The sequence below is a fragment of the Ahaetulla prasina genome, chromosome 3 (genome assembly GCF_028640845.1).
Source record: "Ahaetulla prasina isolate Xishuangbanna chromosome 3, ASM2864084v1, whole genome shotgun sequence".
Taxonomy (NCBI): domain Eukaryota; kingdom Metazoa; phylum Chordata; class Lepidosauria; order Squamata; family Colubridae; genus Ahaetulla; species Ahaetulla prasina.
Window position 1 is genome coordinate 106,810,053 of NC_080541.1, and position 121,896 is coordinate 106,931,948.

Here is a 121,896-nt window from a genome sequence, read left to right on the forward strand (position 1 = left end):
GCAATTTGAAAAGTGCTGCATCCCTCTGAAAGACTTTTTACAATTTTTGACTTTTCAGAGTCAGTTAAATCTCTTTTTTAGCCCATTTTGCCCTGAGGAAAAGAAGCTAGCTAATAATTATGCACACTTTGATATAGGGTGTTGATCTCCTTAGTCCACACTCTCCCTCATTACACAAATACACATCACCTGATATGCTTATATCTAATAAGCATTTAAGTTTATTCCACTTGGAAGTGGAAAATATGCATACAAAGGATGATATGGTCAAAATACTCAGTTGCGTAATAATTGTGCACATGGTGTAGAGTAGATGTAGTTCATCTAGTTGCGTTTCCTATCTGGTTTACCAGGAAAGCTAACTAAAGATACTCAAATATCTGGTATTTAAAATTTCAACAGAGTTCCCCTACAGGAACTTCACAAAATTCACTTACTTCATAATTTCCTGACAACAGTTGACTGCATATTCATCAGTTGTTACAAATAGATGCATAAATAGTGTATTTAAAGGCTGTGAATAAAAAAAGTTACAAACTTAATAGAAAACACTTCATTTTAATAAAATAACTTTAGTTTTGTTCTTGTAAAAATGAATGCAACACTGCAACAAACTACTCTAGTATTTTAGTTATGAAAAAAAAGTAAATTTTTTTTTAAAGTTCACTATATTTTATTATCCTTTTTGCAAGTTATTGTATTACCTAGAACTATATGTTGACTTGGGGTAAACACAAAAGCTGACCACACATATATCATGCTGTTCCCTTTCTGCATAAACATTTTTACACATAGCACTGAAAAGGAATAATAAATAATAAGCCAAAAATATATCCATAGATTTCTTAAGTACAGAATAAAGAACAATAATCTGGTCTACACATCAACTGCCCCAAAATTTGTAGCCTATGACTATCATTAAGTGTTGTATCATTAAGTGTTAAATTTGTACTCTATGACTATCGTTAAGTGGTGTAAGTGTTGCACCTTGATGAAGGTATCTTTTCTTTTATGTAAACTGAGAGCATATGCACCAAGACAAATTCCTTGTGTGTCCAATCACACTTGGCCAATAAAAATTCTATTCTATTCTATTCTATTCTATTCTATTCTATTCTATTCTATTCTATTCTATTCTATTCTATTCTATTCTAAAGCTATGCTATATTTCTGAGACCTGGTTTACTGTAACCTCTTCTACCCCTTCAATCAGAATGCTACAAAACATTGCCTCAAACACTTAACAGACTTATTCCACTATAGTTTTCGTAGTCACACTTGCTACCTTATCCATTGCAAAAGGGAACATAATGGTTTCCTTCTTATGCTGAAACACTCCATAAGCAAACTATTTATAATTCAAAATAACCACTTATAATTGTCTGTGTGCAGCTGTTACACTTTTCAATGTCATCAATGCTTTTATTGTTCACGTTATTTTCGTGGACACTAACAGAGGTTTTGCCGTGCCTCTGGAGAATAGTTTTGTTAACTCTGGGAAAAGTTATTCACTCTCTCACTTATCTCTTCTTGAAGATTGCCCTGATCCTTTCTTTAGAATTTATTTTTGGAAAAATTAAGTGTTAAAGGTGATATGATACTTGGAAAAAAAACTTTGGAATTTTTAATAGCCAGAGCCAGATTTACACATTGCTAATAATAAATAAATATGGACCAAAACGACCTGTTCGTATTCTGTCTGTGAAACAAAGTGAATACTAGCAAATAAAGTAATTTTTTCATGTTTTCTTATAATTAAAAATAAAATAAAATGTCTTATGCATTTATTCCTCTGAGAACGTACAAAAATGAATTAGAATTAGAATTTTTGAGCAAAAAACATTCCCATACTTACTGTACACTTTGTCTCAGGATAGTTTTGTTTCATATATGCTTCCCAATTAGCTTCATCCACAAAACCCCAGTTAGGATAATCCAAAAATGCAGCATGAGCAACACTTACATTTTTGTCATTAATCACAGTCACTGCAAGATTAGATTTTTCTCTGTAAAATAAATGTTATGTTTTTGAAGTGAAATTAGTAAAAGAGAATTCAATTTATTTATTTTAGATATATGAGGTGTTATAATGGTATTACTTACAAAAGATATATGACATTAATCCTGCCAAACAATCTTTCTGTATCATATTTCATAAGATTGATAATATTAAGAATATCATGGGATTCTGTTCTTCTGGCACTTAATGCAACTAAAGATGTTGGTGTAGATGAGATTCTTGCAGATGATAAGGAAGACATTGTGCATACTGTAACAAAACAATAACCAAATATTCCACTTGAATAATATCACTTATCATCAAGGTATATTACTTAAATGGTTCCAAAATTATTCTCCAGAAATATTTTAAAATCACATCACTCCTTAAATATTTCAGTCAAGGTATTAAACCTTATGGATGTACATTTAATTTATAATTCAATAGTGCTTATTTCAAAGTAAACTGTGAGCTGAATTTTAGTATGTAACCATGTAACCCATGAACTCTTGGATCATTATTTTAGAGGTATTTCCTTACCAGATTCCTCAATGTCTTCAACAATGGCAGAGTTTCTAAAGTACTTCAAAAGTTCTTATGGATTTAGAGAAATAGCCAGAGATATATCTGCCCTGTAAATATCCCAGGTTGAGCCATATAGCATTTAGCACTTATAGATTTATATACTGTTTCACAGCCCTCTCTAATTGGCTTACAGAGTCAGCATATTGCTCCCAACAATCTGGGTCCTCATTTTACCGACTTCAGAAGGATGGAAGGCTCAGTCAACCCTGAGCTGGTCAGGATCAAACTGCTGGCAGTCAGCAGAATTAGCCTACAATACTGCATTCTAACCACTGCGCCACCACGGCTGTTACACAGTCAAACATCAGGAGTTCACCACAGGAAATGTTTTATGGCATTTTGTATTATGGCATAAAATGCTTTATGATTTTTATGATTTTTTTATGTTATGTTTCATTCAATTTTTCAAATTTCAGTTCTACAGGAATCATGGGTCCTGGATTTTAGATGTATTGTGTACATCGGAAGTACCTTGGTTCAAAACTTTTACCCTAAGGTGCACCGTTTTGCCCAGTTAAATGTTATAGGAATAGGTTTTAGTAGTATGTAGATAGATAGATGTTCCAGGGTTATGGTTAGAGATCTCTGATAAGCAGAATGTATCATATAAAAGAATAAAGTAGTGGAATCCTATATTTAAATAGTAGAATGGATCACATCATCTCAAATTTAAGTAAGTGAAACAACAATAACCAAACAAACCAGCATAGTTTGGATTGATACTGTATATTTAAAACAAGACTCTCAATCTTTGGTGGATGTAAAATTAAAGGTGAATTATAGAGGCTTGCTAAAGTTTGGTTAGAGTGGCAGAAAGAATTTGCTAACAGCCACCGTCAGGGCTCAGTCTTTAATATATTTTTTAATGTATTAGGGGGAAGGAGGAAGCTAATATCTTTATCAAGCTTGATTCCTTGGATCATATTTCTGTAGTTTTCTTGGCAATAACAAACAAATAAACAAACAAACGTGTCTACCGTTCCTGTCCTAATGTTCCCTTTGATTGTATCCAATTTCATATAGTTATTACATACTTATGATTATATTTATGCTTATTTATCGTATAGTTATTTCATTCTTATGCTTATATATACTGTTGTGACAAATAAAATAAATAAATAAATAAAATAAATAAAATTTTAATTTATTTATTTATATCCCACCTTTGTTACTTTCAGGAATAACTCAAGGTGGCGAACACATCTAACACACTTTCCTCTTTTCCCCACAACAACTATGTGAGGTGAGTCAGGTGAGAGAGAGTGCCTGGCCCAAAGTCACCCAGCTGGACTAGGACTCACAGTCTCCCGCTTTCTAGGCTGGTGCCTTAACCACTAGACCACACTGACACTTGTTATCTCCTAGAATTTTTTTTTTAATTTCCCAGACTTAAGCTAACGATATTCCGTGGAGTTTCCCATCCATATACTGCCAGGTCTAACCTGCCTACCTATTCCAACATCAGGTCGATTTTGTCTCCTAATCAACTAGCCCAGGGGTCTCCAACCTTGGCAACTTTAAGACTTGTGGACTTCAATGCCCAGAGTGCTGGCTGAGGAACTCTGGGAGTTGACATCCACAATTCTTAAAATTGCCAAGGTTGGAGAACCCTGAATTAGCCTACAGCCCTGTACTTACAAGCTGGACATCAGTAACTAAAGGTAACTATGGTTCCAATCCCATGATTGGCTGGGTCCTGCCCCCTTGCTTAATACATCCTCTTTTAAAACCAAATTGAGATTTAATCCAAATATAATAGAATTCTCAAAGCCCACGGAAAAAGGATTTTTGCAGTGCCAAAATAAACACCCACGCTGATAATTGCTCTGCTTCCATTCCTCACCACCAGGCGAAGAGAACCGAAAGAGTTTCGAGAAATAATATTTGGAAGAGAAGAGCTGGACGGGATGGCTAAATGCCCACTTCCAAATGTAGGAGTGTATCCAAGGCTCACCTCCCCAGGAGCGGCTACCTTTCAAGACCGACCGCGGGAGCTCTGCGGAACAAAAACCACAGCTCCGCTGCGGAAGCCGAATCCACGCAACGGAGAGAGGGCTGTTTGTCTGTTCCCATGGCAACCAAAAGCCCAACCTTCTAACGGCGCAAGGTTTGCTGGGAGGTCAAAGGTCAAATTGAGGAAGAGCAGGAGGAGGAAACGGCGGCATAGATTGATACGACGGGAGGAAAGATGGCGTCCACGGCGGCTGGGAAGCAGCGAATTCCCAAAGTGGCAAAGGTGGGCAGGGGAGGCAAAGTGCGAAGTTGTCACGGAGTGCACAGACAGCCGTGGCCTATTTACTCGGAGTTGGATCTCACTGAACTCAGTATAAGTTTTTGTTTCCTAATGGGCAAAGGGAGACGTGGGCTAGAAGTCTTGCAGTTCAACGTGGTGGGACCTGAGATTTTCAGGATCTGTGGAAAATAGGCATGACCCACCCGATAAAAAGGAAGGCAGGGTAGATCAGATCGTTGCGATCTGTCACCGAAGCACTCCCGGATTTGTGTTCTAAATAAAGGCGCTTTAGGTTCAAGTTCGCTTTTGGATTAAAAAGAAACTCTAAACCTGATTTTATTTTAAAGAAATCACCAATAAAATCCTAGTAAAATGTTTGTCTAAAGAGGAACTACAGTTCTAGTAATATCCTCAGGGACAACTTGCACAATGTGAAAAAATACCGTACTTCATTACGCTTTCTGTCATCTTTGGTGTTACAAGAAATAGTCTGTTTACTGCGCCTAGAAGAAAATATTGGAGGGGACAATTATTCACTGCTCTGCAAAACACACGGGTAATAGCACTGGGTTCAATAGGCTTTACTCCTAAGTGAATGCAATTGCAGCCTGAGGCTATTTGTGGTCAAAATGCATACAGTCAATAGCTAACCAGACTGCTGTTTTAATTCTGGGCATACCGATTTATCCAAATAGTTACTATATTGTTCATGCAAAACATTTTTAGCAGTTCTGAGAAATAACATGACTTTAGAACATAAAATGATTTCTATTATCCAAACCAAGTTCTCAAACTGAGGGAGATGGCCAAATAAGAAGTATGACAAATAAAATAATGGTGAGTTTCAAATTAGAAAATAATAAATAACAAGAGCCAAAGTTGTCAAATATCTTAATTTTTCCTTAGGAAGGAGGGGATTGATAAATGATTATGGATCTGGAATAGGCAAAATATACATCTCTAAGAGAATCCCAATAAGATTGGCAGGATTTGTGATTAAGAAAGATTTAACAATATAAACAAAGGGGTTTTTTGTGCTTGTTAAAAGAAATGGAATTTTAATACATTTTTAAACACAGTTCTGAGACTATGACTTTTTAGTTTAAGCCATAAGCTTTGATATATACTATTTTGTTTCATGGATGCTGCTTGTTATATTTCAAAGAGTAAGTTAGTGGCCAGTGAGGGACTTGAAAAGCAAATTGGAGTTCTAAGTAACCAACCAGAGGTAGATAATAAATGTTATGCAATATTGTTACAGAAGATGAAGAAAAGAATTAGTATTTGAAAGAAGCTATGAAAAATCAACCCCCGTTCTACTTACTTACCTTTTAGTAGAGCATAATGCCTTTGCTTTCTCAGTATGGATAGAAACACCAGATCTTGGCTGCAAAAATCTGGGTAATTATACGAGAGAAGCAATCACCTCCATCTATTTGCTATTATCTAGTATTTGTATGGATTTTTGCAGCTGAATCTAGTAGCTTAATCCTGGACGTTGCCATCTGAGTAACAGGGTAAGGAAACGGTTTGACCTGGAAAGTGATCTCTGTGTTTCTGATCACGGAGAGAATATGATTTTTCCACAAGCAAATGAGACTAGAACCCCTTTTTCTATCTTACGAGTCAACGATACTAGGACAAGGGTTGAGAAGATGGAATAGAGGTTAGGAATGGAATGTAAGCTTTAAGATTTAATTTTAATATTTGAGCCAGGCTTCTATCAAATTTTCTTGCAAAGACAAAATAGTTTTATTTTGTGAGACTCTTATTCTCTTATGCCTGGTTTTAGCATCATATAGTTTACATTAGTGAAATTTACACTATAGTTTTAGGTCTGCTTTATCACAAATCAAACCTTCATAGATATAGCTATCGTGTACTAATCAATTTGAAATATTTTTCTTTCTTTCTTTCTTTCTTTCTTTCTTTCTTTCTTTCTTTCTTTCTTTCTTTCTTTCTTTCTTTCTTTCTTTCTTTCTTTCTTCGACTTATGATCACAATTGAGCCCAAAATTCTGTTACTATGCAAGGTAGTTATTGAGTTTTGCCCCATTTTATGGCCTTTCTTGCTACGGTTATTAAGTGAATAACTACACTTTTTATGTTAGTAACCACTGACTTTGCTTACCAGAAGGTCACAAAAGTGATCACATGACCCCAGGATATTGTAACCATCATAAATACATGCCAGTTGCCAAGCGTACAAATTTTGATCAATATCCATGGGGTTAGTGCAACAGTGAAAAAGTGTGAAAAAGTCATAAGCTACCTTTTTCAGTGATGCTGCAACTTTCAATAAACGTATGGTTGTAAGTCAAGGACTATATCAATTGCAGTATGTGAAGTATTAGAGATTTAATGCTATAGTATGCATCTTCACTTTCCAAAGCAGAAAATTCTGGCACTATTTGCCAATGCTACCAGATTTTGGCAGGGGGAAGGGATCTCTGGGGTTTTACAGTTCAGTAGAGTTCAGCGCCACATTCAGGATGTCAATTCCAAAGATGGGTTTCTAAAATATATTGTATTTTTTAAAATGTTCTCCATCAGGTGAAAAATAAAGCTCCAGCAGAAGTACAGATAACAGCAGAACAACTGTTAAGAGAAGCAAAGGAAAGAGAACTCGAGCTTCTTCCCCCACCTCCTCAACAGAAAATCACAGATGAAGAGGAGTTAAATGATTACAAGCTTCGGAAAAGAAAGGTAGATAAGACATGATACTTTATAATAAAATACTGTATTGCTTTATAATAAAGATTTGACCACTCAAAAACTCAAAGAAAACCAAGTGTGAGACAACAAATAAAGGTCATAGACTGGTATGGTATTTTACAAATAGTAAAACAAACCTAGCGACATGAAGGGAAATAAGATCACTTTGTTTGGATAATAACTGTAAATAAAATGGATTTGGGATTCCTGGGAGATGAGGTATTAACCACCACAATCCAGGAATATATATAAAAAAAACCATGGTTTAGTGTTCCAGAAATTTCTTCACCCAAAGTCTTTTTCAGATAGAATTTCCAGTGGTTCCTTGGGACGAGGTTTTGGGAAGGCATTAAATCTGGCTTGAGTTAGGGTTTTTCTGAATTTGGGGACAGCTTTTTGCTTAGATGTGTAGCTGGTTTGGAAAAAAAGTGAATGGCTGCCCAAGAATATTCTTTCCTGCTACTGTAGTCAAATCTAATTGGGCTTTCAGATCCTTGACCCAGTGCTTTAATGGTTGCCTCTGCACGTTTATAACCCATTGTTAGTATTGCATGAAGTGAGAAACTATAGCAAATCTGGTTTGGTTACATCAGCCTAATGGCATAAGACTACCGTATATTAGGAGGCTTGAAATTTGTTCTTTAAAAAATTGACTTGCATCCTCTCTAAAGGAGCTATATAATCATAACAAAAGTTGGGCATACACGCTAGCTAAGAATACTTTTTCTGCAGTAGGTATTATTAAGTACAGAGAAAAATAATTATCTCTTGTGTAAGTAAAGGATGACAGACTTATCACAATTTCTGTGCATTTTGGACAAGGTGGCCAGAGCTTGATGGACAAATAAAATATCTCTAAATAAATTTTGACTTGTTTGGTTCAGTGCTTATTCAGTTGCCAGGTATACATATGGTATTAGTTCAGTTTTTGCATGATTAATTTTGAGTGCTTCTGTATTATAGTATGAAACAAAAGCATGTGAAGCTTGCTTTAGAGTCTAGTCCATTTGGTGTCTAAAATAACAGCCCAGTATCATCAACTAAAACAAAATATTTGTTATTTTTTCATCCTGCATATGCTACTATAAAGCATATAGTATTTTTTTTAATAAAATAACTTTCTGCCCTATTTGAAACTATCTCACATGTTTTACTATGTTGTAAATTTTATAGGGACATTAGGTCAATCTATATTTTGCCCTAATAGATAAATTTCCTGGGTATCCAAAAAAATGTTATGTGAACCTTCTTCAGGATATAAAATCATTCCTTAGTGTGCATTAGCTAAATTTTGTGTTACAACAATAAAAGTAAGGCAAGATTGGTTAAAGACATTATTTATTTATTTATTTAGTTAGTTAGTTAGTTAGTTAGTTAGTTATTTGCATTTATATCCCGCCCTTCTCCGAAGACTCAGGATGGCTTACACTATGTTAGCAATAGTCTTCATCTATTTGTATATTATATACAAAGTCAACTTATTGCCCCCAACAATCTGGGTCCTCATTTTACCTACCTTATAAAGGATGGAAGGCTGAGTCAACCTTGGGCCTGGTGGGACTAGAACCTGCAGTAATTGCAGGCAGCTGTGTTAATAACAGACTGTCTTACCAGTCTGAGCCACAGAGGCCCATATTCACCTTTGCTTTAAATATTACTTTAAGTCTGAAATACCCTAACTAATAAATCATTAGGGAATACATGGTTTTTATTTTATACCTATTAATGTTTTAGATTTATATTACCTGGATAACAAATGCATTAATACAATAAGAGAAGTCAATATTATATTATGTGATATTTGCTAGTATATCATATCTATTTGGTTCATTCTGTTTTTGTACTTTTACATTTCCCTTATCATAGACCAAATAAATATTATTCTATTGCATTGAAGTTTCTGTCTAAAGTTCAGTTGTCACAAACTCAAAAGTTCAACTGCCACAACCTAGCCAGACAATAAAGTAGTTATTTTTAGGAGGTGGAGCTCTAGATGTTCTCGAGGAGATTATGTATATATGGAAAACTAAATTGGATCACTACTAATTATTAAGAGAAAAATTTGAATGAAGTTGTATCTCCCTGGTTTCTTGGGTATAACAGGATAAAAGAAAAGTAGTATTTTCTGAGAGCATTTATGAGAGATATTGTCAGCAGTGAAATCTGAACAGCATGGTAGCCTAGAGGTAAAGACTCTCACTTTCCACTCTGAGAGTTGAGAGTTCAATCCTAGGCAACGAGAGATGCACAAAGAGAAACTACCTGCTGCCAACTCTGTATGCTCCGCTCATTCAGTCACCCTGATTCTACCTCAAATAATGGGATTACAGTGTCATAAAAAATTGTAAGTAGTGAAATTTGATTATAATGTTCTCTGGCTTCTGTATTATAGACCAATTGTTTGAAATCTTCCTGATTAACAAATTTCACTGACTATAGTTTGTCAGAATTTTTTGATGCAGATTTTTGTGAATTTCAGCAGAGTTATTATTTGCTTTCTAGAAGTAAACTCTTTACTTTCTCCCAAGACTTTTGAAGATAACATCAGGAAAAACCGGACTGTTATCAGTAATTGGATCAAATACGCACAATGGGAAGAAAGCCTCAAAGAAATACAAAGGTAATTCTTGACAACCATTTTTCAAATTCTGAATATGAATATCTAATAATGGCCACATCTATAGGAATTGAATTGGGTATGCGTTAATTCAGTAATGTGTTGTTTTCAGGGCTCGTTCCATCTACGAGCGGGCTCTGGATGTGGACTACCGAAATGTAACTCTTTGGCTGAAATATGCCGAAATGGAAATGAAGAATCGTCAGGTTAATCATGCGCGAAATATCTGGGATCGGGCTATCACTACTTTACCAAGAGTTAATCAGTTCTGGTAAGCTAAACACTTTCATTAGGTTTAGACATAAGTGTGTGAGAGAGAGAAAGAGAGGGAGGGAGGGAGGGAGGGAGGGAGGGAGGGAGAGAGAGAGAGAATAAATGTTATTTTGCAGATGGCTGAAAAAAGATTGAAGCATTGATTTTTTTTAAATTTTATTTGAATTTATATCCCGCCCTTCTCCGAAGACTCAGGGTGGCTTACACTATGTTAGCAATAGTCTTCATCTATTTGTATATTATATACAAAGTCAACTTATTGCCCCCAACAATCTGGGTCCTCATTTTACCTACCTTATAAAGGATGGAAGGCTGAGTCAACCTTGGGCCTGGTGGGACTAGAACCTGCAGTAATTGCAGGCAGCTGTGTTAATAACAGACTGTCTTACCAGTCTGAGCCACAGAGGCCCATATTCACCTTTGCTTTAAATATTACTTTAAGTCTGAAATACCCTAACTAATAAATCATTAGGGAATACATGGTTTTTATTTTATACCTATTAATGTTTTAGATTTATATTACCTGGATAACAAATGCATTAATACAATAACAGAAGTCAATATTATATTATGTGATATTTGCTAGTATATCATATCTATTTGGTTCATTCTGTTTTTGTACTTTTACATTTCCCTTATCATAGACCAAATAAATATTATTCTATTGCATTGAAGTTTCTGTCTAAAGTTCAGTTGTCACAAACTCAAAAGTTCAACTGCCACAACCTAGCCAGACAATAAAGTAGTTATTTTTAGGAGATGGAGCTCTAGATGTTCTGCGCAGGAGATTATGTATATATGGAAAACTAAAATTGGATCACTACTAATTATTAAGAGAAAAATTTGAATGAAGTTGTATCTCCCTGGTTTCTTGGGTATAACAGGATAAAAGAAAAGTAGTATTTTCTGAGAGCATTTATGAGAGATATTGTCAGCAGTGAAATCTGAACAGCATGGTAGCCTAGAGGTAAAGACTCTCACTTTCCACTCTGAGAGTTGAGAGTTCAATCCTAGGCAACGAGAGATGCACAAAGAGAAACTACCTGCTGCCAACTCTGTATGCTCCGCTCATTCAGTCACCCTGATTCTACCTCAAATAATGGGATTACAGTGTCATAAAAAATTGTAAGTAGTGAAATTTGATTATAATGTTCTCTGGCTTCTGTATTATAGACCAATTGTTTGAAATCTTCCTGATTAACAAATTTCACTGACTATAGTTTGTCAGAATTTTTTGATGCAGATTTTTGTGAATTTCAGCAGAGTTATTATTTGCTTTCTAGAAGTAAACTCTTTACTTTCTCCCAAGACTTTTGAAGATAACATCAGGAAAAACCGGACTGTTATCAGTAATTGGATCAAATACGCACAATGGGAAGAAAGCCTCAAAGAAATACAAAGGTAATTCTTGACAACCATTTTTCAAATTCTGAATATGAATATCTAATAATGGCCACATCTATAGGAATTGAATTGGGTATGCGTTAATTCAGTAATGTGTTGTTTTCAGGGCTCGTTCCATCTACGAGCGGGCTCTGGATGTGGACTACCGAAATGTAACTCTTTGGCTGAAATATGCCGAAATGGAAATGAAGAATCGTCAGGTTAATCATGCGCGAAATATCTGGGATCGGGCTATCACTACTTTACCAAGAGTTAATCAGTTCTGGTAAGCTAAACACTTTCATTAGGTTTAGACATAAGTGTGTGTGAGAGAGAGAAAGAGAGAGGGAGGGAGGGAGGGAGGGGGAGAGAGAGAGAGAGAATAAATGTTATTTTGCAGATGGCTGAAAAAAGATTGAAGCATTGATTTTTTTTAAATTTTATTTGAATTTATATCCCGCCCTTCTCCGAAGACTCAGGGCGGCTTACAATGTGTTAAGCAATAGTCTTCATCTATTTGTATATTATATACAAAGTCAACTTAATTGCCCCAACAATCTGGGTCCTCATTTTACCTACCTTATAAAGGATGGAAGGCTGAGTCAACCTTGGGCCTGGTGGGACTTGAACTTGCAGTAATTGCAAGCAGCTGTGTTAATAACAGACAGACTTAGTCCGTTGAGCCACCAGAGGCCCCTTTTATGACACCATTTTTATTTGCTGGATTTCCTCCAAGGGCTCAAACTGATATTCATAAGATTCCCTCTAGTTTTACCTCTGTAGCAAGATTGTGAAATAAAATGGATTGAAGAACAGTGATTGAACCATAATCAACAGTCACCTTCTGTGGTTGAAAGCAGTGTAATTTGAGTGGTCCAAGTTCGACTTTATAACTGTAAGACCTCATTAACTCTCTTGTCATACACTTGATAACCAATTTTCTTGTGGCAATTCCAGTTTTGGAATCCGTTATTATAGGCTTAGTACGCTAAGGACCAAATATGCAAACACACCAGATCCAAGTTGAATATGAGGTTGCTTTTTTAAAAAGTTTACTTATTTATGTAGAATTATTTTTACTAGTTGTAAATAGGTCTGTTATTCATAACTCTAAATGACACAATCTTCCTTTTTTTATTTTAAAAGGTACAAGTATACTTACATGGAAGAGATGCTGGGGAATGTTGCTGGGGCTCGCCAAGTGTTTGAGCGTTGGATGGAATGGCAACCAGAGGAACAGTCATGGCATTCCTACATTAACTTTGAGCTAAGATATAAAGAAGTGGATAGAGCACGTTCCATTTATGAGAGATATATCCTTTCAAGTTAAGGTTTGGATTAAATTCAGCATTTTTTTGTTTGCATTTTGCATTTTTAGTTTTGTGTAAAAGTAGCATCTTTTGATTTGTTATGCACAGAGCTTGGCTTTACAATATAGATTTTCCCATAAAAATCCACATACACAAAACATTTATTGGTGAAGAAATGTATGCACCAGCATTGCTACTACATTAAGTTGCATCTATGTATAAATTATTTGGGTCTTTTAATTGCTCATCTTGCCATCTTGTTTTCCCAAGGAAAAAGATTGTTTTTGTATAATTTTACTAATTATTGGCTGCAGGTTGAACTTATACTAAACCTTTCAATGAAATACATCCTGTTTCAAGTTCCTTAATGCCTTTTACTTGTCATGGTCCATCCCGATGTTAAGAATTGGATCAAATATGCTCGTTTTGAAGAAAAACATAGTTATTTTGCACATGCAAGAAAAGTATTTGAAAGAGCGGTGGAATTTTTTGGAGAAGAACATATGAATGAACATTTGTATGTTGCATTTGCCAAATTTGAAGAGAACCAGAAAGAGGTAACATTTGGTTTATTAGCTTGCATTTTATAAGCAGCATTATGGCTGCTTCTTTAAAACAATTTTTGTTTTCCATTTATGTTGTTATACAATTTTAAAATGCCCCGCATTTGAATCTCTCTACTACACACTATAAACATAATATACAAGCTTATATTCTTAAATATAAATGTATATTCAGATACATTTTGTTCTGCTATACCTTGGGTGTAAGCGATCTGGATTCTCTTAGAGAGGGAAATTAGTTTTGAGTGACTGAGTATGTACTTCTGGAATATTAGGAGCCAAGTAAACAGAATGAGTCTTCTCTGGGGGACAAGAGGGTGATGGAAGAGATCTGTTAGAGGTGATAAGGGGCTGGGCAGCCACCTAATGCTGATCTTCATTCTGATGTCTTAAAGAAGCAGTTTTATTTCATTGAGTCTCTAAAGTGTTTAAGACTGCAGTTGATTTTTTTAAAGCTAACTGAATTAAGCCTATTTAATTAAATATTAACCCCAAATTCTCTTGACTTAAACTAATATATACAGTTTTGACTATAATATTGAACTTCTCAATGTTTTTATATTTCTATTATACATGTGATCCATAACAATACAAATTATGTAACCTGTAAACAATGATATAAACAACATTTGCCCCTACCCCCCAAGTTATGTATTTGTCTGGTTTTATTTTTTTAATATAAAACTTTATTCTGATGTATACTAATCCTGGCCTATTATTCATTTGTATAATACTCTTCAAGGTTTCAAAAATATTTTTTTCACAGAATCTGTTTTAACTGAAAGTCGAGAGTTACTGAATATACTAATAAAGATCAAGTTAATCTTCTATTTTAAAGTGCTCTTTTTTCCTCCTTTTTTTCTTTCTTCAAGTTTGAACGGGTGCGAGTAATATACAAATATGCCCTGGACAGAATTCCAAAACATGAAGCACAAGAGCTCTTCAAAAATTACACAATTTTTGAGAAGAAATTTGGGGACCGAAGGGGAATTGAGGATATTATTGTTAGCAAGAGGAGATTCCAATATGAAGAAGAAGTAAAAGTGAGTGCCTGAACTCTGGGGGAATTGTACACTTTAATAGTTCCCTTGATTGCTTTTGTTGCACTATAAATATGGAGTGTAAGTATGGCATAATTGTAATAGTGTTGAACTATAGGCAGAAAATACCTGTGCTCAAATTGAAACTCATCACAGAAACTCTCCTGCTGACTCTAGACAAATCATTATCTCTCAGCCTGAAGTTCATCATAGAGTTATTGTTCTGTGGATAAAATGAAAGAAAGTACTACTCTGTACTCCATTCAACATAAACTACAGAATGAAAAAAGGATGCATCAAATAACTAGTACATTTCTCATGGTATTTCATTATCAGTGTACTTATTAATTTTTTCTTTTTTACTTGTTCTTTTGTACTAAAACCTGTTTTTCTTTTAAAGAATAGTAGACATTATTTTCTTAGACTTTATAAATTATGTTCATAAAAACCACAATTGTTGTACCACTAGTGTCTTTAGTAGTTCTGAAATTGGATACAGCAATACTAATTGTCACCATTTCTCTTGCAAGGTGACTCAGTTAGTTGAATTGATGAATTAACAGAAACCCAATCAGTAAACCATGCTTTGACAATTACATTGATAATTTTGTACCGTGCTTGTATGTCTGAAAGTATTCCCCATTTATCTTGAAAGGCTAATCCACATAATTATGATGCTTGGTTTGATTATCTGCGTCTGGTGGAAAGTGATGCAGATTCTGATACAATACGTGAAGTTTATGAAAGAGCCATTGCCAATGTTCCTCCAATTCAAGAAAAGCGACACTGGAAGAGATACATCTATTTGTGGATCAATTATGCACTCTATGAAGAGCTAGAGGCAAAGGTAAAATAAAATGACCCATGAATCTTGCATCTTCTTCAATTAAATGGGGCTTGTTTCTAGGAAATTTGGTATTGTGCAATCTATTAGCATTCTTACACTCTCTGATGAATCATTCATATAGCGGACTAGATTCCTAAGAAAATCACAGAATACAAGAAAGTAGATTAAGTTATATACTGTATTTTTCGGAATATAACACGCACTCTCCCCCTCCCCCCAAACAGGCTGAAAATTTGGGTGCCTCTTATACTCTGAATGTAGCTTTTTCGAAGCTTTTTTTCAGACCTAATGAGGCAAAGGATCTTCCAAGCTTTGCCTGCTCCCTCCAACTCTCAGCTGTGCTTTAGAAGTTTTTTTCCCAGCCCTGATGAAGCGCTAGTGAGTGAAGCGAGTGCTTTGCCTGCTTTTCTCATTGCTGCTTCCTCTCAGCTGTGCTTTAGAAGCTGATTTTTTATCCCCAAACAGAGGATAAAAATCAACAAACTAATGTGCTGAAGCTGACCAGACTAAGGATGCTAGCCAGATGAATACCTGGTTGGCAGATTTTTTTTTCCTATTTTCCTCCCTAAAAACTAAGGTGCGTTTTATACGCCAAAAAATATGGTAGTTCATCACCATACATTAAAAAAAACCAGCTTCTGCAGCTGTCACTAACAGTCAAAACAGTATAAATTGTGCATTAATTTAGGAAAACTTTTAACAATTCCAGTTTTTTTTAAAAAGACTTCAATCATTGCTTAAAACAAGAATGATGAGACAGAAGGATTATGGTCTTCTTTATAACCCCTCCCCCCAACACTTAAGCATTGTGAAATCTAATTGATTTCTTTATGGTATATAACTATTTTGATAGGTTGGAAAATGCCTTGCGTACATATTTTGTCCAATCATATTCGGTGGCATGTATTAAAAAGTAGTAATAAACCTGTGTGAGGCAATGTTTCCATATGCAGTGTGCCATTCCTGAAAAAAAATCACTTATGAGTATGACACAGCAAGTGAGGATCCATGAAAGCATTATTGGTGCATCAATTGGATTATGTTTCATCAAATCAGTGTTGACACTCCACAACCATATAGATTTTTTTCTCATAACAGTATATACTTGATCATACCACATTGATATGTGATATTCAATTGAATAAATTGAATAAATAAATACGTTTGAATAAATAAATACGTTTTTATTAGTGTGGTTCTTATATATCCAAGTTCTAAACACTATAAGGCTTTAAAGAGGTGTGCCACCTGCTCATAAATTAGCAATACATTTTTTAAAATACTGATGTGGTTGCTCTGAAATTACAGTCCTAGAATTACAGTCTAGGTGAGCAACTTTATTTTGTTCTACACAGACACAAATGTTAAGAGGTCAAGTTGGGAATGATGATTTCAAGGGTTTTTCAAGTAAGAAATATTTTAAATGATAAAATGTAAGCTACATGTCATTTTTTCCTAAAATACTTTGAACTGCACTTGCCTGGAAGCCTTATTCCAACTGTATCACATCAATTGACTTGTGTTTTAGGATCCAGAGAGAACAAGACAGGTGTATCAAGCATGTATTGAACTCATTCCTCACAAAAAGGTATTTATCTTTGTTGTGTGTATTGTGTCTTAATTAAGGATGCATCCTGTTTTCATTAACTTCATCCACACGGTACCAATTCCAGTCTGATCATATATATGTTATTACAATGTAATTTTTATACTACCAGCAATCTCCTACTTAAGAATTATCTACATGTAAGATGGATAACACTGTTTTTTATGTATTTAGAGAATGACTGTGTATAACTACATAGGGGTAGATTTCAGGAGGACGGAGAAAATATTAAAATAGGATCATATAGTCCAGTGGTTCCCAAGCTTTTGTTCACCATGGACCCCCTTTAAATACGATTTAAATGTTTTTGTGGCCATGGACCATGGCCATAGACCACCAAGACTTAACTCAAGATTTAAATCATAAGATCTTTAAGCCTTCACAGACCCCCTGTGATGACGTTCCGACCCCCGGGGGTCTGCGGACCACAGGTTGGGAACCACTGATCTAGTTGTTGTTTTTTTAATTTGAATTTATATCCCGCCCTTCTCCGAAGACTCAGGGAGGCTTACATTGTGTTAAGCAATAGTCTCATCCATTTGTATATTATATACAAAGTCAACTTTTATTGCCCTCAACAATCTGGGTCCTCATTTTACCTAGCTTATAAAGGATGGAAGGCTGAGTCAACCTTGGGCCTGGTGGGACTTGAACTTGCAGTAATTGCAAGCAGCTGTGTTAATAACAGACTGCATTAGTCTGTTGAGCCACCAGAGACCCCAATAGTTTATCTCCTCGTCAGTGCCCACCTTAATTCTTGTTATATAGGAAGATTTTCACCTAAAGCATGCAAAACCTAAAATTTAGAGTAAAAAAAAAAAGAATAGACAATGTTTTGAAATATTTTAAATTTCTTTTATCAGTCCTAACTACCATTGTCAGAACATCTGAAGGGCATTATATTCCTGATTCAGATCTCTCTATAACTCTGGATGAATCATTTCCTTGAGGTTTTGATGTAGGCCCTGTATGGAATAAAAATCCTACTCTAAATTGAAGATATTTTGTAAGTATTGATACGATGTAAATGCAGTGCTTTGCACAATCATGTGCACTGTATGAATATTTTAAATCCAAGAGTATAGAATGCAAGCAATTGTACATCAAACAGTGCAGTGCAAGTTACGAATAAACATTGCAGTTTCTTAAACCACTTATTGATCTAGGGATTAACTAGGTTTGATTTTTTGAAAAAAATCTCTACTTACCAACTGTTTTGGAACTCAGTTTTCTAGAAAATATTCATTATAAATAACACCTGTGGTAAGATGAACTATAGGTTTAAGGGAGCTGGTTTATGCTTTGTAATATAGCAGCTATAAGATGGAAAATAATTTAAGAGATTTGAAAAATTCATGTAATTGATATTCTAGTTCTATTCAATAGAAGCAATTTATATTATTTTGAAAAGGAGGAGTTAAATGTATCTTCCACTCCTGTCTATAATCAAGTAGATATTGATGAGGGAATAGGGAAAGGAAAAATTTGTTTCAGCAAGGCAGTCTGTACAGTACAGGTAGTCCTCAAATTATGACTGGTCACTTAGTGACTGTTTGAAGTTACAACAGACCAAAAGAGGGGACTTATGACCCAGATTCAAAGTTTTAAGTAAAGCTCCCTCATAATTATATTATTACACACTGTCCCAAAATAGGTCATTTTATTGATAAATTGTAGTGGGGACATTTTATAGAGGTGGGATGCCACATGCAGCCTCCCCCCAAAAGTTGCCCATCACTGCTACAGCAAATCAGAGTTGTATGGATGTGTTAGTGTGTGTGAATGCATTTTAATTTATTCAGAGAGTTTTAAGACACATTGTTTCGTCCAAAATAACAAACTTTCTGAATCAAGGTTTCTGATGAAGTTATGTAAACCTAAATTATATGAGAGAAAAACCTTCCAAGACTGAATATATTTCTCTCCTCGTCTTTTTTTTTTTTTGAGAGGGGGGGGAAACTCCTGAAAAATTAAGGAGAGTCCCTTCTGAAATTTTTCCCATCTTATTCCCCCTTCTATGGACTGAAATTTCTTATGTCCCAGGTGTCCAGTTTCCTTCCTGTCTTCCAAGTTATTTCCAATATTTAGTTATGACAATATAAATAAATCATTCATTTATTATGTATCCCTTTCTTCAGACTCCGTATCAAATGATAAATTCTATGAAACTAGAAAACGAATCAGCTAGTCATTAGATAATATACTAGCAGTTTAGATTATAACTGAATGTTTAACTATAAACAGGTTTAGATTATAACCGATGGTCACAATTAAAGTGCACGAGAACCAAAATAAAACTAGTAGAAATTAATTATAATTTGTCTTCTTGTTTTCAGTGACATATTGTCCAATTTTGTGTTTTCAGAAATCATGTCTTGTCAGTCAGCCTTATGGGGTGATGAAATAACATAAACCTGCTAAAGATACTCTGTATGCGCTTTTTGTTCTAATGGGTTTCATGAAAATTGCTTTATTGAGGAAATCAGGCGACTGTGAGTTTTAGTCCCTCTTTAAGTATGAAATCCAGCTGGGTCACTGGGCCAGACACACTATTCAGCTCAACACACCTCATAGAGTTGTTGTGGGGAAAATAGGAGGAAGAAGGAGCATTATCTATGTTCACCATCTGGAGTTATTTATAAAAATAATGAAGGTGGGATAAAAATGAATAAATTAAAAAATGCCAAAGATTTCTGGTCTTAATCAATTTTTGCATATATGAAAGCATTGTTTTTAACTTAGCCAATTGAAAATTAGCCACATTTTTATATTATTTCTCCATTCAGTTTACATTTGCCAAAATATGGTTGCTCTGTGCACAGTTTGAAATCAGGCAGAAGAATCTCAATCTTGCCAGGCGAGCATTGGTAAGTAAAATGAAGTGACTTTCTTGTTCTAGGAATATATTAATGAAATTGGTTGATCTCTCTTGAAAGCAATGGAACAGTAGAACCAGTGGAATAGCTTGCCTCCAGAAATCATGGGCGCTCCAATACTGGATGTTTTTAAGAGAGTCTGGACAGTCACTTATCTAAAATGGTATAGGTTATCCTGCTTGAGCAGGGGGCTAGACTAGAAGACTTCCAATGTTCCTTCCAGCTCATTCTATTCTATTCAATACTTTAAATTCTTATTGGCTTATAGTAATATGTCCAGAAATTTAAAAAAATCTGATGAAAAGTACTGATAATTTTTATGTTGTATCAGACCAAGGCTTATAGAAGTAATTTAATGTTTATTAATCCCCTTCCTAAATAGTTGGTAGACAGCTGAATTTATATTTGTTGCTATATGGCAGGGATGTCAAACTGGATTTCTTCAAGGGCCGGATCAGCATTGTAGTTCTCCTCTGTGGGTCAGTGGCTGGGGTGGGTGGGCGGTACAGTTGCCTCCTGCAGCACTGCCGGACAAAAACGGACCAAGAGGCCCATTTTCAGGCCATTTTTTGGGCTGTTTTGGACTTGTTTTGGGACCCAGTTTCAGCTGACAGAGTGCTGCACGAGGCCATGGAGTGTGAAAATGAGGCACAGGGGGCCACACGGCCCATTTTAGCTCCCAGAGGCACCGCAGGCCAGTCCCTTCATATTTCCAGGCTAACCCCACAGGCCGGATTTAAGCACCCCGTGGTCCAGATCCAGCCCACAGGCCTTGAGTTTGACAACCCTGCTATAGGGTGAACTTCTGCATTTCCTATTGGGATAGATTTTCCACCACTTTTCTCCATTTACATTTTATCCCACAGGGAAAAACTCATCTGGCAAGTTGATGGTAATTTTTAAAATGTATAGAAGGGTCAGGTCCTCCTAACCAATTGATTTTCCCTATAAAGAATGCCCCATGCTTAGTTTGATTTGCAAACATTTCTTCCTGGTAGGAAGAAAAAAACAGCTCAAGAGACTTTTTTAATATACAGATGGTACCATTAAAGAAGTCTTCCTATTTCTAGTCAATACCGTACTGTCTTTGTTTTTTCTATTGTTGTTAAAATTTATTGACTTCCCAATTCTTAATAGCTTCTTTTACAGATAACATTTTTAAAAATGTTGAAATATGCCTGCCAAATGTTGAAATAAAGCTACCATACTCATGGTCTTTGTAGACCATTTTAATATACAATAAAAACACAGTAAGATGTAAGTAATAATTCAAAAAGTAGGTCTTTAGAGCACATACTGCATTTTTGGAACAAGTCTGAAAAAAATGTATTTCAGTTTTTATGCTTGTATAACTGCACTTTCTCGAGAAGCTTTGAAGAACTTCTTCCTTCTTTGTAGGGGACATCTATAGGCAAATGTCCAAAGAACAAGCTATTTAAAGGCTACATTGAACTGGAGCTACAACTGCGAGAGTTTGATCGTTGTCGGAAACTGTATGAGAAGTTTTTAGAGTTTACACCTGAAAACTGCACATCATGGATCAAATTTGCTGAATTAGAAACTATTCTTGGTGACATTGACCGAGCTAGAGCTATATATGAACTAGCCATTGGCCAACCTCGATTGGATATGCCAGAGGTAAGAGAGGTTCTGGGGAATGCTGTTCTCAGTAATGTATTTTTGCCAGATACAGAGGGAGACATATATTATTTTTTAATTAAGTCTGTACTTCTGTCATTCTCAAGGAAGCTTGTGCAAGGACATGCTACCCATTTGTTAATAAAAGACTCACTATGACTAGGTGGGATGGGAGTAGTAGTATTGGTAGTGCTGAAATCAGTGGTCTCGTTGCCTTGATGAACTAGATTGGCTAGAAGTGGACTGCTTACTCAGGCTGAGCTGACTGCCCGGATAGGAGGAAGCTGTAGATAAATGGGCTGGAATGCACCCAATGGATGAGGGAAAGCAGAGCAGCAGTGGCAGATTTTCCACTGAGACTGCTATCCAGAACTAAGTGTAGCTGTTACATTTGGAAGCAGTGACTGGCATTATAGTCACCTAAATTCCTATTGTTTCATGACAGGCCCATCTTGCCCCTTCTTGGAATTCAGGCAGCAGGTATAATTGGTCAGGCATACCAGGCACCATGTCACTTTAAAGGGGGCTGAGGAGGAAGAAAAAGAACTGCTCTGCAAACTGTTTTTTAAACAAGCTCAATAAACCCTCTTTCATCCATTAAGACGGGGCTCACATAAACACTCTCTGGCATTTCCCTTGGCTTATAGCAAATAAAAATAATACAGTTAACATCACGAAAAATTAAATTTATCTAACAAATAGAAGCTTGGGCAAAGAGGGTATTTTGTTATTTTTCAAAATACTGGGAAAATAGGGACCAAACATACTTCTGTAGAGAGTGCATTCAGAGCCTGGGAGTCAGATAGAGGAATCCTCTCTCCCTCATGCTAGGAAGCTGAGTTTCTGGCACTGAGCAAATCTTCAAAAGGATCCCTCCTACTTCCCAAGTAATTGAATGGGTTCATTGTAGGAGAAGCAATCCTTCAGATAGCCACAGGGCTTGCTATCTCAGGCAAAATGGGTGGTATACAAGTCAGACCAACAAATGCTGTTTAAGGGTTTAAAAATCAGCACCAGCACTATAAATTGTGCCTGATAACCAGATGCGACTAGTGCAGATCTTTCAGAACCTCTTACTAGTTAACAGCTTTCTACGTTTTGCATGGGTTGCAATTTCCCAGCATTTTTCAAGGCTAGCTCCTTGGAAAGAGGTGTTAATTGCCCTAGCCAGAATGCTGCATTAGAAAGTGTGTATATAATGAAAGTATGGATTAGTCACTGGGTGTGACAGGCTTAGGAACTGCAATGGGAACAACAGTCATTGTTGTACAGATTTTTCCTTGCCCCTACATTCATCTACATGTAGTGACCACTGAGTGCCATGGGCATTCCAAATGACATACCAGAGTGCAACCCCTTCCAAACAAGCTTTACCTTAATCTCCAAACCCACCTTTGTCTTTAACCACAATACCTCCATCATGTCTGGATTTAATTTTAGCTTTCTCTGCTTCAGTCCATTGTTGAGTTCATGAAACTTTCAAAGGGTCTAGCTACCTTGGAATTAGTTGGTAAGGGGCAATAGAGCTTGGTGTCATCTGCATAATGATGGCACCTCACTCCAAATCACCTGCCTCATCAGTCTCATTTTAAATAGTATAAAGACAAGATAGAACCCTATGGAACAGCATGGAGTTGTATGAACTGTAATTTCCCAGTACTGCCTTCTGGTTATGTCGTCCCAGAAAGAACTAGAACCACTGCAAAATAGTACTATCCTCAAAACAGTCCCGTCAGATGGCCCAGAAGACCACTGAAAACCATTAGGCAATTCAAGAGATCGTTCCTCATATATTTTCCATTCTAGGTCTCCCACCTAGGTTATTAGAGCAGTCTTAAAACCATATCCTAGATGAAATAACCAATTAGAATTGACCTGATAATTTCCATTTGGAGTTCAACTCTGGAAGATTGTTAAATGAGATATATCAAGGAGTTGGTCTCAAACCAAGGAAACAAAGATACAGGTTTATCTTTAGTTATGCAAATTGACTAGATGACTTTGGACCAGCCACAACTCTTACTGCAACATATACCACAGAGTTGATGATATGGGGGGGGGGAAATGAAGAGATAATCAAGATAAGCCCCCTTTAAAAAGTACATAAAATAATATAGTTGTTCAGATTTTTTTCTCTACATGCATATCCGTTATTTTAGGCACTTTTTATATGGAATTTTTTTTGTAAATTTGCTTTTACATTCCAAGTTGGAAGAACAGAGTTTTCTTCTCCTAGGTACTTTGGAAATCTTACATAGACTTCGAAATTGAACAAGAAGAATATGAAAATACAAGAAATTTGTATAGGAGGTTGCTTCAGCGAACACAGCATGTTAAGGTAAGGATTAACTCAGGCAATGCTGAATTCCATTCTGGCTGTAGTAGCGCTAATGTTCTGTACACACTTTTGAAACTGCAATAAATAAGATGGCAGCTGGATTTTAATTTAGGTAATTTTCAGTGAGTTTTTCTTAATTGAGTTTTTTTTAAATTTTACTTTATGACTATTTTTACAAAAATAGAAAAACCAATTAGAAGAAAAGGAAAAGTTGAATCTAAACTTATGTATATCATAAATTAAGTATGTTTTACGTATTTGTTCTATTTAAATAGTGCTGCTCTTAAAGCTACAAAAAGTTTCCAAATTTGGAACAGCTGAGAAGGCTAGTATGACATATAACCATGATAGCGAACCTATGGCACGGGTGCCAGATGTGGCATGTAGAGCCTTCTCTGTGGGCAGGCATGCCGTCGCACCAGCCTAGCTCCAATCGCATTTCTCCATTGTGTTTCACTTAATCAATTCCAACTTCTTGTGAAAGAAAAAGATCTTGTGAAGTTGGAATTGATTGAACTTTTTCACTCGCATGCTTCACAATGGGGGAGACGGGGTCCCCCCTCCTCCTGAAGCCCATTATGACGTGGAGCCATAATGCGACCCATGCAGCTCTTTCACCTCCTTGTTGTGGCAGAGGGATGAAAGCTGTTGCGAAGCACACCCCCGCACTTGCCTTTGCCCAGCAACAGCATTCCGCCTTCATCACGGTACATTTGTTGCTGCCAGCAAAGAGGGAGAGAACAGTGGGGGCTGATCTTGTGGGGTGGGGGCCATTCCCCAAACCTGGCCTTCCTTTTCCCTCATCGGGGCCAAGAGAAAGAAGGTGGCAGTGTGGGGAAGCGCTCCCCTCCCCCGGCCAAGCGCTTAGCACAAAAGCCCAGTGTTGTGCCCAGTGTTCCAACAGAAGTGCCCCCATTGGCAGGTCAGACAGTGGAGAGGCCTGGCCCGGCTCTCGCAGCAGGACACTGTTCAGCACTTCGAGCTCCCACCTTTGAAATGCACCGTGCAGCGATGGCTGGGGCTAGCAAGGGGGGCAGCAGAGGCGTCAGGGCTGCTCCCCCCCACACCTCAACAAGCCAGGCCTGGAGGAGCACAGAGTTGCTAGTGGAGTGCCGGAGGGTCAGAAGACGCACCTCCATGCCACCCCAACATGCATTTCCAGCGCATGTTGCTCTGTCCTGAAGTGGGATTGATTGGGGGGGAAGGGAGCGGGGGGAAGGGTAGGGCGGCTTCTAGGAGAAGAAGCCCGGTTGTCTTTCCTTTTGGCATGAGGCGGGGAAAGACTCAATAAAAATCCAATTTCACCCAATAAATGAGGAAAATAAAAGCCCGGCGGTCCAGAGTCCAAAAAGGGGGGTAGGGTCTGTTCGTTGGAGGATCGGAGAGAAAATCAGTTGAAATCTGGGCGGGAGGCTATTCAGAGAGGGATCTGCCTGGGTCTCTTCTTCCCACCCTCTTAGATTCTCCCCTCCCGGCTTTCTCCCCTAGCCTCGTTTTAAGGGGAGGGACATGTAAGGTGGGATAATAGTAGCTAAAAGGCTGCAAAGGGGGTTAGAGTTTATTAAAGAAGGGATGGGGAAAAGATGGCATTCCTTTCCCAAGGACCCAAGGAAGTGGAATAAAAATAGGTGTGTGTGTGTGTAAATAACAGCGTGGGATAGCTTCAGCCACAAACATCAGCTGCTGTTATTTTTGCTAAGAGCTTCTAAGTTACACAGCATTCTTTAATAAATGCTAACAATAATGAACCATAATATACAGGATTAAAGGAAGGAAGATGAAATGGGAGGGGGGAAAGAAGGAAGGAAGGAATAAGGATGTGATGGCCCTCCAGAGGTTACTGCACTATTATCATTCCTGAGTTGTGCTATTAAAGAAATCCACTGCCACCAGGGAGAAGTCAGAAAGAGTGAAATTCCTGACAAAACCTCATTATTCAGGTTAAATTGCCATGTTGGCACTCTGTGATAAATAAATGGATTTTGGGTAGCAGTTTGGGCACTCGGTCCCTAAAAGGTTCGCCATCACTGACATATAAGGTCAAAGGCCCATATCTGCCTTTTTAAAAATACTTACTAGAATGGCCTTCTGCGCTTCTATTGTACTTCAGGGAAATTGTTTCACCTTTAGGATAGCATAAATGAGTTGATTCACTTCTGCTCATATTATTCAGCCCTATTTTGAGAATAAAAACTGAAGCATTTTTAAATGTTAAAATCTAAGTGAAATAGAATTCCCATTTTTATGTTAAATGTTGGTGGAAGTATTATTTAATTAGAAAAAACGTGAGTGAAAAATTCAGTTCTGTTCATTTTTAACATAAGGACTTAGTAGAGACATGCTTTGGGCTCATCAGTTACTGTATACCTTTATCCATAAAGGAATCTCAGGCTGCTGGACAACATTGGCTTGACTTTGGTAGCTGCATGGCACAGGCTTGCTGTTCTCCATACCTGCTTTATACTTTGAAAATAGGAGACGATCAATATTTGACTCCCATTTTCTTTTCCTTATTCTCTGTTAAACATACTTCAGTTTCGGTAATACGTTTCCTTTGGAGAGAAAAAAATTACTATTAAGTAATTTTATACAGTGCTTACAAGTCCTAATCTAAAATAGTCTGAAATTCTTTCTAAAAGTTTTATTTCAAATGACCAAAAATTACAGTTCTATAATAAATGACACCCAGTTTGAATGTCATTAATTGAGAGAAATCCTAGACAGAGTAAGACTATAATAAGTATGAGACAACTTATTGTACATACATAAACTTTTTATCATAATATGCTCTTTTTATTTTAGGTATGGATCAGTTTTGCTCAATTTGAACTCTCAGCAGATAAAAATAACAATTTACCACGATGCCGGCAAATATATGAAGAGGCAAATAAAACAATGAGAAATTGTGAGGAGAAAGAAGAGAGGCTTATGCTTTTAGAATCCTGGAAAAATTTTGAAGAGGAGTTTGGAACAGAATCTAGCAGAGAACGAGTAGACAAACTCATGCCTGAAAAAGTCAAAAAGCGGAGAAAACTTCAGGCTGAAGATGGGGTAAGACCTCCACCTGGAAATCTGGCTTGCCACAAGTACTTTATATAATATAGCAGTGTAACTATTGCTGGTAGACCTTAACACAAAATAGACAGTTTTTCTCTCTTCCTTCTGCTTATCTGACTGATACTAATTAATTAGAGTGAATTCAAAGAATCTACAGAATCTGATGCTATACTGCGATGTACGTGTGTTAAGGATGCAGCAGTTTATTAATATTTCATAACAAAGCTTAAGTGTTCAGGAAATATTATTCAGGAAAAGTCATCCCATCTATTAGTATATATTCAGATAACATAAGTTTCTGAACATCGAGTAGAGAGACAAAGTATTTCTTTAGTTCTCTGGAATTTTTCAAACAAGCAATACCTACAGTCTAAATTGGTTTTTAAAGCACTTTGTAAAAAGCAGGCTAAGAAAACAGCAAATGTGTGGGTAATGTCACATAGATTAAAACAATTCTTGTAATAATGGAGGTTTGATTATGTCCACACTTTTCTTTCTAGTCTGATGCCGGCTGGGAAGAATATTATGATTATATCTTCCCAGAAGATGCTGCCAATCAACCCAACCTCAAACTGCTTGCAATGGCTAAACTCTGGAAGAAGCAGCAACAGGATGAAAATCCAGAGAGAGATCCAGACAAGGATATTGATGAAAGCAGTCCCTAACAATGTCTTTGATTTCTTCTCCTTTATATTGTACAGATTTTGCTAATAAACTATTTTACAAAAAAATTGCTAATGCTTGAGGTGAAAGAGGCATGTTTTTAACATAAGCATTTAAAAACTAATGTATATAGTTGTGATTTACTCATAATATTGTAGAGCAGAAAAATCAGCAACAAGGAGTAACTGCCCTTTGAAAAAAGATAAAACAGATCTCAAGATCTTTAGCGTAGAAGAAAGACAAATGAAATGACATTATGTGCATTAAATTGATAGAGTGAACAAGGATTTTTTTTCCATTCTCATATTTCTAGAATCTGGGATCATTCACTGAATAGCTAGAGGTTTGGGGCCAATCACAAATATCTCAGCAGGCAATTTTACAAGATTATATTCTGCCTCAAAATTCAAACATTAGAGTAAGGGATATAATCAGGTAATTGCAGCACAGCGCAAATCAAATAAGCTATTACCACTATTAACTTCAAAGGATGAGGGAATAAGATGTTCAGAGTCTATCAGAGATTTTAGATCCTGACTAAGGGTGGCTTATAAATAATAGCACATCTGAAGCTGTTAATAGCACAACTTATCACAGAAGCAAGCTTTTGTCCAAGAAATTCATGACCTTCAGCCAAGCACTGCTACTAGTACTACAGTACTTTCTTGGAAATGTGCTTGTTTACCTACTTCAAATAATAACCTACTTTTGAGTAGTGTAGTTTTTCTAAAGTGTTCTGACAGCTATCTGGTATTCTATAGTCTCCACTTTCATATTTAGCTTGGAAGCAGCAGTGCTGTTATGGATCTACTGGCTATGCTTCCCTTTCACAGTCAGAAGAAACTGATTCATACAAGACCTTTGGGCCCTTAAAATTAGTCAAGTTCTTCTTTTTGTTCCTCTATTGCTTCCTTGCAAAATAAGCTTTCTGGGGAAGCCATTATGTCATTCTTTGCTCCCTATTCCAACTATCCAGGATGTTCCTAATGCACATCTTCCTTCTCGTGGGCATTCAAGAGGCAGTAAATAAAAAATGTAGCTCATATTGTGATACAAATTCTGTCCTCACGTACTTGTATTCTTGGGCAGGTACAAAAGTGTGAAGCTTGTGTCATGATATTTATTTGGGACTGAGGCTGGCTGTTGATTGGTATGTTATTTGACTTTTTGGGGATAGATAGCAATTTCTATTTTATTGTCTTAATTAAGGTGCCAAAAAGTATTCTTGTAAATAAAAATGATGTTAAATATTGGCACTTTGTAGCATGCCTATTTTCCTTTTTCTAATTAAAACAATATGAAAAAAAATCTTGAAGTGTGACTTTACCTATGCACACTTTCAGTTTACTTGAGAGTTATATTTTCCTGGCAATTATTTATATTTTGCAGTGGTTATTTTCTTATATATTTCTGTACAGGTTTCTAAAATGGTAAAACTTAGATATTTTGTTGCATGTTGACATACTTCTAAATTCAACAATAACATTTTTAAAAAGACATCAGTTTCTATTTTTATCTGTTAATTGCTCTGTAATACAGATTCATAGTGGGACGCGGTGGCTTAGGGGTAAGACACTGAGCTTGTTGACTGAAAGATTGGCAGTTCAGCAGTTCGACTCCCTAGTGCCGCATAATGGGGTGAAATCCTATTACTTGTCCCAGCTTCTGCCAACCTAGCAGTTCGAAAGCACATAAAAAATGCAAGTAGAAAAATAGGGACCACCGTTGGTGGGAAGGTAACAGCGTTCCGTGCGCCTTTGGCGTTGAGTCATGCTGGCCACATGATCACAGAGACGTCTTCGGACAGCACTGGCTCTTCGGCTTTGAAACGGAGATGAGCACCACCCCCTAGAGTCGGGAACGACTAGCACGTATGTGCGAGGGGAACCTTTATCTTTTAATATAGATTCATAATACCCTCAATAACAATTTATTTTAGATCAGTTGTATTTCAAGCAATCTAAAAATTTAAAGTCCAAAATGTATTTTATTTATACATTAAAGCAAAGAAATTTTTTATTTTTAACAAAGTTTAGAATCAAATTGGGTTTTAGTGTTTTTTGAGTTAGTCCATTAAAAGCATTCTCTGTATAAAGTATAATCAACTAATCTCCAATTTAAGAATATTTTTTAAAAATGTTTTCCAAGAATATAAGATAAATTCTTTGTGTGTTCTATTGTGTGATTCTACATGTACCTCTGGAAAGATGAAACATAAGGCAACCTTTATCACTTGCCAGGGAACAAAAAACAAAATCTTGAAATAAGTTATCTACAATTTGAAAAACCGTCTACTCCCTTTTTCAAGACAAGATATATTATCCAAAGAATTTTAACAGGCTAATTTAACATCTTTTTATTATCAAAATATAATTTGCTTTTGATAAAATCCAGAGTCCTACCTATTGGATGAAAGGAAAGCAAGTTTTTTTAAAAATTCAAAGATGTTCCAAAAGGTGTTGCGTCTGGAAATGAAAGGGCTGGATAGGTGCCATTAATGATAATGGCAACATTTACGGTTATGAATGGATAGGACTGCTGGTTTCAACTAATTTGGCAGGTTTCAACAAAATAGGTGGTGCACATAAATATAGCACCCTTGGAAATTTGTGAGAATTTTTTTTTAAATTCAGGAGACTAATAGTGATTCTGGATGCATAAACGTAACTAATAAAGATTTTTCTTTCAAAAGTCTTTTTCCCTTAACAACTTCCAAGCAACTCTACCTGGATGACTGAAAATCTTCATTGATACAGTCACCAGATGTTCAAAAAAATAAATAAATCCACAAATCCTTCTAGCAGCAGATAAGATACAAGGCAAACATTTAGTAGGTTTTCACTTTGTTTAGTAAGAGAAATTTGTTTCTTTTTGATATTTTTAACTATGATTAATTCTAAAGAAAATAGTTCCTCATTCCAAAATTTTCCATATTTCAGGAAAATATGACCAAACTAGGTGGAATCTCTTCATAGGCTAAAATTCTTTTCTTTAAGGGGAATATACACAATATATATTCCTAATATGTCTCCTAATGTCTCTGACTAATTATTATTTGGAGAACCAGTTTGATATAGTGGTTAAGATACTTGGCTACATACCAGGAGACCATGAGTTCCAGTCCTACCTCAGGGATGAAAGCCAGCTGGTGTCTTTGGGGCCAGTAACTCTCAGCCCAACCCATCTCACAATTGTTGTTATGCGGGGTGGGGGGGAGAGAAGATGTTCTCTGCCTTAAGTTATTTATACAAATAAGAAAGGTGGGATATAAATGAATAAAATTCTGACAATATTCTGAAAATTCCAATAAATCAAATACTTCCAAGCTAATATCCTAACTGTTCCTCTAAACTTACTAAAAATTCTATTGCGTGCACATATTATAAAGCTTCCACTGTTGAAATATCTTTTGCTGGCTTACGCCTCCAAAACAGAAATAATTAAGTACAAGGTAACTAATCAAGCTACACTTCCAGGTGTTTACTAGTATTCCTGGCCAACTCCTGTTTCAGAGAATCCCTAACTAAAGGCGACATAATCTTCATATGGAACAGTCTTTCTGCAAACATAAATGCCGCATCCAACCATGCACACACACGCCGCAATATCTCAAGTGTTTTCTTTGGGGAAAAGACGGTTTCTAATATTCCACCTTTTTCCCCCCCTTGTGATTCCACCTCAAGACTCTGCAATGCAGGCAACGTCCACGGGGCAAGAAACAGATGAGTTCTGTATTGGCAATATTGCGGCTGCAATTGGTTCTGCCGCTTTCCTGTGGGAGCTGCCCTTTGAATTTCTCTGAGCTTTAGATCTCCTCCGCTACAAAGACTTTAGCAAACAAACGTCGCAAGCAAGTGTACGCAGGGAACAGTTGCACCCATATACCCGGAAATACTTTCCTCTATGTCCCCCTCGAGCTGGGAGGGACTTGAGCACTTTGAGTAATGCTAGCGTCAGAGGGCGAACATTAAGAGGGACAAGCGTAGAGATAATAAATTAGATTAGCAACCATTCCGTACTGTAACCTCTACGATTAGACCCCCTCATTTTCTGTTCCGGCTATGGGCACAGTAACGTCGTCATTGACTCACGAAGAAGCCATTGAAGCAGTTCAGTTTTGTTTGTTTTTTTAAATTTGGCAACTTGAAAATGCATGGACTTCAACTCCCAGAATTCCCCAGGCAAGAGCTGACTGGTGGATTCTGGGAATTGAAGTCCCCACGTCTTCAAGTTGCTAAATTCGTTCTGAGTTCTGAGCTAGGCGATCTTTTTTTGCCATTTGAAGAGTATCTACGCCATTTATTTAGCCTGCCAATAATTCCAAATCTAAAGGGTTTCAGTTCGTAAAACATTGCCACACTGGCGGTCAGAATGCCAAGCGGATTTGGACAGATGCATTTGGCGACAGCTGTCAAAGGGCAACACAATCGAACAGCCCAGGTACGCTCACTCCTGCATTTTTAGATCTGACCGAGACTAGATTCGGTTCCACAAACTTTCAAATAGAGCAGCTTCGTCTTGTTGCAAAAATTTTCTTTGTTCTCTGTGAGCAAACGACTGGCACTAAAAATCCCTGTATTTAAAGTCCGGGATTTCGAGATGTCCAATATACAATCTAGATCAGGGGTCTCCAACCTTGGCAACTTTAAGCCTGGAGGACTTCAACTCCCAGAATGCAGAGCTGGCTGGGGAATTCTGGAAGTTGAAGTCCTCCAGGTTTAAAGTTGCCAAGGTTGGAGACCCCTGATCTAGAGTCTAGGCTGAATGAAGTTCCTCTAATGACAGTTTCTCTTGTGGGATACGGCAATTATGGGCATTGCACAACTGTTCCTAGGTTTCGTTTACGAACTTTATCTGATTTAAGCAAAAGAGAGAATGGGAAGATTACTAAGAAACATGATGACAAAATCTTTTCCCCCTAAAACTTTTGTGCATTACCAAACTGGAAATCGGAAAAAACAGCACATATCCTTTCTGTTTCAGATAATTTTTTCTCAAAATCTCAAATCATCAAATTATGGACAATTTACAACAATCAAACATCTAACAGTTTTTGATAGTGTGGCTCTAAGGCACTGAATTTTTTTATGTCATTTAATTTTGACTTTTTAACATACATTTATATTTTCTTGACCATCTGAAACTATAGAGAAGTTATAGAATACAACAGCCTGAATGGTAAACTGGTAAAAACCAGAGTTCAGATTTATTTATTGTTGTATTTAGTTGCATTAAAGTGTATATTCAAGGGACATAACATAAAGCCACCTATTTTCTGTCTAGAAACAATTAAATCATTATAAATCTCTATTTGCATAGAATGAAAAATAACAATGAATTCAACTATTTCCTATACCCCGATTCAAAAAAACGGATCTGAACTGAAGCATAAATCCTAAGGATGGGATTAAAACAGCGATTTTAATAGATTGTCAGGATGCATCTAAATGAATGAGTCTCACTTTTTTTCCCCCTTGGAACCTACTGGTTGGGTCACAGGTGACGTCTGTCTATATGCTTTAGTTTAGGTGGAATCTGAAGAAATCAAGAGGATCCATGCTTTGGATCCATATATTTGCATCATCATAGCTCCAATTGGTTATGAATGTCCAGTAATAATTTATTCTCTATAAAATATATGTTAGAGTTTCAGCTGAATACTATGTAAAAATCATGAAGATTCATATTGACCTTTCTTTTGGTCTAGATCCAATTGAAGCCTCTTTTGGAAGAAGCAAGGATCATACTATTGCAGTGATCGCTAACTTTTTCTGGACTGAGTGCCCAAAGCCCCGAGCCCCAAAATGCAATGCATGTGCGGCCCCTGTGCATGCCCCCCCCGTGCATGCCCCTTGTGCATGCGCATCCAGGGCCCTGTACGCCCCCCATGCATGCACGGCAGAGACCCGAAGACCAGCTGGATGGCGGGAGGCACGCGCGCATGCGTGGCAGAGCTGACCTGGATGACGGCTTGCGCGCCCACAGAGAGGGTGCTGCGTACTATTGCAACAAAAGTCCCAGCCTCCTGATATTCAGCTCAGAAACTTATTTTTGGATTTTGATGGAGTTCACTTCCCAATTGATTCAAATAGAATGGCTCAAATTCAAATTCCTGGCTCACTCTATTGTCTAGATTTAAGAGAAACGTAACTTTTATTGTAATTAGTTAATTCTTTTAGGCTCCAATTCAGTTGAAGAAAGACTGCAAAAATTATATTCTCCCACTACTCTGGTTTAGGGGACAGAAAATAGTTTGGGGAGGAACCAATATTTTTTTTCATCCCACTTATGGTGCCTGTGATCCCAATCAAACTATTTGTGAATTAAAAATAATGAAGTCTGAGATTCTACTTGTAATGACCACTCCTGTACACATGACACCTCTTGGTTCCTTGAGTCATCTATAGCTAAGTGTTGTTTATCCATAGTTAGCATTGTGCAGGGTCAAATAGGTTATGAAAATATATACAAAGTGGGAGTTTGAATATTAGGTCTTTCTAGGCCTCCGTGGTGACTGATTTTCCTTCTTCCACCTTCAAAAGGTTGAGTGGGTGGAATATGTGAGCTCAGATCTCCTGTTTCTAGACCTTGTGCCAATAGACGTATCTGATTAGACATCTCTGGTCATTCTTATTGCATGTCCTTGCTCCTCCTTTTGGCTGTTTAGGAAAACTAAACATTGAGCCTAAAATTTATAGGTAACTAGTTTAGAGAACTAAAAAGGTAAGTATTATTTTTCTGTTGTATACTCCAAAATGGTATTTGTTAGGGAAAAATAGTATCAATCTTCTGTCTCTGGACTTGCAAAGTTAGCTTCCTGCTTTACCAATTGATAGAGCGGAGCTGAATTTTTTCAAAACTATTGCTTTATGAGAAAATATTTTCTTTAGTGCCAATGTCAATACTGTATCCTTGGGCTATTGTATATTAAAGGTGCTTTTATCATTATATACGGACAAAAAGCTGCTTATAGAAAAACGTAGCATAGCTTGAAACAAGTATAAGCTTGTTTAGTTGGAAGCAGTTTCATCAATAGCTTTATTTGCAGCATAATCCTATGCATTTTGACATATTGACAAAAATACATTTGCAATGTTAAGACTGGGTGAGAAAAATCCAGATGGCAATTGGTGGCAGCAAAGAGGTAGTTCTGTGTCTCTGTTGCTATCCAGCTGGTTATCTGGATTTATGCAGCCCATGTATTATTGGTTTACCATGTAGAGAAGGTTTGTTTTATCATTTATTAAATTAAACAAAAATACATTGAATCAACAATTACACGGCAAATTGACATAAAGCATACACATCTTGTGCAACAGAACATACTAGTATATATAGGTTAGATATTTTTGATAGCCCCAGTATATTAAGATACTGTAATAATTCCTCAGAAATTTGCAAGGCATCCTAATTGTCCAGTTAGATCAGTGGTGGGTTTCAAAAAATTTTACTACCGGTTCTGTGGGCATGGCTTGGTGGGCATGGAAAGGTTATTGTAAAATCTCCATTCCCTCCCCAATCCAGAGGAAGGTTACTGCAAAATCTCCATTTCCTCCCGATCAGCTGGGACTCAGGAGGCACAGAATAGATGGGGGCTGGGCCAGTCAGAATTTTTACTACCGGTTTTCCAAACTACTCCAAATTTCCACTACTGGTTCTCCAAAACTGGTCAGAACCTGCTGAAACCCACCTCTGAGTTAAATAGAATAATGGAAGTCTTTTTTTTTTATTTTACAAATGGGGATATATAATCCAGCATTTTCAGTAATTTATTATGTAAGTTCTGGATTGTCACACTTAAAAGAGTTCTAATGTCATTGTTCTGACGTGCGTTTAAATATTAAATTGTTCATATTGTCTAGTTAGGAGAATTTCTCTTCCAAATGCAGAAAGTTGTTTTCTCTTTTTACATAGAAAAGGAGGCATCACTTTAAAATAAGTGATTCAAAATCTTGTCCATGTTTATCTCTTACTATTATCTGTTATTTGAAACTTTTCTCCTATCACTAAATGTCAACTGTTTAATCTCTGTGATTCTTTGCTTCCTGAAGAAGTCATAATTTCACACTTCAGAAGTTGTTTTCTGACAATTATTGTGATACGTTCAGTTTCAAACTTTAACAGTTCAATCTTTTTGTTAACAAACAGAATGAGGAGTAAGGGATATTTATTTTTATTTTATGATGAGATTTTTTATCCCTTTGTATTTATAAGTAAGGCAATAAACATTCATAATACTCCTTCCTTCTCCTATTTTCCCCAAACAACAACCTTGTGAGGTGGGTATGTGCTATTGATTTTAAGAATTTTGTTTGTATTCGTTCAAGGAATGAGAACATTTTGTAAATACTACACATCTGACATTCATATAGCCTCATGCCAAGAATTTTAGCCTTGAACAATTTAACTGCTGCAGGGACGAAGTTGTTCCTCATATCTTTTACACTGAAGTTGGTATTGCCTATGCTGGGGTGTGTGTGGAACCTTGCTAGTTATGAACGGACAGAATAGAATTTCACTTGCATATAGTTTGGGAACTTAAAGAAAATGTTTTAAAAACAGATGACATACAAAAATGCAAGCTGAAAGAGTGTTTACTGTTCTATCATCTTGGTAAATCTGCTACAGAGTAATGTAAATTCTTAGCTCTGATATTTTTAAGTAGAAAAGTACAATTTCTATCAAAATTCTTACTAAAAGCAAACTTTACAGTTTTAATAGTGTTTGAGGGTGCTTGCTTCTGAATTTTGGCAAAACCTTTAACGGATCAACATTTTCCTGCCGTCTTTAACACAACAGATGTCTAAGCAGTATTTCTACAGCTATACTGTTTTAAAAATAAAAAATGATTAGTTCACAAATTTCTTCATGTTTTAGAAGAAGTCTTATATGTCAGACCAGATATAGTTTCACAATATTATGTTTTATATAGTGACAGGCTGTCCTCCTGGAAACCAAATCACAATTCTGCAAATATGTACTGAACTACTAAGGAGAAAAAGAAAATAAATAAAGATGAAAAAAACCTGTTCTGATTCTCAACATCTCCCTACTATATGTCTGGAAGTTGAGTCATGGCAAATGGACTTCTTTTTGTTTGTTTGTTTGAAATGTTTCACTGCTTATCCAAGTTGTTTCTTCAATTTTCTTCTTCCTTAATATATGTGATTCTTAAACTAAACCTCCTCTTTTTACCAAACCTAATTGATATATCCATCTTTTCTAAAAACATGACTGTTGGACGTAACCATCTTCTTATAATTGAAGTCTGAATAACCAAGTCTGAAAATAAGCTGCTTACAAAATCATTTTTAAAAATATGGTTTGACATTTTAGAAAGCTAGATATTAATACATAATTAAATAAAAAACATCACTTACTCTAAAACCAGCAAGAGATTTATTTTCTATTTTGTGTTAAAAATCACATGCATAATTATAGAATATTTTATCATTAAAAAAATACTTTACAAACATGACAGTTTACCTGCAACTGCTATAAAATTTCTTGAAATATATATAAAAAGTTGCTTTCAATAAAATAATAATAAAGCAACTATTTTTAAAAAAGGCTGTTATCCATATTTTTACTGATGCTCTGCATCAGAAAATAATGCATTTATACACTGATTAAATGGTCAACTTAACAGTTAGTTTAAAAGAAGTTGGATCCACTGCATATGCAATTGAAAATAATGCATAAAATAAAGATATGAAACCCACTACAGATCTGCAGATGATGGCACTGCAAAACATCTGAGAAGCCACCATGCCAGATTAGAATTGGTGGATGCTATGTTTTGCTTTTGAAGAGCCCGTAAAGCTGGATCACAGCATTTTTTTTTTTGTAGATTATGTATAATCACTGATGGCAATTCATAATTCATACTTTTACTGATCAGTAGGGTTTAGAGAATATGGATCATTTAATTTCAACTCCCAGTCAGTTTATATAACAATTAAAATAATTAGCTTTATGTATTTTGGTCACGGTTGTCATTCTGGAATATTGCCCCATAAGGATCACTGTTGATGCGTTTATACACAAAATGGAAGACCTGAGGCTGTGGCCGACTGTGCAGTTCAGCTTTGATTTTTTGGGGATAGGTATCTTCTGTCAGTTGCTGCCAAGTGTCATCAATAAAAAGAAACAGGCTAAAGTTCTCAGGATTATCCACTTTAAACTTCTCAGCACAGAGCTGACACACATCTTCTGTAGTAATATATGGCCTCACTAACAATGTTTTTCCTGTGCAGCCACTGTTGATTTCCTGGAACGCAACTCGTAGGTAGTTCTGGGGAGTGGGAAAATATATGGAAAAAATTAAAATGTACAATCGGTAGCAAAGCATTCAATGCTGCATTTTGCACCAGTACAAATAAAGGAATCATCATCATCATCATCAAAATAGGAAGGTATTATTCAGAGTGGTGTTGCATAATATTAATATGCAAATGGGTATTGCAAAGACTCTGAGGGAACATATGATGGGTTCAGAGAAAAAAAGAGGAAGGAAGGAGCTGATAAAGAAGGGAGGAAAGAAATGCAAAGTATGCATGCTGGAATACAATTTGTCCTTGTAATTCAGGCAATCGTCACTTAACAGCCCTAACGGACTGAAATTTCCATCACTGAGCAATGCGGTCAATAAGAGAAATATCACATGATCTCACTACTTAGTAATGGCACTTTTGGTAGTCTTAGTTGCAGTCATTAGGCCAAGACTTAGGAAAAGACCACATGCATCTCCTCTATGTTTTTTGTTAGTCGAGTTAAATCTTTCTTCCTGTTTTTAATTCTGAATGCAACTGATACATTGCATTTGATTTTTTCAAAGGAAGGGTTGCTTAACTAAGGTCAGCTAGGGGAAATCATCTGTACGGTGCTATGCACTCTATAACACCAGTCTTCTATCTTGTACAAACCAGAAAAATCACTTTCCGGAAAACATAAACGATACCTGAAAATCATCAACAGATGGGATTGTTCTGTTTGTTGTTCTCCGCTTATGCCACTGCCTGAGAGTATTTCTGGCCTCTGAACACAACAGTCTGGCTGCTTGCTCTTCTTGGAAATTCTTAATTAAGGACAGCGCTCCATATGCACTCGTCAAATAGTAGCCTCCTGTGAAAATTACAAGGAGAGAAATAATCAGTTGGTTACACGTGGAGGAATAAATCAAAACCATATCCATAATTTCTACGAAGTATTAATTTGGAAGAAACTCAAATAAAATAGTTTGGCAGTTATTTGGAAACCTGTCAGAGTCCTTAGATTTCTCAGAAACTTGTTAGGGATTCTTAGTGAGGAGATCAAGTCTTTAAAGGCTATTTAACTATCATGTTTTCCATTATAGCACAGCACTGTAAAAAGTAATAGTTCATTTAGACCAGGGGTCTCCAACCTTGGCAACTTTAAGACTTGTGGACTTCAACTCCCAGAATTCTGGGAGTTGAAGTCCACAAGTCTTAAAGTTGCCAAGGTTGGAGACCTCTGATTTAGACTCTAGTGAGGTTCAAGAGATCTGTTTGAAATGTCATGAATACCGAAGATACATGTTTACATCTTGAGAATATTCTACAAAGGAGAGAAGTTCTGCAGCAGAAATGCTTATACAGCAAAAAGGAAGCTTCAAAATAGTTATGCCAGTTGTGAATTACAACTTTTCTGTTCCTTTAGTTTCTATCTTCATCCATTGTTAGTCTTGCACAAATATAACAGGTAAATCAGAAGCTTTACATTATCACCTAAAAGCAGGGATGGGTAAATTGAGAATCTATGACCCACATAAAGTCTCTGGCAGTGTTTTTCACTTGCTTTTCACTTGATCAGTTTGAATTTCATCAGGAGTAAAATCAGATTGATCTAGTGATTAAGATGCTGGTCTAGGAATGGTGGAACTTGAGCTCTAAGTCTCACTTTCAGCATGAAAGGTAGCTGGGTAATTTTGGGACAGTCACTCCCCCTAAATTCTAGGCAGAAGGCAACGGTGCTTCTCAAACTGCTGTCTAGAAAACTGAATGGAAAGGCAGTAGCATTTTTAAAAGACTAATTCAAAGCCAAAAAGAAAAAAAAAAGAAAGGGTGGGGGAAGCAGTAAAGGAGGTGATTCAGATCTTTTCTTTCTAATGAAAAAGGTTAAAAATCACTGCAAATCAATTGCCCATGGGAACAAAACATAGCAATCTGTGGGAGAGAGAGAGATGATTTACATGTGCAAAGGTAATATATCCCTGTGCATATATGTGCTATTGTATGCAATCACATTTATGTCCAGCTGAAGGTGGGGAATATCCTTAGGAATTATGGAGTTTTGGGACATTTCTCTCAGCCCCTCTAAGCTAGTGCTCTTTCACTAGAGAGGGAATTATTATGCCTGCCTCTCCTCAGCCACCAGGGGTTTGGGAAAGAGAAAGCCTGATGTTCTTTGGTGGCCTAGCAAATATCAGCATCGAGCCTCTTGGCAAGCAGCTGAGCTGAAGTTGTTTTTGTTTTCTCTTGGAAAGGGAAGTTTCTGTCCAGATTTAACTGCTTCGGCATTCTTTTGTTTTCATCTGTCTTGGGACTGGAAGGAAAGAGTCTCTGGAATGTTTTTCTCTGTTCTAGACACATGCTGGATCAAATCACTGAATCTAAAGAAATAGTTCTTTAGAATGAAAGACATACTCTAGGCCCTCTTTAAAATGCAAATATCTTCTGAAAATGCTTGCAATCACTTTGAATGCTACTTACTCCCAACAGAAGAGTCAACAGATATTTATAGGGAATAGACAGATTTATATGTTTTTCTCTAGAGGTTATGCACATGCTAAGATAAATACGGTTTGGGCTACATTAATACAGACTGGAGAGGGATACTACTCATGCTTCTTTCTCACAACATGCTTTTTCTGACAAAATCATTGACCTATATACTGTATCTAAAGGGTAATATACAAAAACCTGAAAGTGCAATAAAAGAAGTACCTAATTGCCTCCCTATTGCATGACACTAATGCAATGCACTGATTCAAAGATCCAGCTATGAATGAGATCATCCTAAATTAGAAACCTCTCTCTGTCATTTCTCTCAGCCCTCCTTTTCTCTTTAAAGCAGCTGTATCTTTTCCTGAGATAAGGGAACTCCAAATCAAGTATTAAATCAATAGAATCTGCAGGCAAGCTGGGAGAAAATATCTGCACAGGGCCAGTTGTGCTAATACGCAAAAATCCACTCAGGGAATACAATAATGCCTGTGGCAGGACTGCAAGAATATGAATGCAGCACATTGTTGAGACGACATAATTTAGGACATTTATGTGTTCTGTCTGGAGTTCACATGCATTGGGGAGGGTAAGAAGAATCTCTGCATGGGATATGAAAAATTGGTTCAGATTACTTGTGGGACTACTTCTCCCAAGCAGGGATGAAATCTAAAAATTTTCCCTACCGATTCTGTGGGCATAGCTTAATTGGTGGGCGTGGCTTGGTAGTCAGGTGATTGAATGGACATGGCCAATAATAATAATAAATAATAATAATAAAGTATACAAAACTTGGGAGCACACCAGTCTACCTTCTTTAAAAATAGAGGCATTGGTCTACCAATTGCCCTTTTTTGGGAGGCACCAGTCTACCTTCTCTAAAAATAGAGGCACCAGTCTACCAATTGCCCTTTTTTGGGAGGCACCGGTCTACCTTCTTTAAAAATAGAGACACTGGTCTACTAGCCGCCTACAGCGCTGATCAGCTGTAGCGCGGCCCTTTGAAGCACCACGGCAGTCATTTAAGGCCGTTCGCAGCTATATCACCACCGAGAGCTTCAGGGACAGAGAAGAGGAACAGCGAAACGTGGGAGGTTGGAGGTGGGCAGAGATTTTTGCTACCAGTTCTCCAAACTACCCACCCTCATCGCTACCGGATCACGCGATCTGGTTCGAACCGGGAGCATTTCACCCCTGCTCCCAAGGATATCTGCTCAACCCACTAGGTAGATAGGGTGAGTATGTTCCAATTCCCCACTTCAATGTTGCAATTTAATGGGACTTTGGAGGCATGTCTTCTCAGTGGCTGCTCCAGGCCTTTGGAACAGTCTCCCACCAGAAATCAGTGGGACCCCTACTTTTTTTACACTTTGGGAGAACTAGGAAGACCTAGCTTTTCTCCAAGCATTGGTCTAGAATGGGGGCTTGAGTTGTGAGAAGGTCTGGTCTAGCTCTGGGGGCAGGGGGGAGATATGTTTTTAATTGTATTTTATTGATTGTTGACAGCTATCTAGGGCCATTTATGCGATAGGTAGCCATATAAGACCTGTAAATAAATGGAAGTCTTGAAAAAATGAAGAATACTGGAATTGAGAAAAAAAAAAGAATAACAAGGAATGCTTCCTTAATGAATGCCTTTTAATATCACTCCTGCTTATTTTGAGTATGAAACTTTCAGGATTATCTCTCTTGAACAAGCCTGAGGTTGCTAATGCAAACTTTTGATTAAACAAATACTAGTGGACTGTCTTCAGTGCTTTTATCCACCGAGCAAATCCATGACTGATTTTGCAAACATGCTCCTATAGTGATTCGTGCTAATTTTATTTTACATCCTAAGCTCTAAACACTCCAAACTGTTATAAAGATCGTTAGTCTTGCTGCTGGTGCATGTGTTTTAGAGAAGCATATTACATAATGGAAATACATTTATTTATTTAGTGTACCGCATATCACAGATGGACTAGCAATATATATTGACATTTCATCTAGATTAGTAAAACACAATAAAATTTAAATATTAAAAAGCTCTATGTTCAAATACTACTACGCCAGGGGTAGTAATAATAATAATAATAATACTATGCCAGGGGTGTCAAACTCAAGGCCCGGGGGCCCAGGGCCCAGATCTGGCCCTTGGGGTGTTTAGATTTGGCCCGTGGCACTGGAAACAGTGAAGAACTGGCCCATGGTGCTCTGCCAGTGAAAACGGAGCTCAGGAGGGCCACACGAGCTTCCCAGGCTCCGTTTTCAGCTGTGACAGCCCTCTGCCAGCGAAAACGGAGCCTGGCAAGCCAAGCACGGACTCCCTGAGCTCCATTTTCACTGGCAAAGGGCTGCAGGAGGTTGTCACAGCCATAAATGGACCCTTGATGAGTGATGTCAAGCTGGCCACGCCTCCAGCCACACACACACACACACCACCACCACCCTGAGGTCAAACACAACCCTGATACGGCCCTCAATGAAATTGAGTTTGACACCCCTAGTCTATGTCATCTAACCATGGCAACTGCTGGCAGTCAGACTACTCTGTGGACTTTCCTGGCTCTCAAAACAGAAATACAAATCTGAAGTAATCCGCTTCTATAACGCAGAAAGAAAATTTTTAATTGACACTCAAAAACATAAATATGAAAAACCCCTTTTCCATATTAATGGAACGAATGCAGTAAGAGAGACTTTCAGAAACACAACTGGATATCACAAGAGATATACCATAGCTTGTTTGTTTTGTTGTGAGGAAAGTCACATTGAATCAGAGTTTTTGTTCAAGCAATACATGTTAACATATTGTAGCTATTATAATCTAAATTAACAGGCTAACAGATTTTCCAGTTTCCAAGTATACACATACAGACACATAGACACTCACGTATTTGATTAAAAAATGCCCTCCTTTTACTTCTCATAGCAACTGGGAAAAATACTTTTAATTTCATTTGGTTTGGTTATCTCTTTGTTTTGTTTTGTAGGACTTTTTTGATAAGCAGTTGGTAACAAGTTAGAAGCCTTGGCATACTTTTCAAGCTTCTCTATTCAGACATACTATCAGTAATCACATTCCTGGGAGAAAAGTCATCATTCTTAAAGTTTCAAGGACATTACCTTCTCCATGCAGCAAGGATGGGTCCAGCAGTTCCATCATGTACTCAATTTCAACATCTAACTCAAGCATGTCACACTGAGCCACAACATAGGTCAGCACTGGCAAAAAGTCATCAGCCCCATACATTCTCCCTAGGGAAAGGATAGGAAATGTAGAGAGGCAAACGCAAACAATAGCAGATCTTTTTGCTGTTCTCCATTTGTAAAAGCTGTGCTCGTCACTTTCATTTTTACCCATAACAAACATCAGATACCTATAATATTGTCACTGAATATAGCCTGAGGTTTATAGGAACTCATGGAGCTTTTGGATTCAGCCTTAACTTTGCTTATAGAGGAGGAATTTATTCTTATATCATTTAGATGCTCTCAATAGCCATGTCTCAACAGAGTTCCTTAAAGAAGCAGGATGTAATACAGAACCAATACACTAAGAACAAATAGCTCAACAATTTAAGCAAATTGTCGCTTGTTCACATATTGAAATACTTCATGAATCAAATCACTAGTTTAATAGTCCACACAAATTTGACAACCTGATATTATAAGGCTCCTGATTAGCTTCATAACCTTCTATTAACTAATTTCAGAAGTTGGCTCATTGTACATCTTCTTATTATTGGAGAAGTACAAAAGTAGATTTCAAAATCACCAATTCATGATTTTAATGCTGATAGCAACAGCACTTTTTTTACTTAGGATTTTTTGACTAGTAAAAGAGGAATAGTATCTTAAACATTTGATTTTTTAAAAAACCAAATTTTTTTATATAAAAGAATCTCATTCATCCATCCATGTTCGTAAATGTCCTCAAAAATTTTCAAATAATTGAACTCCACAACATAATTCTTGCATTATCAGGATTGGAAGATTATTGTTTACATTGACCAAAGGGGTCAGTTTGGACTCAACTTCTAAGATGGAGATCTTATATCACGTATGAAGATACCAGAGATTCTAAGCTATTATTAATCATCCAGTATAAAAGGTAAAAAATAGTTGACTTTTGCATTAAGCATTTTGTAACAGTCTTCAATATATAGTAACACAACAGCAGCAATTACAATGGTGTTTATTGAATGAATGCCTTTTTCAGCAGTGAATATGGAGGTGGGAGTATAACTGCAATTTCCAAAGAAGCACAGAATATTCCATATATTTATTTTGATGCTTAAAAGCAATGTGAGTTTTCACCAATATGAAAGGCCTTTCTCACACAACAGTGACACACCATTTAAATTCAGACCAATAAGCATCTTTATAATTACCTCTATAAAGTATTCACAAAAGGAAATCTGAAACATGGTTAATGACAACTAAAATTCTTATTTTCCCCCCAACACATTCAAAATATCTAGCCCTATTCATACAGAAATCTGATACAGTCTGAATTGCACCAAGATTTGGGAAAAAATATGTCACCTTACCTCATCTGGAGCCAAGATTTAGACTGTCTAAAATACTATATCAGTGTATGATACTACAATACATCAGAAATAAAGAAAATGGTTTTTTTTTCTTGGCAGATGAAATGCTTTTCATTTTACAGAAACTTCTCTGAATAGCTTAAAACTCTTTGGCCAAATCTAACATTTACCTGAATTATTTTCCATCACAGTGTAAATCAGTTTGCACACTCTTAATAGCAACATAACTTTTTTTTCAGGAGAGTACATTTTCTGCATTGCCATGAATTTGACTTTAATCTTTTCAACATCTACGAAATCTGGTGTTGGGACGAAAACACCCAGCTCCTGAGGATTTCGCTGCCGGACAAGTTGAAGATTCTCTTTCAACTGCTTCCATGAGCCATCAGCTGTATGGAATTCTTTCAACATCATCTCGACATGGTCCTTGAGGGGTTTCAAGATACATTTATGCATGGCCTTCTCTAATACCACATCTAAAAAAAGACAGATAAGAACATTACCTGGCAAAGAAGCCGATTTTATTTTCCCCATAAAAAGAAAAAAAATTAATTTCTTCATCCAAGAAAATTATTTCATTAAATTTTAAAAACAATTTTAATGTTAAAAACACTCTACCAAACACTTTTCCAACAAGAAAAAATGGCCATTGTCATCCAACTTAACATGAATAAAGACAAAATTGTAAAATAAAAATCTGTTCATTATAAATCTGTTATAAAATGAACAGATTTTCTTGAATCCCAGAACTATAGAAGTAACGAATCTGAATATTTTCTTACAGCTTGGAGATGATTCAGAATGAAGCTCTCAAAAGAGAAATCATGCTCCTGTCTTATTTACTATTTTTGGTTTTTGACAGAAAACAAAAATACCTTCCATTTGGAAGAATTTTTTTTCCTGGCTGACTTAGTAATATATAAAGAATTATATCTTCAGCTAAATATATAATTATAATTATAACTTCTGCATCTGAAGCATGATATTAAAGCTCTAGAAGAACAACAATCCAGACTTAATATATTTTGTCAACTTGTCTTGCAAGCTTGTGAGAAATTCTTAATTACTTTACTATAAAATTATGTGGTTTCTCAAAATCATTTGTGTACCCTACCTTTGTGTTATCTGCATATTTAATCAGCACTTCCTCCATCCCTTCATCTAACCTTAATAAAAATGCTGATGAGTACAGATCCCAAGAATGAACCTTGTGACAATCCACCCAATATCTCTCTCCAGATTTAATGAGGAATCATTACTGAGCATTTTCTGAAAATTACCTTTAAGCCAGGTAGTCATCCACTTAATTGTCAGGCCATACAGGCCACATTTAACTACCAGTACCTTGCTAAACAGAATACTATGGAGTACTTAGTCAAATGCTTTATTGAAAGTAAGAGATATTATATTTGTAGCAGCCTAAAAATATACTAACATTAGTTTAGCAAGACTTGTCCTTCACTACTACTAGTTCTTCACTACTACATTGTTTTCAAAATGTTTACAGACTGAACTCTTCGGGATTTTCTTTAAAATCTTCCTGGGTTTGGACTGCTCTGTAATTTCCTAAATCCTCCTTTTTCCCTCCCTTTCTGAAGCTAGGGACATTTATAATTCAGATATCCGGGCTGAATGAGGACACATTGGACACAAGATTTAAACTCTATGGACACAAGATTCACATTTATTTGGAGTTATCTATATCATCTATCTATATCAATCCAACTGATTAATTCTGCCCTTTAATTTTTGCTTGTCATAACGTAATACTCAACTAGAAAACTAGATACTCCATAAACAACTGGTCCTTCTTTTGGGCTCCAGGAAATACATTCAGTCCATTTTTGAAAACACCTAGTTTAAATCTTATCCTTAATATTAATTGCTACATTATATCTCCATTATTTTCTTGCTCTCTTCACACATAGAAATTATCCTAACGTCACTGACAGTTGAGCACCAATACGTTTGTTATTATTATGGTTGGTTGCACAATGCAGTCAGCCAGATGTTCAGACTGTTGGAAGAAATGTCCATCTGGGTTCAGATCCAAGTGGGGAGAAAGACACTGGAAACATGGAGGCTGCTTGAAAGGATGGAGCAGAACCATTAAGCACATGGTCCTGGTACAGCTGAACACATGGAGTGGAGAGAGAGAGAGAGATTTATACCCTCTCTTGGGCCTTGCCCTAGAGCTTCCTGTTCCTGTGCAAGAAATATACCCTATTGGTTGTCAGACTCCCAGGAGGCTATGCGGGGGTCCAGCTAACCATGTAGGCTGTGTCCCAGGCTTGGTTGAATCTTGCTAGGTAACTTTGTAATGAAAATGTTTGTATTCTGAAAGTGTGTTGGGCAATCCCTGTTATGGCTTAATGGCTTTGTCCTGGTTTGTATATTGAGTGAGGGCTAATCCTATCACCCTGGAGCTGAAGGCCTTTTGTCTTGTAGATAAGATGGCCCAGTCTTTCAGGGGCTAGTAACAAAGGTGGGGGCTGCTTTCCAAGAGCATGTTTCTCCTTTTCTCATCCAGTGAAATATAATATTCTGCCTTTTTAATATTTCCTAAAATATTTCATTCTTCTGGGGTGCTAACTTTCTACGAGACTTAATTTGGCATTTTTAATCCATATTGTTGCAGATGTCAGATGTTTAGACTGAATTTGGCATTTTTATTCACCTATTAAGTCCTTTCCAAGGACCTGCAGAAGCAGATGTTGATGTTTGATGATGTTAAAGATATTGTCACAGGATATAAGCTTCCTGAGTAAAGAAGCCTTTTGTAATTGACTTATGGTGATTATTTTCAGAGTAATGGATAATTATGCATAAATGCACTAGCATACTTTTTTTAAAAAATAACCATTTGAAAAGCTGAAAGCGGTGGTGGAGAAAAAATAAACATCAATTATAAATATGAAGTTTTGTTATAAAAAAATTCTTAATAAAATGAACTTATATTTCGGGGTGGGAAGAACATTGGTGATAATGCAGGAAACTACAGCTGCGAATATGATACACAAGCTGCAAATCTGGGGGCTGTGTTAGAGTGAAAAAAAGGTTTGGCCTCTCTCTCTACATTGAAAGACAAAGCCAATCAGCAACAAAGTCACTGCCACACACCCACACAAGCATCAACATTGATTTTTTTTCCTGAAAAGGAGGAAATGGTGTAAACATCTTTGTTTTGACAGACTATCCATCCTTTCCTCCCACACTTTCTATGTACAAGGTTCCCAAACAGTTGGAATCTCTGAATAAACTGCAACACTGTTTTCCAGAGACACTATGTATTGTGTATACAGACTGTCAATATTTGTAACCTTGAATGAATATTTGTATACCTCTTGGCACTAACCAAAAAGGAGAACTTTTATCAGTTGCCTCTAGCTTCACTCCCTCTGAACATTATTTTTTCACAATTCCTGACACTTCATCCCAATGAGGGGTTATCTTTTCTGATTCTCCTTTAGCAAATGGCAATCTGTGTCCTAATCCACTCAGTACAATTTGAAGAACAGAGATGCGGCAACAACAATGATGCTTATCAATGCAGTTTAAAAGAGTAGTTTGAGGGAAAACCTTTTTTGTAGAATTTTTGGTAATTTTACAAAAAGTTGCTTGGCAGATGATACATGAAAGGGGCTGGGGGAGAAGTGGGGTGGTTCCTTGGTGGCAAGGTTACTGGATAGGACTAGCATTTCACTAGTGTCTGAAGGCAGTTATGTAAAATGGGAATATGTGAAGTTGTTTTATGAGCCACACTAAATTTTTGTAAGTTTCGTTCTAAAAATAATTCTTTTCCTGTTCATCCAATTAATCATTGCAGGTTGCTCAAGAATTTGTCTCAAACAATTAATGATAGTCACACACCGCTATCAATCTAAAACACATGCACACATAACTATCCCCCCAAAATCCACTTTGGTACTCCTCTTGAAAAGAAAGAAAATCCACGAGGAAATTAACTAAACAAACATTGGTAAGGAGTTAAACTCCAATTGTCCTGAAGAAAATTTTCTAAAACTACTCCAATGAAAACTCAGTTGCAAATTTTGGTTGAATGTCTTTTGGACAAATTTTGGTTGAAAAATGCAGTAAGAGAAATAAAGCAAAAACAAAGATATAAATTTCTGGAAAAATTAGATAAGCAAAACATTTAAGGGTTGCTGTGTGGCCCTCAGTACTGTATTGTGCTAAAAACACGTAACAGTTATTTTCTCAGCATTTTAAAAGCGGGGTTTCAGCTAAAGAGGTGGTTGAATCATTAAATGACTAATTCCTGGAAACTGAGAAGTACTTTAAATAACTCCATTAACTTCCATTATTTGCCAGGCATATGATCATGTCTTGAATCAGCTTCTTGCAGAGAGGTTTTCTGAAGAGCCAAATTCAGAAGGAGTTACAAGAAATGAGACTTTAGGATATTTAACAAATCAGCCATTTGAACTTAATGATACATATCCAAAAAGAATAAAGAAAAGATGCCCCAACTTCCAGCAGATAACAGCTCTCATTCAACAATAATAATGCCAATGACTAGCAAAATTGAGTCTTGCAGTTATTCTTTTGCAGTTATTCTGTATTAATCTGATTTTAGGGGAAAGTATCAAAACCATTTTCCCCTGCACTTCAGTTTGCTCTACATGAAATCTCACATGTTTCTAAATGATGATCTCTGGTTTAAAAGATTATCCAAATCTGGTTTTGAATTGATAAAAGTTGTTTATAGACATAGTCTGAGCCTGCACAAATACAATGTTGCATTTTCCAGAGATTATGTTTAGGACTGTAGCTACAAACATTATTTATTTATCACTATACAATTCTTTTGTGTTTTATCACATGGGCAATTTTTAATTAACTAGAGTTACTTTAAGCCTCTCCTCAGGCAATTAGCCACTCCAGAGAGGAAGTATTTAAATAGTATGAATAGCTTTCCTTTGACTTCTGGAATGTCCATCTGCTTCCTGTAGAAAAACACTCTTTTGCAATTTTTGAGGCACAACACGTTAACGAAAACAAATATTTGTGTGAACTTTTGTCCTAAAAGAACCTCTCGTTTCACTTTATTTATTTACTAAAATGTACTCTTACAATTCATAATATATCACTATAGTGTAATAAATTAAAAATAAAGCGCCAGTGGTGATATCTATGTATCTATAGAAGTCTATGTAGATGCAATCTACACAGACTTCTGCAAAGCTTTTGACTCAGTAGTACATGATAAACTTCTCCTAAAACTAAAATCCTACGGCATTTCAGGACCTCTTCACAGTTGGATAACTGCTTTCCTGTCAAACAGACAACAAGTGGTCAAAATTGGCAATGCTCTATCAAATCCTGTTCCTGTCAAAAGTGGCGTTCCTCAAGGCAGCGTTCTTGGACCAACACTCTTCATACTATACATAAATGATCTCTGTGACCATATAATTGTGTTCTCTTTGCTGACGATGTCAAACTATTTAACACCACCAACAATACTACTACCCTTCAAAAAGACCTTGACTTTGTATCCGATTGGTCTAAAACTTGGCAACTCCAAATCTCAACTAGCAAATGCTCAGTCTTATATATTGGAAAAAAGAATCCAAACACTAAGTACAAGCTTGATGGACATTACCTTACAGATGACCCCCACCCTGTTAAAGACCTTGGAGTTTTCATATCAAATGAGCTAGGTGCCAAAGCCCACTGCAATCACATAGCAAAAAAGGCTCTAAGAGTTGTAAACCTAATTTTGCATAGCTTCTTTTCCAAAAACTCTACACTATTAACCAGAGCATACAAAACATTTGCTAGACCTATTCTTGAATACAGCTCGCCTGTCTGGAACTCATACCACATCTCTAACATAAATACAATTGAACGCGTCCAGAAATATTTTACAAGAAGAGTTCTCCGCTCCTCTGTAAACAACAAAATACCATATTCCACCAGACTTGAAATCCTGGAATTAGAAAATTTAGAACTCCGCTGACTCTGACAAGACCTGTGTTTAACACACAGAATCATCTATTGCAATGTCCTTCCTGTTAAAGACTACTTCAGCTTCAATCACAATAATACAAGAGCAAACAATAGATTCAAACTTAATGTTAACCGCTTCAATCTTGATTGCAGAAAATATGACTTTTGTAACAGAGTTGTTAACGCTTGGAACACACTACCTGACTCTGTGGTCTCTTCTCAAACTCCCAAAAGCTTTAATCAAAAACTGTCTACCATTTACCTCACCCCATACAAGAAGAGTTCTCCGCTCCTCTGTAAACAACAAAATACCATATTCCACCAGACTTGAAATCCTGGAATTAGAAAACTTAGAACTCTGCTGACTCTGACAAGACCTGTGTTTAACACACAGAATCATCTATTGCAATGTCCTTCCTGTTAAAGACTACTTCAGCTTCAATCGCAATAATACAAGAGCAAACAATAGATTCAAACTTAATGTTAACCGCTTCAATCTTGATTGCAGAAAATATGACTTTTGTAACAGAGTTGTTAACGCTTGGAACACACTACCTGACTCTGTGGTCTCTTCTCAAACTCCCAAAAGCTTTAATCAAAAACTGTCTACCATTTACCTCACCCCATACAAGAAGAGTTCTCCGCTCCTCTGTAAACAACAAAATACCATATTCCACCAGACTTGAAATCCTGGAATTAGAAAACTTAGAACTCTGCTGACTCTGACAAGACCTGTGTTTAACACACAGAATCATCTATTGCAATGTCCTTCCTGTTAAAGACTACTTCAGCTTCAATCGCAATAATACAAGAGCAAACAATAGATTCAAACTTAATGTTAACCGCTTCTATCTTGATTGCAGAAAATATGACTTTTGTAACAGAGTTGTTAATGCTTGGAACACACTACCTGACTCTGTGGTCTCTTCTCAAACTCCCAAAAGCTTTAATCAAAAACTGTCTACCATTTACCTCACCCCATACAAGAAGAGTTCTCCGCTCCTCTGTAAACAACAAAATACCATATTCCACCAGACTTGAAATCCTGGAATTAGAAAACTTAGAACTCTGCTGACTCTGACAAGACCTGTGTTTAACACACAGAATCATCTATTGCAATGTCCTTCCTGTTAAAGACTACTTCAGCTTCAATCGCAATAATACAAGAGCAAACAATAGATTCAAACTTAATGTTAACCGCTTCAATCTTGATTGCAGAAAATATGACTTTTGTAACAGAGTTGTTAATGCTTGGAACACACTACCTGACTCTGTGGTCTCTTCTCAAACTCCCAAAAGCTTTAATCAAAAACTGTCACCTCACCCCATTCCTAAGAGGACTAAAAGGGGCGTGCATAAGAGCACAAAAGTGCCTACCGTTCCTGTCCTATTGTTTCCTTTCATTATATATACGCTTATATGTTGTGTGGTTGTTTCATGCTTATGCTTATATATATCATCGTGACAAAATAAATAAATAAATAAAATAAAATAAATATCCGGCTTTCACTCTTGCTATGTAGTAACTGAGATGGTTTCGATAGGGTGAACACTCCATGGAGCATCACAGAACCCAATTCTAAAGTGACCCCCATCAATTTAAACAAAGAATTGGTTAGGTAATTTAATAAGTAACTGAACTGCTTAAATAATTTAAGTGCTAATAGAAAAGCAACTGTAGAAGGTACCTTAGAGATCTTTTAGTCCTACAGTTTACTGCAGGATTCAGTTGAACATGGACAGATGACTATCCACCCTAAATTTGAAAACTTGTAGCACAAGTACAGTAGTCCTTAACTTACAATTGTTCATTTAATGACAGTTCAAAGTTATAATGTCCTCAGAAAAAGTGATTTACAGCTTGTCCTCGCACTTGCAATTATTGATCACATGATCACAATTCAGTCATTTGGCAACTGATTTGTATTTACAACTGGTTGCGGCATCCTATGGTCACGTAATTAAAATTTGCAAGCTTTCCAACTGGTTTCCAGCAAACAATGTCAACTGAGAAAATGACATTGCTTAATGACCTCAGTAAGAATGGTAATAAAATAAGGTCTGGTAACATAATGACTTTCTTTATCACCACAACAATTTACCATGGGAAGTCAGGTCCTAACTTGAAAACTACCTATAAAAGGGAACTCAGCATTTTATATGGCAGTCTGTTCTACAACTGACTGACAACTTGTCAGACAGGAAGTTCCTCCTGATGAGCTTGACCTACTTCCCAAGTAGTTTTGATGCAAGATCTGTTCTGATCTTTGCCTTCTGGGATGATAGAAAATAAGCCCAATCCAGCATTGTTTTTGTCTTGGAGAAAATGTGATGTGATCTGAGGGTGCCACAGTTAGCATTCTTGTACTGCTATTGGAGCTTATTGGAGCCTCTTCTCTCTCTAGGAGCGAGGTATCTGTTTAATCAATCTGTGTGAAGCATATAAGAGATCTCTTCAAGTTTCCAGAGGGTGTTTGGGCTTTCTCCTAAAACCCTGGAGGCACGAAGATTTGCTTGCCTGCTGGAATTGGGAAATGGCTATAGCATGGGCTAGGGATTGTACTTGAGCAGCCTCTCATTGTTTGTTAAGCAAGAGAAATTCTTTTGCTCAGTGAGAAACTCTGAGAGATGAAGCAATGATGAGGTTGTCTAGAGTGTTGATGATGAGTGAGTCTAACCAAACACAGAAAAAAACATCAAGTTTCAGTCTACAGCATGGCAACAAAAGTGGCAACATGGCAAAATCTCTGTTATGTGTTCAGTGTCTCTTTCTGAAGTAACTTGGACCCTTCCGGAAAGAGTGGGCCAAAAAGACATTTACTGGGACAGTATGAATAATTTGTATTGCATTGTAAGTTAGATGTCTGCTGGTCAGGTTCAGCAAAGGTAATGGAATTCTGTGACTCCACCTTACTACAAAACTGAAAAATTCTGGAATCCTTGCCATGCCTCTTTCTTGACCTGGCTTGCTCTGAAGAGCTGATATTAATCTTGAAAGCTGAAGAAGTGTTCCAGTTTATGGAACTAAACAAAATCAACGTGACATTATTTTGAGTTTCTTTCTCATGCTTCCTTCTGTCTTAAGACTGTGATCTGTTCTCCAAATCCCCACCAAAAAGCTCTCTCCTGTATTTCCCTGAGACAGCTCTGCATTTCTTTACATGGGGGACAATCAGCTGCAATCAGGAGGAGGAAAAGTCTTCCTTCTAAGGATTTACAATATTGTGACTGGCCTTTACTGAGAACATTGTTCCTTGAATAGTGATGAATAAGAAGGGTTTTTAAAAATCACTGTAATCGTGAAGTAGACATTCACTAGTTGGGGAAAAGATAATAATCTGTCATAATTATGACAGATCTAGACAAAGTGTTAAATTGCAGACATCATCCATTTGCATGGTCAAATCTACAGTTTTTTCCTATTGTAATAAATGGCTGTGAAAGTTGGAGGATGAGGAAGTCTAAACAAAGAAAAATGGATGTGCTGGCATTGCAGTGCTAGAGAAAATGGTTGAGAATACTTTGGCCACAAGAACAAAAAATTCAGTACTAAATGACTTACTAGAAATCACTAAAAAACCTAGGAATGTTACATCTTAAATGTTTTGAACATAATGGCAAGTCACTGGAGAAGCTTGGAAATACTGAAGGCATTCAAAATAGGCCTAGCAGAAGAAGGCAAAATGATATAAACATGAACTTACAAAAACTAAAAGATGCAGTTACTGATAGACCAACCTGGATGAATTATGTCCACTGTATCACCAAGGTTTGAATGATTGAACAGCAAGAGTAGCAGTTTGAAGTAATTCCCTGAACTCACCATATGACCATCTTGATATTATTCAGCATTTGCTCTCATAACTTTAACATGGGAGGGAGTGAAGAGGGATACTGAAAATTGTTTTCTTTAACATTGGGAACCACATAGATAGTCCATATCTGTTCTAGAATGCTTGAAATACTCCAGAGTCATTAACTTGGTAGCTTCAGCAATCTGACTTTGTAACATCTTTGTAAGACAGAGACATTTCCCCCTTCCTTATAAAAAGAAGAATCAATGCAAAGGAGGAGGAATAAGACTATCTGACTGTGAGAAATGAAAGAAGGTTGCTCTTTTGCACAATCCATATATCTATATTTAATACATCGCTATGCAATATTGCAATGACAAATTTTTCATCCTATGAAACCTGCCACAGATTATTTCCCATGCTTCCTAAAAGGCATTTCCAAGTTCATGTCAATGTACCTTTAGATTCAGTGGTTAAAAGCAAAATAAATTGCATGGCAAGACTATTCTGTTTGTGACTTTCCTGGAAACATCTGGCATGGAAATATTTCTTGGAATTCTTGGAAATAGTATATTGGATCAGGCGGTGAACATGTGCACACAGAACTTGTCAAATCACACCATGAACCAAACTATTACTTCACTAGTATATTTCATTCCTTCTGTAAGCACTGATATCCCAGGCCTCTTATCAGAAACTGTTATCCTAAATTCTTCCTACAGAACCGAGAATAAAGTATATTTGAAGTAAGCCTCATCTGGAAACATAAATGTAGAGAAATTAAGTAACAACAAGTAAGAAAAATTGAAAAAAAATAACTATTTAGTTGTAATATTTGTTTTCCCTCTCTCTTTCTATATATTTGCCATTGGGAGCCTGAATTTAGTCTATGGAATAGGCTGGTCTTGTTTTGTTGCCTAAGATGACTCAATTTGCCACATAGCTCTTGCCTAAATCAGCAACATCTGATGCATCTGCTCTGTTGTGGTTATTTGCAAACCTCAAGATTGGTGAAGGCAGCAAAATTGTTCAAAAGAAAAATTTCTTGCTTGCTTAAACTGCCTTTCCGCAAAATTAAGCATGGGTCATCAATTGTTCAACTAAGCCCATACAGCTAAAATGCACTGCCCGCCCCCACCTCACACACACAGACACAGAATGGCATTAACAAAAGAAGAATATAGTAACTTAGCAGATCACCAAGGCTAAGATTGTTTCCTCAACTTTGGAGTACACACCAAGGCATGCAAATTATACATTTAAACAAAGCACAAGCATATTTCAAAATCTTGATACAAAGTACTATATTTCACTTAAAGTTATGACACTATTTTTTTAAAATCACAAGCTGTTATTGCATTGGCAATAGTGTTGAATCAACACTGACTCCTACATATGGAAATATTAAGGGAGGCCAAAATTTTCATCCCAGAAACCACTATTCCAAGCGAGTTTTTCAACAAACTCTGAGCACACTGAAACAATGAGAAGGGGAAGGAAAACAAGTCAATGAAATGAGCTTACAGGGAAAGTATTTTTGCCTTGAGGGACATTTTCAAGCAAAATGGATGCCACTGATATTTACAAAAATGAATAGAAACAACACTAAAAAGTTAACTTGGATTTTGATACACACCCTTCCATAAATATATAAAATGCTTATATAAACACAAAGCGAACAAAATCAGAGATAAGTAACATCTCCTTTTCTTAGGCTATTTTTTTTTTACTTTAAGAACCTGTTCTTCACTTGTTCTGATTTGAGTTTTTTTTAAAAAAACCTGTAGGATTTTATTATCCCTGCATTGCATTTCGTACTATAAGGCATTATAGTTTGATGCTATTTAAAGGTTTGTTTCTTGAAAAAGTGCTTCTATTTATTGTACTGCTGCTTCTACTGATGTTTCATTTTCATAAGCTAAATTTTAAAATAGAACATCAGATTACATACATTTTAAGTATTAATAAATAAATCTTACAAAATGACTAAAAACTGCTACTCCCAATCATGATGCCTGATACATTACTATATTTCCACAATTAAATTTCTCTTAACATTAGTGTTCTGGAATACTGTATTCTTTTCCAGAAAGAAAACTGGAGCCCAATTTTAGTAATAATAACAATTCTTGTTTCTCTTGCCATTCCCATTCTCATGTCACACGTGAGAGCAAAGAACATTTTTTTTCATTGACATAGCTTTGTAAGACGCCACTGAAAATTTTATATTAAAGAAAAGGTACTGAACAAAAGTAGCGTGGATGACAAGCAAGAGAAGGAGCTGCCACTTCACTTATGAACAAGAGCCAGACCTTTCAAAGCCGGATGGAAAGGGCAGACACAGGAACAGGATATTTTTGCTCGCGAAAGGTGCCGCACAGCTGCTTACCTATTTGGTCTTCCGGAATCAGAGATTCAATGGGAGGATCCAGTTCAGAACTCTGAGATAAATAGCTCTTTACTTGGGTCATGAACTGCCGAATAGTTTGAAGCATGTCTGTGCTGGAAACATGACACTCCTTGTTCTCCTGTAGAAAACTTATATAGTCCTGAACTAGGCAACCAAAATAAGTACGCTTGTCTCGAGACATTTCTGCTATTTTCTTAACCATCCTTTTCTCAGGGGTCATGAAGGAACTGAAGACGCCACTCATTTTCCTCAGCTGGGATTTGACAATTTTGGGAAGCACAAATGAGCCGTTCCTTTTTTTCTTGGGCTTCAAGGGTGGTGCCATGCTCTCCTGGTCGCTTTCCCCCTCGAACTCCTCCAGGCTGCTGTTGGTATCCCCATCGTAAGCAAAGAGCGGCATGCTCCGATCAAAATCCAGAGAATCAGAGGAGGATGTGGAAAGGCTCATGTTGCTTAGTCTTTGCCTGCCTCCATTCCACTGCACTTGTGACTCACGGTGTGTAGTTAAGCTGTTTTTGCTCTCCAAGTTCTGCTGAGGCGGAGCTCCACCTGGAATGCTGGCAGTTTCTGTGCCATCCACCAAATTATGGCTGGGTTCATTTACTGCTGAGTTCTTTGCATTGCTCTGTGCTAAAGAGAGAGCCTTTTTTTTCAGCCGAGGTGGTGGGATAGGAGTTGGCCTCTTCTGTATCACATCCAAGTTGGAGTGTTTGCTGTGACTGACAGTTTCTGGCAGACTGGCCTGGTTTGTAGTCCTGGACAGCTGAGGGTGTGCAAGAAGGCTATGAATAGAAGGTGGGGGAGGCCTGGGTGGGGGAGAACAGGATCTCTCAGGGCCATTCACATCTTGTGCTTTTGGACCTGATCTTTTCAGATTTCCACCAACATCTTGGCTATGCACTTTCAAGAAGAGAGGATTAATAAAACACAGGGCTCCGTTGGTCTGGCTGCATTCCAGCTCTGAAGGCGTTCTGGTTCTTATAGAATGAACTCCATTTATGAGGCAGAGCTGCTGGGAGCTTTTATAAATGCTGTCTGAAGGCAGAGGCTTCTGGAGGGGTGAAGATTTTTGCAGTTTGTTGTTAGCTGGAGAGCTCCAAAAATCTGAAAGTCATTATTTAGTTAGCAAAAGAATGCAAATATTATGCCTCTAGTGCTTAGAATGTTCTACTCAAAAAGTTTTGCTCTAAAGGGGAGGGGGGGATTTTATAGGATCAGCTTGAAACCTTTGGGTCCTGGAGTTGAAAAAAGGAAATATACATACAGTCAAGTACAAGGTACAGTTTACCAGGGTTACCTACTACACAAGCTTAGTGCATTCAAGAATAACTCTGCACTACTACACCCCATCAGTTAGCTCCAAATATTTTCTAATTGTAACTCAGATGTGTTGGTGTTGCTTGACATTAATTCTAACGATCTGCCTTGTTGTTTCCTAAAAGCACAGAAGAAGAAATACTTCTGGAAATCCTCTTTGTCAGACGGAACACTGCCTTGAATGCAATGTGCCAGGCTTTCTAAGAAGTAAGCTGTCTTGAGAGTTCATCAATACCAACAGCATTTTTTAAAAAGGCCATTTTCTAAATCTGATCCTCTGTGATAAAATTTTTAGTGGCTTAACTCAGACATTATGCCAAACATGGCTTAATTCAAATATTGTGCCGAACTGTGGTTTATGTCTCCAGATAATTAGGTTTAGAGTGGCATACTTATTTTAGGTTTCTATATGCTAAGCGAGACCATGGCTAATGGCAAGAAGGACTAGAACTGGCGGTAAAGAAAGTACCCAAGTTCAAATTTTAATATGAATGTGAAGCTCATTTTGTTGCTAAGGTAGAAGGAGGGAACTATATAATCTACTTGAAGCACAGGCAGAATACAAATATAACAAGTCATCAAAATTATAAACACTGGGTCCCATAACTCCAGAAGTAGAAAAATTGTGTTTTAAAAAATAGCTTGTCACAATGCCAGAACTGAACCTTTGGCTTTAAATTCTGCTGTGGATTAATTCCATAACTTCTATGGGACGGCTTCTATGACTCAAACTAATATTTAGAGACCTAATTTTTTTCAGTCAAAAATAGCTAAAACATGCTTCCAGGCCACATGACAGTTTCAGACTTAGGAGAGAAAGTTTAACCCTTCTGCACCACTCATTTCTATATTCTTCCCCACCCAGCATGCCAGTTTCCTAATCTGTATTACCTTTTTCTAAATATGCTTCTCTCATGAAGAGAAACAGATACTCACTTCTGGATGACAAGAAGCAATTGATGTGTGTGGGGTTGAATCACAAAAGTGACATGCAGGAAAATATTCAAAACAGAAGTACCCAATATTTGGGGGCCATTGGGATATATAGAATTTTGGGAACATTTTAAGAACACCCACAAAATAGTTGACATAATAAACACGGCCAATCATAAAACAGTCTTAACTCAGAAGGAGAACAAAGCACTATACCAACAAATGTTATACTCTAAAATATATCTTTATTGGTCTCAGTGAAAACACAACTTGAGGTTGATGGTTTTCTTTGCAGCATTCCTATGTCCCATTGTTTGTTTTTATTAATGAAATTCAATAAATTAATGCAAAAAAATATGAGGGAGATTAGACGCAAAGCCAAGGAATGCATTATGGGCAAACTACTGCCACATTAGAGACTAGAGATTCAAATCATTTCTTCCTGATGCCACAGCTGCAATTTAACTCTGCCCTTCCGTCCCACCATTGCTGCTTTTACTTACTCAATCCCAGCTGAGCAGCCTCTTCAAGTTCAGACTCTGTTGTTGCTGCTGCAATTGCCTGAGGTAACTTCAAGGTGAATGGCAGGACATCCCTTATTTGGAAACAATTAAGACATTAACTTGCTTTACTCTTCTGCATCTCGCCTCTTAATGTCAGCAACAATCTCATCTTTTCCTCAGAACAAAAATGCTTTCTGTTGCCACTTCCTCACATCTCTACTAGATAGTTCAGAATGAACTTGTATATTGGGTAGTTCAGAATTTTTCTTTTTCTTTACAATTAGAGTGATCCACTTTTTCTTTACAATTAGAGTGATCAGACTGCAAGTTAAACAAACTTAAACATCACAAAATTGGTTCTCAACTGGATATTTTAAGAAAGATCTTAAAGGCATTTGAATTGTTGCTCAGTTGCAGTATAAGTGCAATACACATATTTCATTTGTCTAGACCACAAACTTTTTTTGGAGAAGTTTAGTGAATCACTGCAAGGCAAATATAATTGACAAAGCAGCAACAACTAGGTTTTGTATGCAAGAAATCCTTTGGTCAGCCTCCACATCCTACATAACTGATCTCAGGTGTAAGAGTTAGGATAAAAGTTGGATGGAGAACTGAGCGAGCTGTAATTAAATAATTCCAAAATAGATTAGGACGCAAAACTTTTTCAGGCTGAGCACTGAGCTTGCCCTTTTGAAATTAGGCATTTGTCAGGCTGGGGCAATGTCAAATAGCAAAATACAATTTATTTATTTTAAATGGATATAGCTACTGATCATTCCTATACATTTTATAAATTTCCTACTTCCATATTAAAAACTATACCTAGAAGACCACTTCTAAAGGGCTCTGGGTATTAACCCCTGGATTTAGATACTGGACACTTGGACCAGATAGATTGCATATATTTTAAATTTTATGATAGAAAACATCTAATTTACAAGATCAGGCAAATTATCAACATTTTGGCAGTACTTGTAAAGTATTTATTTCACCCAATTTTTGCAGTTGAGAAACCCATTAATAAATGGATATTTATTATCCAATGAGTTTCAAACTAATCCAACGTGATCAAGTTTCAAATACAATACATCGTATACACTGCTATGAGATGAGTATTTCTAGACAAATTTTTCTTCAATAAGAAATGTGTAAAACTGAAATGTGTCTCTTCCTAAAAGTTTTCACTCAATTAGTATTAAACAATGTAAGCAAATCATATGCATAACATTTATCCTGAAATCCTAGATACTTGATGGAAATTATAATTTTTTAATTTTGTTTTGTTTGGTCTTCAACAGACAGGCTTTAGAGAAAGCAAAGTTATAAAACAATACAGATTGGGATTGAGTCACTTACTGGATAATATAGTAAAACCAAGATCATCTGTATATGCTATATTTATTGATGTTAGGCATGCCTTCAAAAGTATATCCAGAAAGAAACTATGGAAAGCTTTGAGACATCAGCTGACTTAACATAATGTTAAGTGCATGAAAATACTAAACTGAAAAAAAACGGGCAATTCTTTGAGCCTCTCCCTACTATAAAAGGAGGCAAACAAAGCTGCATTATTGCTCCCTCATTATTTGATTTTTATACAAACTCCATCACCAGTTGCCTTAAAAAACAGAACTCCACACACTGAACATTGCAGGAAGCAAGCACCAGTATGACTTTACAAAGATGAGGCAGTGCTCTTGTCACTGAATGTAATAGGACTAAAGGATGGGGGGGGAAGGGGCATTTGTTCTTTATGCCTCTTTTCTGTTTGCATCATCATTTAACTAAGCAACAAAGCAAGGATTATGGTGCTCTTAAAAAGACCCCAGAGACTCAAAGAAGCAGTGGAACCAGTTGGCCCTTTTTCTAAATGACGGGTGTAAGCAAATATATTCTAGTTGCCATTAAACTCTTTGAACCCAACTTCTAACCCAACTCACATTACCTGACTCTGTGGTCTCTTCTCATAATCCCAAAAGCTTTAACCAAAAACTATCTACTATTGACCTCACCCCACTCCTAAGAGGACTATAAGGGCTGTGCATAAGAGCACAAACGTGCCTACCGTTCCTGTCCTATTATTTTTTCTTATATATATATGCTTATACTTCCTTATATTTCCTCATATATATGTTTATATACTATATAATCATTTTGTGTGAAGCTTGTGTATATTGTTGTGACAAAAATAAATAAAATAAAAAATAAATAAATACTTCGACAAATGTTGGGGTAGAATTAGAATAGGAAAGCATGCAACTCTGCTCGAGTCCAAGGTTTCTAGATTTTTTAAACATAATTTTTATTGAAAAAAGTTAGATAAAATTAACATGAAAATAAATAAATAAAAGTTAGAGAAAGACAAAAGATAAAATAAAAATGAAGAAAGCAATAAAGATAATAAAGAAAGGAAGGAAGGAAGGAAGGAAGGAAGGTAAGAAAGAAAGAAAGAAAGAAAGAAAGAAAGAAAGAAAGAAAGAAAGAAAGAAAGAAGCAACCTCTGCCCTCATTCAAATTGTTACAAAGATCCCTTGTGTCTTATATTCAAATCCTATTCAATCAATAATCTACAAATCACTATTTCACCTTCTTTCATTTTCAGTAAAAAATCCATAAAAGTCCCAGTCTTTTACAAAAAAGTATTTATTTCTTTATCCCTGACCAAACAGGTCAGTTTTGCCAGAAATGGCAAATTTCTGCTAATGTTGTCATCTTTACAATCTATTCCTCCACTATGGGTATTTCAATATTTCTCTGGCTTCTGGAAAAAAAATCTCTAAGTGGCAATACTGCCACTTAGAGACAGTTGAAACTAGTGTCCAGGTCAGGATAGGTAAGGTCTGACCAAAGCTGAATTTGCTACCAGAAGGCTTGGGCTTGCTGATATTGGCAGAATTCTATGTATCTAAAAGTTAGGGTAGAGCAGAAAATGGCACAATGTTGGCTTTTATGGATTTGCCAATGCTTTGGGGGATGGGATATGGTCACCTAAGAAACACCTAGGATTGAAAATACTCAATATGGACAGGCAGGAAGATTAAAGCAGCATTTCAGCAAGCATATTATTTATTCAGTGCATACCACATAAGCCACCTACTATTTAAACAGCACAGTCTGCCAAAGTAACACACCATTTTCACTCTTGCTCACTTTGCCATTTTCCCATCAGTTATCCTTGAGGGCAGATATAAGGCCACACTTAGACTACTGCATCCAGTTTTGATCACCATGTTATAAAAAGTTGTAAAGACTTAAGAAACAGTGTGGAAAAGGGCAAGATGATTAGGGGGCTGGAAGCTAAAACATATGAAGAAGGATTGCAGGAACTGGATTTGTCTAGTTTGGTGAAAAGGACTAGGGATGACATGATAATGGTGTTCCAATATTTGAGGGGCTGCCACAAAGAAGAAGGGCTCAACATATTTTTCAAAGCTCCAGAAGGCAAGGCAAGAAACAACGGAGGGAAACTAATCAAAGAGAGACTCAACCTAGCATGAAGGAGAAATTTCTTAACAGTCAAAACAATTAACCAGGGGAACAGCTCGCCTTCAGAAGTTGTGGGTGCTCCAACGCTGGAGGCTTTTAAGAAGATAGTGGATAGTCACTTGTCTGGAATAGTATAGGGTCTCTTGCTTGAGCAGGGGTTGGACTAGAAGACCTCCAAGGTCTCTTCCAATTCTGTTATTCTGTTAAAAATTCCACAAAAGGAAAGCTTGGGCCAGGCAGGCAAGGGCCATTAGAAACTCTTGGTCATGCTCTTCTGCAATGTTGTATTGCCTGCACACAGAATTTTGCTAGTTCTTTGATAAATGAAAAAATATTTTAAAAAATATTTACTCCACAAATTACCTGGCAAGTGGCAAAAATCAATTTAATTGCTTGCCAAATATTGAGATCCTTTTAGGAGCATCAAATTCATTTTGCAATGTTTAATATATTATAATATTGAACTTACGAGAACTGAGCAAAGGCACTGGCTTGTAATCTTAATAACAAAATATCTTATCAATCAATGAGTTTTAAAATTAAATATTTTAGTGTTTCACATTGTTAATAACGTATGAAAACCATGGTATATTAATTTTTTATTATATTATTTTAGGTAAGACATGTTATAGATATGTCAATCTAGCAGTAGGTAGTCTATCAAATTAGGTTAATACCTTATACCACGTAAGTATTTTAATTTCTGTTTCCTTTATCTACTGCTTTCTTATTAACTTAGTACCTTACTTAGTATTTACTGTTATTTTACGGAAACTCTCTTTTTTAATTTCTATAATTTTAGTTGTAAACAGAGGTGGGTTTCAGCAGGTTCTGACCAGTTTTGGAGAACTGGTAGTGGAAATATTGAGTAGTTCGGAAAACCGGTAGTAAAAATTCTGACTGGCCCTGCCCCATGTATTCGCTGCCTCCTGAGTCCCAGCTGATCAGGAGGAAATGGGGATTTTGCAGTAACTTTCCCCTGGATTGGCGAGGGAATAGAGATTTTACAGTATCCTTCCCCTAGAGTTGGGTGGGAATGGAGATTTTACAGTATCCTACCCCTGCCATGCCCTTCAAGCCACGCCCACCAAGCCATGCCATGCCCACCAAGCCACTCCCACAGAACTGGTAGTAAAAAAATTTGAAACCCACCACTGATTGTAAACTGTATTTTACTGATGAGTGAATGCAATGCGGCCCATTAATTCATTAATTCATTTGTGATATTTCAGATATTCAGAATCCTTCTCAGCTGTCTGCTTAGTAGCCATTAAAAAAGTTAGTCAGCAGTTTGATTAAGATTCTTGATATTTGCATTAACAAGGCAACCACAGTTTAAGAAAAGTTAAACAAAGGCTTTCATAAGAACATTCTCCATTACCTGCTAATACAGTAGAAAGCTATGAGCCTGAATAAATCAGCAAAACTTATTCCAGAGCCTTCCAAGGAAAAAGCTGAAAAGTAAAAGAAAACAGGCTCAATTGCACAATATATAATCTGAAAAATACAGCAAAACATGCTTCCTATGTAGGAATAAAGCTGCAATTCATAAGCTATTGTTTGTTAATAAAGACTTTTACCATAGTCAGCATTTCTTTTCCAAAATTCTTCAGTTATTTTTGCTTAAAAATAGCAAAGAAATAGGAAATATTTTAAAAATGGTACAAACTGACAACTGAGCTACAAACAATCCAAGAATCCTAATTTGAAATGGTTAAATCTTACTCTCTATATTGGAGGCTATTTGTCATGGAATCCACCAAAATAACAAAGCTCAGCTCCTGAGATGCTCCTACATTTTGGCACAACACAGAAGTGTTTGGCCACTGCTTTCTTTTGTGATTTTATTTTACTTTCCAGTCTAATACACAGCTCTGGAAATTCCTCATGGTCTCTCATTCTATTACTAATCAGCTCTGGACCTTTTTGTTCACATGTATTAATTTTGAGACGAATCCATTCAGTTGTTTTTCTGCCCCTTGCTGCACATATTAACAATATTCCTTCACAAATCAATAATCAATCAGCTGATGATATCAATAATCAATCAATCAATAATCAATCAATCAATAATCAATCTATTCGTTAAGTTCAGCCAAGGAAAGACAATATTGTAAACTACTTACTATAGATGCTTTCTTTTATTGCAAACTCTTTCAGGCAAAATCCCTTTACATCATTTGGTAGGCGTAAAGACAGGACTTTCTTCTGCATTCTTGACGACTTTCTAACAAGGAAAGTCTATTAAAAAAACAAATCAGAAAAAACAAGGCTTTAAATAGACTTAGTAGCCATGTTTTCAAGAATTTCATATTATGAACCTGCATTGTCTCATCTTTCATACAACTAAATTTGTAGGACTTCCAACAGAGATACTAATAACTTGAAAATCCAAAATAAGCTACAAAACTTAATATTTATTGATATTTTTAATTACCCAGAACCTGTAAATGGCAAAAAATATTGCCAAACTTTGTTCATAATGTTTACTCATTTGATCTTATAATATGCAGACATTAGATTTTTAAAATTGTTTGGGCCAAGAGTTAATATTAATTCCATGTTAACACATAAGGACAAACATCAAACTATACAAGTGCTACTCCAGTTAGCCAATAAAATAACTTTAATAATTGCTCTCAGAACAATAACCACTTTCCCATCTCTTTCTTTTTGAGAAAGATTCGATACCATAATTACAGAATAAGTGCACACATGTACAAATACAAAGTACCTACCAGAATCTTATGTTAAGTCGCCTGATAAAATTGTCTAATAGGGTAAAGGATGAAGAAAGATTTCTAAGAGAACTGTTGCTAGTGAGAGTAGCCAGCACTGGCCTAGGAGAGTCACATAGCTGCCTTCATCTAAAGCAGATTCATAATGTGTATGAATATTAAGAGTTATACGAATACAAGCAATCACACACACTTTTCTCTCCTGACTGGCATCTAGCCACTATTCATGTACATTAGTGATAGAAAATGACACTATGAAGGAAGTTATGATGTACGTGTGTTGGTAGAGTGCTTAAGGAGTTTGACTGGAATTGGGGGTTCGAAATGTCCTATAACCATGGAACCTCTGGGTTACTTTAGGCCAGTCACTGTCTCTCAGCCCAACCTATTAGAACAGAAAGTGCTATGAATTTTTGGAGAAAAGGTGGGATATAAATTTAAGAAGCTAAAAGGTGATTTCAGAACAGGAGAGAATGGACAGGGGTCTGATTCTAAAAGCAAGGCAATGCCCCAGCAAAGTATTCCTCTTGTTTTCAAGGCCAAATTAAAGTTGTTTCTTACTCCAGGAGGTTGAGAGCGTAGAATTTCCACTGCTTCAGCATCATTTAAGCCAAGCTGTAACCAGATAGGGTGGGTATGAAGAAGTTTATCTAGTATGCTGAGCTTATTGGGGAGACTATCATATCCAGAATCTCGTATGATATTTGCAAAATCTTTCTGATCCGGGCACACATCACCCATATCTTTTTCTAGGCTAAAACAACAGAAACAAACAAAAAACAAATTAAAAGCCTAAGTTTAAATTATTCAAAAATAATCCGTGCTTATAAAACAACCTTCAACAATGTATCTTGTTCATAGATAAATAAAAATAAATATTAATATGTGTTTGCATTCATTTTCAGTTGTATTTTATTGTAGGTGATACTGAGAGCAACTCTGTGAATTGATATAAGTTGTAAACTGTAAAATAAACAAGCCAAATCAGTAAACAAGCCAGCCCACCAGCAAATGGATTGGGCTACAAATGCAAATAGAAAAGGAAGTAATTACTTTTACTTCTTGAACACCCCTGAAGTATTTCCAACAAAAATTCTAAGACCTGTACTAGCAGCACTCAGAGGGATTGCCAATGCCCTTCTTAGACTAGACACAGGGATGTCTAAAATTGAGGTTAGGATATGGCAATTGATATTAAATTACAGGCTCCAGTTCTTTCACTGGAAATGACTCCTATTAATCATGATCGAGGGCTGCCCCTTGAGCTAGAACAATGTCATAAAAATAGATTATGACCAGAATCACTACAAATCTTGGGCTATGACTGCTAAACATACAGTTGTCCAAATATTTAATAACATTGAATTTCAGGTGGAAGTAAATACCTTGCCATACAGAAATAGGATTTGGGTGATGATGATTTTTTTGGCAAACGGCCAACTATCTCTCTTTATTGACATTTCCCAAACTAAGGAAAGCTTTCTTTTGGGCAAGGCATAATATTTTGCCTTTAGCATTATTACAGGGAAGATACTCTAAAATCACATTTGAGAAATGCATTTGTTTGTGTGGAACCAGAAATGTTGAAATAGTCCAGTATATGTTATTTTATTGTACCATCTATAGAGATATAGACAATACATATATCCTGCCTCTTTTACATGAGGACCCTGAGTGACCTGACAATACTTACATGTTCATCCTTTTTTTCAGACTTTAATCGCAGATAGTAGCAAAATACTGCCCAGCAGCCATCAAAATTAGGTGTCAGTTGATGAAAGGTCTATCAGAACTTTAATATACTTTTATTTCAACAATTACAATTTATTGTACTTTTCTATTTTTATGGGTTTTTTAGCTGTTTTCATTTATACCTTGGCTGTAATAAAGATTCATTCATCTAGTCATGTTATATAGCTCCATCTGCAGGTAGGAAGTTGCATATCCCTGGGCATGCACACAGCTCTGAAAAATAGGGTCATCCTTTTTTGGTAGGGGAGGAGATACTCCAGGCATGGGTATCACTCGTCTTCTAGCTCTGCAGACTGAGTTTAAATTGAAGAGACACCTTCTGCTGACGGTCCCAGTTTCAACAAAGTCCCCACTAGGTTTCCAGATGCAGTACTTGTAACAACACCCCAAATGAACCCCAGACCAGATCCCTCTTAGGGTGGGGCTGGAATATCTCCTCCCCTACTGAAAAAGGGTGTCTCGGGTAGGACCAACACCCTATTTTCCAGATAGCGGACTCAATACTCCAGGCATGGGACATACCAAAGCTGGCTGTCCTCATGGGTGTCTGGTCTGGTTCACTTGACATCCCCAGAACACACTGAAGGACCCGCCTGCCAAAGGCGGCCTCTGCAGAGGTGAAAGAGTCTAGCCGGTAGTGTCGAATAAAAGGTGATGGCAATGCCCAGGTAGCCGCTCCACATATCTCCTCCACCGAAGCCTGCGTCACCCAGGCTGCCGTAGCAGCAGCACTATGGGTAGAGTGTGCTGTAATTGCCCTTGGTTTACATAAGATCTGAGAGTCATAAGCCCTGGCAATGGCTGCCTGGAGCCACCTACTGATGGTTGATGCTGATACCTTCTGCCCCATTATTGCTGGTAAAAATGACACAAAGAGTGCTTTGGTTTTATGGAAAGCTCTTGGCCTCTTAATATAGATCCTCAAGACCCTCCGGATGTCCAGGGAGTGTCATTCCTTCTCTGGGATGAGATGGGTTGGGGCAGAAGTCCAGCAAGATCAACTCCTGTGCCCGGTGAAACCAGGAGTTGATCTTAGGGACAAAGGCAGGGTCGAGTCGCAATACCACTCGAGTGGAAGATACATAAATCTGACTTCACGGAGAGCGCTGCCAGCTCCAATATTCTTCTGGCCGATGTTATGACCACCAAAAAAATCACTTTGTATGTGAAAAAACTTAGTTGAGTAGTCCTGATTGGTTCGAAAGGCGCCTTGGTAAGTGCCTGCAACACCTTAGCAAGATCCCAGGTGGGATAATGGTGAACCACTAACGGTTTTAAATTGGTGGCACCCTCAGAAATCTCCTTACCTCCGGGCACAAACTCCCATGCCCCACAAGACAGGACTGAAGCTAAGGCTGCTACTTGCTTGCGGAGAGTAGCCAGGGCCAATCCCCTATCCAGACTGTCTTGAAGAAAGTCCAACAGCTATGGGACTGACACCTTGGTAGCTTCACTACTCAGTCTGGAGCACCACTGACTAAAAATACACCAAGTGGTGTTATAAATACGCATTGTGGACAGTCTCCTGGCCACCTGAATCATCCGTATGACACCCGCTGAGAAGTTCCGCACCGTCAGAAGTCTCCGCTCAACCGCCACACAGTCAGATGTAGCTATTGCGGGTCTGGATGGTAGATGGGCCCCTGGGTGAGGGAGACACTTTCGGGCAGAATCCTCCATGGGTCGGCAATCGATAGGCAGACCAGATTCACGAACCATGGGCATCTGAGCCAATGAGGGGCGATCAGGATCACCTCCGCCTTCTCCTGTAAAATCCGATTGATCACCCATGGAATCAATGCCATGGGTGGAAACGTGTATAGCAGTCCCCTGGGCCAAGGGCAGTGAAGAGCACTGACTCCCTCTGAGCCCTTTGCTGGAAAGTGGGAGAAGAAGTGAGACAGTTGGCTATTGACTAGAGATGCAAAAAGGTCCACGATCAGGTGGTCAAAGTGAGCCCCGATTTCCTTGACCAATTCCGGCTGCAGGAGCCACTCGGAATGGTCTTGGGTGGCCCTGCTCAGCCAATCTGCCTGCACATTGTCCAAGCCCGAAATGTGCTTTGCCTTGATGGACACCAGGTTCTTCTCTGCCCAGCGACAAAGGAGTCTCGCTTCCTCCATCAGTCACCTGGAGTGTGTGCTGCCTTGTCTGTTCACATGTGCCTTTGCAGCCACATTGTCGGTAAGAAGGATCACATGTTGGTGTGCCTGTTGCTCCCTGAATGACCTGAGAGCCAAGCGAACTGCCCTCAGTTCTAACCATTGATACTCTGTCGTGACTCTGTCCTTGACCAAGTGCCCTGGGCCACTAGGTGTTGACAATGGGCACCCCAGCCCTCTAGACTGGCATCCGTGGTGACTATCTGACATTTCTGGACCTTGAAATGGCATCCCTTTGTCATGCGGTCGGATACCCACTAGCGGAGAGATGTTAATACCGCTGCCGGAACCCGAACTCCGTGCTCTATCCTGATCTCTGAAACGGTAATATGAACTACTGTAGAGGTTGTGCATGGAATCTTGCCCATGTATTTATGCAAGAAATCATCTTGACTAGTAAGGTTACCAGTAAGGCGAATGGTACAACCTTGGTCAATCTGACCTGTGTTACCAACCTCCTGATGGTCTCGAGCCTCTTTGGTGACCGGAACACCTGACAGCTCACCATATCTATAATTGCCCCTAGATGTATCAGGTGGTTTGTTGGAGTGAGATGGCTCTTCCGCATATTGATGGAGAAGACATATGCCTGCAGACAGTGCATCGTGAGCCTTAAGTCCCCTTCCGCCTTTGAATAAGACGTTGACTGGACTAGAATGTCATCCAGGTAACTTTACTACTCAGTCTGGAGCACCACTGACTAAAAATACACCAAGTGGTGTTATAAATACGCATTGTGGACAGTCTCCTGGCCACCTGAATCATCCGTATGACACCCGCTGAGAAGTTCCGCACCGTCAGAAGTCTCCGCTCAACCGCCACACAGTCAGATGTAGCTATTGCGGGTCTGGATGGTAGATGGGCCCCTGGGTGAGGGAGACACTTTCGGGCAGAATCCTCCATGGGTCGGCAATCGATAGGCAGACCAGATTCACGAACCATGGGCATCTGAGCCAATGAGGGGCGATCAGGATCACCTCCGCCTTCTCCTGTAAAATCCGATTGATCACCCATGGAATCAATGCCATGGGTGGAAACGTGTATAGCAGTCCCCTGGGCCAAGGGCAGTGAAGAGCACTGACTCCCTCTGAGCCCTTTGCTGGAAAGTGGGAGAAGAAGTGAGGCAGTTGGCTATTGACTAGAGATGCAAAAAGGTCCACGATCAGGTGGTCAAAGTGAGCCCCGATTTCCTTGACCAATTCCGGCTGCAGGAGCCACTCGGAATGGTCTTGGGTGGCCCTGCTCAGCCAATCTGCCTGCACATTGTCCAAGCCCGAAATGTGCTTTGCCTTGATGGACACCAGGTTCTTCTCTGACCAGCGACAAAGGAGTCTCGCTTCCTCCATCAGTCACCTGGAGTGTGTGCTGCCTTGTCTGTTCACATGTGCCTTTGCAGCCACATTGTCGGTAAGAAGGATCACATGTTGGTGTGCCTGTTGCTCCCTGAATGACCTGAGAGCCAAGCGAACTGCCCTCAGTTGTAACCATTGATACTCTGTCGTGACTCTGTCCTTGACCAAGTGCCCTGGGCCACTAGGTGTTGACAATGGGCACCCCAGCCCTCTAGACTGGCATCCGTGGTGACTATCTGACATTTCTGGACCTTGAAATGGCATCCCTTTGTCATGCGGTCGGATACCCACTAGCGGAGAGATGTTAATACCGCTGCCGGAACCCGAACCCCGTGCTCTATCCTGATCTCTGAAACGGTAATATGAACTACTGTAGAGGTTGTGCATGGAAACTTGCCCATGTATTTATGCAAGAAATCATCTTGACTAGTAAGGTTACCAGTAAGGCGAATGGTACAACCTTGGTCAATCTGACCTGTGTTACCAACCTCCTGATGGTCTCGAGCCTCTTTGGTGACCGGAACACCTGACAGCTCACCATATCTATAATTGCCCCTAGATGTATCAGGTGGTTTGTTGGAGTGAGATGGCTCTTCCGCATATTGATGGAGAAGACATATGCCTGCAGACAGTGCATCGTGAGCCTTAAGTCCCCTTCCGCCTTTGAATAAGACATTGACTGGACTAGAATGTCATCCAGGTAACTTTATACCCGGACTGGTCTGGATCTGAGTGAGGCCCCTAGTGCCACTGAAGCTTTGGGTGCTGATGCTAGCCCAAACAGTAAGGCTCAATACTGGAGATGTCTGCTGCTGTAATAAAATCTCAGGTACTGCCTGTGCTACCGGTGAATTGGAACATGTAAGTACGCCTCTGTGAAGTCTATGGAGGTCAAGAAGTCTGGACATTCTCTAAGATTGATTGAAGAGAAAGCAACTTGAACCTCCGCTATCTGAGATAATTGTTCAGGCCCTTTAAATTGAGAATTGGCCACAACCCCCCAACCGAGGTCTTTTGAATTATGAATAACATGGAATAATACCCGTTTCCCTGCTGCTCTTCTGGGATGGGCTCCATTGCCTTTCTGTCCAGCAAATGCTTTATGTCCATGTGCCATCTTTTGGCCATGCCCCGTGATCTGGGGCAATGGATAAAGAACCTTGGAGGGGCATGAGAAATTCTATGGAGAGACTTGATGTTATGATCTCTCTGACCCATGCGTCTGTCTTTGTCTGCTCCCATTGGTCCGCAAAAAGGCCTAATCAGCCACCAATGGAAGCCCTGTCCCTGGAGTCAGCGGGGACGGCGAAAAGAGCGATTGCTCCCTCCACGGAAAGGCTGCCTATAAGAAGATCGTGATCTGTTTCTGTCCGTGAATCCTTGGCTTCTCTTTTGATACTGTCCTGACTGATAATACTGTCCCTGGCCAAATCCCCTCTGTGACCATTGAAATCCTGACCCCTCCATAGGGACAAAAATAAGGCCATCGGAAAGGTAACACCTTTGAGTAACACCTACCCACCCTTCTTGAAAGAGTCGGTAAAACTTTTCTCTTGTCACTGGCCCTTATCAAAATTGGGTCCAAGGACGTACCAAATAATTTAGATTCTTTGAATGGGGCAGACACCAGTCTCCACTTCCTCTTGGAGTCTGCCTGCCAGTGCTTGAGCCAACATAAGCGCCTCGCCGTAACTGCTGAGGCAATGGCCCTTGGCCCAAACTTTGAGCTGAAGTCAATGTGGCATCCGCCATGAATTCAGCGGCTGCCACTATTTTATTATTAAAGTCCTGATGGATTCTAACCTCCATGGCCGGCACCGCCTCCTGCATGTACTTGAGCTAAAGCAGGGATGCTCTGGTAAAAAAGGATGCAGCCGTAGCTGCCTTGATCCCCCAGGCAGCCACCTGATGTGCCTTATGGAGCGCTAACTCTAACTTCCACTCATCTGGTTTCAACACTTCCTCTGCCTCTGCAAGAGCCGCTGAGGATGATGCCGAGGCAATCAGCAGCTCATCAACCTCTGGTACTTCAAGGAGCTCAGGGAGATCAGGAGTCATGTTGTAAAACCTCCTGTCATATGATGACAAATTTGGATATGTCCCTGGGAATTCCCACTGCCTCTGGATCATATCAAAAAACAATTGGGGAGCTGGAATATCCTCCGTTTCTATCGAAGGCTCAGAAAAAAGCAATTCGGCTGGATGCTGTTCCACCAAAGCCCCTTCAGGTGGTAGTTGTGCCCAACTTAGTCGAACTCTATGCCTTAATTAGCAGGGCCGTGAATAAGTGGGGCCTAAACAACCCCTTAAAAACGGTTGATCTGGCAGTAGGCCGTCTTCGTCTGATAATTCTTGATCTAACTGTCCCTCTTTAAGGGACAGAGAGTCATCTGTCCCTGAAGATGAGGCCAAGGAACCAGAACTCTGTGGTGACACATGCTGTTGTGACCCAGGTTCCTGGACTCGGACTCCGGGAGGAGGATGATTCAGAGAGTGAGGAGGAGGAGCTGGCAAGGCCTGCTTCCGCTGGATCCTCTCCCTCCCTAGCACGGACCCAGGAGAAGGAGGAGGGGCTGGCAAGGCCTGATTCCCCCGGGCCTTCTTCTGATTTCGCAACGCCCCAAGAACAATCTTGGTTTGATGCAAGACTGCGCAGACGTGACCGGCGCACACAGCAGAAGAGGCATTGGGACAAGGTCAGAGAATGATGAGTCACAGAGTGACACCCACAGGGGCTATAAAGCAGGAGGCGGAGCTTCCTGGCTTTTTGTCTTGGACAAAGCAGTGAATTTGCACGGGCAAACTGTTTCAATGGAGGGAAGAATATGTTTGTGAGTGAATCTTACCTTATCTATAATTTCCTAGTTATCACCAGAGACTTGGCAGGCACGTGGGTAGATGTGGCCAGAAAATCTCTGTGCCAGAAGGATTCCAGCCAAATGTAAATAAACTTGAAAAGAAGGCCTTTGACTGACTTTTGGTTGGGAGTATTGGGAGGGGGAAACAGAACACATGCACTCGTGAGTCCTGAAACTGACAAATGTTGCCTGAAAGCAGGGCCTCCGCTCTGCTAGCTGGATGTCTCAACACCGGCCTCAAAGCCGTGCTGCACAGCCTCTGAGATCCATTTCTCCACCATAGACGGCATTAACATCTCATACTCTCCTGGCTGGCGATCTGCTGCTGCCGTTGGAATAAAGGAAGCCACTAAGGAGGGCCTAGCCCCCACGTTTGGCTCTCCACCCATGGGTGACAATGACATCGTAGGCCTGACACCAGTAAAAGGACCTGATCTCCAAGGAAGAAGAAAAACAGCATAAACTACAGCGGGCTCAAGCCTCGGGCTCTTCAAGCTGTTCAGCTGAAAACCAGCAATGAAGCTGACCAAAAGCCTCCAAAGCAATCCAATCTAGTACAAAGATAACTCACAAGCAGTCTGAACGAGCTCAAGACTGAGTTGAAACTGGGAGCATCAGCAGAGGACATCTCTTCAGTTTAAACTCAGTTTGCAGAGCTAAAAGATAAGAGTGATACCCATGCCTGGAGTATCAAGGCCCCTATCTGGAAAATAATTACATGTCTTCAGCTAAATATGCTTAATTGTTTCCATGTGACCTGACCTATTAAGATGCCCAATTATACTCCTTTATTCAGCTTGTAAAGCAAATGACTGAAAGGCTTATACTGTAGCTCCAATTTGTGGCAAGGTCTATATCAGGGTTGTCCAACCTTGACAACTTCTCCAACCTGGCTGGGGAATTCTGGGAGTTGAAGTCCAGAGGTCTCAAAATTGCCAAGGTTGGACACCCCCCTGGGCTACATTATCCCAAGAAGCAGCAACTGGATGCCTTAATAATTTCAAATGTGATTTTTCAGTTCAAAATCCCAGCAACAATATTATATGTGAGAGATAAGCCAAGAGTCAGTAGATGTTAGCCAACAACCAATAACACATTCACCTTCAAGCAAGAGCCAAATCCATTGAAATAAGCACAAGTAACAGCAATGGGCTTCAGGTGCCTTGAGAGCTGCACCCCCCCACACACTAATAAAATGTAATCAATTCTTCAATTTGGTTCTCTCTAATTTGAAATAGAATGCTATGTGGCTCTGTCCTATCATGAATCTGAGAAATTTTAGCCATGTTAGGCCATGAGAAGTTGCAGAGCTGAAATTTACTGTCAAATCCTGGTCTGGAGTATCTTGTATGTATTTGGCATCTTGGTTTCCCTCTTATCACTATAACAGGAAGAGTGGCAATGTCCACAGTGATTAGCACACTGGCTGTTCACATACCAGCAGTGCAGTCAGTAAAGAATTAAGAGTATGACTAAGCAGGATGGTGAAACATCAGCTGCAGACCTTAGTCAGTAAGTGGGAGAGAGGAGTGAAAGGAAGTTGAAGAAGGTAACAACCGGAAGCACCTCACTTCAGCCCAAAATTCCTGCCCAAGCAAGAAGACCAAATTAGACTTCTGACTAAACAAGAGCCACTTTGTCTAGTGGCTAAGGCACCAGGCTAGAAAGCAGGAAACCATGAGTTCAAGTTCTACCTTAGCCATTCATACACCTGGATGAAACCGTCTATCTAGACCCGTTCCAGTCCGGTTTCCGGCCCGGTTACAGCACGGAGACGGCTTTGGTCGCGTTGGTGGATGATCTCTGGAGGGCCAGGGATAGGGGTTGTTCCTCTGCCCTGGTCCTATTAGACCTCTCAGCGGCTTTCGATACCATCGACCATGGTATCCTGCTGCGCCGGTTGGAGGGATTGGGAGTGGGAGGCACCGTTTATCGGTGGTTCTCCTCCTATCTCTCCGGCCGGTCGCAGTCAGTGTTGACAGGGGGCAGAGGTCGGCCCGAGGTGCCTCACTTGTGGGTGCCGCAGGGTCGATCCTCTCGCCTTCTGTTTAACATCTACATGAAGCCGCTGGGTGAGATCATCAGTGGTTTCGCGTGAGGTATCAGCTGTATGCGGATGACACCCAGCTGTACTTTCCACCGGACCACCCCAACGGTTATCAAGTGCTGTCCCGTGTCTGGAGGCCGACGGGTCTGGATGGGGAGAAACAGGCTCAAGCTCAATCCTCCAAGACAGAGTGGCTGTGGATGCCGCATCCCGGTACAGTCAGCTAACCGCGGCTGACCATCGGTGGCGAGTCATTGGCCCCGGCGGAGGGGTGCGCAACTTAGGCGCCCTCCTGGATGAACGGCTGTCTTTAGAAGACCATTTGACGGCCGCCTCCAGGAGAGCGCTTACCAGGTTCGCCTGGTACGCCAGTTGCGCCTTTCTGGACCGGGATGCCCTGTGCACGGTCACCACGCACTCGTGACGCCCCGCCTGGATTACTGCAATGCTCTCACATGGGGCTCCTTGAAGGGCATCCGGAGGCTGCAGTTAGTCCAGAATGCAGCTGCGCGGATGATAGAGGGAGCCCTCGTGGCTCCCACATAACACCCATCCTGCGCAGGCTGCACTGGCTACCTGTGGTTTTCCGGTGCGCTCAAGGTGTTGGTGACCACCTTTAAAGCGCCCATGGCATAGGGCCGGGTTATTTACGGGACCGCCTACTGCTACCGAATACCTCTCATCGACCCGTGCGCTCTCACAGGAGGGACTCTCAGGGTGCCGCCAGCGAGGCAATGTCGCCTGGTGGCGCCCAGGGGAGGGCCTTCTGTGGGGCCTCCCACCCTCTGGAACGAACTGCCCCCGGGACTTCGTCAACTTCCGGACCTTCGGACCTTCCGCCGTGAGCTCAAAACATACTTATTTCATTGCGCAGGACTGAGTTAGGTTTTAATTAATGGGTTTTAAGTGGGGTTTTATTTTTTATATTTTTAATTATTTTAATTGTTAGGCTTTATAATAAGTTTTTTAATTGTTTTTTAGATTGTATTTATCTGTTTTTTTAGATGCCTGTAAACCGCCCTGAGTCCTGTGGGAGATAGGGCGGTATATAAATTTGAACAATAAATAAATAAATAAATAAATGAAAGCCGGCTGAGTGATCTTGGGCCAGTCATTCTCTCTCAGCTCACAGGGTTGTTGTGAGGAAAATAGGGGGAAAGTATGTTGGATATGTTTTCTGCCTTGAGTTTTTTGTAAAAATAATAAAGGCGGGATACAAATACATAAATAATTAAAAATGCCACTGTTCTGTAAGCAATGTAAGACTATTTTGCTTACCTCTTCTATTTAACTCAAACCCTTAAGAAGTAAATACTTAAGTGGCCACCTTTATTTATGTTAGGGTTTTTCTTAATATGAACAGAACACTAGAACAGTACAAGAACACAAAGACTATTTGTTTTCCCCTCACAAAACTGTTATTGTACAAAATTAAACTCTTACCTTAGCTATTCTTTTTGTATTCTTATTTATTCTGTAAATTTACAGAATAATAATACAAAAAGAATAGCTGTAAACTTAGAATAACAAGAAGATAGCGTAAGATAAGAGTTTCATTTTTCTCCCAGGTCTATAGCTCCTGCAGTTAATCTCTGCCCATTTGAATGTGAAAATCCTTTTCACTCCTCAATAGATTTGTGAATGGGTTCATCTCTCCTTCCATTGCTCCAGCACTTACAGGCCTCTGTTTCTGGAATTGGTTTGTAGAGCTCTGCACCTGGGCTGCTGCAAATAGTGGCCTTGCTTGGGTTTGCAGACTCTGGTGGGGCTCTTTTCCTCCCCTGCCTCTCAGCAGTCGTGCAGCTCCAATAATTGAAGTTTTCTCTTGCTATCTGAAGATGACAGCTCAGGTTCTCACCTTTGGGTTGGAGTTTCTCTTACCCACATCTCTTACCCACATCTCTGAGCTCTACAAGAGTCTAGTGTGACTCTTTTTCTTGGGACACTCACACACCTGCTTGTTTTCAGTTCCCAAACTCCCCAGTTAACCCTCTTTCTCAGATAGTACCAAACTCTGGATCCCCAGGAAGAAAAATGCTCTAGGCAGTGAGTTCACTCTTTTTCACTTTAATTATTTTTGCCCAGTCATTAACATCTGGGAGAGCTGACTCATTCCAAGTTCTATTTGTAAAACAGTGTCATCTTGGAGGACCTAAGAGATGGGTCTTCTCTGTGGCTGCCCTTGCCCTATGCAGCAATCCAAAAGGTCCCAACCCTGCTGGTGCTTTCACAAATCTTTTGCGTCCTTATAATTACATAACTTTTGTCTTGCATGTTACTTGGTTTGGGGTTTTCCTCTTTCTTAATGCACTGTTGGTTATTAATGTCTAGTGTTGTTGTTATCATATTGTGGCTTTGGGAGACAGCTCTGATTCTTTTTAAAATCTAATATGCAAGCTGCCTAGAGTTACCTCATCATTCAAGTAGCCTATGAGTTTAATCAAGTAAATTAATAAAAATGACCCATTCATAAATAATGAAGTTCTTCTTTCCCTATCATCTCTATTGACCAGGGGCAACCTTGCTTTCTGATACCTGTTCCCAGCAAATTATTGATTCTATAATATTCCTATAAGGGGCTTTTGAAATTTCTTCTTATTTTGCAAATGTGTATAAAGAGATAAAGAAGTATAAACAACATAAAGTGTAAATCTTCTTGACTCAAAATTATCTACACTGATGTGCAAGCAAATATATTAAATACAAGAAGGTTACATAGTTCTTTCCTCAACTTTTCTTGAAATTAAACTTGAAATTAAAAATTATTTTTTAAAAATTATTTTTATAAGACCAGCTGGAATAAAGAAGCATATGGAGGCAAAAGGATTATCTTCTTCTCACTCTAAGTACCACTGTAGATATATTTGTAATGATGATACACGAAGAAGAATCTATTCTGTAGATCTTAAACCATGGATAGAAACATTGCGGTCAAAAAATGGCATAAAAGACTATAAATGCATAAACAGCACATTTGATTCTTGAGGGAACATGCTTTCCCATGCAATTGCATATTTAAATTTCAGATGAGCTGTCTTTCCTACCAGTTAACATAACTTTGTCAGGATTCTATTTCACTCAGCTTATGTCCAGGCAATGTAAGCTATTTTCCTGGGTCCTTGAATCAGAAAGATAAATAGAAATGGGTATTGCCTACATACTAAGAATGCTGCATTGATAGTATGCTTCTGTAAAAGTTGAAAAAGCATGAAAAAGATAGAACTTTCTACTACCTCATTGACAAATGCTCAGATATCAGACCAATGTTTTCCAGCACCACCTACTGGAGACTGTTCATCAAACAAAACCAATTCAGAACAGGACTACATTGTTCAAAAATAGACTAGACTAGACTAGACTAGAATAGAATAGAATAGAATTTTTTATTGGCCAAGTGTGATTGGACACACAAGAAATTTGTCTTGGTGCATACACTCTCAGTGTACATAAAAGAAAAGATACATTAGTCAAGAATCATAAGGTACAACACTTAATGATAGTCATAGGGAACAAATAAGCAATCCAATTATATTAGGAAATAGTTAATATAAATCGTAAGGATACCAGCAACAAGGTTAGTCATACAGTCTTAAGTGGAAGGAGATGGGTGATGGGAACAATGAGAAGATTAATAGTAGTGCAGATTTAGTAAATAGTTTGACAGTGTTGAGGGAATTATTTGTTTAGCAGAGTGATGGCGTTTGGGAAAAAACTGTTCTTGGTTTTTCCCCAAACGCCATCTGAGTCTAGTTGTTCTCGTGTGTAGTGCTCTATAGTGTCGTTTTGAGGGTAGGAGTTGAAACAGTTTATGTCCAGGATGTGAAAGGTCTGTAAATATTTTCACAGCTCTCTTTTTGACTCATGCAGTATACAGGTCCTCAATGGAAGGCAGGTTGGTAGCAATTGCTTTTCTGCAGTTCTAATTATCCTCTGAAGTCTGTGTCTGTTTTGTTGGGTTGCAGAACCAAACCAGACAGTTATAGAGGTGCATCATCACAGATCATCACAGTAGTGAAATCTGCCAGATATGCATCAAAATCAGCTGTGGCACTTTTCCTTTGCCTATTTCCTAGTTTTGATCACCTATAAAGAGAATTTCAATGAGACCCCAAATCAGACTAGAACTCAAACTGGACTGGGTTAAATAATATCTCGTTTAATTAAATCTCAATGTCATTTAAATTCATCTGGAACTTAGTTCCTACCACTTATTTGAACAGGTTGTCCACTACTTCAAAAAGAGAGCATAGAATAAATATTAAGAACTCATCTTAAGCAATAATTAGCCTTCCTTAGTATTCCAGGAATCCTTCCCTCCTGTAAGAACACATTAATTATTTCTGTCCTTGAAATGAGCCATCCTCTGGCAACTTTACCAAATGGACAAGGATCAAGAGTTTAAGTAATGAGTTGGAATTACTGACAATCTTGTCCACAGCTTCTGGATATGAAATATCCATTACAACAGAACAAGCAAATGCTTCAGATACAGGTAGTACTCGCCTTACAACTGTTCTTTCGAAGGCACAACAGTACTGAAAAAAGTGACTTATAACCATTTTTCACACTTGTGACTGTTGCAACATCTCCATGGCCACATGATCAAAATTCAGATTCTAGGCAACTGACTTATATTTATGATGGTTGCAGTGTCCCGAGATCATATGACTACCTTTCTGAAAAACAAAGTCAATGGGGAAGGCAGATTCACTGAACAACCTATGAAATTAACTGAACAGCTATAGTGCTTCACTTAACAACTATGGCAAGAAAAGTTGTAAAATGGGGCAAAACTCTGTCTCGCTCAGCAACAGAAATGTTGGGCTCAATTGTGGTTTTAAGTCAAGGGCTACCTGTACGTGAAAAGATACAGAATTAATCTGGGATACAGTGATTTTACTTGGCATAATACCGTTTGAACCTGTTGGAAGTGAATAGACTCTTTAGGACTGTGAGTTCAGCCTTGTGCTCTCTAGATCCATGCCCCTCCTGGCTTGTAAAAGTGTCTCAGGGGCTGTTGGGTAGTTTTTAACAGCAGTGAGTTCTTGGAGTGAAGAGGTTGCTGCAGCTGACATATGTGTAGCCATGTTTTATTGTAGTCATTTCCTATTCTTTTTCTAAGCTTTTTCTAGGTATTCTGTAAGAGGATCTAACGAAGCTTCAGGCTTGCCACATTCTAGCAGTAGAAACGGGGGTTGCAGAGGTAAGGGTGGGTGTTATGGCTAGGTAGCATTCTGCAGGAACTGAGAATGTGCCTGCAGATGGCTGAAGGTGGAGTTTGGAGTCACCGGACAGTTGGACTGTGAGCTGATTGGAGAATGTGACTCTGGGGGGAAACTTTTTTTAAAAAATTTATTTATTTATTTATTATTCAAATTTTTATACCGCTCTATCTCCCGAAGGACTCAGGGCGGTTCACAGCCTTATAAAACATAGAAAACATAAGAATAAATACAAGTTAAAACAACATTTAAAAAACTTATTACATTAGGCCAAATTTAAAACTATTGTTAAAATAATACAAAACCCCATTTAAAACTAATTTTAAAACTAAACTCTAGGCCAGCCCTGCACAAATAAATAGATGTGTCTTAAGCTTGCGGCGGAAGGTTCAAAGGTGAGGAAGTTGGTGCAGTCCTGGGGGGAGCTCGTTCCAGAGGGTGGGGGCCTCCACAGAGAAAGCCCTTCCCCTGGGTGTCGCCAGTCGGCACTGCCTGGGGGACGGCACCCTAAGGAGTCCCTCTCTGTGGGAGCGTACGGGTCGGTGGGAGGTAGTCGATGGCAGCAGGCGGTCCCGTAGATAACCCGGCCCTATGCCATGGAGCGCTTTAAAGATGGTAACCAAAACCTTGAAGCGCACTCGAAAGGCCACAGGTAGCCAGTGCAGTCTGCGCAGGAGAGGTGTCACATGGGAGCCACGAGGGGCTCCCTCTATTAACCCGCGCAGCTGCATTCTGAACCAACTGAAGCCTCCGGATGCTCTTCAAGGGGAGCCCCATGTAGAGAGCATTGCAATAATCCAAGCGAGATGTGATGAGCGCATGAGTGACCGTGCATAGGGCACCCCGGTCTAGGAAGGGGCGCAATTGGCGAACCAGGCGAACCTGGTAAAAAGCTCTCCTGGAGACGGCCGTCAAATGATCTTCAAAAGACAGCCATCCATCCAGGAGAACACCCAAGTTGCGCACCCTTTCCATTGGGGCCAGTAATTCGCCCCCAACAGTCAGCTGCAGCTGCAACTGACTGTACCGGGGTGCCGGCACCCACAGCCACTCCGTCTTGAAGGGATTAAGTTTGAGCCTGTTTCTCCCCATCCAGACCCGTATGGTACCGTCCAGGCACCGGGACAGCACTTCGATAGCTTCATTGGAGTGGCCCGGGATGGAAAAGTACAGCTGAGTATCATCAGCGTACAGATGGTACCTCACCCCAAAGCCACTGATGATCTCACCCAGCGGCTTCATATAGATGTTGAACAGGAGGGGCGAGAGAATCGACCCCTGTGGCACCCCACAAGTGAGGTGCCTCGGGGACAACCTCTGCCCCCGTCAACACCGTCTGCGACCGATCGGAGAGACAGGAGGAGAACCACCGATAAACGGTGCCTCCCACTCCCAATCCCTCCAATCAGTGCAGCAGGATACCATGGTCGATGGTATCAAAAGCCGCTGAGAGGTCTAATAGGACCAGGGCAGAGGAAAAACCCCTATCCCTGGCCCTCCAGAGATCATCAACCAACGCGACCAAAGCCGTCTCCGTGCTATAACCGGGCCGAAAGCCGGACTGGAACGGGTCCAGATAGACAGATTCATCCAGGTACCGGGGTAATTGACATGCCACCACACTCTCTACAACCTTCGCCACAAAGTGAAGGTTGGAGACTGGACGATAATTTCCTAAAACCGCCGGATCCAGGGAAGGCTTCTTGAGGAGGGGTCTCACCATCGCCTCTTTCAAGGTGGCAGGGACGACCCCCTCCAACAAGGAAGCATTTATAATCCCCCGGAGCCAGCCTTGTGTCACCTCCTGTGTGGCCAGCACCAACCAGGAGGGGCACGGATCCAGTAAACATGTGGTGGCATTCAACCTCTCCAGTAACCTGTCCATATCCTCGGGAGCCACAGGATCAAATCCATCCCAAACAATCTCGACAAGACGGGTCTCTGACATCTCACCTGGATCCACCCAATTTTGATCCAAACCATCCTGAAGCTGAGCAATTTTATCGTATAGATAACCACTAAACTCCTCGGCACACCCTTGTAACGGGTCATCCCGCACCCCCTGTTGAAGTAGGGAGCGGGTCACCCGAAACAGGGCAGCCGGGTGGTTATCTGCCGACGCAATGAGGGAAGAGACGTAAGAACGCCTCGCTTCCCTCAGTGCCACTAGGTAGGTCCTACTAAAAGACCTAACTAGTGTCCGATCAGCTTCCGAACGGCTGGATCTTTTGCCTTTTACTGGGTGTTAATTCTGGGGTTTGGTCAGAGCTGGAATTACACCAAGACCTTGCCAATTTGATATGTTCCTAATAAACGGACTTTGACTGAATATAACTGCCTTGGATTGTTCATTCCAGGGATTTATTACTTGGAAGCTTGACAGTTGTTCCTTCACCTCTAATGGAGGCTTTGGTTTACCTGCTCCTCAAGAAACCACCTCCAGGACTCCAATATCCTCTTTTGGGGGAAGGTGACTGAGAAGGTGGTTGTGCAGTAGCTTCAGAGGACCTTGGATGAAGGGTGGCACTTTTTCAGTTAGGAGTTCACACCTGGGTATGGTATGGCAATGGCAAAGGTTGACTTTTGGATGATTTCTGCCACAGGCAGGATAGTGGATGTGGGTCCCTCCTTGCCTTATTTGACATTTCATGCCAAATGAAGGATATCATCAACCATGGTATCCTTCTGGAGTGACTCTGAGGATTAGAGGTGGGTGGCGCAATATTGTAATTCACCTCATTTCTATGGGGTTAACTTCTGGCAAGTTAAGCAATGCTGTGGATGTCCTTCCCAGGGTCTGGAGGCTGTGACAATCTGGATAAGGAACAACAATCCTCAACTGAACTCTAATAAGACTGAGTGGCCTTGGGTTTTGAGCTCCTCCGCTTCTAAGACTACAATCTACAATCTTTGGTATTGGATTGGCTTGCACTGCACCAAACAGACTCTGGGCACAATTTGAGTGTCCTCCTAGACTCACAACTCCTGCTGTATGAGGAGAGAGAGAGAGAAAGAGAGACAGAGAGGGAGAGGGAGGGAGGAAGAGAGGGAGGGGGGAGGGATTTCCATTTCTTTAGAGATCTTACATGCCAATAACTACCATGCTTTAAGGTAATATTTTTTCAGGGTATCAGGGTTATCATAAAGTTTCCTGCCTCAGATCCTATCACCAGGCTCTAGCAGAAAACCAACAAGGTCAATATATGCCCTGTAATACATGATGGACTACAGAATAACTGAGACAGGTCCATTATTTTCACTTGTTTATATGAGGAATCACATAAGAATTTTAGTATGATTATTTCTCTTATTTCTCTAAATTAGGAAACCTGGAAAATGCTTCAATGCCACGTCCAAGTTTGTTTCTATAGACTAAAAGACCCTCATACAATGAAGTAAATGGTTCATCAGCTGAATCCAAATCTTATCTTGAAGATTTATTAAATGATACAGACACTCAGAAATCCACAACTATCATCCAGGATACCAATCAATGCAAAAGTCTTAGTACAGATGACTGTACTCTGTTTCTACTTTCCCAGGCTCAGTTTGCTACAGCATGAAGAAATCTTGTTGATGACATAGGTGACATTAATGATTGCACACTGTCTTAGTAATTTTATCATTTATGCGGTATCAGCATGTTCATTTTTTATATGCCCAAGGTCTTTCCATTTACTATGTTGTAGTTCATGTTGTCAACAATCTCACGCACACAAACACAAGGTAGGGAGATAATATTTCATTTGAAAACTTACACATTGTTTTCAGTTCAGTAAATTCAACCACCATCAACAAAGCTTAAAAATAAATTGAAGTACAGAACTGATACAAACTGAAATAGAATTTTACATATATATTTGATTCTACTGAATCCAAATGAACTAGCACTCTTCAGTGCTTTTTAGCAGAAAATAATTTTTCTAATTTTAAAAATGTGGTGCATTTTAAGTAATAACCTTTTAGCAATTAAGCCTTAAAGGAAGATAAGTTTCTATACATTTTCTGTAAATAACCCACATGCTAATAAATGAATTCTTAATTGTGGAATATGGGATTAAAGGACACAATCACTTTTTACAGGAAGTTAGGAATACAGCATAAAAAAAAGAGAAACATAAAGTTTATCATTACATTGCTAGCTATTGCCAAAGCAAACCACTTCAAAATTCATCTAAAACCCAAATATTTTTCATAGTTTAGAGCTATAAACAATATATACTGAAGAAAACCACCTTAATTAACACAACATCAACCCTTACATTAGCCCACCAAATGAGTCCAGTGATACAGAATTTTAATTCACCTTGGTAAACTGGTCCGTCCAGCGTCCAGTGTCAGATCTGTATGTACCATTTCCTGTTTCAGTTCTCCGATTTCTGAAGCAATTGTGTCAATTAGCTTGAAGGACAAAAGCAATATAACATCAGAAAGTGGAAGATGTAGAAATAAAAGAATGGACAAAATGAGTCACTTAGGATTACAACTCATTTCACCCTGCCTAATTCTGACTTCCCGTTCTTAAGAGGAACCAACATAATGAATTTCATTCAGTCACATATAAAATCAGCTTGTAGTAAACATATCTAATACTCCTTCCTCCTCCTCTTTTCCCTTCTACAACACCTATGCTTGAAGTCGGTTGGGTTCAGAGAGAAGACTGGCCCAGGGTCACCCAGTTGGGTTTCATGCCTAAGGCAGAACTAGAATTTACAGTCTCCCGGTTTGTTTCCTGGTGTCTTAACCACTAAACCAAAATCATTAAATAAATGATTTGTAAAATTCTGTTTAAGATTTGTATTGTTACGCAATACAATATGCAAACAACAAAAAAGAAAATAAATAAAAGACATACATGACATAAAAACATAAAAATCTAAGTGTTCAAAGTTTGATCACTCAGAATATCATTTTCCATACATCATTAAATAACCGATGTATAAAGAAGAGAGTGGACAAATATCCAAGATAATAAAACCAGGGTGGCACTGTCTTTCCATTGAGTATTTTTTTTTTTGCTAAGTCCCATCTTGATACTTCCACATCTCTTCATATAAAGATACATTCCAAATTTTGTATATATCATTCAAAAGCAGATCTGTAAACTGTTATGTTTCCTAAAGCCATACAAACATGGAAAATAAATAAAAATGGAACAATAGTATGACAAGCTTTTGTACAGATCATTTATATAGGTTTTCCCTCCATTGGTTTAGACTCATCCATTCTGAGAAATTCTGTATGATTAAAAGATACTTTTATTCCATTAGTGTGAATTATAATGATTGAAATGAAATATTTAATTTTTCAGGGATTTAAATACCAACCCAATTTCTCTGAACCACTAATGTTTACGACATGTTTACTGGACCCGTGCCCTTCCTGGCTGGTACTGGCCACTCAGGAGGTGACACGAGGCTGGCTCCAGAGGATTATCAACGCTTCTTTGTTGGAAGGGGTTTTCCCTGCCGCCTTGAAAGAGGCAGTGGTGAGACCCCTCCTTAAGAAGCCCTCCCTGGACCCAGCTATTTTGGGTAATTATCGTCCAGTCTCCAACCTTCGCTTTGTTGCGAAGGTTGTAGAGTGCCGTGGCGCGACAGCTACCCCAATACCTGGATGAAGACGTCTATCTAGACCCGTTCCAGTCCGGCTTCCGACCCGGATACAGCACGGAGACAGCTTTGGTCGCATTGGTGGATGATCTCTGGAGGGCTCGGGACAGGGGTTATTCCTCTGCCCTGGTCCTATTAGACCTCTCAGCGCTCGATACCATCGACCATGGTATCTTGCTGCGCGGTTGGGGATTGGGAGTGGGAGGCACCGATATCGGTGGTTCTCCTCCTATCTCTCCGACCGTCGCAGACGGTGTTGACAGGGGGCAGAGGTCGACCGCGAGGGCCTCACTTGTGGGGTCCTCAGGGGTCGATTCTCTCGCCTTCTGTTCAACATCTACATGAAGCCGCTGGGTGAGATCATCAGTGGTTTCGGGTGAGATACCAGCAGTACGCTGATGACACCCAGCTGTACTTTTCCACCCGGACCACCCCAATGAAGTTGTTGAAGTGCTGTCCCGGTGCTTGGAAGCCGACGGGTCTGGATGGGGAGAAACAGGCTCAAGCTTAATCCTCCAAGACGGAGTGGCTGTGGATGCCGGCACCGATTCAGTCAGCTGCAGCCGCGCTGGCTGTTGGAGGCGAGTTATTGGCCCCAAAGGATAGGGTGCGCAACTTAGGTGTCCTCCTGGACGATCGGCTGTCGCTTGAAGATCATTTGACGGCCGCTCCAGGGGCCTTCCACCAGGTCCGCCTGGTCCGCAGTTGCGCCTTCCTTGATCGGGATGCCTTATGCACGGTCACTCATGCGCTCGTTACCTCTCGCTTGGATTACTGTAATGCTCTCACATGGGGCTCCCTTGAAGTGCGCCGGAGGCTTCAGTTAGTCCAGAATGCAGCTGCGGGTTATAGAGGAGCTACACGTAGCTCCCATGTAACACCGATCCTGCGCAGGCTGCACTGGCTGCCTGTGGCTTTCGAGTGCACTTTAGGGTGTTGGTTATGACCTTTAAAGCGGCCCATGGCTTAGGACCTGGGTACTTACGGGACCGCCTGCTGCTACCACACGCCTCCCACCGACCCGTACGCTCCCATAGAGAGGGACTTCTCAGGGTGCCGTCCGCCAAACAATGCCGGCTGGCGGCCCCCAGGGGAAGGGCCTTCTCTGTGGGGGCGCCCACACTCTGGAATGAGCTTCCCCCGGGTTTACGTCAAATACCTGACCTTCGGACATTTCGTCGCGAACTAAAAACACATCTTTTTATCCGCGCGGGGCTGGCTTAAATTAGTTTTAAGGGGAAATTTTATTAATTTTAAATGGGGTTTTTAGTATGGAAATTTTTTAATCTTAGGCTAATTTAAATAAGTTTTTTAAATGGTATTTTAATCTGTATATTGTAATGTTTTATTTTTGCCTGTACACCGCCCTGAGTCCTTCGGGAGAAGGGCGGTATAAAAATTAAATAAAATAAATAAATAAATAAATAATGAGTTCTAAGAAGCAACTAACAATGAGTTGAATTGTACACTAGTAATAGTGTATTTATAAATAAACCATATTATAGATTTTCAAATATTACATATTAGTTAGGCACGTAGAGTATTGTAAATGTCACTAGTACACGTATTTTCTTCATTGTATTTTCTTGCAAGTGTAGAATCTGCTTTTTTTCAGATCAACCAAATATTGATCCTTTGGGTGCAACATTTTCTCAAAATGCACGTGAATTTTGAGTTCATTTTTTTTTCAAATGTTGGGCTTCCATCCATAAATATTTACTGGTGTAAATATAAGAAAACCATATTGCTCTATTCACTCAAGGCTTTTGCTAACATTTTATGGCAAGATTTGTAATGCACAACATCCCAAAATCAAGTTTAAGATCACCTATGACAGGTATACAATTTTTAATATGACTTTATTAAAATTATAAGATAAAAGATAAAACAAAAAACTAATATTTAGAATAAAAAAGGAAGAGAAAGAAAAGATATAAGAGAAGAACAGAAACAATAATCCAGTAGAAAAGAAATGTAAAGAAATGACTTCCAATTTTCTTTTATAGCAGTTGTAAGTATAAATGTAAATTAATAGCTTATTCTATGCTTATAATTTTGCTTATAATTCTCTATAATCTATTTTTCTAATTATCAAACCATATGTCCTAATTCATTGTTTTCAATTTGTGAAAAAAGCGAATAAAGTGTTTCTAATCAGCATTAAACTTAGGCAATGTCCTGTCTCTAATTAAAATTGTCAAATTGACCATTTCAGCAAGTTCCATCTTCTATGACAAGTATATAATTGATGTTGAAAGAATGAAACCAAATATGTCCCAGTCACTTAAATGTATATGCTATCATTTTGTTTTTAAGTAACAGGCTCAAGCTTAATCCTCCAAGACGGAGTGGCTGTGGATGCCGGCACCCGATTCAGTCAGCTGCAGCCGCGCTGGCTGTTGGAGGCGAGTTATTGGCCCCAAAGGATAGGGTGCGCAACTTAGGTGTCCTCCTGGACGATCGGCTGTCGCTTGAAGATCATTTGACGGCCGCTCCAGGGGGCCTTCCACCAGGTCCGCCTGGTCCGCAGTTGCGCCTTCCTTGATCGGGATGCCTTATGCACGGTCACTCATGCGCTCGTTACCTCTCGCTTGGATTACTGTAATGCTCTCACATGGGGCTCCCTTGAAGTGCGCCGGAGGCTTCAGTTAGTCCAGAATGCAGCTGCTGGTTATAGAGGAGCTACACGTAGCTCCCATGTAACACCGATCCTGCGCAGGCTGCACTGGCTGCCTGTGGCTTTCGAGTGCACTTTAAGGTGTTGGTTATGACCTTTAAAGCGCTCCATGGCTTAGGACCTGGGTACTTACGGGACCGCCTGCTGCTACCACGCCTCCCACCGACCCGTGCGCTCCCATAGAGAGGGACTTCTCAGGGTGCCGTCCGCCAAACAATGCCGGCTGGCGGCCCCAGGAAGGGCCTTCTCTGTGGGGCGCCACACTCTGGAATGAGCTTCCCCGGGTTTCGTCAAATACCTGACCTTCGGACATTTCGTCGCGAACTAAAACACATCTTTTATCCAGCGGGGCTGGCTTAAATTAGTTTTAAGGAAATTTTATTAATTTTAAATGGGGTTTTAGTATGGAAATTTTAATCTTAGGCTAATTTAAATAAGTTTTTAAATGGTATTTTAATCTGTATATTGTAATGTTTTATTTTGCCTGTACACCGCCCTGAGTCCTTCGGGAGAAGGGCGATATAAAAATTAAATAAAATAAATAAATAAATAAATAATGAGTTCTAAGAAGCAACTAACAATGAGTTGAATTGTACACTAGTAATAGTGTATTTATAAATAAACCATATTATAGATTTTCAAATATTACATATTAGTTAGGCACGTAGAGTATTGTAAATGTCACTAGTACACGTATTTTCTTCATTGTATTTTCTTGCAAGTGTAGAATCTGCTTTTTTTCAGATCAACCAAATATTGATCCTTTGGGTGCAACATTTTCTCAAAATGCACATGAATTTTGAGTTCATTTTTTTTTCAAATGTTGGGCTTCCATCCATAAATATTTACTGGTGTAAATATAAGAAAACCATATTGCTCTATTCACTCAAGGCTTTTGCTAACATTTTATGGCAAGATTTGTAATGCACAACATCCCAAAATCAAGTTTAAGATCACCTATGACAGGTATACAATTTTTAATATGACTTTATTAAAATTATAAGATAAAAGATAAAACAAAAAACTAATATTTAGAATAAAAAAGGAAGAGAAAGAAAAGATATAAGAGAAGAACAGAAACAATAATCCAGTAGAAAAGAAATGTAAAGAAATGACTTCCAATTTTCTTTTATAGCAGTTGTAAGTATAAATGTAAATTAATAGCTTATTCTATGCTTATAATTTTGCTTATAATTCTCTATAATCTATTTTTCTAATTATCAAACCATATGTCCTAATTCATTGTTTTCAATTTGTGAAAAAAGCGAATAAAGTGTTTCTAATCAGCATTAAACTTAGGCAATGTCCTGTCTCTAATTAAAATTGTCAAATTGACCATTTCAGCAAGTTCCATCTTCTATGTCAAGTATATAATTGATGTTGAAAGAATGAAACCAAATATGTCCCAGTCACTTAAATGTATATGCTATCATTTTGTTTTTTAAGTAATAGTTTGCGCCAAGAATTCCATATTTGGAATTCCTTGCCCTTGTTTAAGGATCCAATATATGCATACTACATAACACTAAGTCATTATTTGTTTCAGAAACTTGATGAATAAGTCATAAGTGTTTGCACATAATGCTAGTCCATAACCACACCTACATATAGACCACATATGTTGGACCTCTGCCTGACCACTACCTATTTTAAATACAATGGAGGTTTCTTCAGACGAAAGCTGCACTATGGCTTCACCTGTGTCCCCAATTGTGGCCAATCTCTACATGGAAGATGAAGAACTCTTTCACAGGATTTTCACCCACTCACTATAGGTATGTGGACAATACTTGGGTCATGATTAAAATACAGGAAGTGGAAGCCTTCACCAAACATCAATTCTATGGACAGACAGATTAAGTTCACACAGGAAGATGTTAAAGAAAACAGCCTGGCTTTTCTAGACTGTGCAGTGCATATTAAGGAAGGCAGAAGTATTAACACTGAAGTTTACAGTAAACCCCCACACAGAGATCAGTATTTACATTTTGATTCTCACCACCACTTGAGCAGAAAATGGCAGTGATCAGAACCCTACACCACTAAACTGAAAGTTTGCCTACCAGTAAAGGGGGAAAAGAAAAAGAATTAAAACATGACAAGGAATCCCTCAGACTTGTGGAATTATCCTAACTGGGCCTTCATCAAATCCAGAAAAAGATCCAACAGGAGTTCTTCCATTACAGACAAAGAGAGAATAACAAATATAGCAATGTTCTCATTCCATACATTGGAAGTCTATCTGAAAAGATCAGGAGAATTGTCAACCAACACAACATACAAGTACACTTTAAACACAAGAATATACTAAGGGAGAAACTCATCCACTCCTAGGATAAAACATACAGACAAAAACAGAGCAATGTGATATATGCAATACAATGCAGTGAGACATATGCAGATCTGTACATTGGTGAAACAAAACCACCACTCCACAAGTCCATGGCACAACATAGGAGATCAAATCCTTCAGGACAAGATTCAGCAGTCCATTTGCATTTGAAAGCTCTTTTGATGACAGCAGAGTTCAAAGTCATCACAACTGATGAAATTTCTTGAATGTTTTGTTCTTCTTCCTCAAGGAAAAAACAGTCCAGTTGCCTCTTGAAAAAGCATTCTTGAGACAACCACATTTACAATTTCTATTATGGTATAATGGGGATGTTGTGGATAATTCAAAATTAATTTTGTCTTATCATGTCTAATGCTATAATATGTGCAAAAACAGAGGATCTGAGTAAGCAAGATGAAGTATAAGCTAGCATATCCTAAAAAAGGGTAAATTGAAGGCAAAAGGAGAACGGGACAGCAGAGGATGAGATGGTTAGATAGTTAGTCATTGACGCAGTGAACATGAATTTGGGAAAACTCCAGGAGACAGTCGAGGATGGGGGTGGGGTGGGGTGGCATTCTGTACTCCATGAGGTCGTGAAGGTCATGATTGAACCACAACAAAAGAAAATAAAATCTTACTATTTTGAAAAGATAGCAGTTTGAAGAGATAAAAGTTTTGAAGAGATCAAATTTCAGATTGTGAAGTTATTAGAACTCACTGCAATGTAAAATTTAAAACTTCTGTCCCAGCTATGATTTTAGTAAAAATTTCAAATATAAGAAGCAAACTGGTCCATAATGAAATTCTGAAATTCATAAACAACCAATATCTTTATTAGGATAAATAAGAGAACAAGTTTTGAGTCCTTTGAAATTAATTATTTTGTCATATTCTAGCCTCTGAGCAAGTAAAGCTAAGCCAGCTTTCCCCTTAGAACAAAAGGGTTGATGGATTCACATCAGCTTTCCTTCCAAAGTATATTGTTTCACAATTCTGTCCACCAGGGGGAACCACACTACATCACTAAACACAAAATATCTGCAATATTTCAATCAATATCCTCAATAAAAGTCTCATAATATAAATAGTGGTTATATATACTTCTATATATTTACTTCTATATAATTATGTAGTCAGAGGTATGTATAATATAAATCATTATTTTGATATTTATATTTTCTTTCCTGTGAATTCACTGAGCTGAAATTCATGAAAAGTTCTCCCTTCCCTTCCCATTCCATTATGAACGAAGCCAAACACTTTGAAGTCCAACAGCAAGCTGGAAAAGAAAAGATTAAGGTCTATTTTCAAATAACAAGATCAAAAACAATGCTCAGATTTTTTACATGTATTCCTAGTATATAATGGGTGTACAAAGTATAATTTCATCTTATTATTAGAGATGGCATGTCTGTTATGAGGAAACAAGCTGATGTTTGTCTACAAATTGATATGCTTTGTGGGGATTGGATAGAAAGGTTTGTATCATAGCTAGAAAATGGGAATTAGAAGTGTTCTGTACTTCTGAAGAATATAAACCAATTCTTACATTGGCAAGAAATGCACAGTGGGATCTCTTGGAACCAGTACTTTTCAACTCATAATTAATTCATCCTGTTGATGGCACTCTATATACACAGCCCAAAATAATTTCCATTACACAGACAATACTTTTGTCATAATAAAAAAGAAATAGTCACATCAAACAATCAACAACTTTAAAGGTGTAACATTTACAAGAGAAGAAGACAGCAACAAAAATTACCTTTCCTGGATATCGTCATCAGCAGAGGAAACAATGGCAGGCTAAAATCACAAGCATACTAAAAAAAGTAATTCACAGAACCAAAGCAACAACTCAACTGCCTCCAGAGGATTAAATATAAACATGACTCAGACAAGGAAATGCACACACTATAGTCCAAACTCCAAAGGAAGTAGATTACCTATGGAACACCTTCCAGTCCAATAGAAATCCTGCAACTTTATTAAAAAGTGCTTATCCATATACCCTATTGCTACCAAACGGTAAGAAAAAAGATCCCATCAAACACCTATGAGATAACCAACAGACTATTATAAACTCTTGGCATCACTGTAGCACAAAAATCTCAACAAAATCCTATCAAACATTTGAAGCCAAAGTCCTAATAATGAAATAAAAATAAGAGGCGTGCACAACATTCAATATATGGCCTATAAAAGACATTGTAGGGGAGATAAACTGAAAATTGCTAGAATAAATCCATGAAAATCAATTGATTATCAGAAGATATGAAGAATACTCCTTATCTCACAAGACAGAGACAAATTCATTTTTAAGTAATTTTATTAATAATCATACATATTGATAAGTCAAAATAATGTTAACAGCTTATCACCATTTGTAAATAAATAAAACATACTATGCTCTCTCTTTTCCCCATATCTCATCTCTTAGAAAAGGAAAAAAAGATCTAAAATGTCAATTTTTATCAGAAAAAATCCAGTAAGGGCAAGCAGATACAACTATTTTCTTCAGAATCTCCTCCCATAGCTCATTTACGTCCAAATACTCTGTCAATTGATTGTGCAAAAGTCTAGTAAGGCAACCAGATATAACCATTTTCTTCTTTTAACCCTAATCAAGCAAACCAAACTTATAAATCTTTCCTGACTTTTTAAAAGATATTTTTGACCGGCTTCAGAAAAAAATCCAGAGGTAATTTGCTGTTCATTTCTTGTATCCATAAATAAAATTTATCCTTTTGTTTGTCACTCCTTTTTTGAAGTTTTACCTTTTTACTAATTTATAATTGTTATGTATTCATGTTTGTGCCTTTAAATATTTGAGCGGGAAATCAGCACGTTGCTGATTGGACGAAGCCTCCAGCAGAACTGTATAAAAGGAGAGGTTTTTCCCCCAGCCTGTCGCTGGGTTCACCCTATATTAAAGAGCTGTTGTCACTACCCTGGTCTCCAGCCTCGTTACTTCCAGAACTTAACAATAATATAAAACACAAAAATAAAAAAACAAATAATAGGACAAAGAGGGGAGGAAAAGGGGAAGAGAAAAGTGTAGAAAAAAGAGAAAAAAGAAAGAGAAGGCATTTTTTTTTTGTTTTTGTTTTACATTTATACCCCGCCCTTCTCCGAAGACTCAGGGCAGCTTACAGTGTATAAGGCAATAGTCTCATTCTATTTGTATATTTTCACAAAGTCAACTTATTGCCCCCCCAACAATCTGGGTCCTCATTTTACCTACCTTATAAAGGGTGGAAGGCTGAATCAACCTTGGGCCGGGCTTGAACCTGCAATAATTGCAGGCTCTGTGTTCTTAATAACAGGCTTTACCAGCCTGAGCTAAACCGGCATTGACTTCCAACTCCGATTGTTGCAGTAGAATAAGATAGTAGCGTCAAGTTTTGTTTGTCACTCCTAAGACAAGTCCTTCAAAATATTAGCAAGCTGTTTTGTATATCCAGAGAGGGGATGAAAATATCCAAATCAAGTTCCTGATTTAATGTCTTTTCATCTCCTTTAAGGAATAAATCATCCATCAGATCTATTTGTATTGTATCTAAGTCCTCTGTCAAATTTATTTCAGAAACATCCATTGCAGCTCCTTCTTGTTTTACAACTTCACAAGAACATATCAATTTTATCAAGCATCTGATCCATTGTCCAAAAGCTTTGCTGAAAGGTATTCAAAAGTTTGCACTAAGGATTTTTACTCTTTCTTTATTCTGTCTCTAGTGTCCACTTATCAGTTTATAAGGTCTTTTTTCATTAAAAAATGAAAGAAAACTCCATTTTCCCATGAGCAAGTATCTTCTAAATAATTCAAAGCTGTAATTCCAAATTCCACTGGCCCCTTAATCCATTATTAACTTTCCAAAATCCATATACTAAGTGCCCTTTTGCTGCATAGTCCAAAAAAACTCATATATTTCTAAACTTCCAAAATCAAAATTGCCTTTTAAAAAGGGGAAAACTCATCCAATGAATACAATAGAATCTTGACACTGAAGAATCTTAATCTCTCTAATATGCAAAGAATTTAAAAACACACACCAAAAGAGGGATTAAGAGATAAGGCTCAGCCAAGAATAGTGTCCATAAAAGCTGATATGCAAGTTTGAACTTGATGTAAATTCTGACTCTCAGCCACTCCGCTCATAAACTGACTGTAAAATCTACAGTTTCCATGGTCTACTCATGTGGAACGGGTGTCTGGAATCATGTGCATAATCTCAAATATAGCAGCTTTTTTCTGGAGAGATTATGCTGAGTCAGATCCAGCATTCAGGGGCAATTCTGTTCGCAAAGCTATCTTGCTAGCTAATAAAAAACAGCAAGGTGTCCACTCACTATGGCACATTTTCGATCAGAATTTCAAATGAGAAACTGATGAGTTAGGCCAAGCTAAACCCCAAAACTCTAAGCAAGCTTGGCATGAAGACAAATTAGTCATCAAGAGATGAACAGAGATATACTATCTATATGCTATTTACATTATCAAGAAAGGAAATCAGTAGCCCAGAGTACATCCACCCTAAAAACCAACACCCAGATAAGCAGGAAACAGCCCCAGATAAACAATTTGGGAAGAAACAATGCTCTAATCAAGGAACCATCAAAGAAAAAAACCCACACTCTAATAGACTGACAGGGCTAGGCACTATATATAAATATCCAGGAAGCTTCTTTTTCCCAAGGCCTGTGAAACTGGTCTCATAACAAAGTGTCCTCAGGAAACCACCAAGCTCAAAGCACAGCAGGAATCCATCATAGGATCTTGAGTTAAGATCAAGCAATGCAGCAATGGCCATGTTTGCTAATCATATCAAAGCGCTGAAAGTGGTTAGATCAAAAACAGAGTGTTAAGATTAAATTAAATTCAATGCAAACAAACATAGGTGTGTATTGACACAAAAATCCAGATTTTACCAATATATTAATATGAATTGACAGAAAAATAATTTAAATTCGAATCAAAATGTCAATCCAGTATAAAGCTGGTGTTAAAAAGAAAATCCTGCATTTGAAATTGTATACGAAAAGAATATGCAAAGTACACCAAACTTTGGAGCATTTAACTTCTCTTCCAAAGATCGCAATTTCCCTATAGACTATTATTATGAATATTCTGAATATAGTGTTGGAAGAAATATCCATCTGGGTTCAGTTCCAAGTGGGGACAAAGACACTGGAAACATGGAGACTGCTTGGAAAGATGGTTTAATGGTGGCCAGGATCACATGGCTTGAGATCCTGAACAGAAAAGGGCCGAGATCCTGTGTGCTCCCTGGCTTTATGCTTTTTCTGAGCTTTGACCTTTCTGGGGCACAGGAAGAGTATCCTGATTGGCTGTCAGACTCCCAGGGGGTGGGAGTCTTAGCTAATGTAGGTTGTCTCTCAAGCTTGCTTGAGCCTTGCCATGTGGTAAGATTCTGTTGCTAGATGGGTAGGGGCTAATCCTATCTTTGTCATGTAGACAATGGACTGGCTCATGTCTTAATGGCCCATTGACAAAGGTGGAGAGAATGAGTGAGCTTAGCTGAGGCTTATAATGGCCCATTGACAAAGGTGGGGGGGAGTCAGGAAGCTGCTGTCTTTAAAACATGTTTCTCCATTTCTCATCCAGGGAAATATATTTTGCCTTTTTAAATATTTTCTAAAATATTTCATTCTTGTAGGAGGGGGGTGGGTGCTAAATTCCTACAATAGTTTGATGGTTTTCCTCTAAACTGGGATTATTTTGTCTAGGGCAGCATGTTTAGAACATCCCAAATACCGTAGTTCTGAAGATATACTTTTGGAAGTTGTAAAAGTGACCCCAGAATAAATCAGAGGTCTCTGGAATGTTCCATCCTGAAAAGCTAAATTTTGCACAACCCCACACATTTATTTTTAGACCAAAATTGGAGTACTCTATACAATTCATCATCTATCTTAAAGGCCATTATAAAGGTTTTGATTTGATTTTGTAAGGGAATAGATATACTGAAATACTAGAATATATATGATATATGATGTCTTTGTATACCTGCATGCTGTAAATGTTTGTTTCCTGTGACACTGACATATATATTATGCCCTTTGTAGTTATAACACAAACATGTCACTTCCTGGACTGTTATCGGGGTATCTTGTGAAAGTATCTGGCATTTGTCAAACTATATGTCCCACCATTTGATCAAGAGCCTTATCTCTCCCCATTCTGCCTAAGAACTATCTCATTTTTGATCTTTTGAGTTTCCTCCACTCCAGGGGATCAAGTGGCTAATTAGGAAGACAAAAGGAGGAAAAGATAACACTGCAGAAAGATGTAAATCTGGAGTTAGATTACATCACTGACTTTTACAATGTAGTTAGATTATATGACTAGATGTAAATCTGGAGTTAGATTACATTACTGACTTTTACAATGTAGCAATTAGAATACTACAAAGATCTTTTTTGGTATAAGAGAGGACCTTGCTTTGTCTCAGGTTTGTAGTTCTTCCGTGCATGTATATCTTGTATGTGTTTGGAACAGCTAACCATTTAAGCTTGATCAAGATTAAATGCTATTTTACTCAAGCCTTTGTTTAAGTTTCTTGTTTGGCATTTACGAGCTTAAACATATTGTAGGAAGTTAGCACTCAACCCTCTCCTAGAAGAATGAAATAGGGCAGAATACTGTGTTTCTCTGGATGAGAAATGGAGAAACCTGTTTTAAAGACAAAGCAGTTTCCTGCCTCATCACACCTTTGTCAATTGGCCATTAAGGCTTCAGCCAAGCTCACTCAATCCCCCCACCTTTGTCAATGGACCATCATCTAAACACAATAGGACTCATCTAGCAACAGAAACTCACCACAGTGGCAAGGCTCAAGCAAGCTTGAGAGACAACCTACAAAGTTAGCTAAGATCCCTAGACCACCTGGGAGTTTGACAACCAATCAGGATACATTTCTTATACAGGAACAGGAAATACCAAGGTGGGGCCCCACAGAGAGCATAAACTCAGGCACTCAGCATCTTGTTCTCCCCTTCTGCCCTTCTCCCCTCTTCTTCTTCTCTTCTTCTCCTTTCCTCTCTGGTTCTTCACCCAACACCTTGAAACATGTGATCACCTTTTCTGTTCAGGAACTCAAGCCATGTGATTCCTGTCCACCATTAAACCAACTTTCCAAGCAGTCTCCATGTTTCCAGTGTCTTTTCCCCCACTTGGAACTGAACCCAGATGGACATTTCTTCCAACAATATTAATATTGGACCTTACAATTTGATTTGATATACAGGTCGTCCTCCACTTACAACCACAATTGAACCCCGAATTGCAAGGTAGTTGTTAAGTGAGTCACACCCGATTTTATAATATTTTTTGTCAGGGTAAAGTGAACCACTGGGAAGGTCACAAATGGCAATCATGTGACCCTGGGATGCTGCAACCATTATAAATACACACCGGTTGCCAAGTGCCCAAAGAGTCTTGATTTGCTTTTGTGGAGTTGCTGCAAGGGTTGTACGTGCAAGGACCACTTGAAAGTCACTTTTTCAGTGCTACTGTAATTTTGTACAATTGCTAAAAAAATGGTTGTAAATCAAGAATGACCTATATGTAATGCTGGAATCTATAGAAGACTACAAAACTAAGAAAGGTGCAAAACAGTGTAAACAAATTATCACAGGATGTAGCAGCTTCCCTGTAATGAAAAAAGAGCCCAAGAGCAATTTGGATTCTTTAGCCTGACACAAAAGAAGGTAAAGTGAGAAATGATAGAAGCTCATAAAATGATGCATGTCACAAATAACATAGGAAGAGTGGTGCTTTTTTTCTCCTATTGTCAAGGTATCAGTGTCATCCACTTTAATTTACAGCATGAAGAGGTGAGATTGAAGGAAGGGAATAACACAGAGTGTTTAAAATATCACAGGATCACAAGAAAATTTGGATTAGGCATTTACAGTATTGGGTAATAGAATTTTAAAGGACATTTTTGCTTGTAGCAATATAAACAGAGACTACATATCCTCTTTGCTGAACAGAATCAAATGAACTTCAGAACAGGAGCTAGAATATGCAGCATTACAGTCTAGCCATCAAGTTATAGAAAATAAATGAAAGGCGCAAAAATGCAGGCTAAACTTGGCCAATTAAAGAGAGTAGGTTGCCCACCATAAAAAGTCAAAACACACAATCAAATGATGTTAAATTAAAATAAAATGATTATATTGAATTTGTTTATGAACAGGATTATAAAACAACAGAAACTTTTGTAGAGAATTAACACATTCAGGTACTGAGTCATTAGAAAATGAAATACAGCAGTTAAACCAGCTATCAAACAAAATGAAATATCCTGTGAATTGTTTAAAGTTGAAATTAAAATGTAACTGTTAGATGAAAACAAATACTAACCTAAAAAAACGTGACCTAGCAATGGTAAAAGATTAGTGTATTTGTCTAGAGTCCTTGGGAAATATATTTGTACTGGAATTTGGTAAATGTATAAATAAACTCACAATGAAAAAGTTGGATAGTATTTCAATAATTGTTTACATCAGCAAAGTTTTCTTTACAAATACATTTACAACATGCATGGAGAAAGACTTTAATTGTATAGATCATGCTGGAATGTGGAAGATAATTGGTTAATTTTTCTTGATTAAATCAGATTATACCTTTTTATAGTGATCAGAAATCCACTCTAAGAAATGAATTCAGAGAAACATAATTCTAAAAGGAAGGGAATAAGATAAGTGCAAATTGTTACCTGTTTAATTTATACAGCAAATACAAGAAATACAGGCAGGACTGAACAGATGGCATCTAAAATGGAAGATGAAACACTAACAACTTGAACTATTCGATAAACTCACAGTAAAGAGTTAGAGGAATTTATTATCAGTGTAGAAATAGAAAGTAAAACTTTAGGTTTGGATTAAATATTAATCCAAATATTTACAAAGATAATGTAAATCAGAAGGCAAGTGTTAACAAAGAAATGAACATAGTCGATAATTCCCTTTACTTGACTCAAGAACATATAAAGATGATTAATGTGTTGAAGTAAAAAAATTACTCATAGAGAGGAAAGTTCATAAGAGATAGAGATATTTTATGAATGTATGGCATTAAACTAGACTTCAGAAAAGTATGAGAAAGAAGACAGACACCTATAAATTATGGTTTTGGAGGTGATGATGATGATGATGATATCATAAACTGCAAAAAGATCAGGATCAGTCAGCACCTGATCCTTAATGAAATAAAAGTTGACTATTCCCTTGAGATTAGGATCATCCAACAGAAACTCACACTAAAGATGGCAGGAATTTGTCCATCCAGTTGGCTAGGGCCTGGCATGATTCAATGGTACTGTAATAAACAGCCAGGCATATTGGTGGTATACAATAATTGTACAATAAATGTTAACAAAAAAAGAAGTTTTAAAAAATGCAGTAGCAAGCAAAACTATATTGCCAATGGAATAGTTGCATCTTACATATATCTCCTATTCTTTTACAGATGTGGTCTTTTGTGGTATCATTTTTATACTGAGATAGCAAACATAGGTTTTAAATTCTAGTATAGTAGGTGGTATCCATTTCCTGCACCTGCTGGGAGTGAAACAAGGGTAGGAAACTACAGCTCCCAAATATCCTTATTTTCCAGTCTGCAATCTATTTTTTTCCTCTTTATGAAAGAGATTATTTATATGTCTGGGCAATTCTATCCACTTGCCAAACACAGGAATTTGCTTCAACTGCCATAATATAAACCACTATTTCCAGAGCTGAAGTGGATTTAAAGAAATAGACTTTCCATAATAAAAACAAACCATTAACTTCTTTTAAGTCAGATAACATAGTAACACTGTTCAATCTGCCTGGGAACAAAAGCTGTAGCAGCCTAATTCTGAAAGCTGCAAATATGTCTGCTAGGAGCTAGACCATCCTGGTTTACTTAATCCCATCTTCTGGATACATCTGAAATTAACCAAAGGTTGAAGTCAAACCCAACCTGGTAAACTAAAATGTGTCTACTTCATAGTTCCCTCTATTATACAAATGCAGCCACTGAGGAGAATAACAGAGTTTTATTTTTTAAAGGAAGAGCCTAGAACTCAGTAACTGCTTTATACACATAAGACCCCAAATTCAAACTCCAATTAAATTAGCAAAAATATGAAAGTGCACCAGAATCTAATTGTTTATAATGTTGTACAAGAGAAACAGTTAATCTGTTATATGTGACATCTGAAATGTATGGAATAGACTTTGAAAGGAGCCAGTTTAATGTAGCGGTTAAGGTACCAGGCTAGAAACTGGGAGATTGTGTTCCAGGCCTGCCTTATGCACAAAGCCAGCTGGATGATCTAGGGCCAGTCACTCTCTCTTAGCTTTAGGAAGGAAGCAGTGGCAAGCCACTTCCAAAAAGTCTTGCCAAGAAAACTGCAGGGACTAGTACAGGCAGTTGCCAAAAGTCAAAACTGACATGTAGGCACCAAAAACAACAACAAAAGAAACCTTCAAGAGAATGTAAATATATAATCATGATGTTATTTTGTTTGGGGACCCCAATACCATTCAACAATTACTTCTATCCTTGCAAACCATTCCTGCTTCTTTTTTGAGGCTCTCCATCCATCAATAATTTTTTCATCTTCCAGTTTCTATCAACTCATTTGCTCTCATTTTAATATATTTTGTTTTGCAATTTGTCACATATTTGCTTTATAATGATGAAACCATGTCCGTGTATTTATTTCATAATAATCACTGACCTTATATTCATTTTGGTATTTATTCATCTCCCATTCATTCTTGACCTTGTCTCTTCTTGTTTTACTACACACACTTAAATAATATGTGTATACTTCAGATAAACTATTTACCCAACTTTCATTTCCATATAAAAAAAAACTAAGCTTTCTCATCATAGGTCTGTCCAAATTCTTAAACCAAAAAGCAGTGGGCAGATAATTGACATACATTTTGAAATAAGTACCAATATTTTAGTTACCTTAAAAAAACTTCCTCTCTCATCAAGGGACTGGGGTTCCATGGCAGAAGTTGACATTTTCTCTGGGAAAGAAAGCCCTAATGAACTAAAAACAGAGACATATTTAATGGTTACTCTGGGCTATAGGAAATTCCTTTCCAAGCCACAGAAACAGTCACATCATTTTTGCCAAGCTTTTTTCCATTAACAACACAGTTCCATTTCTTTCCTACCAGAGCCTTTAATGTATCTTTTTGACCTATTATTTCCTGTGAATCACACTTTAAGGACACTGCTACTGGCATTTTCCCCTCTCCACAAATACACCCATACATTGTTTTTGATGCATTCTAATAGGCTCATTGTGAAAGAATACAAAGGCTTAATAGTTGCTTATTTGCTAGATCTCAGTCTAAACTGAAGGAATACAACAGGTTTACTAAAATCCTAACATGTAATACAGCAGAACCTTTTCCTTTTTAAAAAGATATTTTATTAAGTCTCATTATAAGATAAAAACAGAAAAGATAATTGTTAGAGAACTAAGGGAAAGAGAGAAGTGCAAGGGGGGGGAAAGTATTTAACTTCTAATTTTCAGTACAGTAAAATGCAAAAAAATTACAACCTGAATTTTTGCTTTACATTTCACAACATTTTAAGCCATTTCTAAAATAACAAAATTGGCCTGATCATCAAAACCTAAAATCAAATTTTCGTTTTTGAGAAAAAACACATAAATAAAGCACTGAAATGTTAAACCTGTACATCCTTAGCTACTTCCACTGCAAATTCTTTGGCAAACAGACTTATAGTGCTTATCTAAATGAGGGTTTTAAAAACACAAACAAGGCTTTATCTGTGAATATGCATTTGTCCAGAAGGCTTAAGAGTCTTCATTTCAGTAATAATTTACCATCAGGCAGAAATTATAATATCAGGTTATTAGCTATAAAATCAGAAGGAGCACCTTTCCCAGCCATCAGATTTTAATTAATCGCATAATCTTCTACAAGCTGCAGCTTACCTCATCAGATTCCTTCTGATCAGATTCCTTTTGCCATTATAGACTAAAATGGCTCTCCTCCTCCAACTGTGCAGCAAGATTTCAAGCTTTACCAATATAATATCTCAGTGCTATCAAGCCATTATTGTTTATAACAAAACAAAGTTTAAAAAATTATTCTCTATTCCCTTGATCTAGTAATTCCTAAACACTATCATGGTACAGCAAAAACTATAGAAATTAATTTCTACATGGGGAAGGTCATGGTTAACAAAAATACCCAATTACTATATCAAAAATTGTGTTTTAAATGCAGTGGGCATGTTTCTTTGTTGTTTAAAGAGGTATATCTTTATTTTAACCTTGACAATTTTCTTTTGAAATCCTTTCTTTTGCAGCAGTCAACTGATAGCCTATTTCAAACACAGAACTGATATAGTTTCACACTAGATTACTTTGAAACTCCAGGAGCCAAAATACAGGAACTGTCTATGGTGCCAATACTTAGTAACTCTCTTAGTTCAATTGTTGTCATTGTGTTAATCCAGCTGTATTTGTAGAGGATGAGATTTGTAGGGCTAGGGCATGGGTGGGGTGGTGGGGGAATCCAACTTCTGCAAATGGTAAGAAAAAGATTTTGTTCATTTTTACAAAACAGAAGAGGACATTATGTACAGGATCACTGATGATCACAACACAATACAATTGAGGGAGAACTTGCTAGTTACCCGATTTTATATACTGCATTCTTTGACTTTCCAAAAACTTTCTTGAAACTGACGTTTCATAAAAGAAATAATCAAAATCATTATTTGCTTAGGGTTTGAGGGACAATATAAATAGCAAGTAGTAATTTTAGATTTAAAAAACATGCAAGTGAGAGAAGTGCTAGTGGTGTCCTATAAAGTCCTCCATTGCATAGATTATCTGGTGGACCAAATTTCTCCTATTGTATCTGCTCACCTGATAAGATATAACACAGCACACCTGCTCCAGGTTCCATCTTTAAAACAGTGCCATCTGATGGGACCTAGGTGGCATGCCTTCTCTGTCACAGTGCTTGCCCTATGGAATCATGTGCATTCCCCACTTCTTTAGTCAGGTGCTTGTAATATTAGTTAGAGTTTATTGCCTCTTTTATTTTTATCCTGTATCGGGTGTGCTTTTAATTGTAGCCACCCAAAGTCCATTGAGTTGGATGGCTTATACATGTGATTCACAAACAAACAAACAAATGTTTCCCACTGTTGAAGCTGACTTTTTTTCCTCAGTGGCTCCATATTTATACATATATTAACTACAACATCTATTCAGCTGCTTCTATGTACTTGTTGATCTCTCTGCAATTTTTTTTATTACAGATGAGTAAGTAAATATTACCATAAAATGGCACATAAGCGATATGAGAAAAATTAACTCAGCATTAGAATGAGAGCAAAGTACTGCAAATTTAATTTGCAGTTCTTTATAGTTATCCATCATTGCTGCAAGAATCAAACCTAATTTCAGCATTTTATTTACCAAAGTAAATCTTCAAGTATCAGGAACTTTTAAGAATTTTAATACAAAGTTTTGAAGCGGTAGTAAGTTTCCCTGATGAGCCTGCAGTGTTACCTTTAATATCAATATAATTATTAAGAGGAACAGGATATATGAATAATCTTTTCTCTCTCTCTCAAGAATTGTGTACATAGTAGGTACTACTGCATTAAACCATGACTATTGCTACAAACATGCAATTGTTCTATGCAAGTTGATATGCAGCACAGCCTTTAATCAGACACAGAGCAACCTTTGTGGAAACAAATCTGTGCACTGAGTATCTCAAACTATGAGGTTATTACAGTATAACAATCTGATGCTCTAAATTGTGGTATGAAGGCTTAAGAACATGCTATATGTTCATGTTTAGCATTTGCTTTTATGTATGTTTTCTTCTCTTTTTCTTTGTTTTCTGGTCATAATTAGCTGCTGTATCTAAGCTGATGAGAAAATCATTTTAGTACTGCTCCAAACCAGAGGACTCTTGCAAAGTTACTTCAAATCTCAGTTTAAATAAGGAAATTAGAATTTGCTAAATTGAATTAAAGCAACTATTGTATATAGAAAAAATAGGAAGTCGGGCATACAGCTTAAGATGTACAGGTAGTCATCAATTAATGAGTCTAATGGGAAACAGCTACTCCATTGCCAAGCAACACAGTCATTAAGTGAAATGTCCTGTGACTGCATTAATTATACACAGTTATAAGTACACTTATATTTTGCCCTCTCTAAGGTTACCTTTCCAGTACTTTTGGACAGGATGGATGGGCTCCAGGTCCTCTCTATTAAACACTGCAGTCTTATGTAACCGAGGAAGCATGTGCCTTCTCTGTCACAGCCCTGTCTGGAAGAGCATCCCCCTTACCCCAGAGGTACATATGATTCCCACTGTCCAAGTCATCCACATCTCTTAAGGCTCTATTCCCAAGCCTGGAGATAGGGTGTTTGTGAAGCCCCTGTTGTTGTTGATATTATTATCGTTATAATTGTTATTGATAAGGTTTTTCCCAGGCTGGGAAAATTCTTAAATTATGTATTTCAAATGGAAGCTGCCCATAGCCTTTTGGACTCAACCAGTCTCAAAATTCAATAAATTAAATGAATGTAAGTAAAATAAAAATATAAACGCTTATACTGTATTTGTTATACTCATAAGCATATATATTGGGATATATTCACTTCTATCCCACATTTTACTCAGATAGCTTACATAGCTCTCAAAAAACATGAGTTTTTAACACATTGCAACTATTAATCAATAAAATACTAATAATATGTAGTTTATGTCTTTAATAAATTAGTTGGGAAAAGCATTATCAGACTCCTGTTTTTTTGCCACCATAGATGAACACACCTCTCCTATTGCTCACCACAACCCTGAATTAGGTTAAGACTAAAAAAATGACTGGTCCAAAGTTATCCAATTAGTTTTCATGGCTGTTGTTGGAATAGAACTTGGGTCTTCTAAGTGCAACACCTTAATCACACAAGTTCTCATATGTAAAAGCTCCTTTCTTTCTGGAATTATAAAATATGTTTTGATTCTAGAGAACCCAACCACTTTTTCTATGGCACTAGAAAAAATGTATAATTATTGATTACAAATAAAAATATGGAATACAGGTGGTCCTCATTTAATGATCAACTCATTCAGCGACCATTCAAATGTATGATAGTTCAGAATGAGTGCGACTTATAACTAGTCCTTGTACGTATAATTGTTGCAATGTCCCCATGGTCATATGATTACCATTTCTGATCTTCTTTGCTGCCTTCCAACAAGCAAAGTCAATGGGGAAGCCAGAAGGAGGTTACAAATGACAACCATGTGAGGTCCTCAGTCAGTGGTAATCCTCTTAAACAATGGCAACTGGAATTTGCAACATTTCCATCGCTAAGCAGAACACTCACCTGACATCATGTTTTATGACATTTTTAGTGATAGTGATAGTGAGAGCATATGCAACAAGACAAATTCCTACAAAGGAATTTGGACAAAGTCCAATCACACTTGGCCAATAAAAAATTCTATTCTATTCTATTCTATTCTATTCTATTCTATTCTATTCTATTCTATTCTATTCTAAAATTCCAATCCTCATTGCCATTGTTATGTGAGAACTATCTGTAACAAGGTTACAGATGGAGGCTGTTTATGGAGGCTGAAATATGTGATGGGACCACTGAGACTCAGCAGTTAAATCCATTCTACATTCATTTATAATCAAACTTACTCCCAGCTAAACCTGGTTAACCTATAGAGTGGAGAGACGGAGGGAGGGAGGCAGAAGCAAAAAATTTCCCCTTAGTAAATGATGGCAGTTATTGCAAATAAACAGTAATTGCTTAATCTAAATGTCTTGACTTGAATGACAAAACAAAATATATCAGGCTACAGTTTATAAATCATCTTGAGTGTACCATCCTGGTTGTGCAATCTAAGCCAATGATTCTTAAAGTACAATTATCCTCAAGGGAATAATGTGGGCATATTATGTAGAAATGGAACAATTTGGAAATGCTTGTTTATGAGTCAGAAAAATCGGGGCTGATTTTTTTGGTGGGAATAGTTTATTTATTTATTTATTTTGTCACAACAATATATGTAGGTATCATACAAAAAGATTATATAGCATATAAACACATATATGAGTAAATATTAGGAGGTATAAGCATATATATATATAGGAAGAAGAAAAGAAAAACAATAGGACAGGAACGGTAGGCACGTTTGTGCGTTTATGCATACCCCTTATGGTCCTCTTAGGAATGGGGTGAGGTCAATAGTAGAAAGTTTTTGGTTAAAGCTTTTAGGATTATGAGAAGAGACCACAGAGTCAGGTAAAGTATTCCAAGCACTGATGATTCTGTTACAGAAGTCATATTTTCTACAATCTAGATTAAAGCGGTTGACATTTAGTTTAAATCTATTAGTTGCTCTAGTATTATTGCAATTAAAGCTGAAGTAGTCTTTAACAGGAAGGACATTACAATAGATGATTCTGTGAGTTAAACTTAGGTCTTGTTGGAGGCGATGGAGTTCCAAGCTTTCTAAGCCTAGGATTTCAAGTCTGGTGGGATAAGGTATTTTGTTGTTTTCATAGGAATGGAGAACTCTTCTTGTAAAATATTTCTGGACACGTTCAATTGTATTGATGTCAGAGATGTGGTGAGGGTTCCAAACAGGTGAGCTGTATTCTAGAATTGGTCTAGCAAATGTTTTATATGCTCTGGTTAGTAGTGTGGTGTTTTGGAAAAGAAGCTACGCAAGATTAGGTTTACAACTCTTAGAGCTTTTTGCTATGTAGTTGCAGTGGGCTTTGGCACTTAGATCATTTGACATGAAAACTCCAAGGTCTTTAACGGATGGGGTCATCTGTAAGGTAATGTCCATCTAGTATGTACTTAGTGTTTGGGTTCTTTTTCCTATATGTAAGACTGAGCATTTGCTGGTTGAAATTTGAGCTGCCAATTTTAGACCAAGCAGTTAGATGGTCAAGGTCGTTTTGAATGATAGAAGTATTGTCTGTGGTATTAAATAGTTTGACATCGTCAGCAAAGAGAACACAATTACTTGAGATATGGTCACAAAGATCATAAATGTATAGTATAAAGAGTGTTGGTCCAAGGACGCTGCCTTGAGGAACGCCACTCTTGACAGGAACAGGATTTGATAAAGCATTGCCAATTTTGACCACTTGTTGTCTGTTAGACAGAAAAGCAGATATCCATTTGTGAAGGGGTCCTGAAATGCCATAGGATATTAGTTTTAGGAGAAGTTTATCGTGTACTACTGAGTCAAAAGCTTTGCAGAAGTCTATGTAGATTGCATCTATTGTTTTGCCTTGATCGAGATTTGTAGTCCATATGTTTTTACAGTGAAGAAGTTGTAAGTTGCATGATAATTTTTTCCTGAAACCAAATTGTTTATGGGAGAGTAGGTTATTAGCTTCTAAGTGTGAGGTAATGGATTGGTTGATGATAGATTCCATGACTTTGCAGGTGACGCAGCAAAGAGAGATTGGTCTGTAATTTTCGACTAAGCTGGGGTCTCCTTTTTTGAAGATAGGGATGACCGTGGCTAGTGACCAAAGTTTGGGAAGGGAACTGGTAGTGAAAGCTTTATCAAAGATAATACTTAGGGGTTCTGCTATATTAATGGAAAGTTTTTTTAAGAAGTATGCACATAGTCCATCGGGTCCAATAGATAGCGATGGTTTTAAGTTATGAAGAGCTTTTCCAACATTATCTTCTGTGAAATCTATATGAGTTAGGTCATCATAATCATTGCTGGTACGTTTGTGGAATGTCGGATATGTGTTATCGGAGTTAACAAAAACTGAGCCAAAGAAAATGTTGAAGAGGTTTGCTTTGACTGTTTCGTCATTGCATTCTTTGTTGTTAGAATCTTTTAGTGGAGGGATGGATCTTGAGTCTTTAAGTTTATTGTTAACAAAATTATAAAAGGCACGATTGGAATTTGTGCGCAGAAGGTTCTCTTCTTGCTTGGTGTGGTAATTTGTGCATTCAGTTTTTATTTGGTTGCATATATTTCTGTAGCGGTTTTTGAAATTTGCTACAAAGCCTTTTTTGTTTCTTTTCCAGAGGGATTTTTTTTTTTGATTGAAGCTTTTTTATTGATATGGGTAGTTTGTTTTTCCTGATCATGGTAGTCATTTGTGGTACATATAGTTTGATGACTCTATTGATTTCAAGTAGGAAAACTCTATAGTGGTCTTCAGCGGTTATGCAGGTTGCAAACAGATTTTGCCAGTCCAGAAATGAAAGATCGTTGTTTATAAGGTTGTAATTGGCTTTTTTGAAGTTGTAGTTGGGAGTACTGTTGTTATGATGATTTAAGTATGGACGTATATTGAGACGGAAATCAATCATGCAGTGGTCACTGTTGGGAAAAGGTTCTTTAATTTGTAGTTCGTAAATTGAGTTTGAATTGTTGCAGAAAATGAGATCAAGGCAGTTGTTGAGTCTTGTATTGTTGGTTACAAGTTGTTCAAGACCTAGGTTTGTAACAGCGTTGTATAGTGTAGTATGGATTGGGTCGGTTGAACATTCATTAGTTATCCAGTTAATGAGAGGTAGATTTAGGTCACCCAGGAAGATGAGAGGATATGGGCAAGAGGTAGCCCATGTTAGCATTGAGGTTAGCATATTTGCATGGGTAATGTCATAGTCAGGGGCTCTGTAGTATAGTAAGAATCGAAGAGTAGTGTCAAGGGATAGGTCGCATACAATAGTTTCAGGAAGAGAAAGTTTATATGCTACTTGGATATTTTTTAGATTCAGTGATTTTTTGTAAAAGATAGCCACTCCACCACCTCTTCAGTTTTCACGATCTGATCGATAGACTTGATATTCTTTGTTTGAGATAATGGAGTCAGGAAGGGATGAGTTCAGCCATGTTTCACAAACAAACTAAAAAAATTTTTTTACTTGCATATTTACATATGATATGATATATGATGACATGACATCACATATCCATATCATATCATCTGCTATATTAAGTAAATTATATTGTTTTCCTTAGTTATGTTTACTGTGGGGAGTGGATTCTTTTTAAAAATTCCTTATTATCAGCCTGCATAACTATTTTTTTATTTCCAGAGTTTGTGCTTCCTATTATTTTCCTCATTAGGACAGGCTTCTTTCCATTTCCTAAAGAAAAACTACCTTCCTTTTACAGCTTCCTGGATGCTGCTAGAGAGTCATGCATGTCTCTCATGAATGCATCTGATCCAGCTCCTGGACCATTCTTTCTTACCCTGCCAAATACATCCCTATTGACTCCCAGTTGTTGTGGTTTTAATTAACATTCAGACATTAAGAAGAGTTTTGGCTCTCTTGATTTTTCCTTGCAGTCTTTTTCACAATTTCCTCATATCTGGGAAAGTGCCCCTTTCATAATCAAATGTGACTGTTGCACTCAACTGGCAGTTTCCCATTTCCATGTATGCAAAATGTAACAGTATTTTGGTCACCCATTTCTATTACATCCACAATACTTACACCTTGCCTCAGATCACAGTCATGTTTTATGATTAAATTTAGAATCACCTCCTTTCTGGTCCATCTGTTCCAAGATGCATTCATTTAGGATATTAGAAATTTAGTTAAATTTTTGTTGTACTGACTACAAACCTACTCAGTCAACATGTGCATAATTAAAAATCCCCACTGGAGTTCAAGCCCACCCACCATGGAGGACACTAATGCTCTTTCTTTAGCGCATTTATGTTATTGATTCTGTTTACTCATCTATACTATACCAGGGGTCTCCAACCTCGGCAACTTTAAGCCTGGAGGACTTCAACCCAGCAAAGCTGGTTGGGGCATTCTGGGAGTTGAAGTCCTCCGGGCTTAAAGTTGCCAAGGTTGGAGACCCCTGTACTATACTACTGCCTGAGAAAACAGAAAAGCAAGCCATTTTTATAGCCACATCCTCCATCATTACTATTGTTAATTATTTACCGTACTTCTATCTAAGAAAGCTTTCTCCTATTTTCTTTACCAACCTCTTCCAGAGAAACTCTTGCCTTTTACCTTCTCACAACCACAAATGGTTGACAAAAATCCTCTTTTGGAAGATACAGTACCCAGTGGCACAGATTTTCTTTGGTATTCTCAAGGCAGAATATATAGACTTGAAAACTGGCTGTTATAAATTGGGAATTCAGCTTTTCTTACTGGTGAATTATCTTTTGGTAAGATTCTTCCCCAAAAGAATCAACATTATCTTTGGTGAACATTTTCTGTCTATCTGTTTAGGGAGTTTCATAAGTAAATGGCAAAGGCCTCTCTCCTCAGTTAATTTTGGTATGATGTTTTATATTAAATGGTATGAGCATTTTGATTTACTGTCAGAAGGTCCAAATGGAATATCTTAGAAAATATCTAATAGTAGAGTTACTAAGTAATAGCTCAACTATTTTGCCTTAAATTCTTCTTTAAAACGTGGAAATATAAAACGTACATTTTGTAAAACAACTTGACATGACAATTTATCCATTCTCCCACTGTGATAAATGCCACAATTATTCATTAACAAAACAAAGCCTGTGATCAGCAAATCAGGGGAAAACAGATCAGAATGAACTCAAAACTATGTATAAACAAGCAATAATTTAAAAGTAGAGGATTTTGCAATCAGCAAAAAAACAAACAAAGTTACTGAAGAAAACATAATACATTTCAATGGGAACCCCAAGAATCATTTCCTCTCTAGAGATCTGTGTCAAAAGATAACAAAGAAGAAAGATTGCTGTGTTCTTTGTTATTATTTTTAAATAAAATATATTTCAAAGAAACTGTTAGATCAGAGGTTCAGAGGTTATTTGGACCCAGGTTTGCTAGTCTAAAATATTTCACACATAGATAATGCTAAAATAAAATATTATTGGAATTCTGTAAATTTGCAGAATCAGAGTGAAGCTATGCCATGTCTTGTCCTACAAACTCATTTCCAAAGTCAAAGCAGTTCACCAAAAACTGACTTTGTTGTTACACGAGACATTTTTGAATCAGGGTAGAATGGGAGTTTCAGAATATTGGCAAAAACTGACGTCGGTAAACATATCCACAATATGATCATAAAATAACTGCTTCAAAATGGACAGCAAGCATCTTCTTAATCTTCTTAATAGATATTATAAAATATCTATATTTTAAACCTTGGCGATTGGGAGCTGGATTATATTAATTGGCAGGAATGGCAGGTATGATGCTTTATTCTTGTCATATCACTGAATGGTTTCTGTCCATTTATATACTTAAAAGCAGATGGGCACAATCGATGAAAAGGTTTGTTTCAGGCAACATTTGGTAAATACTCTTTGATTTTAGTACAAGTGCAATCTTTTTATTTAGTTGATGCTGAGCTATATATGTATGTGTATGTGTGAGAGAGAGAGTTTTATACACATACACACAAGTGTATAGATTGACAGTTTTTACTTTAAAAACAGTCTGAAGTCTTGGGAGCTGCATGTCATAAAATTGTGTAAATAAATTCTATGCATGGAAGGAGAGGCAGAATTTCTTTGCTCAATTGTGACTCAGATTTCACTGTTTCCATTGTCCTACCAAATTTGATGGGAACTAAAGATCACCTTTTATATAATTATTTGCATTGTCCTACACTAGTTTCCTTTTATTTTACATGACACTAGATAAAATACTAACCTTGGATACTTGGCTTTTATACACCTGAGTTTCAGCTATAATACAGCAGCATATTGTGTAATATACCTCATCTTATTAAACCTGATGACAATGATCTTCCATTAAGATCCTCTTAAGATCTCCTTTTAAGAAAACATCTAAGTTTTCTTCCTTCAGGCAAGGATGTTTAGGAATTCCTGAAACTCTTATTTATTCATGCACTTAAAAACAGTTTTCTAATAGCTAGGTTGCGTTCTACTCTTTTTCCAAAGCTTTTTATAGTTTATGAGCAAATGGCTGCTCTGTGGAATTGCCGCATATTCCTTATCCTCCTATAATATTTAAGCAAAGTCCATTCAGGGACATTTCTATTGTGCTTTTAGCCCAACCAGATATAATTCAGCAGTGTGTGTAAGGTCTGCAGATCTTGAAGGTTCGGAAAGTCCTTGGAGGAAAGCCATTCCAGGAAAGATGATTGAACAATGGTTTGAAAAGACAGCGTGTTGGAGTGGATCAGAGAGATCTACTTCCAGTCTACTCAGTCATGGGAGCTCATCTATTTCGCAGGGCTGTTGCACAGATAAAATCAGAGAAGGGATAGATGGCTTCTGAAAGGAAACCAGAATATAAACCTGAATAATAACAATTATATTTCCTCAAAAAAAGTCTTTAGAAATTTGATACTGATGTCTAAGGTTGGGAACATTTTCCCATACAGCTCAATGAAGTTACAATGAAAGAACAGATAATCAAGTCAAGATGATATGATGATCTCTGACACAAAGGCCCAAAATTATATTGAAAAGGTTGGGAAAGGAAACACCTCTTATTTTTGATTCAATATAAGTCTTTCAGAAAATAATTATAAAAATGATGGTTTCTAGTGATGTGAAAGCAACTAAAGCAACTGATAGAATATGAAGAAAAATATTTCCAATCTCATAATTGGAAAAGCTACCCAAACATGTTGACAGATGAACATTCGTAATTTTAACTTTCTATTGGGCATTCTGGAATTTTTCAAACATTTATAAACAACTAGCTGATGACCCGGTGCTGCTCGGGTATTTTTTTCACCCGCCTCCTGTGCATGTGTGCACGACACACACCCCGGGCCCATCTGGGGCCTAGTAGGCCTCCCTGCAGTATCCTGTGAGCCAAAACAGGCTGCAGGAGGGCCGCCCTGCGCCCTGCACCCCATTTGTGGCCTAGTACGCCTCCTGTAGCCAAAACAGGCCATGGGGGGCTCGTGCCACCCCCACACATTCTCCCCGCCCCCGCGTATGTGCGGCAGAGACCCAAATATCAGCTGGCTGCTGGGAGGTGCATGTGCATGCATGGTAGAGCTGAACTTGGCTCTGTGTGCCACCTGAGTGCCAGGACACACACACAAACACCCCGAGGGATGTTAGAGGTGTCTGACCCCTGCAGTATTTTTTTCCAGATAGTCATCTGTGTACCAAGTTTGGTTGAAATTGCTCAAGGCGTTTTAGAGTTATGCTGGAACACACACATACACCGAGGGGTGTTAGGGGTTCTTACCCACACAGTATTTGTCTCCAGAGGGTAAGTCATCTGTGTACCAAGTTTGGTTGAAATTGTTTGCGGTATTCCAGAGTTAAGCTGGAACCACTATCAAACATTCTTGCAATACACTGCAGCAGAAAGAGTAGGTATTTTAAGGACTCTCAGTTCATGCGAAATGATGGTGAGATGCCAGACAATCCTACTATTATTCTGCATGATAGCGGTGTTCCAATATTTGAAGGAGTCCTACAAAGATGGGGGGGGGTGTCAAACTATTTTCCAAAGCATCAAAAGGCTAGATGAGAAACAATGGCTGGAAACTAAGATGAGAAGCAACCTAAAACGGTGAGAACAATCAACCAATGATTGTTTCAGAAGCTGTGGGTGTTCCATTACTGGAGGCTTTCAAAAAGAGACTGGCCAACCATTTATCTGAAATGGTTGTCCAGATCTCCTGCTCGAGCAGGGGGTAGAAGACTCCCAAGGTCCCTTCCAATTCTATTATTCTACATTCTATGTATAATTTCATGGGCAACTTAGAATGTTTCAAAATCCATGCAGAGTCTGAAGTTCCATAGCACAAACATATTTCTGGGAAGTTATCTAAAATGGAACCCCATGAGCCAAAGAATCTCATGAGGCATACTAGCTATTGATTCAAAGCAAATATTCTAACTGTCAGAACCTTCTGAGTTCTTGCATAATTGAGGGTGGTTTTTTTTCATGTTATGCCTATCACAAAGCATTATTTTTTTTAAAAAAAAACCCTCATTAAGCAGCCCAATACATTCATGATCCAGAAATAAGCTGAACAAACCACATCAAACCCGTCAAATGATTTCTTGTTTCAAGTCTTCATGCAATTGAGAAAAAACAATATAAATCACTTTCCTTGAGTTGCATATCCTTCCAATATATTAGAAAACAGATAATAATGGACAAAAAATGACATTGCAAATCAGCTCTGGACTTCAGAAGCTCTTTGAGTTTGGCAGGCAATATGCATTCTTCAAAAGTGATCCAACAATAAAATTCAAAGCATGCATATAAAAACATAATGGTATGGAAAGCCTGCTTGAAGCCATGGAAGACCTGTAAGCAGGGATACGGAAAAGAAAGATTGGAACATCAATTTCCTTGCCATGTCAACAAAAGAGAGTACAAACTCTTTTGCAAAAGCACAGAGATACCTCAAGGGTAAAAGAGCCTAAGATGAAGAAAAAGCAAACACAAACTAAAGAAAATTAAGAATATTTCATAGCGATACAATACTGAGCACAAGGAACTCTAGAATGCCAGGAGAAAAAGGAGCATGAAACCATCAGAAAAAATGATATAGCTACCTAGCTTACATTTAATGTATTGCTCAAGTTTTCCATCACTTTCCATTATAATAGAGCTTCCAGATCTAGTCTCCAAAAATCTAGACCAGTGATGGCAAACCTTTTCGGCACTGAGTGCTGAAAAGGGAGCCCACGCTCGTCTGGTAGATATCAATGTGCCATCCCAAAACTTTTTCATTGCCCACTAACCTCCATGTCTCATCTGACACTCTCACTGCATGCAAGCACAAGTATTCATTGTATATTTATCTTTAAAATCTTAAACAATGAAGGAGACTTACATTCTTTTCTTACTGCTCAGTTGATAAATGCTTCATCTATTCTCATGATAATTTCTTCATGTATTGCTCTTATATTCAGCACAACTCCCACTCTGTATTTGCACACAATATTCCATAATTCAAAATCTATTCATCATACACTTGGTCTAAAACAGCAACATATGATAGAGCTCACATTCATCTATTTCTCAATAACCTGATGGGCAAAAATACATTTGTAGAGACCCTACGTGTCAGAAAGCCACTTCCCAAATTTTGCTCCCTGACACCTCTCAATTACTTTCTATCAGAATTCTGACAAGCACCCTCCCAGGCATACTTAACAGACTAACCCCCTTGTCGTTTTTTGCATTCATTCTTGATAAGTTTTGTTTTGAATAGGCAACAATAGCAACATTCTTTCAATGATTGGGCATATATACAACTTGCATGCATGAAATACAAACAAAATTAAACAAAATACTATTCCATTAGCAAATCATACCTATAATTTAACGTTTTTTGCATTGTAGGTACTTGCGCCCTTATCTTTTGTTAACATTCTCACAGCTTTTGACTTTTGCTTTTTAACATTTATTATATTGGTTTAAATTCTACTCTTTGACATACAAGTAATCCTCGGGTTACAGCCATTCATTCAGTGACCATTCAAAGTTACAACAGAACTAAAAAAGTGACTTATGACCGGTTTTCACACTTATGACCACTGCAGTATCCCCATGGTCAAAATTTGGCTGCTTGGCAAATGGCATGTATTTATGACAGTCACACTGTCCCAGGGTCATGTGGTTACAATCTGTAAACTTCCGTCAAGCAAAGTCAATGGGGGAAGTCAGATTTGCTTAGCAGCCGCATGATTCACTTATCAACTGCAGTGATTTGCTTAAGAACTATGGAAAAATAAGTCATAAAATGGGGCACAACTCACTTAACAAGTGTCTTGTTTAGCAACAGGAATTTTGAGTTCAACTGCAGTTGTAAGTCAGGGACTACCTGTATCACCATCATTCCTGTACAAGTCTCTAAAATAACGATTCATTACTCCAACATTCCCTTCATCCAGCGTCATATAATTGCTTCAAAAAATGCTTCATTTCATTCTGCTGGAGGTTCCTCATTTAGCAATTTTCCACTCACTTCCAAAACAATTATAATTTTTATCAAAATTGCAGTTATCCTCGACTTATAATTATTTATTTAGTGACTGTTCAAAGTTATAACGGCACTGAAAACGGTGACTTACAACCATCGTTCCACTTATGACGTTGCAGCAACTTGCAAACAAAAAAAAATAGAATAGACTAGAATAGAATTTTATTGGCCAAGTGTGATTGGACACACAAGGAATTTGTCTTGGTGCATATGCTCTCTATGGTCACATGATCAACATTTGGTTGCTTGGCAACCAGCATTTATTTATGATGGTTGTGGCATCCCAGGGTCATGTGATCTTTACCTGCAACATTCCCAGTCAGTTTCTGACAAAGTTAACAGGGGAAGCCAGATTTTCTTAATGACTGCATGATTCACTTATTAACTGGTTGTAAATCAAGGACTACCTGTACTGTGCATTCTCCATCTTCTTTTAATCTTAATCTTTACTTTCTTTCACTATATTTTTCCAATTATATTTTTCTTTCTATAAGCAAACAATATATTGACTTTTTTGTTCTCTTTTCTCTCTCTCCCCTCATCCAGCGTTCTAATGTTAATATAACTTCACAAATGTTTGTTTGTTTGTTTGTTACGTACGTTTGTTCACTCTGTTCCAAGCAGTTTCCCACAATCTCTTTCATTACATCCACTTTCCATTCATTCTGTTAAGGACTTTAATCTTGTCATACAGGAGTTACAGTATCTGTTCTTACAGTCCCTCTATATTCACTGTAGTTTCTCTTTCCTAAAATCTACTCTTGACTCTACCAAAATCTCAGAACTTCTCATCACTTTTGTATCCTTTGTTAATTCTTTCAGACTTTCATCTTATCAAATAAAGTATACTTTTAGATTCATTCCTTTGCTATGTTTATGCATAAACTTATGCTATAATATCTATTCATAACACATTTTTTCTAAGCACGTATTCAGCAAACAAGCACCATTCTCATTCATACTACTTGGATACTTAAGACAGTCTAAGCATGTTCCTCAAAAGTAGGAATTTATGATAGGTATATGTTATCCTCCTGTTAGTAGCAATATGGATGAATGAGAATGAGACAAGTAGGTACACATATTGACTCATCATGGGTTAGTCAATCAAAACTTTTACATAACTTTTTTTGTTAGCACTATAGGGAAGGACGAGATTACAGGCCTCTAGGTGTACCCATGGCATATGCAGGATTCCCCATTAACATTAGGGATTCAGCACAAATTTATTGTGGCATGTTTTGGCCAATATGTAACAAGCTCAAGAACCTGCATAGCCCATTTCTATTCTAAGCATGATCTTACAATTCTGTACAATGTGGAGTACTTCTTACCAGGCTAATGTATGAACGCTCTCTTATAGTTTTTAGAGCCCTCATATATTTGCCTGGTAAGAAGTAAATACTTTATACAGCATACTGATTTTTATACAGCAAACTAATCAAATCATCCTTCCCCTTTAAGGAGGCAATTCATAGCAAACAACCCTTTCTTTTATGTGCTATCTTTCCAGATTCAAATAAAATCCAGAAGATAACCAATTGACTTTAAAACAAACTAACAAACAAAAACAACCACCTCTTAATACTTTCAGTGATAGTAAAAAGAAAAACGTCTGACAAAAGATATCGGTTCGGAAGACCAGATGTTTAAAAAAGAAAAAAAAAAGCAAGGCAAAGATTGATCTCCAGGGGTTACTAGAAAAAACAAACGTAACACCCCCAAAGGAATGGGAACAATCTGCGTGGCCATTCTCTCTCCTTTGAAAACTAACACCTCGGAAATCAGCTGTTCCCTCCCCCGCCGCCCCCGAGTAAGAATGTTAAGCCTCTCTTTGTCCAAGACACTAAGTGAAAATGTGGCTGGCTACATTGGAGCTCAGCCTATCGTGCCAGCCAGCCAGCGTGTTTACTTTATAGTTCAGTGTGTTATCGGGAACGAGACAACGAGATTACTTCAGTACAGCATTTTACTTCAGCGGATGATCGGCGGAGGGGCCGTAGAAACGCAGCCGGTTTCTCCAGCCCCCACCCACCATCCCCGGACGCCAAACCTTTCTGGATTCCTTTCTGGCAACCCGTTTCCAAATGATTTCTAAAATAGGACCAACCGGGGGGGGGGGGAACAGGAGAAAAGAGCAGTCGCCTTCGGAGGGACCCCGCATTTTCCCTCTGGCTCTCCCCTCCCGTGAACTAAAGGGGGTCCTCGTTTCCCACGCCATTCCACTAGTTACCAGGGCAGATTTGTCCCGTTCTGCGCCTTACCTCTCGGGGTTGCTGAGTAGCCCCCACCAGGCAGAAAAAGTCCTCAGAAGAAGCCGCGGCAGGATCGGAAAAGACGCAACTAAGCTAAGCAGCGGGAGGAAAAGCAAGCGGGAAGCGAGCGAAGCGACGGGGCTTTGTTTTGTCTTCGGAGTCCGCCAGCTCCTGGCTCCTGTTGCGTCCCTCGGGAGGAGCAGCACTTCGGGAGAGAGACGGAGAGAGAGAGAAAGAGACGGGAGGCGGAGGGCGGAGAGACGGAGAGCGCGCGCCAGAGTTGTCCCGGCCGCGCCAGGCTCGGCAGTGCACTCCCACCCCCCGCGATCTGCAGAGGGCAGTCCGGCCCGAACCAGGGCGGACAGCGGGAGCTTCGGAAAGGAAGAGGAAGTCACGTTTGGGCCGGGGACTTGGAGCAAACAGGGAGGAGGGGAAGGGAGTCAGTCTGGAAAAGCGGGAGGCCGGTCAGCAGCCAGGGAGCCGGCGGGGCGGGCGGCGACCAGGTTGGCACTTGAGGAATGCCGAGCGGGCTGAGGCAGAACCGCAGGCAGGAGAGGAATGGCAGGTGGCTGGGCTTCGGCTTCGGGGCTAGGCGTACTTTCAGCCCCAAACACGAAATCCGTGCGAGTCGGCCGTCGCGAAACGTAGCAAAACAAAGCGTTTGCGGGTAGCTGGGCGCTTTCCCCTTTCGCCAGGTAGAGCGTTACTTGGCGATTGCTTTTCAAGCACAGATTCGAGGATTGTGAACCATTCCCTTTAAAGGATAGTTGTAAGTACAAGTCCTCGAATTACGACTATAACGGTCCAGAATTTCCCTTAAGCAAGGTGGTCGTTAAGTGAGTTGCTCCTGATTTGAGAACCATTTTGGCATAGTTGTTAAGCAAATCCAGCTTCCCCAATTAACTTACCTTGTCCTGGAAGATGTTGGGAAGGTCACAAGTCACATGATCTCAGGATTCTGCAACTGTAAATACATACCTGCTACCAAGGTCCGAATTTTGTTTACATGACTGTGGGAATGTTGTGATGCTCATAAGTGCGAGTACTGATTGTAAGTCACTCCTTTAAGTGCCTTTATAGCTTTGAATGGTCACTAAACAAATAGTTGTAAATCAAGGACTACCAGTACGTCTCTGTTTGAGATAGCTGGAACAGAGGTTAGAAATTATAGTCCTTTCTATATGATATTTCTATTAACCTTGGTTACCTGATGCAGGCTGTAAAAGTCTTGATGAGTAGTACCATAGAAAGCTGCTATTTAGGGATTGTCTGGAGTTTTGCAGACCAGATGTGATAGCATTCATTAACACCATCCCAAAAACACACAGGCAAGGTAAACCTATCCACTGTGTCCACTTCTTGTCAACCTAGTCAGCTAAATTCAGCATTTTTTAGCCTTGGAAGGGCTTGATGCAAAAAGATACAAAACTCCCATGGAAACCGCCT

General features: G+C 38.2%; 3 protein-coding genes across 6 annotated transcripts in view; 1 reads left to right on the forward strand and 2 right to left on the reverse strand.

The window, feature by feature from the left end:
* CFAP61 (cilia and flagella associated protein 61) overlaps positions 1-4,661 on the reverse strand; it is a 162,241-nt gene extending 157,580 nt beyond the window's left edge. Inside the window, exons 1-4 of the mRNA XM_058178325.1 lie at positions 4,539-4,661; positions 2,104-2,269; positions 1,856-2,006; positions 438-514 (exon numbers count right to left, since the gene is read on the reverse strand). Of these exons, the coding sequence (XP_058034308.1) occupies positions 438-514; positions 1,856-2,006; positions 2,104-2,261 (386 nt within the window). The 5' untranslated portion in view covers positions 2,262-2,269; positions 4,539-4,661. The remainder of the gene's footprint in view (positions 1-437; positions 515-1,855; positions 2,007-2,103; positions 2,270-4,538) is intronic.
* A 15-nt stretch (positions 4,662-4,676) lies between these two features.
* On the forward strand, positions 4,677-28,872 carry CRNKL1 (crooked neck pre-mRNA splicing factor 1). 2 transcript variants are annotated; one of them, XM_058178336.1, is made up of 14 exons: positions 4,677-4,820; positions 7,370-7,522; positions 10,060-10,151; positions 10,261-10,419; positions 12,951-13,117; positions 13,493-13,671; positions 14,550-14,720; positions 15,373-15,564; positions 17,093-17,152; positions 19,957-20,037; positions 21,445-21,684; positions 23,921-24,022; positions 26,825-27,073; positions 27,580-28,872. In XM_058178336.1, the coding sequence occupies exons 1-14, from the start codon at positions 4,773-4,775 to the stop codon at positions 27,742-27,744; spliced, it is 2,058 nt and encodes a 685-aa protein (XP_058034319.1). In that variant the 5' UTR covers positions 4,677-4,772; the 3' UTR covers positions 27,745-28,872. The 2 variants fall into 2 exon arrangements, with proteins under 2 accessions (XP_058034319.1, XP_058034318.1); XM_058178335.1 differs by lacking the exons at positions 4,677-4,820; positions 7,370-7,522; positions 10,060-10,151; positions 10,261-10,419 and adding exons at positions 11,709-11,822; positions 11,932-12,090.
* A 5,891-nt stretch (positions 28,873-34,763) lies between these two features.
* On the reverse strand, positions 34,764-120,761 carry RIN2 (Ras and Rab interactor 2). Of its 3 annotated transcripts, XM_058178327.1 has the most exons (12): positions 120,460-120,761; positions 103,188-103,272; positions 85,874-85,968; positions 66,736-66,928; positions 65,563-65,677; positions 64,818-64,890; positions 59,948-60,039; positions 57,174-58,298; positions 45,191-45,496; positions 43,594-43,725; positions 38,703-38,866; positions 34,764-38,036 (listed from the first exon to the last, which is right to left on the reverse strand). In XM_058178327.1, the coding sequence occupies exons 2-12, from the start codon at positions 103,242-103,244 to the stop codon at positions 37,716-37,718; spliced, it is 2,673 nt and encodes an 890-aa protein (XP_058034310.1). In that variant the 5' UTR covers positions 103,245-103,272; positions 120,460-120,761; the 3' UTR covers positions 34,764-37,715. The 3 variants fall into 3 exon arrangements, with proteins under 3 accessions (XP_058034310.1, XP_058034312.1, XP_058034313.1); XM_058178329.1 differs by lacking the exon at positions 103,188-103,272 and having other exon boundaries at positions 120,460-120,758; XM_058178330.1 differs by lacking the exons at positions 66,736-66,928; positions 120,460-120,761 and having other exon boundaries at positions 103,188-103,211.
* Positions 120,762-121,896: the final 1,135 nt, after the last annotated feature.

Bases quoted from the DNA above. Each gene is read 5' to 3' on its own strand.
- CRNKL1 (XM_058178336.1), top strand. From the start codon at position 4,773: ATGGCGTCCACGGCGGCTGGGAAGCAGCGAATTCCCAAAGTGGCAAAG. The intron at 7,523-10,059 runs GTAGATAAGACA...CTTTCTCCCAAG, and splicing joins ACAAGCTTCGGAAAAGAAAG to ACTTTTGAAGATAACATCAG. The intron at 15,565-17,092 runs GTAAAATAAAAT...CTTGTGTTTTAG, and splicing joins ATGAAGAGCTAGAGGCAAAG to GATCCAGAGAGAACAAGACA.
- RIN2 (XM_058178327.1), bottom strand. From the start codon at position 103,244: ATGTCAACTTCTGCCATGGAACCCCAGTCCCTTGATGAGAGAGGAAGT. The intron at 85,969-103,187 runs GTAACTAAAATA...TTGTCCTTCAAG, and splicing joins AGAGAGGAAGTTTTTTTAAG to CTAATTGACACAATTGCTTC. The intron at 38,867-43,593 runs GTAATGTCCTTG...TAATTTTCACAG, and splicing joins ATCCTTGCTGCATGGAGAAG to GAGGCTACTATTTGACGAGT.